This window comes from Pseudonaja textilis, chromosome 1 (assembly GCF_049901715.1).
Source record: "Pseudonaja textilis isolate UNSWEBS1 chromosome 1, rPseTex1.2, whole genome shotgun sequence".
Taxonomy (NCBI): Eukaryota; Metazoa; Chordata; class Lepidosauria; order Squamata; family Elapidae; genus Pseudonaja; species Pseudonaja textilis.
Genome location: NC_141990.1, coordinates 83,820,837 through 83,965,015, shown reverse-complemented (window position 1 = coordinate 83,965,015; position 144,179 = coordinate 83,820,837). Strand labels below are relative to the sequence as shown.

General features: G+C 37.5%; 1 protein-coding gene across 3 annotated transcripts; it reads right to left on the bottom strand.

The window, feature by feature from the left end:
• Nucleotides 1–65,532: 65,532 nt before the first annotated feature.
• On the bottom strand, nucleotides 65,533–143,830 carry EPM2A (EPM2A glucan phosphatase, laforin). Of its 3 annotated transcripts, XM_087939843.1 has the most exons (6): nucleotides 141,908–143,830; nucleotides 118,990–119,164; nucleotides 97,117–97,358; nucleotides 87,120–87,212; nucleotides 67,148–67,233; nucleotides 65,533–65,911 (listed from the first exon to the last, which is right to left on the bottom strand). In XM_087939843.1, exons 1-5 carry the CDS (start codon nucleotides 142,173–142,175, stop codon nucleotides 67,160–67,162), a joined length of 852 nt encoding a protein of 283 aa, XP_087795969.1. In that variant the 5' UTR covers nucleotides 142,176–143,830; the 3' UTR covers nucleotides 65,533–65,911; nucleotides 67,148–67,159. The 3 variants fall into 3 exon arrangements, with proteins under 3 accessions (XP_087795969.1, XP_087795963.1, XP_087795977.1); XM_087939851.1 differs by lacking the exons at nucleotides 65,533–65,911; nucleotides 67,148–67,233 and adding an exon at nucleotides 88,367–88,489 and having other exon boundaries at nucleotides 85,919–87,212; XM_087939837.1 differs by lacking the exons at nucleotides 65,533–65,911; nucleotides 67,148–67,233 and having other exon boundaries at nucleotides 83,202–87,212.
• Between the last annotated feature and the right edge of the window lie 349 nt (nucleotides 143,831–144,179).

Sequence of the window (144,179 nt, the reverse complement as noted above, 5' to 3'; positions counted from 1 at the left end):
GGTTTTTAAAAAGAGATTGGACAGCCATTTGTCTGAAACTGTATAGGGACTCCTGTTTAAGCAGGAAGTTGGACTAGAACACTTCCAACTCTGTTGTTTTGTTATGTAGTTATATTTCAGCTCACAGAAGGACATAGAAAACATCTCAGAAGGGACTGTCCATAGTTTTCTGGAAAGTAGACAGACTTGCAAGTTTCTGTGATTCTAACCTGATAAAGGTTGTGTTAGTACCAGAGGTGGTATTCAGCAGGTTCTGATCAATTCTGGAGAACCAGTAGCAGAAATTTTGAGTAGTTCAGAGAACTGGCAAATACTACTTCTGACTGGAAATTTTACAGTATCCTTCCCCTGCCAGGCCCACAGAACCAGTAGTAAAAAAAAATGAATCCCACCACTGGTTAGTACTCCTGGTTTTGGTTTCCTGAACTACCTGAAAGAGCTGACAGATATAGAACACTGCCTATTGCAAACAAACAAGTCCAGCTTTTATTTCAAAACTTGGTGTAATCTTTTAAAATAGAAATAAAGGTGAACTATTCTATCTTCAATTGCTCATCAGAAGTAAAATTCCTTGAAAGGAGAAATAGGAAACTGATCCTCTTGGGTTCCTTTGTTCCTGATGGGCACAATGTACAACGGTAACAATTGCATAGGTTTATTGATTCAAAGCTTTACACAGTTGTCCCCGAATACATTTTTGCAGTTCCAGCACAATTAATTAGAGGCACACTTTGCTGAGCAACAGGATTTTCCTAACTAGTGTAAGCATGGGGGCTAAATCAGCAGCCATGGAGTTACCAAAAATTGCCTTGTAGCTCCTTGACTTCAGAAAGATTACTCATTATGACAAAGGTAGCCATGTAATTACAGACTAAAAGCAAGGCATAGAATGGGGTGCTTACAAAAGAAGTACACACAGACACACACACATACATACATAACCTCGCTTAAAGAATTCTTCTTCTCCTCTAATTTTATGCTGTTTTATGTTTTTCATCAGTCTCGAATGGAATATTATTGCAGGTTAGAAAGAAGTTTAGGGAAGGCGCTGGCTGTTCTTGGATTGTGCTTGGAAGTGCATGTCCTGACCAGTGGTGGGATTCAAAACATTTTATTACTGCTTCTGTGGGTGTGGCTTGGTGGGCATGGCAGGGGAAGGAATGCATTAAAAGTGATATATAAAAAGCAAACAGCAAGAGTAATGATAAATGGAGAATTGACAGAAAACTTCAGTATTTTAAAAGAAACTAGACAAGGCTGTCCGTTATCCCCACTATTATTTTTATTGACGTTGGAAGTCTTGAAAAGAAATATTAGAAAAATAAGGAGAAATAAAGGGAATAAAAAAAATATGAAGAGCATAAATTACAAGCATTCACGGATGATTTGGTTTTTATATTGGAAGAACCATTGGAAGTAGGCCCAAAGTTGATTAGAGAAATAGGGGAGTTTGGCGAAGTAGCACGACTGAAAATAAACAAAGAAAAAACAAAAATTTCGGTGAAAAATATGACAGAAAAAAAAAAAGACTAATGGACAAATTAAATATTCAGATTACAAAAAAAGTGAAATACTTAGAGGTACAAATGACAGCTAGATGTGGAACACTTAAAGAAAATAATTATGACAGATTATTACAACAGATTGCGATAGAGCTAGAAAAATGGAAAAATCTACAACTATCCTTAATAGGTAGAATAGTGACAGTTAAAATGAACATACTGCCAAAAATATTGTATCTATTTCAAATGATTCCAATAAGACTGAATTTTTTTTTTGAAGATTTAAATAAAATGATGATGAAATTTATTTGGCGGGGGAAAAAGGCAAGAATCAAGATAAAATTACTACAGAAAGCAAGGTTGAGAGTGGGTTTTGGATTACCCAATTGGGAATTATACTATCAGGCAACAATATTGATGTGGGTGAAGGAATGGATTGTATTGAAAAATGCCAGATTACTAATGTTAGAAGGACATGATTTACAATTGGTTTGGCATGCATTTTTATGGTATAAAGAAAGTAAGGCAGATGGATATTTTAGGAGACATTATATTAGGGATGCTTTATTAACAGTATGGGAAAAGATAAGAGACTATCATTATTTGAAAATACCAGTCTGGTTATCAACTTTAGAAGCCTTTTCATATCCACAGCTATTTAAAAAGGAACACATAATTAGATATGATGAAATTTTAAACGAAAAGGGTGAACTCAAAACAAAGCAAGAATTTGATTTACAATAGATAAATATAAATTGGTACTCGTACTTGCAAATACATACAAGGTATGAAAAAGACATTAAGATGACTGGGTTTTATAAGGAATTGACTGAATTAGATAAAATTCTAACAGGCACTGATGAGAAGTTGATTAAAAGACCATATGGTTATCTATTAGAAGTGAAGTTAGAGGATGAACAAGTAAAAGAAACAATGATTGCATCGGGGAAAATTTTTGGATATGGAATAGATCGTGATAAATGGCAGATAATATGGTCTAGAAATTATAAATTAACTATGTCAACAGCCTATAAAGAGAATTTGTATAAGATGTTTTACAGGTGGCATTTATCTCCAATGAGAATTGCTAAGATGTTTGAAGATAAGTATTAGTATTAGTAAAAAGTATTGGGCTATTTTTTCATTTTTTCCAATTCTTAGCAAATAGAATTCTAGCTGCTGTTAAAACATTTACAATCAAATATTTCAATTCTTTAAAATATATTTCTGGTATAATTCCCAATAAAAATATCTCAGGTTTAAAGTCTATGTGAAAAAATACCTATGCAGGAGGAAATTATTAAGGAATCATGGACTGTGCCGAAATGAGTAAATTGACATTTGAAATTAGAGAACAAGAGAATAAACAATTTTATATAATATGGGATTTATTTTATCAATGGTTAGATAAAAAGACATGGTAAAGAAATAGATTAGTAAGCCTTACAATAAAAGTTAATAGATTGATATAGAATACAATATAAACTATATAACCATTGGATGAATGTATAAGATTAAATCATAATGAAAATTAGAATATCTTATATAAAATGATGGAAAAATAGTTAAATGAATGTTTAATAATTGATATTATATAAGTACAAGCTAGACCGATAAGGTGAGAATTTATATAACTTGTAAGTAATGGTAAAAAAAGGATAGCACAAAAGATTGTAACCAACTGACACACTGTATGTATATAATTGAAAGAGGATTTTATGTTTTTATGTTATGTTCATATTTTGTTGTAAAAAATAAAAACTTTGTTTAAAAAAAACTATTGTGCTAAAATACACATGTGGCTGGAGAAGATGATAAAACAACCTATAGACTTAAAACCAGAGACATTTTTATTGGGAATTTTGCCTGAGGGTTATAACAAAGAAATAACGTATTTGATTATTAATATTTTAACAGCAGCTAGGATTGCATTTGCACAAAATTGGAGAAATGAAAAAATTCCGACAGAAGAGGAAATAATTAAGAAAATAATGGAATGTGCAGAAATGAGTAGAATAACAATGGTGATTAGAGAACAAGAAGAAAAAGACTATTATAAAATTTGGAATCTATTTTATGAATGATTGGATAGAAGAGTAAAGAATTGAATTATATAAGTATAGTATAACATATTGTTACTGATAAATAGATGAGTTAGATAGAGTAAGAAAATGAACTTGAAATATATTATTGAAAGTTAAGGACTTAAAAGTTAAGGATAATAGAGTAAGTGACAAATGTGATATAAAATATTGATAAGAACAATTATAAATATATACAAATTAAATATGTCTGATATTATCTTGTGCATGAAGAAATATGTACTCAACTGACACACTGTGGAACAGAAAGGTTTTATGTTTGTTTTTGTTGTTGTGATAAAAATAAAAAACTTTTATTAAAAAAAAATCAAAATTCCATGGACTCCCCTTTTACCCATATATCCATGTGTTTGGCTGGATTGAATGTATTTCATTTACATAATCATTCTTCAGCCAGTTCCTTTAGCTGATTACCCATTATGGTCAGAGGAAGAGGTTCTTTGTTGGGCCAGTCTATAAAGAAGTTCCGTCCTATTCCATTCCAAATAGAGTTTCTCTGGTTCAGGTAGCTGTTGGGTTTTATATCTTAAATCCCCTTTAATGAGGCTGCTAAAATGCTCAAACTTGACTATATTCCTGCCACAAGCAAGAAAGTAATAATTAAAATACCATGAAAGCATTTCTCGCTGAATGCTTGCATAATAGCTCAGGAGCCTAATTTGTCATCTTGCAAGCAACAATGAACACCAGAGCAGGTGAAGGACAGGAGACAGTAGACATCCCAGTGAAGAGACAACCTCATGTCACAAAAAGAGTTGTTGACTTTCTAAATGCCAAAGTGGAATAGAGCTGTTTTCTCCACATCTGGGATGTCATCCTCAAAACAGCTTTGGAAGATGCTTTCAAAAACAGCATTTCTTGGCCTGATCAAAATTCCCTCCCTCTCTTCCTCCCTCCATGCTGTTTCATAAAATGTTTACTTGGCTTCTAAACAATCCCATTCCTGGCTTTGTTACAACTAATACATTCAGTATCTCTTTTTTTGTGCACTGATAAAAAAAAGCAGACCCGGTGAGTTCAGCCCCTCATGGCTCTGTTTTGAAAAGATGGTATGAAAAGACCCCTACTGGAGACTGGGAAATACAGGAATATACTGGCTAAATAGGTCTGACATGTTTTAAGACTTTTTTTTTTCCAGAGCGTTAGCCAAGTTAAGTCTATTTCAGCAAAATCTGAGATGTTCCAATTTTGTGAAGCAATGGAACTACAGCCAGAAAAGTAAATTAACACCGGATTTTGGTTACATTTGTACTTTTGCAGCTAAGCTTTGCCAAAACCAACTGCAACTATCCTTAACATTAGTGGGGAATATTGCTAATTAAAGTTGGTAAACTCTTACTTGTTCTCTATTTTACTAAAACCATTATATAATTGGTTTAATTGACCAAAAATCCAGAACTCTGATGTTATATATATTGACGGCAGCGAGACTAATCTACACACAGAAATGGAAGGTCACCTTGATCCCCACAACAGATAAATGGCTACAAAAATTGATGGAGTTAGCAGAAATGGCTAAATTGACTGCTTTGATTAAAGAAAAAAAAATACAAATACCTTTACTTCTACTTGGAAACCACTTCTGCACTTTGTCCTTGAGATGGGGAAAAAAATGAAACTTTGATTTTAGGTTTTACTGATTAGTTAGATTCATTGTTATAGAAATGGCTAGTTTTTATTATTATGAAAAAGTAAAAAGTTGAGAGTAGATCTGAATGCCATATTTTACTGCACCAAAGGAGTTGGAAGTCAATGCCTTTTTTCCTTTTCCCCTTGCTTTCTCCCACTAATCACTTCCCTTTTTCCTTTCCTAATTTTCCTAATATTTGCTTTTGTATTATCTTTGTATGTCATATTATAAATTAATAAAACTATTTAAAGTTGAACCCTTAATTGACCAAAGATATCAGATATCAGAGGCAAACGTTTATGGCTCCAGGGAGTGTGATTGTAGCATATGGACTATTTTAACTTCAAAGGTAGGAGCAGTAAGAGCACAAATGAACAAATGAAATTAATAAAAGCAAATTAAATGATGTTGCAGAGCTGTGAAACTAAGAGAAAGGAGACATTATAATAGATGTGAATAAAGATGATCTGATCTGGTGGACCAAAACTGATGAATAGAAGCATGAAAGTAAAGGTATAAAAGTTATTCTGAATGAAATCTCTAAAATGTTATGCCCAAAAATATGAATTAGGATTAGTGAGGTTACTGTGTGTAGGTCTGAGAGAAAAAAAAATTGAGAGATTGATAACAGTTGCATGCTGCTCTCAGACATAATGGAAGAATCAGATAGGACTTTGGGGGCAGGTTTTACACCATTCTGAAGGATTGTCATCCATGGTGAAAATAATCTATTAGGAGTCATGAACTGATGCGTAGGAATACAAACCAACAATGAAAGAATAGCAACAGCATTCTACTTCTCTTTTAGGGGAAATATTCTGCCTTTTGAATATATCCTAAAATCTTTAATTTCTCTAGGAGAGGGATGAGTTTTAACTTCCAACAATGCTACAGGTATACATTGCTTTGGAAAGGAATGTTCATGTATTTTTGTATGCAGGTGATGCTGTCTTGTTGGCTGGAATCTGAATGCTTTGCAGGAAATGTTAGATAGACTCTGCAATGCAATGTGGATCTGAGAATTAATAAATGAAAGAGCAAGATAATTGTGTCTGATAAGAAAAATGGAGTGATTGATTGCAAGTTATACATACATGGAGAAAAGTTAGAGCAAGGAGACGAATGTGTATTCTTTGGTAGGATATTTACTAAAGATGGGGAAATGGGCACAGGAATTTCAGATGTATAAATACAGATAGCATAGTGTATGGTTTGTTGGAAGGAATCACTATTTGTTGAAGAAACAAGAATACTATAAAAGAGAAAAATTCTATGACTTGCTGTAGTTATATGGAAGTGAGACTCAAGGAAGACAACACAAGCACAACAGTGAATTGAATAATCCACACAGGTGTCACTTGTTCAGATTTTACTGAATTTCAACTTCAGTCATGACTGATGATAAAAGATAATGGGAGCTGTGGGCCAAAAATATTTACCCGGATATAAACATACACTTAGCACATGTGGTTTGCTTACTTGAAAAAGCACTTGTTTTTGTAGTCACAGTTGCTCAGGGGATAAGATCAGCTAACATCAGCCTAAGAAGTCATGTGAATACTTAGGAGTTCTTCATACCTAAGATCATTCATGGTTCTGTAGATGGCCCCCTAAATCACCGTTCAATATTTCATTTTTTATCCAACCTCTGTTGGGAGTTATGAAAGGAGAAAAAGAAGATTTCTTAGTAAACACATCACTGTGGAAACAAGTTTCAAACTGTTAACACAAAAAAGGCCACTGTTCATAAAATAATGTGAGGTGAGGTGGCAAAATACCCTGAAAATAGTAATCTTACTGCTAATGGTCCATGTGAAAACAAATATCAACAAGAGCTACTTGTTTGCAATTTTAACTCTATATAAATGGCCTTACAGCACGGGTGTCAAACTTGTGGCGTCACATTGCGGTCACATAACATTTTGTGGTGTTTTCCCCTTCGTTGAGTTAGGGTGGGCATGGCCTGTGAGTGACATATCTGATCTGCAGGCCGCCAGTTTGACACCTCTGCCTTACAGGAACAATAGCTACAAGAGCAAAAGTTGGTTTGAGTAAGTTAAGTGGGGAAATTGTAGAGTGAAGCCTTTAACATAAACCAACTCAGAAACAGACATTTGACCACTGGACTATTTGATGCCAGAATACAAGAATAGTAAAGTGGATAGATAGATAGATAGATAGATAGATAGATAGATAGATAGATAGATAGATAGATAGATAGATAGATAGATAGATAGATAGATAGATAGATAGAAAGATAGAGATAGATAGAGATAGAGATACATATATAGATAGAAATAGATATTGATAGATATAGATATTGATAGATATGGATGATACAGACACAGGGAGAAAACTTAATTTTTAAAAAGCTTATTCATTTTCTGCAATTTGGCAATGTGTATACAGGTAGTCCTCGGCATGATAATTTGTTCAGGAAATATTTGAGGTTACAGTGGTGCTGAACAAAAGGATTTATGACCAGTCCCATGGTTATGTGATCAACATTTGTATGCTTGGCAGCCTGACCACATTTACAACCACAGGGGTGCTTCAACTCTCTTCCCACCATTCACCTTTCTCTCCCTATTTATGCTCTCTGTGGCCCTGTTGTCCTAGCCAATCCTCATTATCTTCTTGCTTTGGCTTTGGCTGAACAAGAATGCCCTTCCTGGCCCTTTGTGAGGCAGCTGCTGGCTTTTTTGTGTGTGTGTGCAATGCAGTTTCCACACAAAACGTGGGGAGAGATGATGTCACATGGTCTTGTGAAGGGCCAGGGTGAGCCTCACTGGCAGCAAGAAGACCACAAAGGTCAGCTGGTGGCAGAGTGAAGGAGCAGCAGGTCTTGGAGTACAGGGCAGTGAGGGCAGTGGCCGGTCAGCTAGGGCATTCTGGGTTGGTGGCTTTGTGCTGTGTTGCTGTGTTGCTTTGTGGGTCAGTGCTAAGAGTTTCTGGGGTAGCGTTTTTTTGCCGCCGTGCTAGGCAGTAATTTTGTGCCACAGTTCTAAGCAGTGGTTCTGTGTTGCAGTGCTGGGCTGTGGTTTTGCATTGCATTACTGGGGCTTCCTGGGGTGGCTGCTGTGTGGTGTGCTGCTATTGCTGGCTATGCCGTGCTGAACTCAGAGATTTCCTGCAGCCCCACAGCCATAGCATGTCAAGTGTCAGGATTCCAGCAATCGCTCTAATTAAATCATGATTTTCGAGCCAAACTTCAAAAAACTTCAAAGGATTTATTAGAGGTGACATACGGGCACTGCCTTGTACAAAGCCAACTCTGGCATAGGTAATTTACTGTCACCTGTGACTCTGTTTCCCCCATCTCCCTGGGTGTCTCATAAACCAGATTCTCCAATTGAGCATGTTCACAAGCTGGGTATCATCATTCATGTTCTCCAATTAAATATATTCATGGGCAAAAACTCTGGTAGCTTAGTTACAATCTTTTAAAGATAAGAGTTGGAATGTACTTCCGCTTTCAAACTGCTGCACTGCTCTTCCAGATTTCCTCCCCTCCCCCCATTTTTTTAAAATGACAACTCCTAAAACAGGCATAGGAATGTTTTATGAGTTGACACCAAGAAGCCCTGACCTGCAGCATGGCAAGTAGTCTCAGAGACATGCAATTATGAGGCTGCTTGTTGTCCCAAAAGGGCAGAGATGGGGGTGGGGTGGGTGATAGGCAGATGATGGGAACCAAAGAGAAGGAACTGAGCCTCAAATGGCTTTGATTGGAATGCTTATTTGCTTAACAGTTTGTAATTCTTACTTAATGATGGCAACAGGAGGTGCCAGGATTACTGTCATTAAGCAATGCAGGCAAATGATATTGTGCTTTATAGTTGCATCACTTAGCAATGGAACACCTGATTCCAATTATAATTGCAAGTCAAGGACTACCTGTATGTAACTTTGTTAACTTAATGCTGGAGGAAAATGTTATGAAAGGAAGCAATGACAAAAAAAAAGGTCATTTCCCTCTGTTCAATTTATTATAGGTCGCATCCTCAGAACTGAGGACAGTGAACAGAGAAAGAAATAGAATGCCACAAAGTCAAACCAAAATAGCCCTAATAATTCATTGGCGTGTGACATTTTTACAAAGGTCTTTTATAAAGAAATCCAATAGGCCTTTTTAATAAAGCAACTGCTGATGGAAGAAAGCCGTGCTAAAAGTAGAGACAGAAATTAACACCAAACATTGTCAAGAAAGTTAACCAGCCTCATCTCTGGCTGGTCACATCTGCAAGAAATTGAAGAAAGGAAATCCTTTAAACTGTGTAACACTCAGTGGGGAAAAGGTGTTTAATTGAATAGAAAGGTTCTCTCCCTCTTCGCTGTGTGTTTAATGAAGACGAAAAAGAAGAAATCCAGCTACAGAAAAAAAAAATATAGATAAACATAAGCAAGAGAAAAAGGAAGTAGATTCTTCTATATATAAAAACTTCGTTCTTGTTCAGCAAGGGAGCTCCAGGTTGTCTGCCAAAAGTTTCTTATCATAGATGCTGTCTAACTTCACAGGCCAGGCATGATTTTTCATGCTCCTTCTTTTGAACAGGATTTTACAGCTAAAGCATACAAGGCTAAGACTGCATTTACCTTCTCTATAGACTCATAGACTCACCATCTACACAGCATGATTACTTGAGCATGATTACAGTATGATTACCTATCTTATGGGTGTAGTTTTTGTTGTTGACATTCAGGTGTTTATACTGGCAATGCTAGAATAGCCTACTTCATTCTGGAACCTGCAAATTGGGACTGATTTCCAAGTGAACTTTTACGGCTACATGTCACAATCAACTTCACTTGATTTGATGAGGCAGTGATTTTTCCCTCACTACAACATGAACTGTGTCACCCCAACTAGATTTCTTTCACATAGACCCGTGATGGCACGCAGAGCCATTTGTGCTGGCACGCAAGCTGCAGGCAAATGTACCTCACTGTGCATGTGCATACAGCTGATTTTAAGCCTTTCCCGGCCTCCCAGAGGCCTCAGGAAGGCTTTTGTGGGCTTCTACAGGCTTTTCAGGATGAAAACTAGACCCGTTTTGTCACTTCCTGTTTTTTCTGGAAATACTGGAAGTGATGAAACGGGCCTAGTTTTCATACTGAAAAGCCTGCAGAAGCCTGCAGAAGCCTTCCCGAAGCCTCTGGAAGGCTGAAAATCAGCTGTGAGGTGCAGTGCAGGTAAGGGGATGATAGGGGTAGGTGGAGATTGCGTGCGCATGCATAGGGGGTGGGGGGCACGCATTGCCTTCTGGTTGCTGGCACGCGAGCACCCGTGCAAGCATGCACACAATTTTTGGCACAGGAGCCCAAAAAGGTTAGCCACCACTGTCCTAGACCATATTGCTGCTGAGCTACACACTACACAGGGGTGGGATGCTGCCAGTGTAATAATTCAGCGATTGCGTGAAAAAACTTACTGCTATGTTACTACTGGGAAGTAACACAGCTGAGGAGCGGCAATCCGCTCTGCTGCATGAATCAGCTGAGAGGATATATATAGCACAGGAGCAGGTGGGCAGGCCCACATCAGGGGGGATTCAAAAATTTTAACAACCAGTTCTGTAGGCGTGGCTTAGTTGGTGGACGTGGCTTGGTGGTCATGTTATTGGTTGGGCGTGGCCACCTTAACATCACTCACATCGAGGCACGCATTTCCTCACTTGGCCTCTCATGACTGTGGGGATGCTGCAACAGTCGTAAGTATGAAAAATGGTCATAAGTCATTTTTTTCAGTGCCATTGTAACTTTGAATGGTCACTCCACACAAGCAAATTACCAGCAAAGGAGGGAAAAAAACAACTCCAGAGATGTTCCTGAGACAGGAAGTCTTGGCCTGCCAAGAATGTAATAAGGAGAGGCAGTTTCTGTAAGCAACACCAGAATGTTTTCTTCCTGCCTTCCTTACAGGATTACGCCAGTAATTTCTTCTAACAACCAGTTTTCTGCTCTCTGCTTAGAGTATTAACAACCGGTTCTAGCGAATAGGTGTGAACTGCTAGAACCCCACCCCTGGCCCACATGATTGATGGAGCAAACCGGTTCGCTGCCGGCTGATCTTCGGAGCTGGTCTGAACCGGGACAATCCCACCCCTGACACTGCAATAATGGGTGTGTAGATGAGACAGCTCAATTCATTCCTTTCTCAGTAGTTTTGAAAACTGTTTCATCAGTTGGTTTTTGTTTCTGGGAAATGTACTGGTTCTCCCTAATGTCTCTGTTTAGTAACCCATGTTTGGAGGTGTTTAAAAACAGAGGGCCATTCCACTAACAATGTGTTAATGGTCAGCAGTCCTGCTTTTATAGACCCACCATGAATTGGCAGATTTATTTCATATATTATTAAGCACAGTGGTCTTTAAAGAGCCAGCTTGGACAATATATTTATTATTTGAGCAACTCCATCAAAGTAAGTTAGTAAACAAGGAAGAAACTATTTGGATTTCTTAGCCAGGCACAATTTGGATAGAATTAATCACTGGCTAATAAACTACATTGATCTGATTTCTATCTTACCTGAGAAGTTATTAGAAGTTTCGTGATTCATCTGTTTTGGTGATCTTATAAGAAAACAAAAACAGAATAATCCCCTATGAAAAATTCATCAAAGGCCAGTCAAAACAAAACAGCTTATGCTGCCTTCTTATGCCTAGGCAAATATATAGTTTACTCCTATCCTCAGGAAATAAAAGTAGAGAAAAGTTGAATTATGTCACATCAACTATACTCAAAGGGAAAAAAGATAGAGCTATTTGATCCAGCTCTTGGAATCGGATATGAGAATCAAATTAGATGAATGCTCTGAACTATTCGCAATAACTTTATCCCATTTCTCAAAATGCATTTCAAAACCAGAAGAAAATCCATTATGGTTGGTTTGAACATTGTCCAATGCCTTGATGAAAGGATCATAGCTCTATGGTACAGCACACATTTTGTTTATGAATGGTCCAGGTTCCAGTTCTGACATTCCTAAATCCAGATAGATAATTTTCAGCTTGCAACTATGGAGAGTTGTTGCCAGTGGTTAATGTCAGATATAATACGTGAGAGGGCCCATTGGTCTGATTGAATCTAGTTTTCCATATTTCTTGACCTGGCATTTTCCCTTGACTTGTAATTGAATTTGACTGGAACTAGGATACAGTTTTATTTTTTAAGGCCTTTCATTCCATATATAGCCCACTCATAAAGATCTCACAATTATTTATCCCATCTCTCCTCTCAATAGTGGTCTCCAATCAGGTTGGGTTTCTTCTGGTGACAGGTGATTGTGAACGTTGGTTCAAAATATCTGGAAAGTGTTCAGTTGGGAAATGCTGTTCCATCTCATGGTCAAACCACAAGAAACTGCGGTCCACATAAATTATCTCCTTAGATGGAACTACTAACATTAGAAGTCAGAACTTGAGACAAGTAATTTCTCTGTTTCAGCTTTTTTACTGGTTCTTTGCATCAATAGTTGTATTGATGCCCTTTGTTCTTGCATGTTAACTACGAAGCAAAGCTGTATGATAATCCTATAATCCTTCCCAGCACAAATCTTCATGATGGATATAAATGCCAGAGTTAAAAGGGAGTCCCTCATAAATGAGCAGCTGTTTTTGTCTGATTAATCCAAGGTTTTCTTACAGCACGGGTAGATCACTTTTAGCTTTCTCGAATCTAGTGTCCTCTAGATGTGTCTGGGAACTGAAGGACAATAGGATACAGAAGGCAGGCTTAAAAATACAGGACTTAATTTTCTCCTCATCATCCTTTCTGAGAGGGCCATGAGTATGTGGTTAGTGATATTATTGGAATGGAGAGAATACTTGTACACTCTTGGCGATATCAGAAATAAAATATGTTTCTTAGGGTCCTAATATTTCCTCCAAATAAGAGAAAGTGGTTAAATTTCAGGAGTAGGGGGAAAAGGATTTTAGGGGGATATGCCTGTTATTGACTTGGAGTAGATCAAGTGACTGGGGTACAAAGCTAGCTGAAGTGAGTAAGTAAAACAGGAAGCATTAATCAATGCCTGTCTTTAAATTCTTCTGCTAAAAAATGAGAGCCAAGTATAAAAAAATAGGCAAGTGCAATGGGTGCAATTAGGAAATAAATCAAGTACTCATTCTGGCAGGATGTGGAAATGATGGTAGACAAGTAGTAGATAACATGTGGTCTGTTGCAAGGAATCACCCTTTCCTGAATGTAATGAGAATTGTCAGGATATATGAAGCACCTTACATCTTTTTCTCTCTTTTTTTGCATTTCCAAAACTCTGGAGCGCTTTCCAACCACAATTGCTAAAAAAACAACATGATGTTTAGCCATTTTGAGCTGGGAAAACCCTATAAACCAAAAAAACCCTTAAAGTTGATAAGATAGGATATGATAGAATATGATAGGATAGGGAAGGGAAGGGAAGGGAAGGAAAAGAAAGGAAAGGAAAGGAAAGGAACAACAAAAAAAAGAAAAACATCTGAACATCTCCTGAATACTCAGGAAACAAAGTGGTGAAAAATAAACTTGAGATAGTATCCTCATAATTGCATCAATATCCCACCTATTGTGGCTCTCCAGGTACCAAACAGTAATTCAGAGCTCTTTGATGTCCTTCATAATGTTATTTTAAATAATGCTTCCCATCACACAGTTTAGAAATATGTTCTTGTCTGGTTTGGGCTTTGGTGACTTGTCCAAAAATAGATTTCTCGAATCTAGTGTCCTCTAGATGTGTGTGGAAACTGAAGGACATCAGGCTGCAGAAGGCAAACTGAAATATACAGTAATTCTTCACATTGACAAAAGAAAAATCGTGGAAAGCTGAACACTGCGGTCTCAATACTGCTTATTGAATGCTTCTTGAAGAAAAAGATTTTACCGTAACAAAGGAATAGACAACTGTTACTCATAAAAATTCTAGAACAGTATTTGCAACCAGGGCACCTTAGTCTTAAGGTGTTTACTGTATCTTCTCCAACTCCCTGATTGGGTGAAGAATATTCTGCCCTTCATTTTAAAACAAAGTGTCTAAAAGTCATAAAAGCATACCCCCAAGGAACTATTTGTTCCTGCCCTGAAATAATGAGGGTGAGGGTGAAGTTTGGTAGCCGAGTTCATGCTTTGCATGCAGATAGTCTCAGCATCAGTCCTTGAAGTGTCAAGAAGCGGGTGGGGGCTGGAAAAGCTCCAACTGCAGCAATAGAAAACAGCTGCCAGTCAAGTTTTATGAGCAGATTTCCTCATTCACCAAAGGCCTCCTAACCTCAAGCAAACATTATCTGCCTAGCTCTGCTGTATAGTCAGTTTTAGATCATCTATGCCAGGGATGTCAAACTCAATTTCATTGAAGGCTGCATCAGGGTTGTGTTTGACCTCGGGGGCATGGCCAGGGGGTGTGGTCAGCTCAACGTCACTCGTGTCGGGGGAGCCTGTGGTGGCCTGAGCACTCTGCCAGCAAAAATGGGCTCCTGAGCTCTGTTTTCGGCTGCAAAGACCTCCGGCAACTCTCTGCCAGTGAAAACAGAACTGAGGAGAGCCACACAAGGCCCTCATGAGTTCCATTTTCAGATGTGATGGCCTCCTGCAACCCTCTGCTAGTGAAAACGGTCCCCTTGAGCTCCGTTTTCGCTGGCAGAGGCACCACGGGCCAGTCCTTCACTGTTTCCAGGATGGCCCCCAGGGCCAGACTTAAGTACCCCACAGGCCCGTGGGGATCCAGCCCCTAGGCCTTGAGTTTGACACCCCTGATCTATAGAATTGCCTTTCCCACTGGAAAAATGGTAAATAAAACACTTCTGGAAAGTATCAGGTTTGGGGACATCTGCTGGAGTATGGTGTGCCCATTTAGGAAATGAACTCCTAAAAAGAATAGAATAGAATAGAATAGAATAGAATAGAATAGAATAGAATAGAATAGAATAGAATAGAATAGAATAGAATAGAATAGAATTCTTTATTGGCCAAGTGGGATTGGACACACAAGGAATTTGTCTTGGTGAAAATGCCTTCAGTGTACATAAAAGAAAAGATACATTCATCAAGAGTCAAGAATCATAAGGTACAGACATTTAATTATAGTCATACGGTACAATAAGCAATCAAATCATACTAGGAAACAGTCAATATAAATCGTAAGGACACAAGCGACAAAGTTACAGTCATACAGTCACATGTGTGAGGGGGTGAGTAATAAGGAGTGATGAGAAGGTTAATAGTAATAAAATAAAAAGTAGGACAGATCTCTGTGGTGATTTCAAGGTTGCATTTCTTTTCACAGCCCAGTGGCCAATAAGAGAAACCCATTCAGGCATAACAGCTCACTCACCCCTCCAAAAATCTGACTGCAAAGATACTGACAGGCAGATCAGGGCCATCTGCACTGTGGAGGCCTTTGCGAGCCCATCTGGATATGTGAGGGCTTTGCAATGCTCAGAGCTTTGGGAAATCCATGATCTGATTTCAATATATATTCTAAAAGCATTATTATTTCAAGCTAGTTTTAGAAAATGTGAACAGGGAAATGAGACTGCATGGGACTTGTTTCTACACTTATACTGAATACTTACACTATTTCTCCTGCCCGAAGCTACTTAATAATAACTAACAATAGCTTGGAGGTGGAGGTGAATGCACAGTGAACCTTAATAAAACAAAGACCTTCACTAATTCATTTGGGGTTTAAAAAGAAGGATATTGATAGATCCATTCCACTTTTGTTGCATAGATATATCATGAAAAACTGATGTGAACATCTCTACTTTGAATGGTAAATTTCATGTGGTAGAACTTAATTTGCAAGATGCTAAGCAATTCTAGTCAATAGCAGTTGGGGAACCTCAGAGGACAAATTTTGGGAACCCCGAATTCCTGGATGGAGAAGTGGGATGTGACTAAAATGTAAGGATTACATTTTAGCTGAAACAACAGAAATGTTGTTTAAATAAATGGTAGCTGTGGTAGGAGAACTATCAAAAGAAAGATGAGTGTCTTGAGATATGATTCTGTTTTCTTTTGTTTCTTTTAAATATCTCCCTGGTGCTTAGAGGTTGTATCAGCTGTATTCCCAAAGCAGAAACTACATTCCTAAGCTTTGGTCCCAATGGCACTCAGAAGAACCTGTGTCAGGTAGATTCCTCAAAGAATGGTTTTATTGGATATATCATATTGTAGCACAGGCTGGTGAAAACCGACTCTGAATGTTCACGCGGTTTTCACCTAATTAAAAGTAAAAGGTTTTTTTCCTTTCCCCAAACAATCAGTCACATGGTCCAATCAAGGTGCCATCTGGTAACTTCACTCCTCCTCTCTCCGATCACCTGTGGGAATGTCCTTGGTTCCCAGGAGAAAGTATTTTGTTTTGGCTACAAATCCCAACTATCTCTATTCCCCTCTCCCTATCCCTCAGCTCCAGTGTGGCAACACTGAAGCCTCAAAATGGGCCCGGTCAGACCAGCGTCAGGGTTGACAGTCTGTGCTGTCAAAAGATGTCCATTTTAGATATCTGAGCAAGTACAGGTAGTCCTCGACTTACAACCATTCATTTAGTGACTGTTCAAAGTTACAATGGCACTGAAAAATGTGACTGATGATCGTTTTTCAAAGTTATGACCTCTGCAGCACCCCCATCATCATGTAATCAAAATTTAGATGCCTTGGCAACTGGTTCATATTTATGACCATTGCTGTGTACCATGGCCATGTGATCACCTTTGCAACCTTCTGACAAGCAAAGTCATCAGGGAAGCCAATTGTGGGAAGAAAAGTCGTAAAATATGGCAAAAGTCACTTAACAAATGTATCACTTAACAACAGAAATTTTGGGCTCAATTGTGGTCGTATGTCGAAGACTGCCTGTAGAATAATAAATATTTGGTACTTTATTTAATCCAAATGTAATTGCAGCTTTTGAAAATTGACAATGGTTAGAGATTTTAGGGGAATTATATTCTAAGCTATTCAGGGGCGTGGTGGCTCAATGGTTAAGGTGCTGAGCTTGTCGATCAGAAAAGTTGGTAGTTCAGCAGTTCGAATCCCTAGCGCCATGTAATGGAGTGAGCTCCTGTTACTTGTCCCAGCTCCTGCCAACCTAGCAGTTCGAAAGCATGTAAAAATGCAAGTAGAAAAATAAGGATCACTTTGGTGGGAAGGTAATAGCATTCCATGCCTTTGGCATTTAGTCATGCCGGTCACATGACCACAGAGACATCTTTGGACAACGCTGGCTCTTTGGCTTTGTTACAGAGATGAGCCCCCTCGAGCTGGAAACAACTAGCACCTGTGTGCGAGGAGGAACTTTACCTTTAAGCTACTTCTTTATAGAAAGTTTTAAAAAGGTGAGGAAATTTATATTGGTGTTTACTGACCTTTTAAATAATGGGAATAACATTTGTCTTTATCCTAGCTGACTGTCTTATTCTTGGGTGGACCTTATCAATTAAAGTTGATATCTTAAAAGGAGGTTATATTACAACAAGCAGAACAACAATGCTACATGAATACTGGATGCTTCCAACAATGTCCAATAAGGTTAAATGTAACTGCCCTGCTGTTGGAGGTATAAGTTAGAAGTTAGAACATGGTTTGGTCTTGTCCTGTTATAGCTGCATTTTAACTGATAGTTAATATAGTTGTTAATGTGAGTTTGGATGAATTACATTATCCTTTTCTTGGCTAAATCTGCAATATTTGGAATCTCTCAAAAGCCCAAGAATATTTCATGAATATGGGGAATATATATAAAATCATTACAATACACCCTGGAAAAGAAAATTTACATTTGGTTGCCAGTGATAAAGTGATGAATATGCATTGGGGGTTTTTTATTAGTCTTTTTCTGACAAGGGGGCAAGGGATGAATTTTTTGAGCAATGTGACTCACATTTTTGGAGCTGTTTGATTTATAATATAATTTCTACTCCCTTCTTTTTTATTATTATTTAACAATTGCTTGAGAGTCATTTTTGAAGTTATTTTGATCCTTTGATGCTGTTGCATGTTTTTGTAGTTTTCCTTTATTGCTTAATTTAGCATAATAAAATAATAAAACAAAGCATAATAACATAAATAATTTCAGGAAGGATACAAGTTTCTTTTAGCACGGTATGCCACTTGATTTGATATATTGGAGTATGCATTTTAAGCAAAAATATTTATATAGGAATAAGTATCTTAGAAGACAGACACAGTCATGCTTGTACTTAATAAGTGAATTTCAGATAGGAAGGTGCCAGCTGGTGTATTTTCATTTCATTTGATTTTTGTATTTGTTGATTGTTAATTCTGTTAATGTGTACTTTCATAATAATTGCCCAACAAATAATCCATATGGAAGTTCATATTTTATATGTTACTGGACATATTTTCCACACATGAAAAACCTAAATTTCTCAGACATCTTGAATTTGAAATCCATAATTTTTCAATGCTTTGCTCAATATGACTGTGCATCTGTTCTTCCATAATTGTCAGAGTCACTTTGGATATTAATATTTTTTTGGCATCTTGGTATAAAATGTTTCCAAATGCAATCACTCACACCTTACCAGTGTAGCAAAGATGTGGTAAATGTCCAAGCAGGTTTATGAGAGAAAAGGAAGGAAGAAAAAGGAAGAAAATTAGTAACAACATTTCTTCAAAATACCCCTAAACATTGACAAAAAAGTGGTAGTGGTTTTTACATTATATGATCACCTAAAAGACAACAAAATTTCTAATTCTAATGAGAAGTCAGCTTCACCTAAATGATTTAGCTGCAGTTTTTCCCAGTGAGGTCCCTGGATTATTATTTTTTAAAATTCTATTAATATAATTAACAAGTAGTTTTCTTGCTGGCACACAATACTCTTGCCTCCCTTGAAGGTTACCTCTAATGTGTTAAAACCTCAGTCAAACACATCTCAACTACAGAGTTCATTCTACAGGCATAAAGATTACAATAAACCTCTTGACAATTCCGTGCCCTACCAACTAATGTAATGATCAAGCAACTTAACAGTGATACAAACCTAAATTTTAGTGCCACCTAATCACAGTGGCCATCAATTTTATGTAATGACAATACTTCAGGCTGCGGCAGGTCCTATTTTGCTATGCGATTGAAATTGCGTATGGATAAAATGTTCAGGAAAGCTTGTAGAGATGGAAGAAATAGCTGGACCATGTTTCAGAATTTGTTTCCAAAAAGATAGAGTCTGAGCTGGAGATATTTAAATGCTACATTAGTGGATATTAATGGGACTTGACATTCTTTTGAAAATGAAGGTTCTCCTGAGTCTTCTCCTTTGTGAAATGTTGACTTCAGTGTTTTGATGTTGTGTTATTTAGAATTTATATTGTGTTTTTCAATGTTCAATTAGTTTCTGTTGGGAAAAATATCCAGGTCCAGATCCAAGCTGGGAGAAAGGCACTAAAATGGAGGCTGGAGGCTGATTGGAAAGATGACTGACCACAGAGAGTTGAGAATGAGGGTGATTTATACCTTCTCTTGGGCTTTGCACTTGAGCTTCCAGTTCCTGTGCAAGAACATGTATTCTATTGGTTGTTGTCAGACTCCCATGGGGCCATGTAGGGGTTATATAGGGGTCATAGTTGGCTCTATGGGCAAAGTACAAATCCTAGGTATTTGTCTGAGCTAAGTTTGGTTGAAGTTTCTGAGGTGATGCAATAATTCCTATTTTAGCTTAATGGCTTTGTGCTGCTTTGGCTCTTGAGTGAGGGCTAATCTGCTTTTGTTCAGACTTTGCTGCAGGGAGCAACAGATTACCAAATCTGCATTTCTAAAAGCTGCCCCAGCTCAGTGTCTAACTGAGGGCAGGAAGCTGGGGTTCTGAATTTCTCTCTCCCTTAAAAAAATGTATTCTTCTTTTAGGGGAAATATTTTATCTTGCTTATTTTTTTAATAGTCTTCAAAATATTTCACTCTTCTAAGGGTGGGTGGCTTCCCACATCTCCTATATACAAGAGGTGTGAATTAGATGAATTTTTATTAAAATGTAAACATATATTTATGCAATCCTTTAATTAATTTCCAATTAGCAAAAAAAATATACCTACATGCTCCACAGTTTATCTTTTCTTTTTTCTTTTAACTTGTATGTTACAACAAGGCCTAATTGCCAAGTCTTAGCTCAGGCTATCTATGTCTCTGTTAGCAGTTAGCATGAAAATTAGGTGCATCTTCATTGTGAAAAGAGTGAAAGGCTGATCCCTGTGGTGGCCAGAATGGAAAACAAGCAGTAGAAATGAGAACAGATGTTCTTGCTTGAATGATATAGGAGAAAGGGGAAATACAATTCTCCTATGAAAGAAAGAAGGCAGAAGCGATTTCACGGGATCAAATTAGGAAACAACCGAAGTACAACTCTTGCTAAATTAATTGGGCTAATTTTGTGCCGCAAACCTTTTATCTTAAAGGAAGTTATCTGGCACAATTGAGATTGCCGTTACCCTATTAATTTCATGTGCCTTATTTTTGGGGCAAATACGTAGGCAGAGTTTCAACAAAAGCTGAATTCTTAATTAATTAGAATAAACAAGGCTAGCAACGATGGAGACAATAGCAGAGTATCTTTGTTGGTGCTGGTGAAGCTGTATATAATAGTTATTTGAGTTGGTTTGTAAGAAAAATATAATAGCCTTACTGGATCAAGGCAAGGCCTATCTTAGCCCAACATTTCCCCCTTCCTGTCCCCCTCCCCCCAGTCCTTTTGAAGATGCTCCTGTAAAGGGCTGTCTTTATCTTTTGCTCCTAAAGCCAGCAGAAGTGTAGACCATCATAAAAAAATAATATAATGGTCTACATTTCTGCTGGCTTCAGAGCGAATAGAGGCAGACCTTTCCAGAAGCATCATCAAAAGGGCTTGCAATTTTTTTTTACATTCTTACTGAAAGGTTCCTACAATAGGTTCCAAAAAATAAGATTACAGGTAGTTACAACAACAATTAAATCCAAAATTTCTGTTGCTAAGTCAGACCGCTGTTGAGTGATTTTTGCCCCATTGTACGGCCTTTCTTGTAACAACTGTTAATTGAATCACTGCAGTTGTTAAATTAGTAACACAATTGTTAAGTGAATCTCTCTTCCACATTGAGTTTGCTTGTCAGAAAGTTGCAAAATGTGATCACATGACCACCACCACCCCGGACACTGAAACCATCATAAATATGGAACAGCTTTCCCTCGGAAGTTGTGGGCACACCATCACTTGAGACCTTCAAGAAGAGATTGGACTGCCATTTGTCAGAAAAGGTGTAGGGTCTCCTTCTTGGGTGAGGGGGTTGGACTAGATGACCTATAAGGTTCCTTCCAACTCTGATTATCTGTTATCAGTTGCCAAGCCTCTAAATTTTGATCATGTGACCATGGGGATGCTGCAACAGTTGTGTAAAAAATGGTCATACGTAACTTTTTTCAGTGCCTTTGTAACTTTGAACAGTCATTAAACTGTTGTATGTGGAGAACTACTTGAACATGTAATGCTAATTGGGTGATATAGTATGCAGTATTGCATTTCCTTATCCCTAGAATCTAGCAGCTTGATGAGATTCGGGAAGTCACATTTTATTTCAACGGTGCTTGTTAGCTGGGTGGAAAATAGCTGAGAAGTGCTCAGAAAATCTGTAGCTGTTGTCAGTCACTGTTAGCTGGTGAAATATACTGAACATGTCTGTGCTGGGAGCTGTCTGGTTTCCTAGATCAGGTTGCAATAATTTGAACTGAGGTTAAGACAAGCTTCAACTCAAGTGTCTAAAACGCTTTCGAACAAAGATACTATGGTTAACAATCATAATAAGAAAGCAAAAGGAAATGAACATTAGTTTTCCTGGCATAGCAATTTAACCCTGTCACTGTGAGATGCTCTTTCATCACTTATAATTAGGAGGAGGAGACGGAGGAGGAGGAAAAGGAGAAGGAGGAGAAGGAGAGAAAAGTCGTGATACATCATGTGACGACAACATGATGATGTGAGTTTGACACCTCTGAGCTAACCAATGTTTCTGAACATTGCAGATGAGCACATTTAGCTTCCAGTTTGAAAATGCAGCATTCATATTTGTTGTTGGCTTAGTCCCCCTTTAGCCTCACTTTCCTACCCATCTATCACCTGCAATAATTAATTAACAATCAGAAATTTGAGTTCAAAACACCTGGAAACTCTCTCATGAAGATATATTGGAAAGCCTTTTCACTCTGTTCTATTGCCAGGATTTTTCTATGCTGTGCCTATATGCTAATACAGCATTTCCTAATGAGCTTAATTCTCCTCACTCTTTTTACTAGGTTTTGAGTTCTTTTTCTCCAGCAGGGCTGTCAAACTCACGGCCCATGGGCCGGATGCCTCACACGCTGGCCATGCCCCCACGCCCAGTTTAGTGAAGGGGGGAAAAGTCACAATACATCACATGACAACGACATGACGATGTGAGTTTGACACCCCTGTTCTTTCTTCTGCCCCTTGCTATGAAACAGAAGGTGACATACAGGTAAGTCCTGGTCTTATGACTATAATTGAGCCCAATATTTCTGTTGCTCAGCAAGACAGTTGTTAAGCAAATCCACCCCATTCTTGCCACAGTTGTTAAGTAAATCACTGCAGTTATTAAGTTAGTACCATGGTTGTTAAGTAAATTTGTCTTCCCCATTGACTGTGCTTGTCAGAAGATCACAAAATATGACCCCGGACCACTCCAACTGTCATAAATATGAGTCAATGGTCAAGCATCTAAATTTTGATCATGTGACCATGGGGATGCTGCAATGGTCGTAAGGTTGAAAAACAGCCATAAGTCTGTTTTTCAGTGCTATTGTAACTGGTTACAAAATGAATGGTTTCAAGCTTACCTGTACCGAACTAAAAATAATCCTCAAAAATGTATGTGCATATGATAAAGGGAGCTTCTTGCATTACAAAATGCGATTTATTCATTGAATCTACATTAGACATGAACAAATATTTTACTCATGCTATATTTGCTGCCAAAACAAACAATACCAAAAAAGTTAGTAGTAGATAAAATGAAAAACTATGCAGGTCAACAGATTTAGTCATTTCTAGAGTCATTTCCAGATTGGTTTTAAGTATGTATTTTCTTAGGTTTTTGAATTTTTTGTAGAAGTTCTAAAACTTTTCAATTTTTCAGTGCTATGGGTGCTGAAAAAAATACATATAATAAGGATGTATCGAAGAGCATCCCGAAGCTCCAGCTGGTGCAGAATGCAGCAGCTTGCATGGTTTTGTGCAGACCTCAGTGTGCACATGTATCACCTCTCCTGCGAGAGCTGCATTGGTTGCCGATTTGCCTCCAAGTGCAATTCAAAGTGCTGGTTGTCACCTTTAAAGCCCTTCATGGCTTGGGACCAGGTTATCTGAGGGGCCATCTCTTGCCAGTCACATCTACCTGACCCCACCTGAGCGGGGAGGCAAGGAATGTTGTGGGTCCTGTCCCCTACAGAGATACACCTGGTGGGATCCAGAAGAAGGGCCTTCTCTGTGGTGGCTCCCTCTCTCTATGGAACCTCATCCCCCCAGAGATTAGAATGGCCTCCACTCTAACACTCTTCCAGAAGGCGCTGAAGGCCTAGTTCTGCAAGCGGGCCTGTGGAACGCAGAGTGGGATGAAGCCCATTAAATGGCTCATGTGATGTGTTGTTGCTGGGGCAGGGGTGTTCTTTATTATATTATTTTATTAATTTATTATCTGATTCTCTCTTTTATTTATTTTATTGTTTTTTATATGAGTTTTTATATCCTTGTAAGCTGCCTTGTACAAATAGGCAGCAATATAAATTTCCTAAAATAAACAAACAAACAAATAAATAAATATATGCATCCATGACATGACCATAATTTTCAGGATTATTTTTTTTCAGAATATTTACAGTTTAAATGTTAATTTCTCCTTGCTCATAGATCAGTGACTCCAAGGCTGACATATATCGCTATAACAGCCTCCAGTCCATTGACAGGAAGCTGGAGCACAGAATTAACTCATTTGGGTGTTGCATTGAAAAGCAGATGTGCCCTGTTCTCTATAATTACTTTCACCATGCCCTTTGCTGTCTGTCTGAAAATTAACCTTAATAGAATCAGAATGGCATTTACCCAGAGATCATATCCAGAAGGCCTGAATTTCACAAAAAGAAAGGTTAGAATCTCAAACAACTCCCTTTTTTGTGATTAAAATGGTTCATGCATTTTTAAACAAGAAATAAAAGGTTATCATTTATGAAGGAGAACTGGAAAAGGTTTCTGAGGGGATAGAACAATACCATTATATTGTTTTCAGTGCATTGTTAAAGAGTTTGTATCAGGGGTACTATGCTATCGGTTCTGGCCGGCTCTATAGAACCGATAGCTCTGAAGAGCAGCAGACACGGAACTGGTTCTGTGTTTGCTGCTGTTTGGCCCACCTGCCCACCGGGGCTCTTACCTGTCCTTTATTTCCTGCTTTTTCAACCTCAGCTGTTTTGCGTGGCACAGCTGAGGTTGAAAAAGCAGGAAAAAAAGTGGCTTTTCAAATGCTACGCAGTGCTTGTCAGCTGTCCAGGCAGCACAGCCTAAGGTTTTGTACAAGCACACACAGCAAACGTAGTCACTGAACCGGTAGTAACACCGGTTGAATCCCACCCCTGGTTTGTATCCTGCAATAGGTTTACACTGAAATTATAGCAGCCATATGTTGCAGAGAAGAGCAACAAAGATAATTGGGGGACTGGAGGCTAAAACATATAAATAACAGTTGCTGGAATTGGATATGTCTAGTTTAATGAAAAGAAGGACTAGGGGAGACATGATAGCAGTGTTCCAATATCTCAGGGGCTGCCACAAAGAAGAGGGAGTCAAGCTATTCTCCAAAGCACCTGGGAGTAAGACAAGAAACAACAGGTGGAAACTAATCAAGGAAAAAAGCAACTTAGAACTAAGGAGAAACTTCCTGACAGAAAAATTAATCAGTGGAACAACTTGCCTCCAGAAGTTGTAAATGCTCCAACACTGGAAGTTTTTAAGAAGCAATTGGATAACCATTTGTCTGAGGTGGTGTTAGCTCTTTCCCTATTACTGGGCAAAATGAAGCAGGCGGCTTGTGCAAAGACCAAGATAAGCCATGAATGGCCGAGAAGCTTTCTACTCTTGTGCTTTTTGCTCTGACCTAACTGGTCAGTGTTGCCATTTCTGTGAATTCTGACATTTTCATAGTCCATTTCTACATTGTTGAGCTCTCATTATTCTTCCATCATTGTACATACAATAATCTTGCTGCAGTTACCATATACCAAATAAATCTACCATGAGTCCTTTCTAATTCATTCTCCCCGCAGAAACCAAATTCTGGTTTCTTCACAATGTTAATCTTTGGGTGAATTTATATTCTTAGCTCTCTCACAAGTCCATCATGCCAGATAAAATGTCCATTCCCTGTTGTGAGGGCTGGACCTCAAAATTATCTCTAGGACTACAGCAAAGAAGAATCACACTATTTCATAGAAAAACTTGCTCAGGTTCACTCAGCGTTGGATTCTAATTGAGCAGGTGCAAGTGAGGTGCCCATCATGGTCTTGTGAGGTTATCCAGACTGAGTTTGATTCCTTGATTCTCAAAGAAGTGGAAAGGTCTCAAATATATAAACTCAGCCACTTTAACTTAGATTTTGGTCCCTGCTGAGCTGTTAATGTGGCCTGGGAGATGACTAAAAGATGGATTTGGTGGGTATCTTCTCTTTGGGAGAATGGGTGGTCTCTCCAGCCTTGAAGGAAGCAATGATATATGTCATCCTGAAAAGGCCATTGCTGGACCTCTCTGTTTTGGACAATTATTCATCAGTTTCCAATAAGTCCCTTTGTTGGGAAGGCTGTGAAGAAGATGGTCAGACATCATTATAGAGGATCTTGGAGGAAATGGACCATCAGATCCTGTCCCAAACTAGATTCAGGCTATGTGGAAAGTACAGAAACAGTACGGGTCATGCTTACCAAAGACCTTTGGTGAGATGAAGGAATTGCATCCATACTTGTGCTCTTTGATTTCTCAGTGGCTTTCAATACCATCAGTATTCTTCTGAACCAACTATGGGAGTTGGGAATGGGACACTTTATGTTGTGGTGGCTTTTTTTTCTTCCTCAGTGGTCAGTCCCAGTTGATCTTGACAGGGGGGGGAAAGATTGTGCCAGCAGCTCTTGACTTATGGGGTGCCTCAGGTTTGATGCTTCCTCACTAATATAACTTTCACCACCTGGAGCACCTTTCCACCAGAGAAAGAGAATGCATCCACTCTCCTGAGGTTCTGAGAAGTCTAAAAACTTGGTTTTGGTCCCAGGGCTGGGATTAATATTGGGGGGAAGGAGCTGTTGTGCTGTAAATGGCTGTTTTCAGACCAGGCAGTTTTGTTTTGTCTGTTTTCAATTGTTTTATCTTTGTATTTGATCTTTTTAAAGCTGCCCAGAGTCTGTTTGATTGGGTGGATGTAATAAATTTAATAAGATAAGTAAATAAATCTGACTGAGGTATGGGCAATATGAAAGCAATCTCAGCCATGTCTGAACTACAGTTAAATGCAAAAGGCAAAAGGCTCTGAGAATAAATCATACAGCTTTAGAGGATGTCAAGACAAAATATTTCTTTTGAGAAGCGGGTTTGCTAGAAGTAAACATGAAATTTTATAGTTCTTCATCTGGAGAAGTCTCTGGCATTTTTCTACCTGTCCCAAATGTTTCCACTCGTAAGGAACCAAGGGGTTATGATCTGTATATAAGCTGAAAGGATCCAATCCAAAATGATATTTTGAAACTCATTCATATATCTACCCTGTTGCAATCTTCTTCTTTTCAATTTGGGGATGGAAAATTTCTGCATCTGTAACTTCTAGAACAATTAACTACTAGATGTAGTTCTCCTTTATGATCTTGAAACAATAACCCATCTATTCCATAACTATTAATGTTGGCAATCATACATGATTGGATAGCATAAAATGCCAGCACAGAACATCAATTAAAAATTGTTGGGCATTCCTAAAAAGCTTCATTTTGTGCATGTCCTCATTGCTGATACATATAGTTGGTGTCTTTATTTTTCTAATTTCTGGGGAAATCACAAGCGTGTCATTTAAGATTTAAAACATCAGTTAGTGATATGACAAAGTTGTAAATATTTTCCACTCACATTTGTCCATTAATTCAAAACATAGCTGCAAACTCTTACGAGGTGACCAGGATAACATCTTTCAAAGTTATCTGGGACTCATTTGACCCTATGGAGACTGAGGAAGTGGAAATGATTCTTTGCAGTACAAATTTTATAGCCTGGATCTGTGCTCCAGTTGGTTCTTTCAGGTGGTCCTTTGGTTCCTAGGTATCAGATGAAAATAGTCTTCATTTCTCTGATGGATGACCTTCATTGTGATATAGATGGAGGGAGTATGGCTCTTTTGGTCCTGTCAATAGTGTTCAATAATATTGACCATGACTTCCTTCAGGACCTTCTTGAATGAATGGATTCCTGCTAATAGTAATAAAAAATATCAACAGAATCTCTGGCTGTTCCGGGGGAAAGGCTACATGAAACCATTGGATGAAGTCATCTGCCAGTTTGGGATGAGGCATCATCACTATGCAGATGACACCGAGTTATGCATTCCCAACTCAGCTCAAGTGGAATGGGAGTCCTGATTAGACGTGTTAATATTGTGAGGACAAAAAAGGCTACAATGGAATTTAGCAATTTGTGCCTAAGTTGACTCCAAGGTTGACTATAGATGAGGGACACAATCCACTTAAAAGAACATGTCTTCAGCTTGAGGCCTTTCATTTATTGAGTTTGCTTGATTGGTAGATTTCATGGCCAGAGAAACTTTTGACCATTTTTTTAAGCTGCTGTACATGCTGCAGCCTTTTTTGAAGAGGGAAATCCTAGTTACATGAACTCCCAGTATGCAATGCACTCTGCCTTGGCTTAGCTTCATTAGCTTTGGGATAATCTTTTCTTGATAATGTCTACCATTATTGTGTGGTCTTTCTGGGAAAAGATGCTTAGTCCCACCTTGTAAGAAATAAGTAAAGTAGGAATTCAAAGGCAGACCTACTCTGTGGTTGCTCTATCATTAGTGAGTGATAAAGTCCTTCCACAATATTACTCCTCAATAGGTTGATCAGAACCAATTGTTTCATCAGACATTTGGGCATTAAGTAGTGCCTGTTGGACTGCCTTTTCTCTATTGAATTTTGGATGATTGATTTCTGTAAGTTTATATTCAGATTAATGGTGGTTTTAATTTACATGATTTAGAGAAATTGAGTTGCTTTTACTTCATGTTTTCCATCTGTAAACCACCTAGAGCCTGATAATGAAGAAATTTGTAAACATTTGCAAAAAACCAATCAATATGTCATCTATTGTAGTATTAAGACAAAAAATTAAACAATTTTATCAACCTAGAAAATAATTCATGCAATCCATCTCCAAATTAGCTAAAATATTAGCCTGTCCAATTTATACCAAGGGAAGTTTAAAATTCTGCCAAATATTTAATGTTCCTGTATACTAGGTCAGAAAATAATAGGCTTCTTGTCCATTTTCCAATTCTTTCCTAAAGAGGAAAAAATTGGTATTAAAATTTGCAACAGAATGAGAAACCAGGTGCCCTTCTGATACATTCATTTTTGCATTAGACAGAGAATATTAATTTGTGGTCATAAGCATCTGGCAGGTTGGAACACCTGTTGTATTAAAATTTTATGCAGAGGTAGGTGTTCTAGTATGCAAACACATCTCCCAGATACTGAAAACTCATTTTTCAGGGTGTCTTGTAATATAATAATTTACCAGATACATTGAGTAATGCAGCCATTCAAGACATAGCTGTAATCAAATTGTGTGGGTTTAAAGAAATATTTCTCACCTAAGCATTTATAATAATAGTAATAAAAAATCAGGTATCTGTTTTATTGCTCAGTCATAGCAAAATGGGTTGCCACAAGTCAATTTCCACCCCATTCCACCCCCAAGTAATTGAGTTTTTGCTTTTATGTCTGCTTTTATTGATTGTACAACATAACTGGACTTTTCAGAAGTTCAACGCTGGAAGATTTAAGAGAGGCAGGAGGTGTACTTGTTATGTCCCATAATTTTGATGAGAAAGATCCAAGAGAGTGCAGGTGCCTCAGTAAAAGTGGAGACAGTAAAAACAGTGTGGCTTTGGCTGTGAAGGTCAGGGGAAGATATTCCAGGAAGTCAAATCACTGAAAAGGGAATAAACTTCAGCTAGCAGCTTTAGTACTTTGATATGCCGATAGCAGACATAGAATAAACAACTGAAGAATTTGATCAATTTTCTTGAGGAAGAAGGGTTGAGAGGACTGATTGGGGAAAGCAAGAAAGGAAATTATCTTAGCAATTTATCAGAGCAGGTCAGTCCAATTTACAAAATATCATTGTCAAGAGAACATCACAGCAAGATGGCTGTGAGCATGGCTCCATTCTTCTGCACCAGGTCAGGACAGATGAGTAACATTTCTCCATTTTCTGTTGCACGTTCTCAGAAGAATGTGATGAAGGTAGCTAGGTTCCAACTTTGGAAAAATATGTAAAGCAATAAAGATGAAATTGTGTCAGTTTGTATCAAAATATTTAAGTCTGCCTATTTAGTGTAATCCAAGCTTGATGGATTTTGTTATAAAATATGTATTATACATTCTTCTGGCAGAACCATCCATGAACACCAACTAGCAGTCAGAAGACATGATGAAAAGTCTTTTAATTTCATAACATATAGATAGATTTAACCATAGTTTCAATGGGGAAAATGTGACCATCCTAGACCAAACCAAGTTTAGTTTAGTTTAGTTTATTGTCATTGCACCTCATACAATGAAATTAAATACCATCTTTCAGTGTACATTATGAGTGAAAATAAATACAAACACACATCCTTCACATTCCATACATTGAACTGAAAACCCCTGATATTGCATTAATATTGCACTATACAGTAGAATTCAGTAAAGTTACTGCCCTGGGATAGAAGCTGTTTTTCATCCTATTTGTCCTTGTTTTCATTATCCTGTATCGTCTGCCAGATAGTAATAGTTCAAAAAAAAAAAGGGGGATGCCCAGGATGAGATGGATCTTTGGGAATGTTTTGAACTTTCTTAAGGCAGCGGAAGCTATAAAGCTCTTCCAAAGAGAGGAGAGGGCAACCAGTGATCTTCTAGGCAATGACGTTAACCCTCTGGAGTGCTGTCCACTGTGCAATTGGCAAACCATACAGAGGTGCAGTAAGTTAAGATACTCTCTATGGTGCAGTGGTAGAAGGCCACCAGCAGAAGCCTCAGGTAGTATAATCTCTGCTAGGCCCTTTTGACCAGTGCTGCAATGTGAGCATACCAGGTCAGGTCCTCTTTTAGGGTAACACCCAGAAACTTAAAACTGGCCACTTGCTCCACTCTGTCTCCACTGATAAGCAAGGGCTGGGTGTCTGATCTGTTCCTTCTATAGTCCACTATAAGCTTCTTGACCTTATAGGTGTTGAGGACCAAGTTATTGTCTCCACACCACAAAAATAAGTCCAAAATGCCAGGGAATTTCTGGAAGCCTGACAAATCAGTCATCAATGTATAGACATTCACAACATGTATGGACTATATGACAGAGACTATCACCAGCCCAAAACAGAACAACAACAAAAAAAAAAAACAACCCCAAGCATCTCTCCACCAGCAATCAATATCCAGATCAGCATAGATTAACTCCAAGATTAACATCAGACCAACCATCAAGTAAATACTGATAATACCCCATTCAAGAAACTGCCAAGGAAGCCAACAGCAAACACCCCATGTTCTAGTCTGTCGAGATCCATCTGGATCTTGAGCCTATCTATCTTCTTGGGTGTTAGCTATTCCTGTCAGCTTAGTATCATCTGCAAATTTGGTAAGTTCCCCTTCTATTCCCTCATCAAAGTTGTTAATGAATATATTGAAGAGTACTGGGCCTAAGACGGAACCTTGTGGCCCCCCACTGCTTACTTCCCTCCATGTAGACTTAGACCCATTAAGGACTACTCATTGAGTACGGTTTGTCAGCCAGTTGTGAGTCCATCTAGTGGTGGTGCTATCTATTCCACTTTTTTCTAGCTTACTAGAATATTCATTATTAGTACATAAATCCAATTCTATTTTAATCCTTTGTATAGCTTCTGATATGTTGATGGTTATTGTAGGGCTATTCAGAATTTGTTTCTGGGATTGTGAAATTTTTTGATAAATTCTGTTTTTTCAAATATTCATCAATTGTTTCCAAGGAAACTTCCTGCCTTTTATTGAAATGTGAATTTAAAAAAGTAGAAGGATTTCTGAATACTCATATTGCCCATTAATAAAATTTCACCTTCCTGAATGTTTAATATCCTTTCCTTTATCTTTCTTTATTATGAGATAACGTGTGAGTTACTTAAATTAGAAAAAAAAAGCTTGACTTATTCTCTCATTTGAGCATTTTGGTAAAAGCCAAACTAAATTGTTTTATTTCCTGATCTGGGCATGTTTATAAATTTATAATTTAGATTTAGGTTTAGATTTCATTAGGCTTGGCCCTCTCAAAATCTCTTGTTATGCTTAAAATCCAAGACTTTTAGACTAATAGACTCCATTTTCCACCTAGACCATCAAGTTGGCCACAGAAAGATCCCAATCAGGATTGATGATCTGAATTATTTTTCATAACTTATCATTTTGCAGGCCATAAGGCTGGGAAGAAGTTGAAGGAAGATATGTGATGTCAGTATTAAGTCCAGCCGTCTGCAAAAGGCAGAGACTCCTCAAGAAATGGGGGGACTGCAGAAAACCAAGTAATTAAATATTAAAAAGCAATAAGCAAAAGATTAAAAATAGTAGGCAACATAACATCCAAAGCTAGAAAGAAGGTCAGAAAGACACATTCATGCCACTTCTGCTGTTTATATGTGAAGCCACTCTGCTGCAATTAAGGAATTACAATTATGTTTTTTTTTTCCCATGTACATCTGACCATGGCAATCTCTTTTTCTTCTTTGTCCCTGTGACATTGTCCCTACCCATACCTAAAGTAATGTTTGGCTACTACTGTATTCTAGAGTTTTAAAGTAGTATTTTCCACCTTACACAGCCAACAAGCAGTGGCAGATTTACTACGATCAGATGTACCTTTGCAGCTATTTTAATGGAGTCACAATCAAATGGATCTGGTAGGGGTGAAATCAGGCTGATATCTTATTAGCTACTTTTAGCTGATCTGGATCTGCCAATTCCTTCCAGTCTCTGGGCACTGTCTTCTAAGGCTATGCTGCTTTGACTGGCACAAAAGTTTCAAACCTCTTTATTGGCTAGATCTCCAAAACCAACTCTTGCTCAGAAACTTTAACAAGAAACTAATCTCAAACAATGACTGGCTAGTGGTGGAGTGGAACGCTGAAAGGAAGATGGAAAGAAAATGTCATTTCATGGTATAATCCCTTCCAGAAGTGGGATCCTACCTGTTCCACTACTGGTTCGATTATCATGCGTGTGCATGCACCTAACACACGTGCAGCTTTCCACACACCAGCTGAGGCCTGTAGTGCTAATCAGCTGAAAGGATAAAGAAGAGAAAAGTGAAGGGGCAGGTGGGAGGACCAATCCTACCTTTTTGTCTTCTTTCTCCTCTCAGCTGATAGTTGGAGGCTTTTTCCGCTCCTCTCAGGTGATTGTCAGAGGCTTTTTTTTTTACTATCAGTTCGGTTAAACCAGGCCAAACTGGTAGCATACCACCACTGATCCCTTCCCAATCACATTGGTCACATCTTGGTTGGCCTGCTTTAGGGTTACTATTCTTCCAGAAGACTATTAGATCTGTGTTTTAAGACCGCAAATTTAGCTACAGTATTAAACATAACACATTTTTAAACGACCCTATCATCTCTTGCATGGGGATGGAGTTGGTTTGATTAAATGGAGTTGAGTATTTACTGGCTGGATGCCCTTCCTGATGCCTACATGGTGTTCACAGCAGATATTTTCTCTTTGTACCCAGAGAGAGAAATATCAGCTGCTACCTAAGATCAAACTCACAACCTCCTGATTGTGAGGTGATAGCGCCACCTCTAGACTATCACCCCATTCATTAAAGATAACAAAATATATGTGACATATTTGGATATCTTGCAGTACAGTTGCATAAACTACATTATAAATATGGCATTGTAATAATAGCATCAATAATAAACATGCTGACAATCCCTATGAACTATTTGCTCCAAGATAAGAAAGGCAAAAGTTTTGCTGAGCTCAACTCTTGGCAACAGTACTCCATCAGCACAATTTGTTTGATAATGTTACATAAGTGATTTGATATTGTTGTCTTCTAGGATTTCTTTTTTAATTCGTAGTTTAATTATAAGCCTGGGACATCCAAACTTAGCTTCTACAAGCACTCCAAATCAGTTGAGAGTTTCTACCAGCTGAGGTCCGTAGTAATAGTATGCTTTCCTGCAATGTTTTGGGTCTTCCCCCCCACCTTAGCCCTGTACCTCATTTTCGGAGTGCTTTAACATTTGTTTTGCATTTCCTAGGGTGTATGATTACACTTGAGAATTGCTGAAGGATGATGCCACTGTTTCTTTTTCTGAGTGATTTCTGTTCTACAGACTCCCTGGCTGCCTGCTCTTCCTGCTCTGAAAAATGATCTTATTTGAGGTAAGGTAGTTGAAGAAACTGGCAATTCATCGGAGAGGTGAATGTACAATACAAAGGAGACCTTCACCAGGAACCATTATTTGTTCTCCTTTGATTTTCTATCAAACCAAAGGACAATGCAGAAGAAAGGTTCTGTGCAACACAGCTGGTTAACTTGATGAAAACTATGGGGCAAAAATAATGATTTGAGTCTTTGCATTTCATTGCCCTTGGGACTCAGCAGCCATTTTAGATTTATAAAGAGCTGCTATATGCACAAAATTAATTGACTTATTTTATACATGTAAAGCATTTTGAAAGAGCACCTTTATCAGACTAGATCGCAGAGTGGGGCATAAAACTCACCAGCCAAAAGAAAAGCAGTAGCTTAATCATTAAATTCATATTAGCTTTGAAATGCCTAGCTGCACAGAAAAATATTACTGCCTGGCACTCAAAGAGGAACGATGCTAACATCATAGGGAGGGCATAGGAGATGGACAGCTGCTGAAAATCCCTCATCCTCTACAATATTTGCCTTTAGTTCTTTGTCCTTTCCCAAATTTTATATAGAAATCGCACACAAAAAATGACAAATTACCTAAGAACATTAACTACTACACACAATTGATGAAAAAGGTTTTAAACTTAAGGGGAAAAAGTAATAGAAACCAAAAGAAAAGAAAAAATAGAAAAACAAAATAGCCCAAATAGACTACAAAATAGAAAAAAGGAAGAGATACACATAGATGCGTGCACACACACACACACATACAAACATACAGAAGACAGAGATGGTAGGTAAGTAGGTAGGTAGATAGGTAGATATATAGATATATAGATAGATGATAGATAGTATTTAGTATTTTTTTAGTATTTATTTGATTTGTCAATTGCTTACAACAGGGGTCCCCAACCACCGGGCCCCGGACCGGTACCGGTCTGTGGAACATTTTCTACCGGGCCTCCGGTTTGCTGGGCGCCGCCATCTTGTTTTGATGAGAAAGTGCTTCCAGTGAGCTTTTCCGGTTGGAAAGCGGCATTTGGGTCCTGAAGGAATCCTCGCACCTTAGTTTCATCGAAGGGGGGGGCGGCTTCGAACAAAACTAAGGCATGAGGATTCTTTCAGCACCCAAGGCAAGGCGAGCCGAGCAACTGTCCCGAAGCCGTCCCAAAGCCCATCAACAAAGGTACAAAGGAGGAGTTGAAGGTGGCGGGGGACGGCTGGCTGGCCTTGCCATGCGTGCTGATGCCAGTACCGGGCCATGGATCATTTTGTGATGCCAGTACTGGGCCGTGGCACAAAAAAGATTGGGGGCCACTGGCTTACAAGATACAGGTATAAGAATAAATATAGTTTTGAATACATGAGATAGATACTTATAAGAAAAATAAAAAGAAACAATAGGACAGGGACGGTAGGCACGATTGGTGCACTTATGCATGCCCCCTACAGGCCTCTTAGGAAGTGGGTGAGGTCAATATTAGACAGTCTAAGGTTAAAGTTTTTGGGGTTTGGGGAAGAAACCACAGAGTCAGGTAGAGTATTCCAAACATTGACCACTCTGTTGCTGAAGTCGTATTTTCTGCAGTCAAGTTTGGTGCGGTTAACCTTGAGTTTGTATCTATTGTGTGCTCTTGTATTATTATGATTGAAGCTGAAGTATTCATTTGCAGGTAGGACATTGCAATGTATGATTTTATATACTATATTTAGATCGGACCGGAGGCGGTGTAGTTCTAGGTTTTCTAGGTTTGGAGTTGCAAGTCCGGTGGCATAAGGTATTCTGCAATGAGTAGAAGAGCAGAGAACTCTTCTTGTGAAATATTTCAATTGTGTTAATATCAGATACATGATATGGGTTCCAGACTGATGAGCTGTATTCAAGTATAGGTCTAGCAAATGTTTTGTATGCTCTAATTATTAGTGTGATATTACCAGAGAAGAAGCTACGTAGGATTAGGTTAACAACTCTTAATGCCTTTTTGCCTATGTAGTTACAGTGGGCTCTAGCACTTAGATCATTAGAGATGAGTACTCCAAGGTCCTTGACAAAGTTTGGATCCTCAACAAGGTCTTGATTATTTAGCTTGTATTTTATTTTCTGGGTTTTTTTTGCCAATATGTAAGACAGAGCATTTATTTGTTGAGATTTGAAGTTGCCATTTGATTGACCATTCTGATATATAGTCAAGGTCTTTTTGGAGGGTAGTAGTATTGTCTGTGGTGTTGAATAGCTTTACATCATCAGAGAAGAGAACGCAGTTTCTCTTAATATGATCACAGAGGTCATTTATGTAGAGTATGAAGAGAGTTGGTCCTAGAATGCTGCCTTGGGGGACACCACTGTTGACAGGTACAGAATTTGATAGGACACTCCCAATTTTGACCATTTGTTGTCTGTTTGACAGGAATGCTTCTATCCGGTTATGTAGTTGTCCAGAGATACCGTAAGATTTTAGTTTTAAGAGTAGTTTGTCATGTACCACTGAAACAAAGGCTTTACAGAAGTCTATGTAGATTGTATCTATTGCTTTGCCCTGATCAAGTTGTGTAGTCCATATGTTTTTGCAGTGTAAGAGTTGCAGATTACAGCATAGTTTTTTTTCTGAAACCAAATTGTTTATTAAAGAGTAGGTTGTTTGTCTCTAAGTGGAGGATAATGGATTGGTTAATAATTGATTCCATGACTTTACAGGTGACGCAGCATAAGGAGATTGTTCTGTAATTTTCAACTAGGCTGGGGTTTCCCTTTTTGAAGATGGGGATGACTGTGGCTTGTGACCATAGTTTTGACAAGAAGCTGGTCCTGAAAGATTTTTCAAAGATTATGCTTAGAGGTTTGGCTATGGCAGTGGATAGCTTTTTTAAGAAGTAGGCACATATTCCACCCAGTCCAATAGATAGGGATGGTTTTAGATTGCGCAGTGCTTTTTCAACAATGTCTTCTGTAAAATCGATATTTATTAGATCATTGTAGTTGTCTGTGGTTCAACTAGGAAGTACTGGGCTTGATCCATTGCTGTTTACAAATACTGAGCCAAAGAATGTGTTAAAGAGGTTTGCTTTGATGGTGTTGTCATTGCAGTCTTTGCCATTAAGTCCTTTCAGGGGAGGGATGGATCTTGAGTCTTTTAGTTTGTTGTTTACAAAATTGTAGAAAGCATGGGTGGAATTTGTGCGTAGAAGGTTTTCCTCTTGCTTAATGTGATAATTAGTGCATTCAGTTTTTATCTGGTGGCATAGATTTTTGTATCGGCTTTTGAAGTTGGCAAAGTGACCGGATTTGGTTTTTTGCCAAAGTGATCTCTTTTTGTATTGAAACTTCCTTATTGTTAGGGGTAATCTGTTTCTCCTGGTTTTGGGAGTTGTTATTGGTACATATACGTTGTTTGATGGCTCTTTTGATTTTTAGTAAGAATATGTTGTAATGGTCTTCAACAGTATTGCATCCAGAGAATAGAAATTGCCAATCAAGGGAAGAGAGATCGTTGAATATAAGATCATAATTGCCTTTTTTGAAGTTATAGTTGGGGATTTTGTCATTGTGATGATTTTTTGTGTGGATGTATGTTGAGACAAAAGTTAATCATGTAGTGGTCACTGTTGGAAAAGGATTCTTTAATTTGTATTCCGTAAATTGAATTCAAACTATTGAAGAAGATGAGATTGAGGCCGTTGTTAAGCCTAGTATTGTTGGTTACTAGTTGTTCCAGTCCCAGATTTGTCACAGCATTGTAGAAGGTTGCATGTATGGGTTCAGTTGAACATTCATTTAGGGTCCAGTTAATATAAGGTAGATTGAAGTCACCAAGAAAGATAAAAGCATGGGCATGATGCTGCTCATGTTAGTAGTGTATTTAGCTTGTTTACATGTTTAATGTCATAATCAGGGGCTCTGTAACATTGTAAGAACCGAAATGTGATATTTAAGGACAGTTCACAGATAATAGTCTCAGGAAGAGCAAGCTCTTGGGTAACTTGGATGTTTTTTAGATGTAAGGACTTTTTATAGAAGATAGCAACACCACCTCCTCTATGGATTTCATGATCGGATCAGTAAACATGATAGTCTCTTACTGAGATAATGGAGTCAGGATGAGATGCATTGAGCCATGTTTCACAGACAAATATGATGTCGAATTTAGCCATATTTAGTAAGAGGAGAAATTCAGGTATTTTATTTACAAGGCTTCTTGCATTGAGTAGCTTGCATTTAAGGCCAGTTGTAGTTTGAATTGAGGTAGTTGGGGGCATGTGTGCCTATTCTTGGGTGATGGTGGATTGGTTGAAGTAGGGTTGGATGCTGAGTTGTGGGTTGTGTTTCTTTTGATACAGTCTGCACAGTAATCAATGTACAGGTCCTTCTCTCCATTGTCTAGATGATTTTGAGTTCTGGGCATAGTATACGGGAATGGACACATTGCTGTAAGGCTAGGTCAGGATGAGATTGGACGTTTTTATGGTTGGTGTTGGTTTTGGTGAGTGAATTTATAGTATAAATGAATTTATGTTTGCTTAATTCATTTTTGCAAATGACTCTGCAGAAGCGTGGGACCACAGAATCATCTCTGTTTTTGAGCTCTCAGCCAATGTGGGAAATGTCAAGTATTTCATCAGGGGAGATGGTTGATGCTTGAAAGTCACTGATGATACTGCGGACAATTGTGATATCATCATTGTTATTGATGTCCTCTAGACCAAATAAGATGGCATTAGGATGCTTTCATTCGCGCTCAACAGCTTCTCTGATGAGGATTGGGATATCATTATTTGTTGGATTTATGGTTTTTTTGTGGATTAGGTTGCAGTTGTGGGTTTGTAGCTATTGGATTAGGTTGCAGTTGTTGGTTTGTAGCTTTTGGATGTTCAGGTTTTTGTGTTGCGTCTTTTTTTTTCAAGGTTAGTTAATCTTTCATTTAAAGTGTCCAGGGATGTTACTATGGTGTCAAGGGATGATATTTGCGTTTCTATGGAGTCAACTCTTTCAAACAGGGCTATATGTTTGTCCAGTTTGGGTTTTCATGGTGGGCAGAAAAATGGAAATGCATAATTGGATGTTTCTAGGAATTGAGATAGATAGATAGATAGATAGATAGATAGATAGATAGATAGATAGATAGATAGATGGATGATAGATAAGTGACTGAGATTTGTGCACGTGTGAAATTACAACAAAAATATTCATTGTACATACATATATACACAGGAATGGAGGAATATGTATGTGCATGTGCCTATAAATATATGTATCTATGTGTATCAATAGTCACTGGTTTATTAATGCATACACTAGTATAATATAATCAATACAGTTTTTTTTGTGTAAAATATGATGAAATCTCTGCCGTAGTAAGACATACTGCTACATCCTTTGATTAATAGAAAATACTGCTTTTTTCAAAACAGATCAATCATTTCTGAAAGTAATTGTTTATCACCTGAAATAATATCATGTTTCCAATCTATCATCTCTCTTCAATTCAAGAAAAAACAATTATGGCAGTTATAAAAGAATTACGCTGATGTTATGAATGTCATGATGTCATGATGTCATCACACAAATAATTGCAACCATGTAATTCACATCAATCTTGTCATATTCCAAATGAAGTTGGTGCTGCACCATTTGCACTATTACATGGCAGTGAACATGGTATCACTCTAACCCACTGCAGAGGCCCAAGACCAATTCTTTATCGTATAATACTAATATTAGCAATGCGACAGATGTTTAAGGTCCAACTTATTTCAAGCTCTAAAAGAACACACACTATAGATGCAGAAATGAACAGCAAGGATCTTTTAAGAATGGCATAATGTGAGCAAAACTTGTGCTAACCCCAGTGTCTGCTTTTTATACTAATAAATGCTTTGAAATTCTCTTAAAAGACCCTTCCCAACTTGTTGCACAGCAGTACATTTTGCAGATTATCAGAACATGGATCAGTAAATGTCATCTTCTATATGGTATTGAATACATTTTTCCCATTTAAGAGGCTGCTTGAGGCATGTTGAACTCTTATTCTCCCAACCAGTATCTTAAATGGGGGGAATGTATTCAAAGAGTTCAACAGGCCTAATCCTAATCTAAAGGATCTAGTAGCGATTAGATGTGTTTTATCTACTTAAATTAGTATTATCTACTTAACTGTAGACCTCATTATTTAAATGAGTCACAGGATTAATTGCATAGGCTCCAGAAATGCCTTGATTATTTTATTTTTTACATACTGCAATCTAAATAATTGTTTTAAACAAGTGGAAGTACTGATGAATATTATTTACAGAGCCATCTTCCTAAAGTCACACATGTTTTCAGCAAACGAAGCATCAACATAAAAATAAGACAGGGAGAACATCTATTCTTGGAGTCTGAAGAAAACTAATGCCAAAACATTTTTCTATAGCCCACTGACATTGGCAATAAAGGAATTCACTATTTAGAATGAAAAATGAAGGGATAAAACTTAGTACAACAATAAGAGGCAGGCAGATAAAAATAATCCTTCTAGTTCAATCAACTATTTTTTTTATTACCAGTATGCATTAATTCTTGACAACCATCATGGATATTCTAAATAAATTTCCCCAGGAAAGATAACGGCTTCCACCTTATTGTTCTCTCTCCACCATTGTAGAATCAAAAGAAGAAATGGATCAAGTTTCAATTTCCCAGAAACATTCATTGCATTCTTTTTGTAATTAAGTAATTCATTGGGATCATATGCACTTATAGATTTATTTGCATTCCAATTACTATAGGATATGTTCTGAAATAACTAAAAAGCTGTAGCACCAGGCTGGATTAAATATATTAAAGTATGGAAAACTTGTGCATGAAGGATGCTAGCTTGAACCAAGTGGGTTTTGTTTAATACATTTCGCTCCTTTGAAATAACTGTTTTTTCTGATAGTTTCCAAGGAGTGAATTAAAATTTGAGAGGTGATCTGGAAAGGGTGAAAACAGAGGTGAACTGACAATTAATTATTTTAATGGCCGTTACATTTCATCTGGCCTCTAGGAACTCAAGGCAGTATATTTTGGTTAGGGCACAAACAATGGCTTGTATTGTTTTTCAATACATAAAATGCAAGGAATAAGGTTTGATTGAAGCAGAGTTCTAAGCCTGAAGCTTTCTATTAATAGAAAGGTTGGTATGAACTTTGACATAGAGTGACCCTATGCACAGTGCCAAACATTCAAATAAATTTTGTAACTTTAAATCCATTAAGAATCCAGGAACTGAATCCAGACCAGATGGTAATTAGTTGCTTATTGTTTAAGTATAATGTCTTAAACACAAGTATAATGTCATCACAAGGTCCTTGAAGGAGGAGTAATGATGGCCATGAAAATGATCTTGTCACAAGTGTTCCTCCAGTAATATTCTTCTAAAACATGATCATCTCTGTAACTCAACATCAGGAGAACATACGGGCAAACACAGAATGCATACAGAAAGATTTCTGTAGCATATTGGGGCATCTTTACTGAGCCTTTTGAAGGTATGCTTTGTATGTTGAGCTATCAAAGTGCCTTTAAAATGCCAAAGATGAAGACTCTAGTAGACTGGTAGCTCTTGCTCTCTCTTTTTCTGTAATGTCCTTCTGCCCTTAATTTTATTGAATCTTCCTCTCTCCCTCTACACACATGCACACAAAATTGTTTTTATCCTGGTAAGAGTTTTTGTTTTATTCTGGTAAGAGGTTTTTGTTTTATTTTGTTTTATAAAATTTTATCCTGGTAAAAGTTTTTCACGCACCTGTAGAAAGTTAGCACCCACCCCCCTCCTATAAGAAGGAAATATTCTAGGAAATACTTAAAAGGCAGAATATTTCCCCTAAAAAGAAAAGTAGAAACTCACCTCAGAAGCAAAATCTCACCCCCACCTTTGTTAATGGGCGGGCCATTAAGGCCTGGGCCAGAGTATTCTACATAACAAAGCCCTCTACCCATCTCACCACCTGGCCTGGGAAAATTGTATCAGCCAGCAGTGGTCCAGACAAAGCCTACAAAGTTAGCTAGGGAGTTTGACAGCCAATGGGATACATTTCTTACACAGGAACAGGAAACACTAAGGTGGGGTCCAACAGAGGATATAAAACCAAGGGACTCTCAGCGTCTCTTCCCTTTTCACTCAGGAGCTCCAAGGCATGTGGTCCTGTCCACCATTAAACCTTCTTTCCAAGCAACTTCCATGAATCCAGTGTTTTTTCCCCCACTTGGAACTGAACCCAGAAGGATATTTCTTACAAAGCACGTTGAGGTTTGGCTTCTATTCAACTGGACAAGACTTTATTTTTGGCTGTGGGGATATAATCATTTTCTCCAAGCAATTATTATTAGCAGCAGGCAGAGTTTGGCTGCAACATTATTTTTAAAACTTTAAAACAAAATCAAATAACAACCCTGATAGAAAGGAAGGAACACACTGTACAATTTATGCCTGCCTGCTTGTGGCTTCTCCATGATGTGAGCTATTAGGAAAAAGAAGTCTTCGTCATCTTGTAATGCACTGGCTGAAGGTCCCAGAGGTTTATGTAAAGAAATTGAAAACCTGTTGAGAATATTGAAGAGGAACATGGGGGAGAGCTGGAGCTTTTCAAGAACAGACACGAAAACTATTTTTGATTCTAATTTTCAAAATTCCAGTAATTTTCTATAGAGCATTGTCCTTTCCTTTTAATTTAGTTTTATTCCTCCCGTGTGACATATGAGTCAGAATGGCACTCATTAGAAAAGTACAATAACTCAGTAAAAAAAAACAGCACAACAAAACACTGCAATCATCAGCCTCCGAAACATATTATAGACAAAATGCTGGGAAATGGGATATATATATTGCTCCCTGACCAGTAGTGGGATTCAAAAAATTTTACTACAAGACTTTTTAAATGTTTGTTTTCAATAAAAAGTTCTGTGGGCATGGCTTGGTGGGTGTGGCGGGGGAAGGTTACTGCAAAATCGCATTCCCTCCCCACCCCACTAACCTGATTTCCAGTTCCTTTCTCCTGTGCAGGGCAACAAAAGAAGATCCAGCCAATCAGTTGGGACTTGGGAGGTAGAGAATAGATGGGGGCAGGGCCAGTCAGAGGTGATATTTGCCGGTTCTCCGAACTACTCAAAATTTCAGCTACCGGTTCTCTACAACTGGTCAGAACCTGCTGAATACCACCTCTGTCCCTGACCCAAAGTTTAGGGGCTTCTGGTAAGGATTCATAGTGAACTCGATGTACCTGAAGGAGTGGGGATGGCATTGCAGCTAGATCAGCAGCCAGACAAAGAGTTCTAACTATCTATGTCTCTTCAGAAAAAGGAGAGATCATGAGATTGCATACTTGCACCCTGGGCAGCTGTTCCTGATGAATAGACTGCAGGAACTAGGTTTGGTTGTTTCTTTCTTCAGTTGGCTCGGTAGTTAAGCAGCTGGGACTCAAAGGATTTCAACCAAACTGTCAGCCGTAATGTAGCCTATATGGACACACAGGTTCACGTGGCCTTTTTTTTAAACCAGTTTTTGATGTAGCAACTTTTACAGCCAAAGAAAGATTTTCCTAAGTAGCAGGATAGGAAAATTTCACTTGGTGAGTTACTTTTTTTTTTTTTCTAGATTAGAAAGGAATAAAGGAAACAAGATCTTAAACACTTTAACAGGTTTTGGGGGGGAAAGAGAAACAAGAAGTTAAAGCAAAAAAGAAGTCTAAAATGGATAATGGGAGAGATATTTTGAAAGATGGTCTTTTTGGCGATAGTGCTTTTGAACAAGTTGGAATTAAATTAGACAAATAAATAGGATCTTTGTGGGAATATTTATTGTTTACTATTAAAGAGTACAGACAAATGATAAAGATAATATAAACCAGACTATTACGCTGACTGTAACTATGGAGATGTTGATTATGATGCTCACTGTAATTATGGAGTGCTACTTGAGATAAAAGTATTTAAACGCACATGAAGAAAAGTGGGGAGGTTGGCTTTTCTCTTTTCTTTGTTTGAGACACATTCAATTTTGGATTGTAAGACCATAATGCAACCACGAGAAAAGTGGCTTTTAAAAATGAATGGATGAAATTCTTGTAAAAATGAAAGATGAGATGAAAAAAGAAGTCAAGATGATAGACATTTCTATAGCTGGCATCTGGAGTGGTAAAGTCATAGAACTTTATTTTTTATATAAGATAACTGCAGTGAGATTATTGTATGCACAAAGATGGAAAGATTGGGTACTTACCCACAGTGAAGGAATGGGTTGGTGAAGATGTTAAAACTTGCTGAGGTAACTAAATTGGCTTCTTTGATCAGAGAAAAAACAATTTTTACATTTATTGCTCACTGGAAATCCTGGATGGATTTTTGCATGAGACACAAAAATATGAACTGATGATTTATGGTTTTAATGAATAGACAGAATGGATTATAGAAAGAAGAATTATTATAATCATAGAGTAAGAGGCAAATTTATCATTGCACTTATAACTGCTGTAAAGAAAAACAGAAGCAATTCCTTTGTATCTTTTTTCTTTTTTCCCTTTTATTTGTTCTCTTTTTCTCACCTTACATTAATTATGTATTACTTTTATCTTCTTTTTTAATGAATAAAAATGGTATATCACCAGAGAATTGTATAGAATGCATTAAGACACTAAATTTATGTTGGAAATGTGAACAGCAAGAAGGGACCTTTTATTACGTTTGGTGGACATGTAAAAAAAACCTAGAAAATTCTGGATTCGAATACACACAGTGATTCAGAGGATTTTAAAGATTAATATACAAATGAGATCACAGATTTTTCTTTTGAGACTAATGGAACTTTGTTTTTGTACATGGTAGCTGCAGCAAGATTATGTTGTACACACAAAGATGAATTGATTTGGAACTGCTGACAATGGAGCAATGATTAGTGAAGATGATGAAAGTTGCTGAAATTGCTAAATTGATTTCTTTGATCAGAGAAAAGACAATATCTATGACTGGAAACTATGGATATTTTTGCTTGCAACAGAAAAAAAGTGAATGTATGATTTATGGTTTTGATGACTGGACAGGATAGATTATAGAAAGAAGAGAGTTATGTTGTAACCATAGAGTCAATGATAAATTTGTGATTATATTTACAACTGCTGTAAAGAAAATTGGAAGCTACTTCTTTGCATCTTTTTTGCTTTTCTATTTTTCTTTTGCTTTCCCCCCTTTCTTTAGCAAGATTTGATTTTTTTTATTTACCTCTTTTCTTTTTCTTACTTTATATTAGTTTGTGTTACTTTTCTATCTTGCTTTTTTTAAAAAATAATAAAAATGTATATAATGATTATATGATAAGACTTTGTCTCACTAATCCAACTGGTACAGTTGAATGGTGTAAGGACTGGAGAAGTGACCAGACGGTAACAGAGAAAGAGAAGGTAGTTAAGACTTATGGGGTCCCTTAGAACTACTAAGGGGCCACACAGCAGACATACAACTCAGCTACATGTAATTGGTATCCCACAGCTGTATGGGAACCATGATGAAGAGTCAAGGATGACAGAAACATCCAACTATCAGCAAAGGATAATGCAGCTCCAGAAGAGACAGCTCATGGGAAGAACAAGATCTACACCAACAACACATATGCTCTGTCTAACTAACCTATACCAGCAGGTTAATCAGCTAATCTGCTGGTACAGTGAGCTTGCCTAAGGAAGTCATGGAATCTGCCAATGTCGACCTCAAGCACCACCAGGCCTTTCAGAGCCTTCCAACCCCCCTGAATCACCTCGTGCTCTGCTTAAAGATCCACGTGATTGCTTAAAAACTACAATGGGGAAAGCCAGGATTGCAGTCATTGAACAAGGTGATCATGTCGGCATCACACTTATTGACCCCCTCAAAAAGACTTATGACCCTAATTCTGGTTTCAATTGTGGTTGTAAGTTGAGGACTACCTATATATTTTGTAGAAGTCTCTTCTGGCTTTTGCAAGAGCCAATGAAGGCTACTAATCAATAGGATTCTCCAGCCCTGAAAAAACTGGAAAACTCTTCTGCTCATTCACTGTCTTTTATAAATAAAAAGGATTAAGAGAAAATGGGGAGACTTCAAGGCAATGCATAGTGCTTCATCAAGGTAAATGTCATTGCTTCTTTGTCTCAATAAAGCAAATCCCATTGTCTCTATAGTGTTAAACATTTTGTCAGAGCAACTTAATCTTACCTGTTCCATAAGTGCCTATAGTGTACTTGAATACTGCCTTTGGCTCAACAATCTATATGCATGATTTGGTCACGAATCTAACTTTAAAAAAATGTGTGATTGCATTTCAACAAATTCAAAGTAACATAAAAGGTTTAAACTGTCTATGTCCTAATACAGAGGGGACAGTCAACACTTCAAAGGATTGTGGGGAAAATTTGAGGTTTGATAAGTGGCAACACATCTTGGACCTTGGCTGGTCTTGGAAAGTAAGCAGAGTGATGCCTGGTTAGTATTTTGATGGAAGGCTACTAAAGAATATTAGTGTGCAACTAGGTTAGGAAGTTGAGGAACTGTCCCAAAAGAAGGCAGGGCAAACTATTTTGTAGTATAGCAAAGAAAACAATCTGGATGGGTCCCAAAACTCCGCAGGAGTTCCTAACTAATTAGCCAAGTAAGGGGAAATAGGGATTTGCCATCAGCAAATAACTCCTGGATAATAAAGAGAGATGATAGAAGAGGCAGGGCCAAGGGGCGGAGTTAAGAGAGTAATCAGACTGGAGTTGTTATGTTGCCACAAGTGATCCATGTCCAGCCTTTCCCCCAAATTCATTAACTCTCATCAAGTAGAGGCAATTAATTACTTAATTTACTGTGGATTATTAATTGACTTCAATAGATTCTTATGTATAGGCATGACCAACAAACACATCTTCATACTTAATGTATGGTCCTGATTCTTTGCACCTGACATCAAGTAGAGGCAATTAATTACTTAATTTACTGTGGATTATTAATTGACTACAATAGATTCTTATGCATAGGCATGACCAACACATCTTCATACTTAATGTATGGTCCTGATTCTTTGCACCTGACAAGAGCAGATATTTCAACAAATATATTCATCATTTTGATTATATATGATGTCTATACCTGCATTCATGCTCATTTTATGCTATTTATGCTCATTTTATACTACTTGTGGTCTAATAAAACAAAGTTACATACTAAAGCTACTTCTGTGCCCCAGTTACATCTAGCTATCTTGGTTAATTGTAGCAAGCTGCAAGTTGTTCCAGCTCATATCATTTTTAGTTGCGGAGTTTCTGCTGGCATAGTGATAAGTTGTAGAAAGACATCACTTGAAAAATATCTTATATTAAGCAGCAATAAAAGGCATAAGGGTAGAAAGGAGCAGATACACATAAACAATAAATTAAGAGTTCTGGCATTGTGATGGTTGTTTAATGGAAGAGAGAGCACTTATAATAGTTTTGTCTTTTTGCACAATAATTCAAACCAGAAACATGTCAGTGTCGAGAGAGAAGTTGCATATGAAAGCTGGATAGATTTGAATTCTTTGGCATCCTGATGAGAAATGTGAACAGTTGGTTGCACAATTTAAATAGACTTCTTGGATTTAGTGAAAAATGTAAGGACCATATTTACACAATGACCTATTAGTTGCTCTCCAAGGGCAGTTATCCTTTTGCTGTGGCAATGTATGGCTAACTATCCCATACATCCATTTTTATCAGGCCACTCAGCTGCCACAAATCTGGAACCCTTCACTTCGTGAGTTTCTGGTAAACTGCTTAGAAAATAAAATAAAAACCTAAAAGTGATCTTATGAGTGTTGATGTGCTGAGGACACAGTTGGAGCAGGGGTGGGATTCTACTGGTTCTGTCTACTTCTGTAGAACCGGTTGCTCTGAAGATTAGCAAACAGAGAGCATACATAAAACCGGTTCTATGTTTGCTGCTGTTTTGGCCCTCCCACCTGCCCAGGCTCTTACCTGACCTTTATTTCCTGCATTTTCAACCACAGCTGCTTTGTGCTACACAGCTGCAGTTGAAAAAGCAGGGAAAAAAGGGCTTTTTCAACCACTACGCACTTGCATGCAGTGCTGCTCAGCTGTCTGGGCAGCTCAGCAGCTCATAAATTGCACTCGTATGCATGTGTGATGCAGAGCGACAAAACCGGTAGTTATACCGGTCGGATCCCATCCCTGAGTTGGAGGGACTAACCTACATCTCATGTGCTGCCGTGGGAGGAAGCAATGTGGAATATAAAATGAAAACAGAAAGTGTGTTCTATCAGCTTTAGTTTTGTGCCCTGCTCTAGAACTTTTTTTAGTTTAGCTGGAAACAACCAACCCCAGAGTTGTTTGATGATAGTGACTAAGCCCATTTTGGCTAAAATTAAAACCTTTCTAACTTCAGTGCTGACTGGTAATGGAGCAATTTATATTTGATTATTGGTGAGCCAAAGATCTAGTTTGGGATTGCTGTTGTCAAGACATTTCTGTAAAACAACAGCCTGTTTTTTATGTGTGTTTCATTTTGTTTTGTGAGACTAATGACATTATTTGAGATTGGGAAAAAGGAGAATGGAGTCAAAGAATTTAGGAACCACTGTAGTAGAAAAAAAACTTCAACTATTACTGTCTTACTGTGCATGTTCTGAAATGAATTACATTCATTCATTCATTCAAGGCAGGCAGGATAACAATGAAATAAACATAAGAAAACTGACAGCAATGAAGGTAGTGGTGGTCCTGATTAAGATTAAGATTCTGGTACTTGGGAAATGATGTTTACTCATCTCTTTCTGTCTGTGTGTGATGATAATCACAAGCTTCCCGTGGAGGCTTTTTTGATGGGAAGGAAGTTGTAATTGGTCAATGTTTGGCAACTTCAAGAATGTGTCCATGTAATTTTTCTTAATGACAACATGGAATTGTTTGCTTCTGAAAACCTCTGGACCATAAAAGAGTAATTTCCCACATCACTATGCACAGCTTTATATGTTGTTTTGGTTTGGTTTAATTACCTGGACCTGCCCTTAAATAATTTATCTTAATTGATACATTCACCTACAGTGACATCAGGTGACTAAGCCAACTCTATCTCATGGGCTAATAAAAAAAAACCCCACTGTTTTAAGAAAAAAGAAGTAATTCCTGGTATGGTTTTTTTCTTCCTTGCATTGTACAGCAAGGATTTTTTACAGCAAGATTTGATAAGATAAACACTGAATTATAAAAGATATTTAATAAATGACAAAAAAGCTAAATACCTCCAATAAATAAAATACAAGAAACCCCCCCTCCCCATTAAAAATTAGGAAAAATGAAAAGGTACCAATGCTAAATATCATACACATACACACACAATGTAAAAATCACTGGGTTTACAATGTATAATAGAAAAGGATTTTAAAACTCTAAAAATATTACTCTATTATAAAGTATTGCCTCTGTGGCGCAGTGGTTAGAGTACAATACTGCAAGCTACTTCAGCAGCCAGCTGCCTACAATTTGGCATTTCAAATCCCACCAGGCTCAAGGTTGACTCAGCCTTCCATCTTTCAGGGAAAAAAATGGGGTAAAATGAGAACCCAAATTGTTGGGGGCAATATGCTGACTCTGTAAACTGCTTAGAGAGGGCTGTAAAGCACTATAAAGCGGTATATAAGTGCTATTGCTATTGTGACATCTGCATCAAAGACAAACATATTGTTTCATTTTCTGATTAGTTAAAATGATTGCCTTTTCCAAAATCGACTTCTGAAAGCCAATCTTTCATATCAATTGGGAATAACCATTTCTCAATTTTTGAGAATAATTCTTTCAGGAACCTCCCTTACCTGGTACAACTGCAATTACTTAAAAGCAGATACATTCCAATGTTTGGTGGTTTAATTCACCACACATCCACATCTTTATCATTTAGGGATTTCTGCATGGCTTCTGGTATCCTATCTAAATAGAAGACTGAACTGCTTGGAAACAGCATTTCTCTCTCACTATGTCATGGTTGTGCTGAAGTACTTGTTGAGGGGACTGGGAAGAGTATGCAATGTGACGGAAGGTGAATATATAGAATATATAGAAGTTCCCTGAAGATGGACTCCAGCAAGAGTCCCAAAGCTCAGAAGACAAAACCTCTGGTCCCAGTGACTGACCCAGATTAGGTCCAGTAAGATGTTTATATTGCCAGCGTAAAAAAATATTCAGCTGTTCAAATAATGGCAGACAAATTTACACCCAGAAGACAAAGCAAAGGAAATGATAAGGAAATAACCCAATTAAACTAAGTGAAACAAAAGAAAAATCAATGCTGTGTCCGATACCTACTGAGGATTACCGTATTATTGAGCTTCCTGAACCAAAGATCTTATTATAATTGATCAGATAGATGCTTATTTGCTACCTGCGAAGCAAACGTTGATGTAGATGGAGCATTCCATCCACTACAAAAACAGCAATCCTTTTATTACTTAACATTTGCTTGATAGAGGCATCTCAGGGCCAATCAGCTATAGAACTATTTTTTTTTTCTTATACCAGATGTTAGATAGAGGTATTTAAAAATGGCATGTTTTAGCCCTAAAGATTTGCTGATTTAAACAAAGTAATGATTATAAAGGAGCAGATCAATCTTCCCACCATTTTTATTTGAAAATAAATGAGCTTATATATTTAGTACTACCTAGGAGGAGGGAACTATATAGTTTACACTAATCTCTTTACTGCGCTCGCTTGCAGTAAAAAAAAAACAAAAAACAAGTCAAGGGACCATCATTATAGTAATAGCAATAGCAGTTAGACTTATATACCATTTTATAGTGTTTACAGTCCTCTCTAAGCAGTTTACAGAGTCAGCATATTACCCCAACAATCTGGGTCATCATTTTACCGACTTCGGAAAAATAGAAGGCTGAGTAAACCTTGAACTGATCAAGATCGAACTCCTGGGAGTGGGCACACTTTGCCTGCAATACTACATTCTAACCACTGCACCACCATGGCTCTTTTTTGGTTGTAAAAATGAACATAAGTATCAGAGCAGGCCTTTTGTTTGTGGGCCTCTTAAGGATAATAACTCTACATAGAAAGAGTTCTTGATTTTTCAAGGTGTGTTGAAAGGATTCTACAGCTGTTCTTGCTTGGCCGAATGATGGCGCCATCTTAAATCAGACTTAATGCAGACCATAGTTTTAAATAACACTTGCCATGTCTCCCTGCAGGGGCCACGGCTATTTTTGAGACCAAGAAGAGTTCCTGGACACCACACACTCATTTACAGCTAGTCCTCAACTTACAACAGTTCATTTAATGACCATTCGAAGTTACAACAGTACTGAAAAAATTGGCTGAGGACAAATTTCCCAACTTAAAACCATTGCAGCAGTGCCATGGTCATGGGATCAACATTTAGGCACTTGGCAGCTGACTCATTTATGATGTGGTTGCAGAGTTCTGGGGCAGTGGTGGGATTCAATTTTTTTTACTACCGGTTCTGTGGATGTGGCTTGGTGGGCGTGGCAGGGGAAGGACACTGTAAAATCTCCAGTCAGAGGTGGTATTTGCCGGTTCTCTGAACTACTCAAAATTTCCACTACTGGTTCTCCAGAACTGGTCAGAACCTGCTGAATGCCACCTCTGTCCCGGGGGTCATTTGATCACCTTTTGCGACCTTCTGCCAAGCAAAATAATTGGGGAAGCCAGATTCACTTAACAACCATGTCACTAGCTTAACAACTGCAGTGATTCATTTAACGACTTTGCCAAGAAAGGTCATAAAAAGGGGCAAAACTGTTTCACTTAGCAATAGATATTTTGGGTTCAACCATGGTCGGAAGTCAAGGGCTAGCTGTATATAAACTGGCAACAGGATATGGTATAATTGCCATCTCTGGGGTGATGTCCTTTGTCTTTATTATTTTTTTTAAGCAATTGCAATCATTATAGAGTCCAAGCTGTTATCCAACCCAACACTGGTGCCTCCCTCTCACATCTTCTTTTTTTAAAAAAACAAATTTTATTAATTTTCAAAGACAATACACAGATAAACAAAACATAAAACGTAAGAACATAGAACATCTTTTCTAAGAACTACTTAACAAAACAAATAAAACATCTTATTTAAGTACAACATAATTCTAAATTATCACATTTCCATACAAACACAATTTAATATGCATCTTATGTACTCAACTTCATATCTTATTACTCTTTTTCCAACTTCTCACTGTTTCTTCCTTTACTTCTGTTCAATTTTATTCATTAAACTTATACTTTCATCTATTTCATATTACTATATTTCATATTATTACTGTTTCATATGTTCTTATCCAACATTATTAATTCTCAATAAACAAACATAAACAAACAAAATACATAACATAAAGACATAAAACTTCTTTTTAGAAAGCGGCTTAACCCCGGGTTACAACTTTTTGTACAGACGTAAACATGTGTTAGACTTTAACTAGAGATAATTAATTGTGTTGATTACTATGCTAGACAGTAACAAAGGTTGAGCAACAACCAAAGTTAACCAATGTTAGAGGATTACTAAAAATGTGTATAAATACAAGACTAGACTCCAATAAAGTCATCATGATTCATGTGATCATGATCAAACACCTCGACTGCCTCGTCATTACAACATTTTGTCCGTTCTTTTTCAATTATCTATTTATCTTTTCTCTTTAATACAAACTTTTTCCTGTAATCACTGGTTGAGTATGACACTTTTCTATCTTTCCCCCAAAGTTAACACTTAAAATAATACATAATTTCCATTCTGATTCTGCTTAGTACATTCTACATAGCATTTTAAAATAAAAAACATAATGAGCTTATAGTATGGTAAAAACAATGTTCCTTAACAAATTAATTAATTAAACTCTATTAGTCAATTCTTAGACATTTTACACATTCCCTACAATGTTCTATTAATACATATGTTATTCCAATTTTCTAACTCTATTTCAAATACAAATACTACAATACAATCTTATGTACTTTTGCAGAATCTCTTTTTAGATTATATTTTACCCTTTGTCTCTGAAAAAACCCTGTTTTTTAACATCTTGTTTTAAGCCTTTATAACTTCACTTTTTCCCTTCCTTCCTTGTCAAGTCTAGCCTTTTTACGCCCCCCTCAATCTCCAGCCTCTTAGTCTCCCCTCTCTGTTGTATTCCTCTTTTCTGTTGCTTTCTGACATTATATTGATTTTTCACCTTATTTTTCCCTTTCTTGGTTGTTTTTTTAGAACTTAAATTCTCCATTTTCTTTTCCTTTTTACCCTTTTCTTCCTCAATTAAAATTATATGTCCATTAAAGATGGCTTCTTCTTCTTCATCCCAACCTTCTTGCTGTTACATTTCCTGATAAGTAGAAATCGCCATTTCTAAGAAGCGAAAAATAGATCCAAAAGAGCCCTTGCCTTCTTCCTCTTCTTTTAACTTTTCAAATTCCATTTTCAATTCTTCAACAGATACCATTGTGAAAATTTTTTTTTAAACAATCCAAATGTTTTTTAGTCTTTCAAAAGATAGTTTACAAAAGTCCCAAAGTCGTCAAGCAATCAAAGTCAGCACAAACTGTTTCATTTAGCACTTTCTTCTTTTAATACTTTCTCTTCCTGGGGTAGAATTCAATTACACAATTCCAAGGTAATATTTGCAAGTTTTATTGCAATTTAATCTCTGATTTTATAAGCTCCAAGCAGTCTCCTTCAACAAATCTTGGTATAAATCATTTACCTCTTTTCCTTCCCACTTATAGCAAAAAGATTTTAATTTTTAAATGCCAGTGTTTAGAAATCTAATGTCCCCTTGGCTTTAATTTTCAAAATTAGTACCTTCTGCTGCCAAAGCGGGTATTTCTGATTTCCATCTTCTATCTCTGTAGGGAAGGAAAGTGAGGAGAGAAAAAAAGCTTTCCCTTTCACTTTCAACCACAGCTTTGCAATCCTCTTGGGAACAATGTATCACTTAAAGAGTCAAAGTTCCAGGGTATTCAGACGTTGCTTGTCATCCCAGTTCAGCCAAAAGCTTTCACTTTCTCAACTTCCTCCTGCACAAAACTTTTCCGGTTGAGAGGTTCTTTGTGGCGGCCATTGCTGACCGCCACTCCACCGCCTTTGGAAAAGGGAGTTAAGCTGGCTGGGGAAGGGGGTTGCGATGCCCCCTGCCCAGATCTCCCCTCTCTTCAGTTATCCCTACAGGATAACTATAGCCTCCCAATCCAACTGGATCAAAGGCACTCCGGCAGCGAGCGCGGCAGGGATCGCGCACAAACGCAAATTCCTGCCGCCTCCGAAGCCTGACAAACCGGAACTCCCTCTCTCTCACATCTTCTGCTAACTATGACTGTAGTAGCATTTGTGCAGTTTCCTAATACAAGAATGAATAGCATCCAAACTGTTCCCAATTCTTGACAATAAATTCAGCAGACAAAAGACTGTCATTCTCATGTCATCTACTAATAAACTCAGAGAACCAGCCAGGACAAACATGTCAGCTTGGTTGCACACATGAGTGGGAGAGAGAGGTTTCTACTGTTTCTTCTCTGATAAGTTCTGACATCCAGGCAGCTAATGAGATAAAGAAATAGCAAGGGTCAGTGCAGTGGCAACCACACAGTCACCATTGGACTACTGGCACTCCCCTTTAAATGATTCTGAAAGGTCAGGATCTCGATAATGTGTTTCATTTCATCAAGAATGGTGAGAAAACCCATCTCTCTGAGCAAAAAAAAAAAAGAACGGAGAGATAAACGTACTTTTCTGAAGATGAATCAGAGAACATTTGCTAGACTTATTTCCAGGGGTAGGCCTCAAAAATTTCAGCAAGGAATTATCTGCCTGGTTACTAGGTGGGCATGGCCATGGTAGGTGTAGCCTAGTCAGCCTCCTGCACTATGGCGGGGAGGGGCATTTTTGCCCTTCCTGGGCTCCGGAGGCTCTCTGGAAGCCAGAAACAGGCCCATTTCCGGCCTTCCCGAACTTCTGGGAGGCCTGTTTTTCGCCCTCTCCGAGCCTCCACGCATGCCCTGCACTTACCTGCATCCAAAATGAGCCACTCCTGGGACTCCTGGGAAGGGCAGGGTAGGGTGGGCAGGGAGGAGCCAGCCAGGAATGGGATTTGGGGGGGGGGCTCTGAATCTTAGCTAGGGGGTTCTTCCAAACCCCTGCAAACCCCCAGCAGCCCACCCCTACTTGCTTCCTTCCTTCTTCCCTCCCTCCCTCTTTCTTTTCCTTTCTTTTTGCTAAATGTACTGTGGGTTTATGGTAGAGAATACAAAGTAGGTGTGGGGAAAGCTTCTAGTTTTTTTTCCCTGGTTTTTGCAGCCTTTAATTGGTCTTGGTACATGGGAAGCCTTGAAAACAAATGATTTCCTGTTTTTTTTTTTTCCTGCCTCTGTCTTAATTGAAGTTAAACATTTAGTTAAATCAACACCTTGGGGGTAACCGATTAAATATTTGAACTGCTAATCTATCATGACTAAAACATGGCATCATAATGTCGTACAAGATGTTAAGTTATTAAAAGACAAATGGCAATTTTAAGTGTTTAAAATTAGTGTATAGTAAATCTATAGAGCCTTAAGGCTACTCATTCTTCCCCTCTGTGAATTTCAATATTCCTTAATATCATCGGCTTAGATACAGCTCAGTATAAAAGAAAAGAAAAAGGCAGCGATGCACTGACATTTCAGCCATACAATTCCAATGTACAAGTACAGCAGTCCTTGTTTAACAGTGGCAGTTGGGTCCAGAATTTCCGTTACTAAAAGATGCAGACATAAAGCTCAATTTCACACGACCATTTCAGTAAGAAACTGCTGTTTATTTATTTATTTTTATCTGTCAATTGCTTACGAAACAATAGGTATAAGTAAAAACATAGTTATGAATCCAGTTCTGGCACTTTCCCGACTGCCATTGTTAAATAAATTGTGGTGGGTTGTGAAACAAAGACGTTGTGTTTCACAGTTTGTGTCCTCCTGCCAGGTTCTGCATTGACTTTGTTTGTGGGAAGCTGTCAGTGAAGATTGCAAATGGCCATTGTGTGACCACTGAAAGCTGCAATGTTTTAATCATGAGTTGGGTGCCAAGAGGTAGGAATCATATGACCACCAGGATGCTGTGATAGCCAGAACTTTGAGGACCGATCATAAGTCATTCAGTGCCGTTGCAAGTTCAGACGGTCATTAAACAAATGATTGTTAATTAAGTCCCCCTGTAGCTGGAAACTGAGAGAAGTTGTATGACAGGGTTTCCCTTTATAGTAGAGAGTAGATATCACCGTGATCATTATATTCAAGGACAATGTAGTTCAGTTTTTAATGATATTTTTTATACTTAAAAAAAAAATCTTCTCAGAAAAAGTTGTATTTCCTCTCTGCTCTGTAATTGATTATTACTGCAGTTCTTTTGTGCCCTCACATACCTACTTAGGCATGAGCTTAAACCATGAGTTTTACCTTTTTCCAACATCATAGTTTTTTAAAATGTTCCTTATTTTAGAAAAGTTTTGTGGGTTCTAAGTTCCAATTAAAAAAGAAACGAAAAGAACTTGCCCTTTCTTACAGAGGGGCAATGCCTATTCAAATGTAAATAGGTATACCCTTTTCCTGTGAGATTGATTTCTGCATCGAAAAATATGAATTATGATATGGTCCCGGCAGTGCATATAAATAGAGAAACTCCTGTAGATCTAGCTTTATTTCACAGGTATTGGGTAGTTGTACCCATTTTTTTTCCAACAGAAGAAGAAAAAACAAGAAGGAAAGACTAGAAGAACTATGCTTTTTAAAAAGAAGACTTGGTTTAAAAAAATGTGCAACTCAGGCCAGAATGGAGTACTTTCCCCTCAAAAATAGATTAATATTGGGAATGCAGATGGGTTATTATCATTTATGCATTTCTGATTGCACATTTCATGCTCTGCAGAACCAGCCTTTTACTCCTTCCTGGCATACAAACCATTACACCCAGGAGCATTTCGCAGAAGAAGAGGCAGGGTAGAATAATCTTCATCATGTTCCACTGTGACTCATTAAGTTGGAGTAGAGCTATTGTGTGACAGTTTTCTGCTATTTGGGGGGTTTATTCTTTCCAAACTAAATTACTGTTGGAAAAAAAAGTGGGTAAAGGGGCCTTGAAATGGTCTCTTTGTTCAGCTCTCCGCTGTCCATCAACCAAATAATGATGAAGAGAATGATGCATGAGGACAAGGATGAAGATGACAAGGAGGAGGAGGAGGAGGAGGAGGAATGACTATCAGGTTAATGTTAACTCTTAGAAACTACACACATAGATTTTCTCCCGGACATCAACCAGATAGGTAGGTCTCCAAAAAAAAAAAAAAAAGACCAAATGTGTTGTTACAGAAACAGATAACCAAAGAAAAATTTAAAAATGGATCAAATTCATTTGGGGCTATGAAAAAAAAAATAATTCTGGGGAAAAAAAATTCCTCAGGAATTTCTCTACGGAGAAAGCCAGTAAGACAGCAGCTTAGAATGTCGGCAACTTCTTCATTCCAGCCTGTTCTATGCATGAGGATGGCCAGAACATGGAGAGTCTAATGTCCACAACATCACAGCATTGTTGTGCAAACTTTCCCCTATTCTATCTGCTTGCACTGACACTTTGCCTGCCCCGAAAGAGCAAAGAGAGACATTGCAATGCCACTTTCACAATCTGGATAAAAGTGATACTCTCCTAGTTGTGTGATCCAAAGTGGAGTGTTAGTAGTTTAGGTACCATGCGCTGGTTGTTTTCCTTACCTTGTTTAAAAATGTCTTTGTGAGATGAAACTGATTCATACATTCTCAAGTCCAGCTGTCATTTTTTCCATTTTTCTTTGAAGATACAGGACTAGGAACAACATAGCTTAACTACTTGCAGGTTTCTCATTTGAAGCCACTCTGTGCAAGCAAGTCCTGCTTTAATTATTGCAGGGTTTATAAGGGTATAATTGATGTGATGGCACCATTCACCGTTTTTATTACTATTTGATTCCTACATTTGTATGATCAAAAACAGTCCCATGATACCTATACGTTACTTTTTTCTATGTGTCCAGATTACATTTGAAATAAAATGAAGGGACAAAGGCTCAAATTTTCTTTCCTGGGGAACACTTCCTTCATCTATTAATCTGTTGAGAAATCTGTTCATGCCCGCCATCAGAGCCTATGTAATCCAGGGCTTGTTTTAAAAGAGAATGAAGTGTTTACCAGGTGGCACACTACATTTGTGAAATGTGGTGGTGAATCTCATCTCTCCGTCTCCTTCCATCTCCCTATCTCTCTCTCCCCCTCCCTCCCTCCCCCCCTCTCTCCTTATCTATCTATCACCCATCTCCCTCAAAAAGGGGCTCATTAAAGCTCATTGTGGTGCCTTATATGTATTATTGTCCTTGAAGTGCTCTGTATAGCATTTCAGGGTAAACTTACATGTCAGTGCTGATTCATTGCATGTGTATATATGAATTGATTCCACAAGAATATACTGTATGTTAAGAAGATCCATATTTGTTACTTGTTGATTTGTTTTCAAATGCTTGTATCGTTTGGTGAACAACATTCAGATTCCCACATTCAGGCAAATCTTTCCAATTGAAGTAAATAAAACATTTAAAGCTTAAAAATGTTTTAAAACAGTTTTGCATTGTAAATGGGAAGAAAAAATCACATCTGACCAAAATGGAAGTTTTGTTGACTTCTAAATCTAAACAAAGATGCCTATATCTTGACTATGGTGTTTTGCTGTATTTTCTAGTTACAGTTTTTGTTTTAGCAGATAGCTTGAAAGTGAATACTTTTTGGAAACCTTGTTCCTTCATTTCAAGTGATTTTTTTTTTTTGCAACAGTTGCTTCTGAAAACCAGCCAATTTGCTGAAAAGAGTGGTTGCTTTGATATCAACCTATAATTGTGCCGTATTTCAAAACTGACGACCAAAAAAACCTCACCAGAATGCATGATGCTAAACTTCCTGTTGAACTTCCCATCCTGGATTTCAAAGGCAGTCCAGCTAATATGCAGTGGCAAGCCCATGTCAAAATCATACAGAAATTATTGGCAAGACAAGGACAATAAGACTTCTCTGACAGACCATCTGCTTCACCGTGAAGCATTCATGCAGCTCAAGTCTGTTAGTGCCTCGACTATTAATGAGGTGTTGTGCTGTACTTCCCACACCTTCCTCCTAGTGGAACACAACAGCAGTGACTGATAGAGCATCAGGAAGCGAATTTAGGTGGATGTGGCTTTCTTTTCTGTTGCTTTGAAAATATGAAGATAGATTTTAAAAATGAAAAAGAGACCAAAACACATCCTGATTGTTAGATCGGGTAGATCGGGTTCATTGAGACGCGAGACTCACAGTGAACAGTCAACTCTTTATTTAGTATTTAGTTCGGAACAAAAACTGCGAGCCGCATGGCTTTTCTTATAGCACTGGCTGGTGGCTCGGCGGCCAATCACAGCGCTTTGAATCTCCTGCGACCGGCTCAGCCAATTGCGGTAGACCCTTAGCGCACCAATCACAGTTGTGTAGTCAGCCAATCAGGTTGCGGTCTGTGTGGACCAATCAGAGTTCAGGATTTGGAGAATGTTAATATAGAACACCAATTGCTCAGATTATGTTTCTAGGTAGCATAAATTGAGTGGGGACAAAAGTGGGTAAAATCTCCCAGCCAATTTGAACTGAAGGAAACCTATGCAACTGCTCCCTATATATTGTTAAAAAGAGTTTCAAAGGGTGAGGGAATCTGAAGATGAAGGTCTCCAACAATTGCAGGGATGAGAAGAGAAAAGGCCAATTGGTGAGCAGAAATTTCTTCACAGGTCTTTGAGTTTTGCTCTGACATCTTTGATTTCCTGTCTGAAAGAAATTAGTTGGATTTTTCCATTGGTTTTGTAATGTTGCCCTCTTTTAGTTGTTTCTATAATTGATTCCAACCAAGCTTGCTAAAGAGAGATCCAACCTAGAAGTTAGGAGAAATATGTTGACAGTGAGACCAATTCATCAATGGAATATTTTCCCTTCTGGAATTTTGGGTGTTCCACCACTGGAGGTTTTCAGAAATAGAGTGGACAACCTCTTGACTGGGGTGGTATCAGGCTCCTGCCTTGAGAAGGCTGTTGGAATAGAAGACTCCCTTCCAGCCCTATGCTTCTAAGTTCCATGTGACTCTATAGCAGGGTCTCCAACCTTGGCAACTTTAAGACTTGTGGACTTCAACTCCCAGAGTTCCTCAGCCAGCAAAGCTGAGTATCTTCCTGGCTGAGGAACTCTGGGAGTTGAAGTCCACAAGTCTTAAAGTTGCCAAGGTTGGAGACCCTGCTCTATAGCCTGGAATAATTGACCTTAGAAGAATGATCAAGAGTAGGAATTTATTCATATTAATTTAAATCTTAATATTTAAATAATACATTAAAATGAAATGGAACAGGCTCATAAAGTTGATAGAAGCAGTTATCCAGACCATTAGATCTAAAACAGTCTATTTTTCGTTGGATCAACTTGGAATAAGTGTCCTGTGGATTCTTATGCTAGAATAATTTACAGCAACATTGGAGCTCATTTTTTTTTCTGGATGAATATCAAGATCAAAAGGAAAAATACAGGAAATGTGGCTGGTTTGGTAAATGTGAATATTTCCTCAAAACTGATAAACTGAAATTGTTTTCATAGCAATGTTGTTTAAAAACCACCTTTAAAACTTTTTATAGCATATATGAGTGTGTGAGTGTGATCTAAATGACCATATACTGTACTCTTTAATTTTTTTCTCTTAATTAAGTGAAAATGGCAAATAATTGTTCACCCAAAAGTCACAAAATCATTTCCCCCAAGTTCTTTGTTTTGTTTCCAAGATGATGCTTTTTTCCTGCAAATTTGTAACAGCCTGCAAAAGCTAATATCTGAAAGAGGAGCTTCTGTCATTATAGCTAATGGCTGTTATGCTTAGTTTGTTATTATTCATTTGCATCGGGTTGTCTGAAGCTCTTGGAGGTATTTAAAAGAGTTATAGCCATTCAGTTTTGCCTCTCTCAGAATCATTAATTTTCTGTTCTGGGAAGGCATTAACATTTTAGTGCAATTTGTTCCTTTGATTTATGACCACAGATAAAACTCTCCTTCCCTTCCCCCTTCCCTTCCCTTCCCTTCCCCATAGGATTTGCATTTAAAAAAAGAATCTGTTGATATGCTCCAATACTATATAGTATTACAACATCCCTATTAATAGTGACTACATAGTTTTTCAATATCTTGATTTTTTTCGTACATTGTTATAGCAGCACCTACACAATTCACCACCTGGATTGTGATTACGGCCAGCAGATTGGGATATAATTTTCTTCTGAGGCCTATATTAGGTTTCAGGAACAACCATATTTCTCTTCGGCATTCGGCATCATTTACAATAAAGTGTTGCTTTTGATTCCTTGCCTCAGGAAGGAAACAAAATAATGACATGATTTGAGTAGTAAAATTCCTAGAGGAATTCCTAGAGGAATTTTGGTCAGTGTTGACATTTGACCCTTCCACCATTGTCAAGGTCAATGCCTTCAAGAGGACTTCTTAGGAAGAGCTACTGTTGTATCAATAAATTCTCTCTGCTTGTATCTATTTGTTTTGTTCTGTGTTCTAGGCAAGGACATGATGCTGAAAACTGTAAATAATGTACCCAAGTAAGCCCATGGAAAAGCCCATCATGCACTGGGAGTAAACAGTCTTGATGATGAGCACCACATGGCCTGCACTGGCAATTTTTCTTTGGCTTCCCTTGATTTGAAACCTACTCCTTTGGAAGACCCCATGGTGAGTGGCCTGAATCAAGAAAAATATCACCCAAACCAATGATCACAGAAGTCTTCATCCCATTCTCAACTATGGAAAAGGTCCCATCCATTCTCAGGAGACATACAGACATCACCACAACAAACCCCATATAAAGAGAGTGTCTCTGGCATTGACCACTTTTTAAGGGCTACTGCAATTTTCAGATATTTGAAGAATTGCCATATAGAGAAGGGAGTACATTTGTTCTTTGTTATCCCAACCCTAGAATTAATGGCTAGAAATTATAGGGAAATTAACTCGGCTTAGATATTAGAAGGAATTTCCTAATGGGAACAGCTAGAACCTAGAACCATGGCATGGCTGGCTCAGGAATTTTGGGAATTCAAGTCGACTAATCATAAAAGGGCCACAGTTTCCCACACCTGACCTAGTGGGTTATATTGCCCTATGTAATGGGATCTTCTCCTTCACTGGAGATCTTCAAATGGAGTCTGGGTAGCCATCTGTCCAAAATGATTTAGTAGATCCTGCACTGAATAGAGGGCTGCACTAAATTCTGAAATGCTTTAAAATGTTATTATTCTATTACCTATCTTATTTGCTACCTCCCTATGTTTTCAGTCTGAAAAATAAAAGCCACTTTCCTCTATGAAGCATTTTTCTTGAAAAATGTTACCAATGTTATGGACCAAAGCTATTTATCCTCGTTTGTTTTTGTGGGTGGTTTTTCTTGTAGTTCTCGTAGCGTTTCAGTCTTTCTTCTTTTTCTTTGAATTTCAGGAAAGGTTCAGCCATTAACTGTATCTCTCAGAAACAAATATCACTAGGTTGGGTTAAACTTATTCTAGGTAAGTTCATGGAATGGTAGCTCAGAGGCATCATGTCTTTGCAATACACAGGTGCATAAATATACAGTACATTTGCCTCGACTGACCTTTCTCTGAACTAGTCAAAAAGATCCAGAACCCTTCAGTGAATTTCTCATTCTTTTCAGGTGGTATGATTAGGTCTACATCAGTAGGCCTCGTTCACTTGACTGAAAATAGTTGTGAGATTAAAAATAACAAATCATGTTTCCAAGATTGACACATAAGGCCAGACTTTTCATGAAACATAATTCTGTTTGTGAAGACAGAGAAGGAAACTAAAGTCAACTAAAGTGGTGGGATTCAGTACCGCTTTTTTTAAAAAAAGCAAATATATATCACATAGATTTAGTGGTTAAGGTGCAAGGCTAGAAAGTGGGTTAAGTGAGCTCTAGTCCCACCTTGGACACTAGGTCACCTTCTCTCAGTCCTAGAAAGAAGGCAAGGGCAAACTGGGGAAGGAGGGTGTGCGTTGCATTCTGGGTGCTGGCTTGCAAGTGTGTGTGAGCTGGCACGTGCACAATTTTTGGCACAGGAGCCCCAAAAGGTTAGCCACCCCTGGCCTAGAATCCAGGGGATTCTGGAAGCCAGCTGAGTGACCTTGGGCCATTCATTCTCACTCAGCCCAACTCACCTCACAGGATGGTGTTGTGGGGGAAATAGGAGGAGGAAGGAGCGTTTTATATATTTGCCATATTGGGTTGTTGGTAAAATAATAAAGGTGGGATACAAATCTAATACATAAAACATAAAGTAAAACTACTTCTGAAACCTTTCCCAGAAAACTGCAGGGATTAGTCAAGGCAATTGCCAAGACTCAACACTGGCTCGTGGCATCCCCCCCCCCCAAAAAGCACAAAGAGACACTGCAAATACTAAGAATGATAAAACGTTCATTCTGGAAAGGATATTGTAATAGAATTGAGCTGCATGTTTCCAACTTAATCCTATCCCTACCTAAGAGGTAAATCCCATTGAATTCAAAGATATTTTCCCCAGGGTAACTGTGCACAACATTGCAGTCATGTAACACTACACTTACATATATACATAGAAGCAAAGCCTGCTAAACTCAGAGGGATTTACTGTTAATAAGTAAATCCTTCAAGGTAATCTGCTCCTATGAAAAACCAGTGCTGACAAATTATAAGTTTTATGCCATTTAAAGAATGGCAAAAATGCCACGGTTAAGCACATAAGGATATTCACCACATTAGAACCTGGATATAAGCCAAGGCTAATAACAAACCTGGGAGGTAAAAGCCATTTGCTTTAACTGCATGCTAGAATAGGATTTGTAATTTATTAAGGTCTCACCAATCAGTGCATGCTGATCAGCAATAGAGAAATATGCAGCCAATTCATAAACTCAACTGGACTGGTGCCTTTTCCAATTCACACGAATGAAGAACTGACTTGGTGGGTATGATCTTCAAGGATTCATCTGTAGTTCTGGCAAACCATGTGTTCTGCAAAGCCATCTCCTGAAAAGTTCAGAGGCAAGCCAAGACCTTTTAGATTTTAACCATCAGGAAAATGTGGAAAAGAAAGAGAGAGGTTTCATAGGATGTACTTCTGACAAAATGATACTTAAAAGCACACCACTGTGAATTCTGAACACATGCAGTGGAAGATTAAAGTACTTTTGAAGCACTCCAAGATTTCTTGGAAACAAGTTGAGCCATTCAGGGGCTTTTCCAAGAGGCAACTGGATTTTCTGTTTTTTCTTTGAAGACATTTCGTTTCTTATCCAAGAAGCAACTTCAGCTCGGAGCTGAAGAAGCTTCTTGGATGAGAAGTGAAATGCCTTCAAAGAAAAAACAGAAAATCCAGTTGCCTCTTGGAAAAACATATTTGGGACAGCTATGACCTGGATGACTGAGAATCTCCACAGAAACTCATGATTACTTTCTCCTGATTTTTTTTTTTTTTAGAATACATGTTTTGCATGAAGAGGCTCTCAGGTTCATTGTCCAGCTCGGACCAGGACATTCCTGCTAGACAACCTGATTCACTACAGCTACCGGCACCTATCATATCGTCTTGGCCCTTTTCTTCTTCTACTTTTTCAGGCACATCTTGATGGGCACAACCATTGGGCTCACTTACTCCCTGCTATGCTAATCTTCTCTTTGCACTTAGTGCAAATGATTTAATGTCTGAATTAAATGGAGGAATAAAACAAGTCTACAAAATAAATACCATTGGATCAAATAACCTCCCCCTCACTATAACCATTGCTAGTGGTGCTCCACTAATATAAGCTTCCGGCTACAGTGAGGTAGCTTTTCATTACATGGCATGCTTATGAAAGGGAGTATTAATTTGATCTTCAACTAATAGAAGAAGCCCAATGGTAGAATTATACTGTTAATTCAGGAGCCTGTGGTTTATAATAAAAAACATGAATCAACTCCTAGCTGTGCCTTTAAAATGTTTTTTTTAATGTTTCACAATGTTTAATCAATGCCTATTTATTTAGAGTCAAAATTTCTGTAATTTTTGGTTTGAACTATACTGTACTGTACAGTGCTATATTATACCATAGTAGGTTGAATGGAAAAAAGATAGAAATATCACACATGGGTTATGCTTCCTAAGGAATGTCAGTGTCCAAAACTAAAAAGCAAAGATAATCTTTCAGAGTAAATAATATTGCCACTTTTAAAGATTGCTCCATCATCACACCTAGGGAATTTTGTTTTTAATCAGAGGCTTGAAAGCCACCAAGAAATAAGAAACCTTTGTGGCCAATGAAAATGCTGATTGTGATCCATTATATGAGCAAAATACTTGGCTTTCTTGGTCCGAAGGCTTCTGCAAACCTGGGCCCAAGACCTTTTCCATATTTATTTATGGAAATTTCATATTTGCTCTTCTTCAACTGTTAGTAAAACAGAACTGCGGACAGTATTTCTTCCACTGTTTTATGGAGACTGGTTCTATTTATTTATTTATTTATTTATTTATTCAATTTCTACAGCTGCCTATCTCAGACAAGTGACTCTGGCTGGCGAACCATTATAAAATCAATTAAAAAACAGTTTTGCATTTGATGAGGGAAGCAATACGGTACTGTTGACATTAACTGACTTTTATTACCTGAACCTAGTGCCTCTCTTGCTACAGAAGCTGTTACGTTTCTGCTTTAAGAGATTTTCTACTCATATTACATACGTTCAGATCATTAAGTTACTTCATGAATTAACTTTAATGAGACTGATACTATAATCCTATGTTCTTAGAAGTAAGTCTCATCAAACAGGCAGCTTTTGTCATGATTAACTTTCTCCATGATGGCAGTCCAAGCATATTTAGAATCTTAACTCTGAAAAAAAAAAAAGCAATGTTACATATTCACCCATTGCCTTTTCCCATTTTAGTGTCAATGCAAATTTCATGCAAATTTTCAAAGTGAAAATGAATCTGAATATCTTGCTCTTGGTACTTATTAAATTGCTCTCTGCAACTTTAATGTGGTATTTTGAATAATTCAAAACACTGCCTTTCCCCTTAAATGCTAGGTTGCTTCCCAAATGGATGAAAAATCTGAGATCTATGGTAACATGTCAAAATGTCATTGTTCAGTGGCATATTCACATATTTTTATAATTAGAACTATGAATTTAATTTACAGTATTTCCTGTTATTATTTTTTAAAATATTTCATGGATAAACATACACAATGCACAAATTCTTACTTTAAAATCTTACATGAGGAACTGGCCAAAATGTACCAAATTTGTGTTTCAAATAGTATATAATACTTGTTATTTACTCATTGTACAGCCTTGCCGACCCAATTAATCCAGAAGCTGTTAACAAATAATAGAAATTAATTGAAGCCTTATGTAATTGTGCCTCATAGTGATGATAATTAAACCACACGGGCTTATCATAATGATGGGTAGGAGGTTTGTTACAGTTGAAATTTAATGAGATTGATCATAGATGTTCTCAGGGATGACTTTAGCATATCTCATTACCTGATGAAACAGTTTCATCCTCCTACATAGTTGTTGAAATAGGGACAAAATTAGTTTCTTACAGAATTAATTTCTTTATCCATTTTCTCCATTAACCATGGAGAATACAGTTATATTAACCATTTACTGAACTTCACTAATAGTGTGATAATGAGATCAGACTGTCATCTGTCTTGAGATTAAAGCACAGGCTGGTAGAGGGAGAAGCAATTTTTCCCCTTAAGACTTAAACTCCAACCCGTCATGGTTTTATAAGTCCTCATTAGGATCTTGAACAGGGCTTAAAAGGGAACAAGTATTCAATGCAATTCTTGGCTACTGTTAGGTAGTTAGCAAATCTGCTGCCTGCCAATCTCTTGACATAATCTCTGATAGTCTAGGACAGAGGTGTCAAACTGGCGGCCTGTGGGCTGGATGCATTACACACAGCCCAGCATCGTGAATGGGAAAAATATCGTGAAACATCATGTGACAGCAACCTGACGCAGCGAGTTTGACACCCGTGCTCTAGCAGTTACATTGCATTGCTTGTTGTTTTCCCTATCTTCAGTTCAGTGCCACAGCACTGATCCCCTTACCAGGGGTTATGCTCAAGTTGGCCTTTGAATCAGACCCTCAATTTGAAGCAGGTTTCCCACAGCCTGACATTCTACAAAAGCATTGCCTGAAGCACAAAAATCAAAGTGGATCCTTAAAACTACTGCCCTTAAAAGTGGTTAAAGGTTTTCAACCAAACAGGTATCCCTCTGGATGCCTGAACTGGATGAAGATGATGTCAGGATTTAATTGTTTACCATATCTCCTTACCTGCAGTCAATATGAAAAGAGTGTTTTTTAAAAGTCAATTTTAACTGTTGAAGGTTTCTTAGAATGTTTTTTTTTCTGAAGCAAGACAAATCTGCTTGAGAAGCTGAGGAGGAAAAATGTTCCACTCTTTCCCCCCATTTTTAAAGATCTCCATCTGAAAATAAACAAACATTTCAGGGAACCAAGATCAAAGTCAACGGCAGAATACTTTAAGTTGGTCAAGTAAGGTCCTAATTTGTCTTGCCATTATGAAGCAGAATTTGGTAATAATAAAAGGGAGCATATTATTCTCAGTGGTGGGATTCAAATTTTTTTACTACCGGTTCTGTTGGTGTGGTTTGGTGGGCATGGCAGGGGACGGATATTGTAAAATCTCCAGTCAGAGGTGGTATTTGCCAGTTCTCTGAACTACTCAAAATTTCCACTACCGGTTCTCCAGAACTGTTCAGAACCTGCTGAATACCACCTCTGATTATTCTGATCAGCTGTAAGGTAGCTAAGATAAAAAGAGTCAGTGCGTCCTGTGATTTCGGTTAATAAAGGTATAATAACTTTGTATTCCAATTTGTGGTAGGATTGACAGTAGAAAGTATGTTTTAATGTATGATGAGTTGCTTCAACAAAGATGAACATGGGATTTTCTGGAATCTCCCTTTCACAAATTCCCACTTCTGTATCAGAGGCTATTGTTTAATTTATATATTAGCTAATCAATTCCTCACCCTGATAACCTAGATTACCATCTACCAAAATGGACAAATATCTTGGATTGCTGTTGTAGGCAGATCATGCAGTAATACTCCCTCGATCTTCAGTGTTTCTGGGAAGAGCATTACATATTCTTGTTTCTTATTGTGACAAACAACCCCTTTAATGGAACCAAGAACTCAATGAAATCATAGCAAGAGAATATTGAGCAGAGAAAAAAAAACATGGAATCAAATACATTAGGAAACAATCAGAATGGAATGAAGTATGGAAGAAATAGTAATAATATATCTCTTCGGGGTTATTACATTTTTATATTACTAATGAAAAAATGAAGGGAAATATACATGTCCCAGAATAATGTTGCTGGATCCAATCTGGAGTGGTGGCCAGGACTAGAGGTTTAGTGTTCTGAGTTTTTGGACTCATGCTGGAGTCCATTGTCAGGGAACCTCTCTCTACCAGAACATGTAGACTGACCGAAATTGGATCCCACAGTAATGAAAGAAAATGTTGATGTGTTAGATTAATGTTTAAATCATCAAAGAGTTCTCTGGCTGTTGTTATAATCTTCATAAATGAAGCCAAACTCTTCCTGTTATTAAGATCCCATCTGCAAAGTGACTGCAGCAGTAATGACAAAGTACTTTTTGAGGATTAATGCAACATGGCTGAAGAAGGAGAATGGAAGGCTGTACAATAAGAGCATGCTATGTCAATTAAAATCAAAAGTGTACTGAATGATCATCTGTCTAGTAGCACTGAATGGCTTCTGATTGCTGGCCACCAAAAGTGTTGAATGTCCTTTAAATCCCATAGAGATGCATATATTCCACTGGTCAGTAGGCACTTTCCTTTTTGACCACATCAGCAATGATACAATCAAGCAGTAGCTGGGCATTATACCAATAATAGGGAAATAAGGGGGAATTGCCTACATTCTATGAGCATCACTTCATATTGTAGCCTTCACCAGTTCATCTCCTACCACTAACAGTGAAGACAAATGTCCATGTAAGAAACTTAAACAAAAGTGGCAGGACAGAATTACTGTGGACATGATAAGTTTACACTTGGACTTGGTTACTGTGTTCAATCATGTGAAATAGCATTTGTTGACCTGAAAGGTGAACCTTACATTGTGGGAGGAGGAGGAGGAGGAAGAGGAGCTATACTCTTCATAACTTTTATCTTATTATTTTGTGATGGCCACATGTATCTTCTTTTGTCTCCAATTCCTTTTTCATCAACTCCCTATAACATGTCTATGGAGATTCTCAGTCATCCAGGTCATGGTTGTCCCAAAGGTGCTTTTTTCAAGAGGCAACTGGGCTTTCCGGTTTTGAAGATGCTTCATTTCTCATCCGAGAAGCTTCTTCAGCTCTGACTGGATTATGGGGAATGGAAGGATTTGCACCACTCAGGTGACCCTGATGACACAGATAAACCTCCAGGTGACCTTAACAACCCAGGAAAATAATGCAAATGTCCAGCTATCTACAAGGAGTATGAATCCTTCCATTCCCCACCATCTAATCTGAGCTGAAGAAGCTTTTTGGATGAGAAGTGAAATATCTTCAAAGAAAAACCGGAAAGTCCAGTTGCCTCTTGAAAAAAAAGCACCTTTGGGTGCCTATAATATGCTTCAAAAGACTTTCCTCTTCTACTTGCCACTTTGATGCTTCCCATCAGCTCTCGGAACACTGATTAATATTCTTACGTATTTCAATATTCTTACTGATGTCAATATTCTTGCCCATTTCAAATCCTCATTCAGGAACTTCCTTTAGTTTAGAAACCTTTTCATTTTTCTCTCTGGATTTTACATCTGATACAATCTTCTCCAGCTTGATACCCTTCAGATTAAATGCACCACATCTTCAGTCAAGGATTGATGGTTGTTATAATTTAAAATAGTTTCAGAGCGTTCATTGGAGAAGGCTACCCTGCTGCAACTTGGCTTGTAATCAAGCCTAAACACATGTCACTAAAGTAATTGCATATTTGTCCCCTTCTTCTGCTCGGCTCCCCACTTCTGCTGTTTTCTCAGTGACAAATTAAAAACCATTTCCACATTAGGTGATTTATAACATCTTCTACTATCATCCAACGTTGTCCTGTCAATATAGCAGTAAATGGAGATAGGTTTGAATACACTGCAGAGACAGTTGGGTGAGGCTATAAGATGCAATGAAGCCTTAGTGAGGAAAAGGAAGCTGGGAGATGATTTGGGCTGAGTCCTAAATTGTTTCTTAGCAATTTCTTAAAACATCAGGCTTATATATGCACCACAATGAATGTGAAAAATAGATATAAGTGCTAAGTGTGATGGTAATGGTAAGAACCAACTTTTTTTGCCTGAAAAGCCAACACCCAACACCCAAAATAAATAGAATAGAATAGAATAGACTAGACTAGACTAGACTAGAATAGAATACTTTATTGGCCAAGTGTGATTGGGCACACAAGGAATTTGTCTTGGTGTAAATACTCTCAGTGTATAGAAAAGAAAAGATACATTCGTCAAGAATCATAAGGTACAACACTTAATGATAGTCATAGGGTACAATAAGCAATCAATCATATTAGGAAACAGTCAATATATAATAATATAATATAATATAATATAATATAATATAATAATATAATATAATATAATATAATATAATATAATATAATAATATAATATAATATAATATAATATAATATAATATAATATGACATAACATATTGCAGTCCTTCCATCTTTCACCATGGGGAAGAGAGAAGGAAGACAAATGATTTTTTTTCAAGGCAACTTAAAAAAATAGATATCACCTAGAGGACTCAAAAAGGCAAAGACTGAGGGACTGTAGCAAACGTGATTTTTTCCATTAGGAAGAAACATACCCCGCTCCCTCACGATCTTACCTCATTGTCAAGGTATTTGCTTTATCTTACCACCACAGCTGGTTCTTCTGGTCAAAAAGAAATCTGTTTACTGTAAATGTCAGAAAGTGAGATGTGTGAACACTGCATAAATTGAAACTTTGAAAAAAAAAACAACCTTCTTCATCCCCATCCATTTCCCTTCCCCCTCCTAAATTGGTAGACCTACTCACTTAGGGCAATTGCATGATATTCAAGCTAGGGACATTCATTACTCTCAGCATACTTTTGGCCACAGAATTGTTTATCTAACATGTGTCTTCTAACAATCTTTCTGGTTTTCCTTGAAGCGCAGGTGTCAAATAGAAAGCTGCAAAATAAATATCACAAAGTCACAAGTTATTTGACAGGGCATATAAACAGAAAACTGTACGCCATTCAAATCTGGCTATCCATGGCTAGTTCAGATGTCCAGAATATCTGAAAAAGTGAGATTTGGTATGTCCTCCTGTCATTAAAAACATGGGAACTGAAATTACTGGATTAAGAGAGGTAAAATGTTCATATAGATATTTCCAGAGGTTCTTGGAAGAAAAGTGAATCATAAATGAATGAAGGGAATTTTTAGTCTGGTTTTGTTTAAACCTCCTTCATCTATTAAACATTTCTTGGCAGTATTATCTTCCTGTTAAGTGTGACATTTTCCCCTTGTCTTGTAACCGAGATGAATTCCATGTCCTTAAATATAATGCAAATACATTTGCATTAACTTTACCTGCTTTTCTTATCCTCGTCTTCCTCATTGTTTTCAGATTAGTCACAACCATTGTGTACTTATGTGGTTTCATTTTGTTTATGCCATACATATACAATTCTGCCTCTTGCATTTCAACTGCTTAATCCCTATAAAAGCTGTTTTGCTCATCTGAGTCTTATTGTTACATCAATTGTCTCTAATCTAGCTGGGAAATTACATGGCCACAGTTCAATAATCACTTTGTATGTCGACTCGTTCGTGTTCATCTAATTAACTTCATCCAGTGTGTGTGTGTGTGTGTGCGCGCGCGCGCATGCATGCACACAAACATACACACACACTCGCTATATTAGGGCTATGCAATTTTTTAGGGGTAGGGGGGTGTTCACTTTGAAGAAGATTTATTGGAACCACTCCTTTAAAGATCTTTATGAAACTACACGGCTTTCTTTCTAAAGAGAGGACCATAATGGCTTGGTTGCACAGCTTTGCTGGAAGGAAAGGGAAACACTGTACAGAGTCCAGAGGCTCAAAAGCCCATTTCTGACTAAGGAAAGGACTAAAAGAGAGGTTGGAAGTGCAGTCCAGCAACAAAGAGGAGCATTATTGCCCCCACACCTCAGTGATGGTAAACATACAGCTTCTGTGGCTTGAGGTGCCTCATCAAAGTCAGTCCATGGAATAGCCCCAACTAGATAGAGGAAGAAGGAAGAAAATTAGAAATGGAGACCAGACTGGAGTAGTGTGGAAAGGAAGTCTCAGGGCTGGTGAGTGAGTAAAGAATTGTTGTACTGATGAGTAGTAAAGACATGATGAAGAGACAGATGGGAAGAAGCATAGAAAATTTGGTTCCAAGCTCACCTTCCAGCCATTTTCTGCCTGTGATCCTGAATGCTGAATTGCTGGAGGCTATTGGATTGGAGGCTCTTAGCAAAAGAACTGATTCTTTTGACCAACACCATTTTTTCATGATGTAGAAAGGAATAAATTCTGGACTGTTTCACCAAGATCAGACTAGATCCTCTGCATTTGAGATTTGTCCAGTTGAGTTTCGGATATTATACTGACCTCAAGACTACAGAGGGAAAGAGGAGTGGCGATAACATTCTATGATTAAAAGACAACAGTTGTTGCCTCTGGTTTTATCCTAGTTCAACTCTAGTTTAATGAAAAGAAAAGAAGGACTAGGGGTGACATGATAGCAGTGTTCTAATATCTCAGGGGTTGCCACAAAGAAAAGGGAGTCAAGCTATTCTCCAAAGGACCTGAGGGCAGGACAAGAAGCAATGGATGGACACTAATCAAGGGGAGAAGCAACCTAGAACTAAGGAAAAATTTCGTTCTAATTTTGACAATTAGAACGATTAATCAGTAGAACAAATTGCCTCAGAAGTTGTGAAGGCTCCAACGCTGGAAGTTTTTAAGAAGAGAATGGACAAGTATTTGTCTGAAATGGTATAGTTTCTTGTCTGAGCTAGCGGTTGGACTAGAACAGGCTGAGGAATTCTGGGAGTTGAAGTCTACAAGTCTTAAAGTTGCCAAGGTTGGAGACCCCTGGACTAGAAGACCTCCAAGGTCCTTTCCAACTCTCCTCCCCTCCCTTCTCTTCTCTCTCCAGTGTCCTCAAACTAATTTGGGGATAAGCATTAAGGATCTGCTCCAGTGAAAATAAGCCAATTTTATTTACCTAATGGGAGAACATAGATTTTTTTTAAAAAAGTTTTTGAAAGGTCTCTTGGAAAACAGAGCAGATTAGCTGAACTAACTGATCTATATTTGAGGGGTTGCCACAAAGAGAAAGAAGAAGGGAGGGGGTCAGCTTATTTTCCAAATCACCAAAAGGCAAGACAAGAAACAACTGATAGAAACAAATCAAGGAGAAAAGCAACCTGGAATGAAGGAGAAACTTCCTAACAGTGAGGACAATTAACCAATGGAACAGTTTTCCCTCAGAAGTCGTGGGTGCTTCATCACTGGAGGTCTTTAAGAAGAGACTGGACAGCCACCTGTCTGAAATGGTATAGGGTCTCCTGCCTGAGCAGAGGGTTGGACTAGAAGATCTCCAAGGTCCCTTCCAGCTCTATTCTGATTAATTGGTGATATAGGCAGGGATCAGTCAGACCGATGCAGGAAGAGAGGCAGCATTAAAGTGAACCACATTCGGAATGAGAGCCTTGGAGTCTCAAGTGAGAGGACAGGAGATCGGAGGTGAAGAAGTCTGGTGCAGGCTTCGAACACCTTTTCTGGCGTCAGGAGCGATCCCCCAGGGATACATGAACCCCGGAGAGGTTCGTGTCAACGTGGAGATCCTCGAGCTGCAGAGGGGGGAAGGCAACTCCCCAACAGTGAAGAGGGAAGCTCCCGAGCTCGGCGCTAAAGAGTAAGCTGTCATTTTATGGCGGCTTCCAATCCGGTCTGCCACTTGAGTGAATAAGCAAAGCAGTGACAGCCTGCGAGATCCAGTAACAGGAACAGAGAAACGGTTTATATCTTGGATTCTTTGAAGTCTGAAGGGAGTAGAATGACAGAAGAATGATAGCATAAATTCTTCTCTCCTGGTTGTGATAAGCACCTCTTGGAAGTCGGGCGGAGAGCGGCCAGAAAAGCAATTGGGGAAGCTTTGGGGAAAGAGAGAGATTGCTAAAACCTGGAGATTGGAGATCTGGAACTGGTCTGAGCACAACATGACTATTACATCTACTTAATATTGGGGAGAAGATAAATTGAGCATTATATTGGACTTTGGAAGATTTGTATGTGGATTTAAAAGTTGGAAAGCAAAGAAAGAAGCAGCAGCAAGAGGAAGAAGCCAGAGGCGAACAGAACGCTGGGAAAGACGGTTTTGAGACTGCAGATTAGTCAGCACTTTTCACCATTTGCTGATTGGAAGGCTGAAAAGAAACCTCTAGCTGGAAGATGGAACTTTAGCTCACCCAATTTGCTCTCTTTATTACGTGGTACTACTTAAGTTTACTAAGTTGGCACTATTTTCTCTTTAAGATGACTTCCTTGTGGTTGTTTGTTTGTTGATTTTCTGAAGCTGTGGTAATCTCTCTTCTACCCCTTCTCTTATTATCTTGCCCCTTGCCTCCCTATTGTATCTCCTAAACACTTTACATAATTTTACTTACTGGGGGAAGAGGAGGATACACTATTATCAAAGAGTTAAGAGTTTACTGTTGTAAGTATTAATAGTAAAAAGGGATAAACTTTGTTGATATAATCTATTTATAAATTATTTAGACTACTTACTTACATTTAAGATTAATTCCTTAAAGTGTTAATTGATGTACTATTGTTGACCAATTTTCTTATTACATTGACTAGAATATTGTTGCAGATCTCTATTTATGATATAGGGGAAAAGACTGTGGAGTGAGATATAAAATTGAAATACGTGAATAGTCTTTCAAGTACAGAACCCAAATACTGAATGGTGATTTGGGATAATATATTTAATATTGTGCATCAACAAAAACAAATACTTAGAGAGATGACATCCACAACAACTATGGCTTTAAAAACAGGAAAGAAGGCTATCCCGACCCTATCAACTACGTTGACAGCCACCCCACCAACATCTCAAAAACTATCGAGGAGTCTTTAATAGGGGAAAAGCAGCCCAATGTCCCCAATATTAATATACAAACTTCCATATTAGCCTTGCAGGAAGCTATATCTAAAATGCAAGAAATGATGATTAATAATCACAAGGAAACTAGAGCAGATATAAGTGAATTGAAAGATGAGATGGGGAAAATGAAGGCTGAAATGAAAGCGGATATAGCGAAGGTGGAGGGTAAGATAGGGTCTCTACAGCAGGCCATGGAGAGAAACGAAGTGAAAATAAAAGATATAGAGAGTAGAACAACACGCATGGAGTCTAACTTTGAAAGGATGGATGAGGAATTTAAAAATGTACTTAGAGAAACGGAAGACTCTCTGATCCACCTCGAGATGGACAAAGCAATGGCGTATTTAAGATTCCAGAATGTGGCGGAAGCCAAAAATGAAGAATTGGAACATTTGATGGCAGAAATATTGGCTGAATGGCTAGGAAAGGAAAAAGATGATCTAATTAAAGAGTTTGATGAGGTATATAGGGTTAGCACAAGCTACGCCAGGCGTAACAACTGTCCAAGAGAAATTCATATCCGCTCTCTAGGAGATGTCTGAGGGATTTAATTTTGAAAATGTCTAGGAGGAAACAATATCATATAAGGGCAGAGAAATTAGGATTTTAAAACAAATTCCAAAGAGAGTGAGGATGATAAGACAAGATTATAAATTTTTAGCTAATGATTTAAATAAAGAAGGAATCCATTTTAAATGGTTAATCCCGGAAGGGATGTTAATTACATGGAAAGAGAGGAAAATCAAAATAGAATCGATAGAACAGGCCCAAGTTTTTCATCAACAGCTCACAGATAAGAATAGTCAACCCACCAAAGAAGAACCTAAAACAAGACCACAGGAGGTCCGATATTATCACAGAACCCAAAAGGAACGACTTTCTCCAATTTCAAGAGGTGATAATCCACAACATGGGAGAGAAGAGCAAATCCCACAACAACAACAACAAGAGAACCGAATCATTACTAGGCAAAAATCTAAGCAGAAGTAGATAAATGGTGGAGGGAAGAAGTTGCTTCCATCAATATAAACGGATTAAATTCATTATTAAAAAGAAAAAGGATATTCTCAAAACTTATTCAACATAACGCAGATATAATATGTCTTCAAGAGACACATATTTCAAGAATGATGAAAGATATCTAATTTGTCCAAAATTAGGTAAACTTTTTACAGCACCGCCGACCAACACAAGAAAAAGGAATTGCAATTTATGTAAAACAAGATGTAAAGGCAGAACTAATCTGGTCGGATCCAAGGAAGAACTCTGGTTATACAAGTTTGGATAAACCACATCACATTTTTACTTGTAGCAATCTATGCCCCAAATGATGACCAGGGGAAATTTTTAAACACCTTCACCAAAAATAGTAGGCTTTGAAAAAAAGAAACATTTGTTTGATTGGCGATTTTAACTCCATTGCAGACTACCAGAAAGACCATAGTAATATGGGGAAAAACAAGAAGGGGAAAAGGGAACTCTCTGCAGCATGTAAGGAAATGTTGAGAGAGTTAAATTTAAAAGATCTATGGAGGGAACGAATCTTGAAGGAAAACAATTTACATATTATTCTAACCCACATAAGACTTGGACCAGAATAGATATGGCTTGGATGGATTTGGACTTGGCTAATGAAATAAAAGAAATCAAAATTCTACCGAATGAATGGGCTGATCATAACCCAATACAGCTAATTTGGAGGGATAGGAGACGAATAAAAAAAAGATGGACACTAAATAACCAAATTGTAAACGAAGAAGAGTATATTAATAAACTGAAAGAGGAGCTAAATTATTTTCTAAAAGATAATAATAATGAAACAACTTCAAAACAGAACATTTGGGATACTATGAAAGCAATTATAAGAGGCACAACAATTTCCTATAATGCTATGAGAAACAAGAGAATTTATGCCCAACAAAACGCGTTACAACAACAAATCCAAGACTTAGAAACACAATTACAAAAACCCTAAGACCCAAGGACTACAAAATCAGTTAATACTAGCCAAACATAAGCTGAATTTAATTGAACAAGATAAATTAGAAGTTAGCTTGAGAAGGTCCAAACAAAATTATTTTGAACACGCCAATAAACCAGGAAGATGGCTATCTTATAAACTTAAAAAGAAAAAGAAAAGAGATTGATACACCAATTAATAGATGAGAAAGGCATCCCACAACATGAGATTGAGAAGAAAAAGGATATTATATTAAACTATTTCCAAAGATTATATAAAAAAGAAGAAATCAATGAGGATAAAATAAGAACTTATCTGGAGAATACGAATGATAAAACAATAGGGGAAGGAGACAAAGAATTACTAAATAAGGATATTACATGGTCTGAGTTAAAATCTGCAATGGAAAATCAATGTAATAATAAATCCCCTGGTCCAGATGGGATTCCAGTAGAATTATATAAAGCCACATTAGATTTAGTAGGGCCTCTGATGCTGGAAGTGTTTAATGAAGTACTTTCGCTGCCAAAATGCCAGACTCATGGAGGGAGCGTTGATTGCGTTAATTCGAAGGAGGATGTGGATGCCAGATATATCAACAATTATAGACCAATCTCACTTTTAAATGCCGATTATAAATTATTTACCTCAATTATTGCGAATAGAGTAAAACAAGTTTTAAATTTATACATTCATGAAGACCAAAATGGTTTCCTTCCATTCCGCCAAATTAAAAACAATTTAAGAACCGTTATTGACGCCTTAGAATATTATGAAGCTCATCCAGAGAAACAATTTACACTCTTGTTTCTAGATGCGGAGAAAGCATTCGATAACTTACATTGGCACTTCTTAATACAAAAATCTATAACATGAATCTGGGCACTAAATTCGAGAATATTATCACAACAATTTACAATACCCAACAAGCCAATATACTAATTAATGGTGAACAAACAGGCCCACTAAGCATTGAAAAGGGCGTTAGACAGGGTTGCCCTCTCTCACCCCTCTTATTTATATTTGCTTTAGAATCATTGTTAACGCGGATAAGACAAAATCCTGAAATTCAAGGGTTAGGGTCAAGGCAGAGGAATATAAATTACAGGCGTTTGCAGACGATATGGTTTTCTTCCTAGAGGATCCCATAGAGAAAGGACATAATCTAATAAAAGAACTAGAACAATATGGTTCAGTAGCAGGACTAAAGATCAACAGAAATAAGACGAAATTACTGACTAAAAATCTAACAGAGAACCAGAGGAAAGAATTAGAAAAACCATGGGGATACAGGCAACAAAAAGGTCAAATATTTAGGCATATGGTTAACACCACATAGTAAATCACTCAAAGAGAATAATTATGATAAACTGTTACAGCAAATTAAGAAAGATCTAGAATCCTGGAATAAGTTGCAGCTTTTTTACTGGGCAGGATTGCCACAATCAAAATGAACATTTTACCAAAACTCCTTTACTTATTCCAGACAATCCCAATAAAATTACCAAAAATTTTTTTTGATGATATAAATAAGGTAACTCTTAAATTTATTTGGCAAGGGAAAAAAGCTAGAATCAGTATTAAGGCCTTACAAGATGCAAAAAGTAGAGGTGGGCTAGCGCCCAAACTGGGAATTATATTATTGGGCAGCCAACTTACTATGGTTAAAAGACTGGGTCAATTTACGGAATAAAAGAACTCTAGCCTTGGAAGGGCACGACCTTCAGAGAGGATGGCACGCATTTCTATGGGATGTGGGGAAAACTAAACAGGCGACTTTCATAGACATCTTATTAGAGATTCACTATTAACTAATTGGAAAAAAATGTGTAAAAACATTATTTAAAAATTCGATTTGGCTTTCAACAATGGAGGCAATGGTTCATCCCAACAATTTGGATATAACAAAAATGACTAAATATAAAGATTTATTAGATCCTTTAGGGAAACTAAGAACTCGACAGGACTTACAGGAACAGGGATTTAAAATCGATCAGTGGTTATATATACAAATCCATAGTAGATACAAACAAGATATCAAAGAGTTTGGAATTTATAGCAAATTACAACACTTAGATAAAATCTTATTAGGATCAAATAAAAGAATATTTCTAAATTTTATAAATATTTATTGGAGGTAGAATTAGAGCAAGAGATAGTGAAAGGGAACATGATAATGTGGAGTAGGAATATTGGAAGAAGCATTACATTAACAGAATGGGAAAAGATCTGGAATAGAATCATTAAGATTACGAAATCTGCGGCGTACAAAGAAAATATGTATAAAATGTTATATAGATGGCACTTACCCCTTCGAGGTTAGCGAAAATGAACCTAAACTCTAGTCCAAAATGTTGGAAATGTAAAAACATAGAGGGAACCTACTTTCATATGTGGTGGACCTGTAAAGAAGCCCAGAAATACTGGCAAAAAATTAGAAAATGGCTGGAGGAGATAACCAAAGATCAAATTGAATACAAACCAGAGTTCTTCCTACTAGGGATCTCTGATAAACATTTTCCTAAAAAGACGAAATACATAATAATTCATATTCTAACTGCGGCCAGATTAGCATTTGCCCAGTGCTGGAAATCATCCCGTTTACCTACAGATCAATTGGTCATTCAGAAAATATGTGACTGCGCAGAAATGGACAATTTAACCATAGCTCTTAAAAATAAAGAGTCTTCAGCATTTGATAATAATTGGAATGCATGGTATAATTGGTTATATCAGAGATAAACTGTTTAATGAGCATAAATAAGCATAAATATCCATAAATAGCGATAAGATGTGTATATTTAAAGTAAGGTAGGAGAATTGGATCTTGTAGACTGTCAAAAAGAATATTTATCTGGTTTTAACGTATTTTCTTTTTCTTCCGTCTCTTTTTTTTTTTTTTTTTGTTTTTCTCTTTTATACTTCTTCTTCTCCTTTTTCGGTCGCAAGACCGAGCGCTTTTTTTTTTCTCTCTCTTTCTCTTCTTTCTTTCTTCTTTTTCTCTCTCTGTTTCTTATGTAATGTTGTTATGTTATTTTTTTAATTGTAAATTCAATAAAATTTATATGAAAGAAAGTGAACCACATTCCTATGTAACAGGACATAAATGCCAGCCGTGCACACTTGGAGATTTGCAAACCCAAGGCTGCCTCAGCAAATGTTAGCAGCCAGCATCCTGCACCATAGCACTAATGGATAGCCATAGGCCACAAGACATCCAGAGTTCTCTTTGCTCTCATGATGGGCCTGATTTTGAAAGGTTTCTAAATTCTGACCTGAATATCTGGAACCAACAGTTGTAAGTTTAGTATGATGTAGTTTGCTTTCTTCCCTCAGGAAACTCTTCTGAGAATACCTCTGTAGAATTTGTCTTCAGTGAATCAGATATGAAAGGACTTCAAGGATTGGGCCTTGTATTATCTGAGAAGTTCCAAGGCAAGGTGGCAGTATTTTATTTTATTTTATTTATTTATTTTGTCAAAAGCTTACAATACAATAGAAATAAGAGTAAACATAGTTTAAATGTAAGAAATGGGAACTAATAATTGGGGACAATAGGACAGGGATTGTAGGCACGATTGTGTGCTTATGCCTGCCCCTTACAGATCTCTTAGGAATGGGGTGAGGTCAATAGAGGTTAGTTTGAGGGTAAAGGAGTGGGGGTTTGAGCAGGTAACAACAGAATCAGGTAGTGAGTTCCAGACATTGACTACTGTTGCCAAAATCGTATTTCCTGCAATCAAGTTTGGAGTGGTTTACATTAAGTTTATATCTCTTCTGTGCTTGTGTTGTTGTGGTTAAAGCTGAAATATTCATTAACTGGTAAGACGTTGTAACGTATGATTTTATGTACTATGCTTAAGTCCAATCTTAGCCGGCATAGTTTAAGGTTGTCTAAGCCTAGAATCTCAAGTCTGGTGGTGTAGGGTATTCTGTTGTGAACAGAGAGGAATGTAGTACTCTTCTGAAAAATACTTCTGGATTGCATTTTCCATTGTATGCTCCATTGAAGGCATCCAGTCTGTCCTCCTGTACATCCCCCGACCCTTTGGTATAGTTTAAATTAAAGAGTTCTGCCATAATTGTCTTTTGGGCATTTAAAAAAAAACAGTTGTAGAAAATACCCAAAACTTTGTTTTATAAACAATTTTAACCAGAATAAATGAACGAGTTCATGAATAACAATCAGATGCAGTTTTGATTATATAACATGCTTTGTTTTTCTCATTCTTTTTGTGCAACAACCATGCAAAGATTTCAATGCTATTTCCATTTTTAATGAACATCCCTTCTAAACTTTCAATGGATGGAATTTATTCTTCCCATATAAACGGTTGAATTAGCCAGTCTTCTGCCAGTCGCTAGGCCCACTCGCCAGGAAGCAAAAACCATGCTCCAAAACATCATTTTCCATTTCTTAGTTCCAGTCAAAACTGCTCTCCTGCAGTTTACAGCTCTGCATGAATTCTTTAAGCTGTCTGAGATTATTTTATTTTTCCTCCAACTGCTCAAGTTCTTTTTCACTTCTCTGCCTGCTCTTTCCCTGCATTTTTTTTTAGTTTGTTTGAAAACTCATCTGTTCTACTTCCAAACTCTTCTGCCAGTCAGTTTTCTTAAAATTATGTTTTCATTATGTCTATCTTTTTTCTCTCTGGCAGGGAATGCAGTGGTGGTCCTTTCCTAGCATCCAAATCATGTCAAGAAATATAAGTTCTAAAGTAATGTCAAGAAATCTTAGGATCCAAAGGATGAAAAATGGAGCAGTCTGGCAAATTTGAAAGTATACAACTGGATGACAGCCATTCCTCCTGAAACCATGGCAACCGCACTGACATGTGTTATGTACAGAACTGCTCGCTAGTGACATATATACACATGCAAACAAATGGAAGAAACTGAAATATTGATCAGGATTGTGTGTTCCATTGATGAACTGCTATATCAAAAGAGCTGCAACCGCCAGCTCACATTCCCAGGGAAGTTATTAAATGCCTGGGTCTTTTTCACCCTCACTCCCCAATTGTGTCTGGTAAAAGCTAACAATGGAAACAAAATATTAAGGCATAATTCTGCACAATTGTTTTGTGTGAAAGAATCTGATTATAGCCTTCCAGTGAATGTAGTTAATGAAGTGCCTGTCATCTCTGACTTCTTGGCCATTTAGAATTAGGTCTTGATTTTTCCGCATAGAGCAGTGATTATTTCCACATAAAGGGTTTTTTTTTGGGGGGGGGGGCAGGCTTCCAAGCAAGTTACGAAACATGTCCCGCTAAATTATATGCTAAATTAACGCGGTAATGTTATTGCACAAAATAGCTTTCCATAAGAATTGTGTATGCATGTACAGATAGTCCTGGACTTACGACTAGAATGGACCCCAGAATTTCTGTTACTGAGACAGTTCTTAAGTGAGTTTTGCCCCGTTTCATGAACTTTCTTGACACAGTTGTTAAGTGAATCTGGCTTCCCCATTGACTTTGCTTATCAAGTCGCAAAAAGTAATCACATGACCCTGGGGCATGGCAACTGTCGTAAATGTGAACCAGTTGCCAAGTGTCGGAATTTGGATTGTGTGACCGTGGGGAATGCTTCAAGGGTCGTTAAGTGTGAAAATGGTCATAAATCACTTTTTTTTAGTGTCGTTGTAATTTTGAACAGTCACTAAATGAATGGTTCTAAGCCAAGGACTACCTATACACATATGATGAGGCAACCTGGCATAATTTCCCAGTTCCATGCCACTTCCAAGTTTGTTCTGGCTTGGAGTGAGAGAGAATGGGATTTTCATCTCTCCTATTAAGTTTAGTGGAACAGGAATTAATTATTTGCAAAAACAGACTGCCTCCCTTGTTAGACTTAGACTTAGACTAGAGTAGAGTAGAGTAGCGTAGAGTAGAGTAGAACAGAACAATAACTTTATTGCCACTTTAAATATACATTAATCGGCATACATTAAAATGAAATTTGGTTGCATACCGGACTCAAAGGGTCACCATCTTCAATACTCACTACATAAGCATGATAATAAATAAATACAAAATTATGCATATATTCACATATATTATGTGACACAGAGAAACAAACAGAGTCTAGTTCGGGTGTATACTTGTACACGGTGAGAAAAACTAATCTTGTGATGGATGATATAGGAACAAAGCTGTTACAGAATTGGGTAGTCCTACTAGAAATACTTTAAAACCACCTCCTAGAGGGGGAGGAGCATAAATTATTTCGAATAATATTGAGCTGAATAAAATAATAGTTAGAATAATATTAAGCTGCAATGAGGTCATATATATGATCTGGCCAAGTTTAAGGCTCCATTTTTCTTCAGAGATATGATCTCAATATCACACAGAAAATAGCTCAGGCAAAATCTATTTTATTCACACCTTTATGTCAAAAGTACAGTTAACAGAAAAAAAATAGAGGTTAACATACTGTACTTCTTTGCAAGATTCTTGGGGTCAGCAAGTAACGGAACTTACCAAAATGGACGTTTATACACATTAGCCCATAAGGCTGATGTCCATCTTGTAAATTTATAAAACATTTAGTCAGCATTCAACAATTGCCCAACTTCTGAACAATTGGTTCTATATATTTACATATTTATTAGATTTCTATAGTCACCCATCTCTATCCCAATTGATTGTCTTTCAACTGAAGGGCTATTTTATATGAATTCTATCATTTTTCAAGTATAGATCACACTGCTGCTGCTGCTGCTGCTATAATGACAATAATGACACTGGCTTTTTGAATTGTTTGACTTTATATAGTTCTTGGTTTTAAATTTGGGATGTAATTACTACTTTTAACCTCTTTAAATAGATATGCCAGCCTCCTCAGTATCTTTGCAGTTTTGTCACTAGGAAATCATGCTAATGAATCCTCATTTTATGAGAATTTTTCTTCCAAACATGTATTAGTATGTTTGGGTTGACTTTATAAGACATGATATATAAATGTACTCATCCTTTTAGTGAAATAAAATAATCGGATTTTGTATGGTGATAAATGATCTATCCAACAGATTAACTTCTTTTCAATTGGATTTTTAATAGATACAACTAAATAGATACAACTAAATTCCAGGCTATTGTGTAATTATGCAGTGAGGAAAAGTTAAATATTTTTATAAGTATTTTGTTACAATTAGTTTTTGTTGTTAATTGGCTTAATAGAATATATACTGTTATTATTTGCATGTCTCTTGCTAAATTCATTTAATGGTTAATCTTCTCCAATCCTGTTATTCAGATCTAAAAAAACTCCAAGCCACTTTTAATATGTGTCTGTAATACCAATGGTCATATTAATATATGTATGAGAATTCAGGTACAATGTGCCACATTCAGATCCCGCTGATATCAAATTCAGTCTTGTGTCCTCTTGATGATAGTTTTCATTTTCATACAGTGGCTAAATAAATGTCAGCAATCATGAAGAGATGTCAAAACAGTTAAGCTGGATCTATAGAAACTTATAGATGAAATTTCTGTGTTTTGAATTTGCTACAGGTGAGCATGAATTGGCTTTCATTTGGCCTTATAATTTGTCTTGTGACACACATAATTAAAATGAATAGACCACATTGAGGCTTCATTTTGTCAAAATTATTCCCCATGCAATATCAAGAACCTTACAAATACTTTTAACCCCTTATTTATGTTATCCCTTATTTAAATTATTATAATTCAAATACAGCAAAAAAATCTGCAGGTCATTGACGTCCAGATCTTGACATCCAGCAGAACTTGTTCATTGTCTGTTTCAAAAATTTAAGTGGCACATCCAACATCCAAGTTCAGAAATAAAGTCAAATATGCAGCTAAAAACATATTCAGTGCTATTTTTGCATACAAGATGATTTTAACAAAAATATAGAATACATATTTTTAAACAAGCCAATAGATAGTTAATAAACAAAAAATATTTATATAGAATTGTCCTTCTACAAGCTATCATACACGTTTATTAAACCCTGTAATGCTTCTGGATTTTCCTCTCAGCTGCACTATTTATTTATTAAATTTTTATGCCATTTTCTCTGTAAGGTGATTATAGGCAACTAAGCATTCTTCCAGATGTAATGGTAGCAACTAGCCATTATTCCAGCTGAGATTTCACAAATTTATTAAGACTGTTGCACAATGCCCATAGATATTCTTGTCTGAGTTAAACTATTTTCCATTTAAGTCACATTGATTAATAATCATCTGTTTTAAACCATGTGTCTCCTTTGATTAATTGTCATCTGGATTACTATAGTTTATTGCACTGACACAAACACCTTTAACATTATAGTATTGAAGATTCTCCATCTAATGACCTGTTTTAGTGTAAGACTAAATACTGGCAGCTTGGAAAATACCAAAATTAAGTAGTAGCATATACTGACTAACCACAGTAGATAGACATTTGGGAAAGGCCATCTGGATAAATCTAAGTTCAAGCAATCAGAACAAGATTTGACCTTAGTAATAAACCAAGGTCTTTGGTTAGGCCTTTAGGGGATCTCAAAGCTGTGCATGTGGATATACGAGAAAAAAAACCTTTATGATTTATTAGTTAGTGACAGCTTCTACTGTGAAGCATGCAATCAGGAGGAGTTTTCTGACAAATACATTTTATTAAAGGGCATAAACTCTCATGAATTGTAGCTCACTTCATCAAATGCACAGAGAAGCTAAACTGATGCAGGATTTAAATTGGGGTGAGGCCAGAGGAGGGAAGAGAGGGGAAGATAGGTTAAGTATGCAGATAGAGGATATGTGTAAGACAGATTACAAACTCCCTATTAACAAATGTAAAACATAATTCAACTTGCCAAACCTATACCTTTTAATAAATTTTATTAAATGGAAAATGTAGTACCAAAACCCTTCTGATTTTTGGATTATCATAGCTCTTCTCCCATACTGTGAAGTATGACAGGGTTGTTCCTTTTCCTTTACACAAGTGTTGTACTACAACTCCTATCATGACCAGCTTCCAAGGTTAGCCAAACTGAGGTTTACAACAAATCTAGATTCTAAAATCTACATTGGAGGCATTGCATATCTCTATCATATCTGCTGCCTGGGCTAGGAGATTTACCAAGTTTCATATGCTTAGCCATAACCAGATCCACAAACAGGGACTAAATCTACAGTTTCTTTTCTAGTCTGGCTCCCAGTGTTTTGTTTGCATATGCAAATGTGCACTTCTGTTAAAAAATAAATAAATAACAATAATGCTTGGGAAAGGCAGTAACATGAACTTGACTTCAGGCAGTCCTTGTTGTTTCCTTGGCAGCGGTATAGCAATGGTGGGCCTACCACCTTCTTCAAAGTACTAAGGAGGCCTGACCCTACTTAGCTACCTAACTCAGGACCTGCCAAGTGCTGAGTCATGAATGGGTGGGCAAACTAGAATTAGTCCCCCTCTCAAATAGTAATCAATGTGTGAGTAATCAATGTGAATTTTCCTTCTCTAAAACTGCTACATAATCTTTATGTATCCCGACTGCTACACACGCTTTTACTCGTATTTTCATCTTACTATTTCCTCAGACAATGGTAGCATTTTTGGAGTTAAGGCCATGGTTTCTGAGAATTTGAGCCTGACTATGCTGCCGCTGCTGCTGCTGCTATGGCTTGATTGAGGAACGGAGTGGCCCAAATTTCTGGAAGAAATCCTCCTCAGCACGGACCAGAGCTTCTTCATCAATGTAGATGGCTGCTCTTCTGGAGGCTACAAAGTACTGCACTTTTCTCAAATTCCATCCCAGCACATATTTTAACCAGCCACAAACTGCAGCGGTGGACCTACCAACACCTGCGTTGCAGTGCACATAGACAGTGTGCCCATTCTCCAGTAGCCCATGCAGGAGACAGACAGCCTGAGGCAGCATCTGGACTCTTCCTAGGATTAGAAACAAGATCACCGTCAAATGCATGCTCTCCCTCAATTCTCTCTTGGATCATCCAGTGCCTCCTCAGTTGGTCTGATGTTACTTGCAACACTTTCTATTTTCTACTAGGCAATAAATTTTTCTTTTTTTTTTTTTTTTTTTTTTTGAGTAGCAGGGCATTTCAAGCCTCCGACTTCAAGCCATTTTATTTTGTATGAATCCTTCCTAAACCAAACAGAGAAGGATTGTGAGCAACCAGGCTATGCAATTGATCTGACTCCATTCCAGAAAGCACAATGGAGCACAATTGGAGCACTGAAGTCTGGGAAACCCTTTATGGACTTTTTGCATAAAAATGTAGAAAAATGAACTTGTGGTTTTAATTATTAGACAGGATATATTATAGAAAGAAGAGAGTCACAATATAACTTGAGAGAGAGTGAGAGAGCTGATTTTGTGCCTAAAAAAGAACTAGAACTCACAGCCACCTGGTTTCAAGCCTTGTTGCCTTAGGACAGGGGTCTTCACACTTGACAGCTTTAAGACTTGGGGACTTCAAGTCTTAAAGAATTCTTCCTCCAGTCATGTTAGCTCAGGAATTCTGGAAGTTGATGTCCCCAAGTCTTAAACTTGCCAAATTTGAAGACCCTTGCCTTAGGACTACATCATTTATTTTTATTTATTTTAATTTATTTTATTTGTCAATTGTTTACAAGATAATAAGTATAAGTGTATACATAGTTATGAATACATGAAATGGGTACATATAAGAAAAATAAAAGAAAAATAAAAGAAACAATAGGACAGGGACGGTAGGCACGTTGGTGCGCTTATGCACGCCCCCCACAGACCTCTTAGGAAAGGGGTGAGGTCAATAGTAGACAGTCTAAGGTTAAAGTTTTTGGGGTTTGGGGAAGAAACTACAGAGTCGGGTAGAGTATTCCAGACATCATTTTAAAGCAGAACAAAATCCCTTTTTACAGGTTATCCTACTTTCTAGCTGAAAATATATTGTGAACCAAACAAAGCACAGTGAATGACTTCTGGGTGAAAGAGGCTAGAATGATGAGTGGTGGCTGGGTGAAGATACTCCTACATACAGTAACTTTCATCTTTAGAGGAGAGGCAAGATATAAATGTAATTAAATAAATGTATAAAACATACCTCTACAGATATATATTTTTGCATGCACATATTCTTGTTATTTCTTGCAAAATGGGCAATCTTTAGTGATGGATGACACATTGTAAAAAATCTGGAAGCAGCATATCATCTGTGCATTGCTACCTTTGTTGCAAAAGAATCAAATAAAAATACTAATGCTAAATAATTCCAACAAATCGCAAGTTTACTTTAACAAAAGTGATATGACCAGCCCACAATTTTCAAAAGATAATTCTGCTTGCAAATATATGCTGAGTAGATATATTTTAGATATACAAATTAAAAATTTTTGCTAATGTGTTAACACATTTATTCATTATCAAGATTCCGCACAGAGAATGCTTTCTTTCTGTTCAATTTTAAATTAAACACTCTGTGTGCTTAATGCAAATCCTGAAATGCTAAATTAACCATGATCAACTCCTACATTATCTTCCATCTAATAGAGGGAGGTGAGAAAATTGTGGAGTTTGTTTTAAACAATATATGTATGACTTATGATACTTGTGTTGAAATTCTTATTATTTTTTTAATTGTCTGATGTACATAAGAAATGCTTTTCTTCTATTTTTCCCATTTCAAAGGATACCGCATGCACTTTCTAACTTCATATCAAGTTCTGTGGCATAATTAACACTCACATCATTATTATAACGGCTGAATCCACAAAAGCGATTAAATATTTTTAGACTTTATAGTCTTTTGCATTGTATAATACTATTGTCATACTACATAATGGTATGTGGGACTGACCTTGGGAGACAGGGAGAAGAGCTGCCGCCAGGGCAATACTTGGATAAGAGGCAGCTTAGCCTCCTGCAGGAATGTAAGCATGGCATAGAAGAAGAACTAGTTTTACTTTATTGTAAGGTTACATTAATAGAATCTTGCAAGTCTGACAGTACATTTCTCTTCCATTGCCTTTGCATGGAACCAAAAAGAGTCCCATGCCCACATTACTCCTGCAGGCTAAGCTGCCAATTTGTCCAACTATTGCCCTGGCTGCAAATCTTCCTCATCTCCCAAGATCAATCCCACATACCATTACGTTTGCCTGGAAGGTTGACATACAATTGTAAGAGAGGGACTAACATGTCACAAAAAAATAGCTAGCAGGAGCTTGTTTTGCCCTTCCTGTCACAAAGTCCCAACCCAATTGCTAGTTATCCTGACATTGCGGAAACAACAGGAAAGGACATTCTGGTTCTTCCTATCAGCCAAATAAATAAGAATCATGAACTTGTGAAGCCAAAAAATCGCCAAGGGAAGACTTGCCAGTATTAGATAGAAATACTAGCTAACAGCATTAGCAGTTTGTTTTGACCTTGCAAAAGCTCATCCTTCCCTTTGCTTGTGTATCTTGTCCTTTTCAATTTATAAGGTTGATGACAGGATTCATTTACCTATCCCTCCTGTCTGTATGAGAGACAGGGAAAGAGAACTGCTTTGGGACACAAGAACTAAGAAAAACAGAAAAAACTACACTAAATAATGAATTTATACTGTTTATACAGGCTGTTCCATCATAGTAACTATGGTGTGGTGAGCTAACGAAAAAAGTATGGATTTCAGACTGATGATAAGTGTAATACTTTAGAAAGGCTGAATTTAAGAGTATTTCAGTAATTAATCTATTCTACCTATTATCCATAATGCTAATTGGATGGTACTGTGAGGTGGGCTTCAAAAAATTTAAGAACAGGTTCTCTGCCCGGTTGCTGGGTGGGCGTGGCCATGATGGGTGTGGCTTAGTTGGCCTCCTGTCCCACAGCGGGCAGGCTTTCCTTGAGCCTCTGGGAGGGTGAAAACAGCCTCCCCAGTCTCCAGAGGCTCTCTGGAGGCCGAAAACAGGCCCATTTCCGGCTTTCTGGAACTTCAGGGAGGCCTATTTTTTGCCCTCACTGAGCCTCCACACGGGCCCTGCACTTACCTGCGATCCAAAATGGCCCATGCAGGGACTCTTGGGATAGGCGGTGCAGGGAGGACGGGGCCAGCCATGGGTGGGATTTGTCAGTTTGCCAAACTGGCCATAAAATTAACAACTGGTTCACCCGAACCAGTGCAAACCGGTAGCATCCCACCCCTGCTATGAGGTTACCAAGGCAATGTCCTACCTCTCCAGTATGTTTTTTTTAAAAAAGTCTGTATTTTAATAAGCTAAGAAGCATATTCAGCTGATAAATGTAGATATAGTGCTTAGTTTGTTTTATTAGCGACCTGCAGATTAGCCAATGATTCAATTTGATTTGTTGCTCTTTCCCTATTTTGTAAATTACTGAATTAGAGTAAGTTATTCTTCTATTTTTATGTCTTTCTCATCTTAAGCTTTTCACCAACAAATGTAGCCTTTTATTCACTTTATTTCCTGAACTTGCTTATAAATCATCATCTGGAAGTGCAGGTAGGAGAGATCATTTTGGATTTCAAAATCTGAAGTGGGCTTCCCAAAGAAAATTGATACAGGCCCTTTGCAGAAACCAAATTGTCACAGAATATTTATAGTCAAAAATTCAGGAATAAGAGCCTTGGAGAACATGAATTTATCTTACCTTTCAAGCATGGAGAACTTATAGAATCTAACTTAACATATACAGGGCATTTTCTTATGGCAAGCATGGAAAGGAAGGAAGAATGAGGTTGCTACAAAATCAGAAGTCTTTTATCTGATTTATAAACAAAAAATTCCATCTTAGCAACTATGGATTAAGCAGATGGGGTTCAGCAGAGAAAAATGAACCAATGTTGCGTAAGGCAACAGAAAATAATTCAATGTACACGAAGTACATATTTTTCTAATTCACATACATAGTTCCAAAACAAAGCAATTCTGTTCCAGGCATAATCCTAAGTAAAATGCAATATGTTTCCTCAACTACAACTCTTTTGTCCCTTGTGTTCTTTTGCATAGCCCATTTTTTAATAAAAGAATCAGTAATATAAATGTAATATAAATTCAAGACCTCTGCCAGCAAGAGAAAGGAAATAGAGATACAGAATAAGGCAAGAGGACATAAATGAAATGGCAAGCCTAACTAGAGAGTATCCCTTGGCAAATGTCTAAAGTCTGATAATAAGAATGTGGAGAAGACTGAAGCATATTTAATGCTTATTTTTTTTCTGATTTTGCAAGAGGTGAGGTCTCATATTCAGATGATATTTTACTGAAAAACTACTGCTGCCACTAAAGGCCGTGTTTAAATCATACTACAATACAAGCAGGTTTTTTTTTTAAAAAAAAATGGAACTGTGCTCACATTTTAAATACTGAAGCCTCTTACAAAAGGTAAATACTCTATAAGAGCTGATTATGGTGAGGAGCAAGACGGAGTAAAGTTGACCTCTCTTCTTTGTTCAGTGATTAACATGAATACATTAACCCATAAGCAGGGGTGGGATTCTACCAGTTCGCACCTATTTGCTAGAACCGGTTGTTAACATTCTAAGCAGTTCGGAGAACCGGTTGTAAGAAGAAATTACTGGACTAATCCTGTAAGGAAGGAAACATTCTGGTATTGCTTACAGAAACTGCCTCTTCATTAACCCTTATTTACATTCTTGGCAGGACTAGACTTCCTGTCTCAAGAACATCTCTGGAGTTTTTTTCCCCTCATTTGCTGGTACTTTGCTTGTGTGGAGTGACCATTCAAAGTTACAATGGCACCGAAAAAAGTGACTTATGACCATTTTTCACACTTACGACTGTTGCAGCATCCCCACAGTCACCAGAGACCAGGCGAGGAGATGCGTGCCTCGATGTGAGTGATACTGAGTTGGCCATGCTCAGCCAATAACATGACCACATGCCCACCAACTAAGCCATGCCCACAGAACCAGTTGTTAAAAATTTTGAATCCCACCCCTGCCCATAAGGAAGAATGAAACAAGCAGACTGAGGTGAGGGATCACAATGACACTGATTTCCAACTCCTCAAGGAACATGGAATAGGACTATTCAATGTTTGGTGCTTTAAATAAAGATGTATTCTACTTTTGTCCCAGAGTATTTATGTCTCTTAAGGAAAGTTCAATGGCAACAATGACCTTGGGAGTATATGCTGGTGGAAGTGCATCCTCCTGATAGGATAAGGTGGGAATTAAACTTCTGTGTCACTGCACGTCAGGGAATGTATATGAGTCTGGCGTTCCGAGATTATTACCTAACTATTGCATTTATACCTCTGTGAATGTTAATGTTCTAGCTAAAACAACAAAACATAGAAAACTTCCCAAAAGTCAGATCAACCAATCAGCATGCAGGACATGCATCTCTACATAATGCATAGTTCAAATCTGGGAGGTGTGTATGTCAGTCCATCTACAACCATCTGTAATTTACACTTACCCATCAACCCAATTGCAGTGTAGGTATGCGTCAATGCCTACATCTGCAAGAGACTAACTCAAGCTTAATGCTTGCTGGAGTAACACCAACAGGGGGTAGTGGAACAAAGATTACTCAGCAATGAAGGAGATGGAAAGTGGGGCTGTACAGGTATAATGAAAGCCAATCAGTTTAGGATAAGAACTCCAAAATCTGCCCCCCCTCCCCAAAAAAAGAGAAGGTGATAGCAAAATGCTTTTATCTTGTTGTATTCCATTTGTATAAACATTTAGACAAGTTGGATGTCAGATGCTGAGATTTCTTCCCAGATTAGAAAACTTCCCTGTAGCGATTGAGGAAATATAAACTAGATTTGGAGGTGATAAAATGCCCAGAACAAAGCTACATGAAAATTTGGTCATTGATCAGTATTGAAAAAGAAGTGATTTTCCAAAGCAATAAATAAATAGAATATGGTATTTTAAATGCATGAATCAAGGAATCCTAGAAATATTAAAGCAAGGATGTTAGCATACTACATGCAGTATTTTAGGAATAAGTGAAGCCTAAGTGGACCAGAATGAGTTATTTTAAATCAGATGTTTTTGTGATATCCAGAGCAAGAGAATATGCAAAACAGTTGGAGTGGCCATAATTCTCCAAAAGTACAATGCTAAGTATTTAGTTGCCTATAAACCAATAAAGAAAACCATATCTATTAGAATCAGTGACTATTTAATGAACATTAGTTTTAAATAAGTTCTAAGCTCCCAATATAGATGTAATGGCAGAGGACACAAATTATATGGAAAAATATAGGAAGTGATAAAAAAGATGACAGAAAGAATGTAATCCAGTAATGGGGTGATTGGATGGACAGAGTTGGAGAAAAAGAGATACTTGGAATTAAGAGGAATTGAAGTGGAAAATGCATCAGAATAGGAAAAAAGGTTAATATAATTTTACAAAGAAATTTCTTTGTTCATTTTTGCCAAAACCTGCTTCAGCCAACATAAATACAAGCTTTATGAAGGGTCATTGCCAGATGGACAATGTCACAATAAGTTACTTAATGGAAACTGAAGATGGATAAATGCAAGCCAAATAGCTAAAACACTTCTAAGTGCAAAATGTATTTTGGTGTCCAAAATACAGGATAAGCTTTGCAAAGAAATAAAAGGATATAGGTATGCTGGCAGTCTGAATGCAATATTTATTTTCATATACTGGATTTGTATCTGTCTTTTATGCAGGATTCGAAGGCAATGGCTATGGCTATGGCAAGAAGTAAGAGAAATGACATGAAAAACAAAGTAGACAAAATATCCCCCAAAATTAAAAAAAAAAATCAAGTGACTTTCAGAACTACCTTTCACTATAACCAAGGAAAGACAGAAGACAAAGGCTTTGATCAGTAAGAAAAAATTTAAATGATTGATTACAGATTTTCAATATCAAACAAGAAGCAATTGGAAAAAAAGTCAAATACAGAAAAATTAACAAGAAAAGAAACATATTTTAAAGATTAGTGATTTTTTTACTACAGGTGAACACTTATAGAAAACCTGATATAGCCAGAAACTTCGAAAAGACATCTATATAGAATAAGTAAGATTCAGAAGAAATTGTGTATTAGTGATCCGCTGAATTTAATTCTCCAAGAATGAAAGTTTTATTTAAGATCTTAACAGAGGAATAGAGTTATATATGGAAACAGAGATGATGAATGAATAGGCAAATTTCAGAAAAAGCAGAGAGACATGAGATCACGTTGCTAATATAAGATGGAGACTTTATCAGAGTGAGCTAAATGAATGAGTTTCTATCTTTACTCAATAAAGCAAATTTTTGACTATGCTGATCATACCAGAATTATGGATCTGAAAATAATTACTTAGAATGCCAAAGTTGCAAGAAGAATTATCCATCAATTGGTCTTTGAAGATGTAAAATGACTGCTCCCTTGAACCTGGTTATGAGCAAGCCATATATTTCTGCAATGTGATGCAAACATTATTATGTGTGTGGACAGGATCAGGATGACCTTTGCAAGTTTTATAGGAAGCATCTCTACTTTGCATAATTTTTGTCTCATCTTTCCCCCCATGCTAACCATCCCCATATCTATCTATCTATCTATCTATCTATCTATCTATCCATTTTTCGTATTTCTAGACCATCATCTCTTCCAAAGAGCTATGTGAAATAAATTTTCCAATTTTTTAAAATGGAAAAGCTACACACAATGAAAAAGCAGGAAATGTATAGCACCTAATGCTTTTCATGGTTACTCTTTCTCAACTTTAAAACCTCACTCCCAAGAAATAGGAACAATTCAAAGCCAAAATAAAAAGCTGACCAAGGAAAAGGTTCAGCCTCTCACCTGTGTTGTTCTAATGTACCTTCTAAATATTTTCAAATGTTTTCAAATGCACAGAGAACAATATTAATTCTAACTTTGTACAACATCTAGTCTGGCCCAAAGAGGAATTTAAATACTGTAGGAATGTGTGATGAACACATGTGCTACTTGCTCCTATAAAATTATTGATGAAAAATATAAACCTAGAATTCTATTTATATATAGTTTCAAATGGGTATCATTATTTCTAATGAAACAGTTTCATCAGAAACAGTGTTCTTCATAGTTCATTTAAGACAGAGGTCTCATTCTCACGGCCCGCGGGCCAATTGCGGCCCGCAGGATGTTATCCTGTGCCCCCCACTGTGATATGAAAGTATAACATTTGAGGATATTTTTTTAACAACGTTTTTTGTGGAATCCCTTATGCGGCTCAGCCTCACCCAGACTCTGCCTCCAGCGGCCCCCAGGTAAATTGAGTTTGAGACCCCTGATTTAAGACATGATCAGACATGGCTGTAAAAACATGGCTTTAATAAAGCTAATTGAAGACAAGGAGAAGGAACGTCTTTCAAAAGATAACGTTTTGTTAAAAAAATGCTCAGTCTAAAGGTCATACTCGCCTAATTAATTTAAAATCATAAACATTCAACAAACATAAAGGGAATATTTTCCCCCTTACCCTCCACTCTAAAGCTGGCAATACATAAGCTTTCTATACCTTAATATTTTCATTTCAGGAGTGCTCCAATTCTTTTTTCCCATTTGAGATATGAGCAATAGGTTTAATAGGATTAACATGACCAACAGAGACATTAAATGTTAAAATTCTTCAGGAAAGGTTTCCTGCTTGATAGTCAGATAAAGGCTGTACTTTTTCAGAAGACAAGTTGGACACCTCATTATCTTTTGGGGATCTATTTATGGATTTATTTGCAGATTTTTAATATTTTATTACTCTCAATTATCGGGATCATTAATTATTGGCTGGCGACTGTCAGTTAAATTTTGTTTTGTTACTTTTTAGTTTTAATTCAACAAGGTGAGGCACAACTATTCTGATATGTAATAGATAAATAAACATATTTCTTGATCCTGCTATCTGGAATATTACAAACATGAGAAGTGTTATTGGAATAATATTGATCTAGTTTAAAAGCTATTTTAGGAAAATACAATAAAATTGATTAATCATGTAGCATTTTACAAAGGAGTAGTTATGACCCTATCAATTGGTTGCCTTACAAATACCCAGAATCTTATAGTGCTTCAGAGCATAATAAATTTATTGCAGCATGAAATTTTAAATACATAATTCATATGCACAAAAGTGGCCTTAATTAAATGATCTTAATTAATTGTGATTATATGATAGCTTTATGGATAATATCCCAGGGCAAAGAAAGTATATATGTTCAAAAAAAATCATTTTACTTTTGAGATCCATCCTGCTGCCAAGTTTACTTATATTTATATTTTTATGAGTTTGTAATCCCTTAATTCAGGGAAGAGTCAAGGCGACTGGATGGAGCTGAGCGTTTACTGGCTGGATGCCCTTCCTGACACCTATGAGGAGTTTACAGCAGATATTTTCTCTTTGTGTCTAAAAGAGAAACATCTGCCACTACCTAGGACTGAACTCTCAACCTTCCAAATGGGAGGTGAGCATCTTTACTACTAGGTCATCATGCTGCTCCACCACATTTATATATATAAATTAAATAACTATATGCTTTTAGTAGCACTGATAAAAATTAATTAAAGCCTATTGAGTAAACATGGTTTTCTTATCTTCACAAACAACACCATCATATTATTAATCTCTACCACAAAAACAAGCATTTTCTTTAAATATCGCTGAATATTTAGTATATTCTAAGAATACACAATGCATAATTAGCTATTACACTTAAAATGAACTCTTATGAGATTTGCTTGTTAAATCTTTAGGATTCTCCATGAGTAACATAATGCAAACATCCAAAATTAACATTAAATTTGTAAAGCTCTATTATTCAACTATATCATTGAATGGATGCTTTCTTAGAGATGGAATGTGAATATTACCTTCAGTACTCATGTCTGGTGTTGGCATCCAGACGTAAGCAAGGCCTTCTTCTTTGTACAACTTCATAAGAACTTCTGGGCTCATTGGTTCTGGATAGCGGTTGCATCCCCAGGAATTCTGAACCACATCCCATTCAGTCTGGAAATTCATTATTGCTGTAATGCCCAACTCATGTTTAAGTTTGACAGTCACATGTTCCACTTGACGAGGGCAACTTCCTAACCACAGATTTGGCAAAATCCTGTTCAAAGAGAAAAATATTGAACAAATGAATGTTAAAGACTTCAGTGATTAATCTAAATCAGTAACATGATTAATCGAGGGATACTCATTTTCTACAATTCATGTTTAATTACAAAGTTACCAAATATCACTAGGAACTTGATATTCAAGAAAGAAATGAAGGAAAGAATCATTTCTACAGACCACAAAGAAACCCCTCAAACCAAATTCAAGGCTTTCATGAAGGACAAAGAAAAATGTATTTCCTGATAACACTTTCTAGCACCCCAAGAAGTCCACTTCATAGTTTGGCCAGATAATTTCTCATACATTACAACAAGTAATACTTATTGGACACAAAATATAACACTGTACATTAAAAATCTGCTGTCAGATTTTGCACAGAGAAATCAAGTAATGGATCATTATTTGGCTACAAAAACATTTAGCTGAATAATCTTGTTATTGATACTTAGTTCAGTTATTTGGACTTCTAAATTAGACTACCAGTTTGGGTATTGTGAAACAGGTTATTAATCACTTGTATTGTATTATCATTCAGCAATTTACTCAAGACAATGTTCTTAATATCGACTTGAGAAATCCTCAGAGAGGAACATATTTGTTAAATTACCTCATTCTTGTGAGGACTGTCACTATATATTATGATAGCAAATTCTATCATTCTTTCATAGATACAAGGTTTGTCACATGTAATTGTATTTTAATGATGTTGGTTTAAGTCTTCCAGAAATGTGCTTCTCTGTAATGGTTTTGTTTTCCCATAATGATAACTAATGTACTAAACACTGGATGATGCAATTTTAACAAGAGGGCCATTTATATGATATATGAGTCTTGCATGTTTCTTATATTTCTTTCCAGAAATTCATCTTCCTGAATAAAGTAATTCTCTCTTTCATCTGTGTCTAAGCTAGTGAGTGTTTGACTAGATAGAGAAATTGATTAACATCAGAAAGTAGATTACCAAGAATGTATTTAAATGATTTTATTTGGCCTGAAACACAACAACGGTTGTCAACTTTCAAAGACTTAGAGACATGTTAGGAAGGGGATCAAGGTTAGAATAATTTATTTATTGTAAGAAGATGGACAAATCTATAGAATTAGAGATTGGATTGTACATCACTATCCTGTGACTTCTGAATATTTTTTTGAAAAAAAGGAATAGACCCAATTATTAAACTGACATGAAATTAATGAAGTACAATCATTTCACCATAACTATATAGATTGAATCAATCAAAACATTAATATATTTTAAGAACACAAATGAAAACTTATTTTAATTGTTACAGTATTTAATGAAACAATCAGTTCTTTTGATAAATTTGAAAAAAAACATTGGGATGATGATTTGGCCACTAAACTTAAATCTCACTGGAAATTCTTCTGGCAAAACAGAATCACTTTTAAATCTATGTCAGTAGCTATCAAGAAAAAATAATTATAAAAACAACTGATCAGTGCTATTATGCTCGATTAGGTTAGACTATATGAATTGCAACTCTTTTTGATAATTTTCCCAGAGATATAAATAAATTAGTACACATCTCATCTTTGGCTGGCAATGCTTTTTGTCAATCACCAACAAACTCTTATAGGGAATTTTCGGGATGACTCACTATATGCTTGTTAAAGCATATGAACCAAATGAGTACAGAAAACTAATTCAGCTTTTATAGCTTAGCCACTAACTTTGTTATTGAAGAATACTAAAAAAATAAACTACTTCATTTATTAAAATTTATTCTTTAAAAGTGCAGATAATCATCACAGTTGAAAAGTGAATAATTCAAGAAAAATAATGAACATTGTAAAGATTAGAATTTAATCTATACTTAATACCCAATTATTTGTTTGGTAAACAATTACTTCCAATATTTGCTTGGATAGGAATATTTACTATTTATGTTTAATTTGTTTCTATTTCTCTTCTCTTCCTCCCCCCACAAAAATGAATCCCCCTAAAAATATTACTCTTTCGGTTTGCCATGGATATATTTTGCTTTATTATTTATTATTGTTACATGCAACAGTGGTCAAAGACGATGGGGGAAAAAAGGGAGGATAACCAGGGTGGGATCCGACAGGGTTAACTACCAGTTCGGTGATTTACAAGGTTTGGTGATTTACGATGTGCTTCCCTGCACGCTGCAGGCATGCCTGTAAATCGTCATCAGCTTGTGGCCTGGACAGCTGAGCAGTGCTGCGTGCAGAGAAGCAGTGTTTGAAAAAGCACTTTTTTCTTGCTTTTTCAACTGCACCTGTGCCTTGCACAGCAGCTGAGGTTGAAAAAGCAGGAAATAAAGGTCAGATAAGAGCCCGGGCAGGCGGGTGGGCCAAAACATCAGCAGATATAGAACCGGTTCTATGTCTGCTGCTCTTCAGAGCTACCGGTCTGCGGTCCTTATTTTTAAAACCCACATTAAAAGTTAGTAAATATTGCAAAGATGGAAGGGAAACTATAAATGAATCACACTTTTTTTAAAAAAAAAATCTTACCCTGTTCCTTGAACGGTGATATTTAGAAGGTTATCCTGTGAGTTCAATGACTCTCTAAAATTACTAGAACTTGGAGATGGGAGGAGCTTGCGCCGTGGCGATACGGTCTGCAATCGAGCTCTCGATTGCAGCCGATATCTCCGCCACTGGCCGGTCCAACGGACTCTACGCTGTCCCGTAGGGACAGCCATCGTGAAGAGCATATCCTGAGGATTCCGGGATACCGCAAAATCCCTGGAGAGCCCGGGTGAAGCTCTTCTTGCCAGCGGCGGAGAGGCAGCCCCATGCTGCTGAGGCCGGGCGACTCAGACGGAAAGAGTTTGAGAAAGAGTTTGTCGGTTGGGTGAGAACTTCTTTTTTTATTTAATTTTTGAATTTGGAAAGTTTACTCTAATTATCTGAAGAAACCTGTGTGATTTTTGTTTTGTTTTTTGACAAAATTGATTTAGCGGCGTTTTTTAGGGAAACGTCAAAAGAGAATCCATTTTTTTTCTTTTCTTTGCTTTTTGGACTCTATTGTTACTTATTGGATAACTGGACTGTTTTCTTTTTCTTATATATTCATATGTTTTATTCTTTTTCTGGACTTTTATTTTTATTTTTTCTGGGCTAGAGGCTTCTCTTGATTTTGTTTGATTTTTAGGTGTTTGTTTTGTGTATTGCAAGTCGGCTTTCCCTTAAGAGAGGAGGGGGAAAGTGAGAACTATGATACTTTGTAACACTGCCACCTAGAGGCTCGGAAATATTTAAAAAAAGAAAAATAGACTCTTCTTCTCAAGGACATCCCCTGATAAGATAGAGGAAAGTACTTTGTGGAATATTATTACAGGTGTCTTTCTGGATATACATGGCTCAGCTTTGAAGCTTGTGGGAAAGAGAAGGGAGTTATAATTAGAGCCTTGGATAATTAAATAGAGTGCAGTGTTGTTGTTTTTTTTTGAGTTCTGCCAACCCCTTCACTAACATCAAGGTCCTGACTTTTAAGCTTGATTTATTTGCAAAGGAAGCCTCTGAATTTCTTTTTTCTACTTATATTTTATTTTGATTTAACTGATTTTATTTTTTTCTTTTGTCTATTTGGATCCTGTTTTCTCTTTTTTTTTTTTTTTTTAATGTACATTAGCGGACTATTTCTTTTTCCTTTTTTTAATTGAGGTTTTTTCTTTTTTCTTTTTTTTTCTGGCTGGACTAAGGTGTGGAATCTGAAGAAACTTATTTTTCTTGGTTTTTGTTTTGTTTTTTGTTTTTTCTCTTTTCTTTTTCCCTTCTTCCTTTTTGGCTTTGTCTTGTTTATTATTATTATTGGGTTTTTATTTTTACTGTTACTTTTTTTTTTTTTTATGGTTTTTTTTTCTCATTCTTTTTTATTGAACTAAGGTCAGGAAGAATTTGAAGAATTTTCTTTTTTTTTTTTCTTTTTCTCTCTCACTTTTGGCTTTTTTATTGTTGGCCTTCTTACCTTGATTAAAATTTCATATTTCTTTCTCTTTTTTTTGTGGACTAAAATTTGAAAAAAACTTGAAGAGTTGGAACCACTTAAAATGAGTAAGAAATTTATATCTTCGGGTGCCTCTATGTCTGCTTCTGCCTCCCCACCATCTGGACAGCGCTCAATTCAGACATTGTTAAAGCAAGATAAGGAGAAAGAAAAAGAACAAGAAAGAGTATCCTTCCAGATGATTATGCAAGGAATTCAAGATCTTAAGGTAAAAATGGATACTATTGAACAAAGAACAGGTAGGATGGAACAGATGATGGAAAAATATGAAGAGAGACTCCAAAATGTTGAAGAGGAGGCAAACAAAGAGAGGAGAAAATTGGAAATATCGACAATAGATTAATAGCGATTGAACAAGAAAAAGTGAGATGTTGAAGTGGGAGTTGGATAGATCAGAATTTTATCTTAGATTCCAAAATATAGAAGAAGAAAAAGGACAAGATTTGGTTGCGATAATGGTAGGAATCTTGGCGGAGGCACTCGAGATAACAGAAGAGAAGATGATGGATGGAATTGATGAGATATATCGAGTTTTTACAAGATATGCGATGAGAAATAACCTACCCAGAGAAGTTCATATTAGATTTATTAAAAATCTTTGAAGACACAAATATTGCAAGTAGCAAGAGAGAAGCCACTGAAATACAAAAGTAAAGAAATTTTGGTTTTAAAACAAATACCTAGAAGAGTGAGAGAGATGAGAAGAGAATACCGATTCCTGACTAAAAGGTTATTGGAAAAAGAGGTGTCTTACAGGTGGTTGATTCTAGAAGGATTGATGTTTACGTGGCAGGAACAGAGACATAGAATTGATTCAATTGAGAAAGCAGAACTGTTTTGCGCAGAGGTTTTTGGAGGCAGAGAAGGAGGAGCAGGAAAGGAGGTCCCATCAATTGAATCTCAAGAGGAACAAATGGAGGTTGGAAAAGAAGAAGGTGCAGTAGGTGGACAAGTGGATATTAAAGATCAACGTGAGGCAAGACCCACGAGAGTGGTTAAATCTAAATATAAAACATAATTATGGAAGAAAAAAATTGATTACAATGAATATAAATGGACTGAACTTAGCTGCTAAGAGAAGGAAGATTTTCCATAAATTAATGAAATTAAGGTTCGACATAATTTGTTTACAAGAAGTTCATATTAAAAAGCAACATGAACAATTGTTATTACAACCAAAATTAGGGAAATTGTATACCTCTTTGACACAATCCAAGAAAAGAGGGGTGGTTTTATATATTAAAGAGGCCATTCCAGCAAAAATGATTTATACAGATGATGATGGGAGAATATTAATGGTAGAAATAATGGACAATAATAGAAAGATACTTTTGATTGCAATTTATGCAATCGAATGATAAACAGGAAGAATTCTATAGAAAATTACATACTAAGACTGCCGAACTTGACTATGCTAATGTAATTATGATGGGAGACTTTAATGGAATTGTGGATAATAGACTTGACTATATTGCAACAACAGTAAAGCATAACAGGAAAATTCTTCCTAAATCCTTTTTTAAAATGATAGATGAATTAACTTTAAAAGACATATGGAGAGAAAGAAATGATAAATCTAAGCAATTTACGTTCTATTCAAATAGGCATTTATCATGGTCCAGACTGGATATGATTTGGATCTCAACAGATTTAATGTCTAGTATTCAAGAAGTAAATATTGAAACAAGTACTTGGGCTGACCATAACCCATTGACAATTGAATGGAAGGGACAAAGGAAAAGATCGAGATGGACATTAAATAATTCTATTTTAAAGGATAAGGAATTTATACAATGGATGGAGAAAGAATTGGCCTTCTTCTTTAAAGAGAACAGAAAAGAAGACACCTCAATACAGAATGTTTGGGACACAATGAAGGCCTATGTTAGAGGCTTGATAATAGACTATACAAGAAAAAGAACAACAGGAAAAGGCGAACTCTTAAAGCCTTGGATGATGAATATAAGGGACTTGAAAAAGAATTACAGAAAATGCCACACAGAAAAGATGTTAAAATGAAACTGGATATAACTAAACATAAAATGGATTTAATAGAGAAAGAAGAACTGGCACAGAAAATTAGGAATGCTAAACAGAATTATTTTGAGGATGCAAATAAGCCAGGTAGATGGCTAGCATACAAATTGAGAAAGGAGAAAGAGTCGAGGAAAATACCGCAGTTAATAGACTCACCAAGGTAAAATTTGTTATGGCAGCAAAAAAAAAAAAAGAGATTATTTATGATTTTTATAAGCATTTGTATAAGAAAGAAGACATTGACGAGGAGAAAGTTAAACAATACCTACAGAATGCAAATCTACCTAAGATACCTAAAGAGATTGAAGAAATGCTAGAAAGTAATATAACAATGATGGAGTTAAGTCAAGCACTTAAGAAACAAAATAATGGAAAGGCACCAGGTCCAGACGGGTTTCCTGTAGAATTTTATAAAATCTTTCAAGAATCACTGTGTATTCCACTGTTAGAAGTTATGAATGAAGTTATGTTAAAAAGATGATACCTAAAACATGGTCAGAGGCTTACATTACACTTATTCCAAAAGAGGAGGCGGACCTACTGCAAATCAAGAATTATAGACCGATTTCTTTATTAAATGCAGATTATAAAATTTTTGCTTCAATATTAGCAGAAAGACTTAAAAAGTACTTGAATAACTTTATCCACTCAGACCAAAATGGGTTTTTGCCAAAGCGACAAATCAGAGACAATATGAGAGTAATTCTGGACACCCTGGAATACTATGAGGCACATCCTGAAAAGCAAAATGGCTTTGATATTTTTAGATGCTCAAAAGGCATTTGATAACGTGAATTGAGATTTATGTTACTTTTAATGGAACAGATGGGCTTTGCTAGAAGATTTATTCAGGCAATAGAAGCAATTTATAATGAACAAACAGCTAAGGTAATGATGGAGGGAGAATTTACAGATCCTATTAATATAAGAAAAGGCACAAGACAAGGTTGTCCTCTTCTCCCTTGATATTTGTATTGACTTTGGAAGTGTTGAATAGAAATATCAGAGAAGATAAAACTATAAAAGGAATGAAAATTAAAAAGGAAGAATTTAAACTACAAGCCTTTGCAGATGACCTAGTCTTTATCTTGAAGACCCTATAGAAACAGCCTCGAAACTGTTGGAAAAGATAGAGGTCTATGGGGAGGTGGCTGGTTTGAAAATAAATAGAGATAAAAACAAAGATTTTGTCAAAGAATATGTTGCTGAAACAAAGGGAAGAGTTGGCAGAACTGTTAAAAATTCAAGTTACAAACAAGGTTAAGTATCTGGGGATATATTTGACATCAAGATGTAGTACATTGAAGGAGAATAATTATATTAAACTTAAACAACAGATAGCTCAAGACTTGAAAAAAATGGGAGAACTTACAATTGTCATTAATAGGAAGGATTTCAACAATTAAGATGAACATTTTACCCAGAGTCTTATTTTTGTTTCAAACAATACCAATTAGGCTTGGAAAAGAATATTTTGAGGATTTAAATAAAATTGTTTTGAAGTATATATGGCAAGGTAAGAAAGCAAGAATAAAGTTAAAGCTTTTACAGGATGCTAGATTTAGAGGAGGGTTTGGACTGCCTAATTGGGAGTTGTACTACCAAGCTGCAAACTTGACGTGGGTTAAAGAATGGATAACATTAAGGAAAACCAGATTGTTGACATTAGAAGGTCATGATTTGTTGTTGGGCTGGCATGCTTTTTATGGTACAAGGGAACTAAAACACAGGGGTATTTTAGAAGGCATTATATACGGGAGTCTCTGTGGTTGAATTGGGAGAAGATAAAAACAGTGTTATTTGAAAATTCCAGTTTGGTTATCGACGATAGAAGCGTTTTCTTATCCTATAATCTATAAAAAGGAACAAACAGTTAACTATGGGGAATTATTAGATGAAAAGGGTGAACTTAAATCGATGCAAAAATTGGAAGAACAAGGTATACGGATGAATTGGTTTTCATATTTGCAAATATATTCAAAGTACCATGAGGATTCCAAAGCAGAGGGATTTTATGATAAGCAAACTGACTTGGATAAGATTTTGATGGGTACTGATGAAAAGGTGATTAAAAATTGTATGGTTATTTATTGCAAATTAAGCTTGAGGAAGAACAAGTTAAAGAAACTATGATTGCGTGGGGAGGAATTTTGGATATGGGATTGATTTAGAGAAATGGCAGAAATTATGGTCGCAAAATTATAAAATGACAATGTCTACAGCCTATAAAGAAAAACTTGTATAAGATGTTTTACAGGTGGCATTTTCCCCGACAAGGATAGCAAGAATGTTTAAGAACAAATCCGAAAAATGCTGGAAATGTCATCAGAAACCTGGTTCATACTATCACATGTGGTGGACTTGTGAGGATGCTAGAAAATATTGGACTAAAATCCACATGTGGCTGGAAAAATGACAAAGAAGCATATAGACTTGAAACCGGAGTTTTTTCTATTGGGAATACTACCAGATACTTATAGTAAAGAGTTGAAATATTTGATTGTAAATGTATTGACTGCTGCTAGGATTGTATTTGCAAAAATTGGAAAAATGAGAAAATTCCATTGCAAGAAGAAGTTGTAAAGAAAATTTTGGAATGTGCTGAGATGAGTAGATTGACTTTTGAAATTAGAGAGCAAGAAGATAAACAATTTTATTTAGTTTGGGATCTTTTCTATCAATGGTTGAATGATGAAATATTAAAATATAAAAGTTAGATAATAAGGAATAATAATGACTTTATTTTCCTTTCCTTTTATTGGTTTTTGATACTATATTTATATAATAGCTTTCTTTGTTTCTTTCTTTTTCATATTTGGGATAGAATTGGTATGATTATAAGATTTGTTTTAGAATAAAATATTTAAAATATAGTTATCTCATAAAGGCATGACCGAATAAAAGTTTAGCCAAATTTTTCTTTTTTTTCTTTAATAGAGATACTAGGATTTATAAATTTGTATTGATAAGAGTATTATATAAAGTAACTGTAATTGTGACTATGTGGTGAATGCACAAAACCGATGGACCAACCGACTTACGGTGTGTACAAAAATATGGGGGAGCTGATACTTTTATGCTTTGTTGTTGTGTTTTTTATGTTAAAAAAATAATAAAAATTTATATATATAAAATTACTAGAACTTAAAACTCTCAACCTAAAGTCCCACTTTATATATTTGAAGAAAGACAAGACAAAGAAAAGCACTAAATGAGTAAATTGGATGGCACTACAGACTCATAAAAAAACAAGCATATACAAGATCAAATTGGCTAAACAAAAGATCATTATATCTAGCTGAAAATATTCATTATCCATGGTTCAATGATACTAATGGAAAATGGACAGGTAAGCCAGCCCTGAAGAGATAAGAAGGACAAAACAAGAATCTATAGTCATTCTGTCTTGGGTGCCATGAGGTGTAGCATTTAGAATTTTCAATTAAATATCCTCAGATTAGGGATCTAAGAACAAATTACAATACACACCTTTCAATGAAGACTTATCTTCATTAGAGCCATAGTGGTACAGTGGTTAAAATGCAGTATTGTAGGTTAACTCTGCCTTCAGCCAGGAGTTCGATCCTGACCAGTTGACTTAGCCTTCAATCCTTCTGAGGTCGGTAAAATGAGGACAGAAATTGTTGGGGGCAATATGATGACTCCATTAACTGTTTAGAGAAGGCTATAAAGCACTGTGAAGCAGTATATAAGTCTAATTGCTATTGCTATCTTCATACTTCCTTTGCCCTATGAGCAACATGTCAGCCCCACTAGCTAGACCAGACCAAGAAATAAACTCCATAGAGTTTATAGAGTGTACTGAGAGTGGTTATAATAATAGACTTGCAAATAAGACTGCACTGTATTTTATCTTCCTTCTAATACTTTAGTGAATTAGAGAGGTGTCTATCTGAGTTGCTTACAAACATTACCTGTTTGTTGTGGAAATGAAATATTTTTCATTTCTCAACACCCTAGCAACGAATTGTACATATCTCCATCGAGATCATCTTCTTTACTTTCTACACAATGTAACAACTCCAACGTGATTGAGGCTGGTTCTGAAAATGTTCAATTTAAAATGCAGTAAATAGATACTAAGAAAACATGGGGTTTTATAAAGTCACTTTTGCAATTACTATTCTGTCACAAGACATTAAATTATTTTAACAATATCAATGCACAGGATGAATGATTTCCTATTGAACTCTGCACATTCTTAATTAAAGTTGACAAATCACTGTGAATGCAGATGAAACTAGAACAAACTTTTTTCAATTAATTATATGAATCCTGTTTTTACCTACAGAGACATTACAAGACTGTGGTTGTAAAATGTCACTGCTGTTCTGATGCCATTTTGCATTGTGAATCATTAGAAAATTACCAACCTTGTAACCATCTTCTAGTTTCACAAGCAATTCAACCAAGTCAAGAAGCAGTGTAAAAGCAAGAGAGGCAAGCAGATTTCAGTAAATTTGTTTATCTATAATGAAGTGACGAATTTAACTTGTTTATTTATAATGCAGCTTTCTATGCTTGTTCCTTATGATTAAAGTGAATACTTGCCAAAATTAAGTTACTTTTCTGGCCATTAACTTATAGTGCTGTTTTTACTTCTATTGGTAAATCCAGCACTGACTCCTACTTTTATTATCTACTTAAACTGCACTTTACTTACTTGCCCATTAAGTGTTATGATTCAATTTCACAAAACACTTCATGATTGTCAGGTTCATTATTAGTACCTTTCCCGATTGTCTAGAAATATTACGGCTACATCTACCACAATTTCCAAGTGGCTGAGAAATCAGATAATTATAATCCTAATACACCTGAAGGGTAAAACAGTTGTGGAAAACAGAGCTTTATTGTGTGTTTAAAGTCTGATCTTGTACAACATGAGTCCCAATAGGCTTAGATATACTGCATAGATCTGCCCTGTGGTAGTATTTCAAGAGCTAGTAACATATAATGCTCATACAAGTGATAAGAGGGAAAGGAAGGTAGTTTCTGTTATTCATCCATCTATCTATCCAAACCCTGGATGATAAAGAGCTCTTATAATTAACATCCAAGCTGCAATGCCTGGAGGAAAACCCAGGTTTTTACGGCCTTCTGAAAGATCACTAGAGTCAGGGCCACCTGTATCTCAAGGAAGAGGCTGCTTCATAGGGCAGGCACCATGACAGAGAAGGATCCCTTCAAGTGACTCTGAATGTTCATTCTAGTAAATCTAATGGAATAGTCAGAAAATATATGGGAAAAGAGATCTTGCAAGTATGCTGGCCCCATGTAGTTTTAAAGGTGACAACCAGCACCTAGAAATGCCTACTAGGAGCCAGTAAAAGTTAATTAATTGATAACAGAAACTTTGAAAAAAAATGAAGGTACACAGAAATATGCTTTACTGTAGCAGACAATGACATTGTCTTTCAGTATTAGCTCATACTTCTGGTGAAAATTCTCCAAGAAAGAACTTCCAAGAAGTGAGCACTGAGAATATAACAATATGAATAAAACTACTGAGAACTGGACTGGCATGGATGGAGAGAGACTATATCCAAATGCTGAAAAAGGATAGACTATATCAAAATGATAGAGAGAAAAACCAAGAGTGCCTTGACCATTAAAGGCAAAGAAGTCCTGTTTATGGACTATCTACAATAGGGGTGTCAATTTGGCAGCCCACAGGCCAGATGTGTCAAACGCAGGCCACGCCCACCCCAGCTCCACAAAGGGGAAAAAACATCATGAAACATCGCCTGATGGCAATGTGACGCCGCAAGTTTGACACCTGTGATCTACAACCTTAACAATATTTGTGTTAATGAAATACTGTATTTTTTGGACTATAAGACACTCTGGAATATAAGACGGACATTAGCTTTAGAGGAGGAAAACAAGAAAAAAAAATCTGCCTCTGCGTCCCAGCAATTTGCCTCCTTGCAGCAAACAGCAAACAGCTTGGTTAGCTTCAGCACAGCCTGATTTAAGATGAGCAGCTGATTGGCAGTTGGATTGGCCACCCAGGATACTGCCCATCAGCTGTTTCAGGTTCAGGGGATCACTACCGCTACCTATCGCTGCTGATCGTCGCTGCCTGGAACGGGCCAAAAATGGGGTGTGCTGAGGCTGAAAATGAGATGTGTGGAGGCAGTGATAGGAAGTGGTGGCGATGAGTGGTGGCGATCCCCTGAGCCTGGAACAGCTGATGGGCCAAGTATAAACATAGTTATGAATACATGAAATGGATACATATAAGAAAAATAAAAAGAAACAATATGACATGGGATGGTAGGCACGTTGGTGCGCTTATGCACGCCCCCTACAGGCCTCTTAGGAAAGGGGTGAGGTCAATAGTAGACAGTCTAAGGTTAAAGTTTTTGAGGTTTGGGGAAGAAACCACAGAGTCAGGTAGAGTATTCCAGACATTGACCACTCTGTTGCTGAAGTCGTATTTCCTGCAATCAAGATTGGTGTAGTTAACCATGAGTTTGTATCTATTGTATGCTCTTGTATTGTTATGGTTGAAGCTGAAGTATTCATTGACACGTAGGACATTGCAATATATAATTTTATGTACTATACTTAGATCAGACCGAAGGCAGAGTAGTTCTAGGTTTTCTAGGTCTAAAATTTCAAGTCTGGTGCATAAGGTATTCTGCAACGAGTAGAGGAATGGAGAACTCTTCTTGTGAAATATTTCTGGACTTTCTCAACTGTGTTAATATCAGTTACGTAATGCCAGTTCCAGACTGATGAGCTTTATTTAAGTATTGGTCCAGCAAATGTTTTGTATGCTCTAGTTCAGAGGTCTCCAACCTTGGCAACTTTAAGACTTGTGGACTTCAATTCCCAGAATTCTCCAGCCAGCTAGAATTCTGGGAGTTGAAGTCCACAAGTCTTAAAGTTGCCAAGGTTGGAGACCTCTGCTCTAGTTAGTAGTGTGATATTACCAGAGAAAAAGCTACGCAGGATTAGATTAACAACATAGCCTTTTTGGCTATGTAGTTACAGTGGGGTCTAGCACTTAGATCATAACTTGGGAAGGGTGAAGCCCCCCACCCTTGCTTGCATGATTAATCCTAAGTGCTTTTTGCAATTTCTAAGCAAAGTTACATTGGCATCCTTCCATGAGTTGAGAGTGAATTTCTACACTGAAGCAAGAGAAACTGTTGCCATTACTTCTGCCATCAATGATTTTAGTTGGTACCATCCAGGTTCTGACTAAAGTGAGGCAAAAGAGCTCCTCCATTTTAGCATCTACCCTTTATATATAACTTGTATCTCTCAATATTAAAACACCAAAGACAATTATTTAAGAATTTTCAATCTCTTGGCGATGTAAATGTATAAAGGATGGTTGGCAAAATGATTTTGGCTTAATTTTCACTGATTTATTTATTATTCACTCTTGCCTCTTGTCAATGTTATTTTGTGCATATCTCTGATTTATACACACACTCAAAGAAAGAGAACACAAATACGTTTAGGCTGTGTTTATGTATGTTTATAGACACATGTATATACACACATAAATATTGAAGCTGCAGAAATGTGTATTCTTACCTCTGGGTCAATCTGCAAATTATCTATAAGCATCTTAATACAGCTGCATATTTCAGCTCATCTATTTGCATGTAGTATTTAATTGTATGATATATCGGGGTGAAACGCCACTGCTTTGCTTTGTGGAGTGACACTAATTGCTGGAGGGAAATAGTGCCTCAGCATGGAAAAAGTAAGATGCTCCACTTCTCAAAAGCATGGAGGCTGGCTGCCTTGATCAGCATCAAAACCTTTATCAAAGTGAAGCACACACAAACCCCTCTTTAGTCTTCAGACCTAATATTTATGAACCATTTGAGTTTTGAACAAGTGAAATCAGTAGCTAATTTTCAACCAACTTCAAAAGGGAAATCCCACTTGCCTGTGTTAGAAACAATAATAGATTATTAGAAAGTTATTGAACCTATTTTAATTAGGGCCAGTAGTCAGACTCTTTAAAAAAAGGATATTTACACAATGTGATGAGTTAGACCACAATTATTTTTGTTCCCTAACTCATCACATTTTATCCCAATGATTATTGGATATGATAATTAATTTTATCGTATAAGATTAAGAACTGGGCATCAAAACTTTATTCCCAATGTAGGACCTGCAACAATTGTAATAACTGTGTGATTATTTTAACTATAGAGCATCACATTGGCTTTCTGCTCCTACCATACGGTTCACTAAACTCCAGTTAAAAGTTATTCCTTTACCCTTTCATAGTGCCATGTTATAATTTTGAAATAAAAAATACATTCTAGAGACACTTAGCTTTCACATTTTTTGTTAAACATTTAACTAGATGTTACATTTGAACTTAATTCAAACTGAACAAAAAGCAACGATAACGAAGCATGTTAGTCCCCTCTCTATCTTTTGAATGAATAATTCAGTGTGATATTAATGGCAACCAGAAATTTTAATGACTCTCATAGAATATCGATGAATATGCACTAGCTGAAGCTTTTGGCTAGGACTTAGATATTAAATAAAGCATGTACTTTGGTGGATATAGTTTTGGCGGATATAGTTTTTTAGCCTTAATGGGCTATCCAAAATACTTTCCTCCTTTACTTGATACTTTCAAATGAACTTTGAGCATTTTATCTGTTAAGCCAGGTCTTGGGTTGTTAAAATTTATTTGGACAAGGTGGATCTTGGGTTGTCATAATACATTTGTTTTGCCTTCTTCATCTTGACATCTCTGAATTAATAAATGGTTCAACCTTGAGGCAAGAGCCTGCACCTTCTCAAAAGGAACAAAAGTCACATACAAGGACAAATTTCTCATTGTGCACAGGCAGCATTCTTACTGATACGAATCCTGTTTTATCCAGTACTCTTCTATTAATTTGTATGTTATTTCCTGCTTTTATTTACTTGCATATCACAAGGTAATGGAATTTTTAATAACACTCAGAATGAATTCATAATTTCTCAGTTTGTTGTCAAGGGTTGGGAAAAAAAAAGTTTGAAGCAAAGTACTCAGCAGCATATTATTAATCCCATAAAGACACAGAGGGAAGATATATTCTGAGCATGCTGTTACAGCACTCTAATTGGAATTACTTCTTAGTCCCCAGCTTAAGTTGAAGGAGCAAATGACAGTTCCTAAGCAGTTGGAAAGTGAAACAGCCAGTCTCCTGAGAATACCATTTATGACTCTCCGGATTTTAAGCATAAAATAACACATTTCAAAACAACAGTAAAGAAACCAGGTTCTAGTTTTCTCTCAGACAGGGAAACCAGATGGGTAATTTTAGGCTAACCAATCTTTCTCAGCTTTTTTTTTTAAGTCTGTCTACCAACCCACAATGGATTGCTCTGGTAAGTTACAGTCATAACTTTCAATGAAGAGATTTTCACCTTTTAAAGGCTTGATTCAGACTAATAATAATAATAAAAACTCAATACATTTCAAACCTGAAACTTTTTTATGGGGTAGTTAAAAAATAACTTTAAAAACCCCTGCCTACTTTCAATTAGCATTTTCACTTAAGTTGGGTATTTATTTTCAAGAACTGTATTTGATGTCCTTATTCAGGTAGTCCTCAATTTACGACTAATTGAGGCTTCAACTTTAGTCATAAGTTGTGACAGTAATAAAGTGAGTCACTATGTGACTGCACCTGATTTTACTATCTTTTTTTTGCAGTGGTCATTAAGTGAACACAGTGGTTGTTAAATGAACCCATTATTCAATATGGGGTAATTTTTGCCAGAAACCAGAAAAATGGTGTAAATCAGTCACGTGACCTTAGGATGCTGCAAATGGCTGCAAATTGAGGCCAGTTGCCAGGCACCCAAAATGGCGTTACTTGACTGTGCAGGGGGCTGGGGGGGAGGCAAATGTTGGAACTTTGAATCCAGGCCATAACTCCCTGTTTCAGAGTCCATTGTAATTTAAAACAGTAAGTAACAGACTGGTTGTAAGCCAAGGATGACCTTTAGTTTCATGCTGCCCAGATTTGCCTCCAAAAGCTGTTACTTAGTTCTGCATATGTATTTTATGGTAGATAAAACAAGATATAGTTCACAGCTAAACTTAAGCAGCTACGTCGTTCCAAAGAGGAAGCCTACAGAAAAGGTGACAGAATGCTATACAACCAGGCCAGAAACATATTAACAAGAGAGATCAGAGCGGAAAAAAGAAGCTATTCTGAAAAGTTAAAGCATCAATTCTCAACAAATGAACCAGCAAACATGTGGAAAACTCTTTAAAACATCACTGGCTTCAGTAAACCTCCTTCCCAGGTAGAAGGAAATCAACAACTAGCAGATGACCTGAATGTGTTTTACTGCAGGTTTGAAAAGAAATTACAGCCACCTATCTCCACAACCCACATCTCAAACACACCAACAACAGCCAAGCCTCCTACAACTGGCCCCAATCCATTGGGCTCACAACCTCTGGTGATCACAGAAAAAGAAGTGCAAGATCTATTACACAGACAGAAGCCAGGAAAAGCACCAGGGTCAGACAAGATAACTCCTTCTTGCTTAAAAGTCTGTGCTGACCAATTGGCCCCCACCTTCACCCGAATCTTCAATAGATCACTAGAGATGTGCTTTGTTCCTTCCTGCTTCAAACGTTCTAGCATCATCCCAGTGCCAAAGAAGCCCTCCATCAAGGAACTGAATGACTACAGACCAGTTGCTCTAACATCTGTAGTTATGAAAATCTTTGAAACGTTTGTGCTGTCCCACCTGAAAACCATCACGGATCTGCCGTTAGATCCCATGCAGTTTGCATACTGAGCAAAGAGATCGACAGATGATGCTGTTAACATGGCTCTGCATTACATCCTACAACACCTTGAATCTCCAAATACCTACGCAAGGGTCCTCTTTGTAGACTTCAGTTCAGCATTCAATACCATCATTCCAGACACTCTTCTAAGTAAATTAAACCAACTAGTGGTACCTGAACACACTTGTAAGTGGAAGCAGACAGGAAGCAGCAGGTGAAGCTAGGTGGAATCACATCCAATACTGTACAATGAGCACAGCCTGCCCCCACAAGGCTGTGTGCTATCTCCACTTCTCTTCTCCCTATATACCAATGACTGCATCTCAAAGGACCCATCTGTTAAAATACTGAAGTTTGCTGATAACACAACAGTGATTGGTCTCATTTGAGACAACAATGAATCTGCATACAGAGGTTATACAACTTGCCTCATGGTGTAACCAGAACGATCTGGAACTGAACACACTCAAAACCGTAGAAATGGCGGTAGACTTTAGAAGAAACCCTCCCATACTACCACCTCTTACAATACTACAGACAACACAGTATCAACAGTAAAGACGTTCAAATTTCTAGGTTCTACTATATCACATGACCTAAAATGGACACCTAACATCAAAAACATCATCAAAAAAGCACAACAAAGAATGTTCTTTCTGCGCCAACTCAGAAAGCTCAAACTGCCCAAGGAGCTGTTGACACAGTTCTACAAAGGAATTATTGAGTCTGTCATCTGCACCTCTATAACTGTCTGGTTTGGTTCTGCAACCCAACAGGACAGACACAGACTTCAGAGGATAATTAGGACAGCAGAAAAAACAATTACTACCCACCTGCCTTCAATTGAGGACCTGTATGCTGCGGGAGTCAAAAAGAGGGCTGTGAAAATATTTACAGACCGCTCACATCCCGGACATAAAGTGTTTCAACTCCTACCCTCAAAACGATTCTATAGAGCACTGCACACCAGAACAACTAGACACAAGAACATTTTTTTCCTGAAAGCCATCACTCGGCTAAACAAATGATTCCCTCAACACTGTTCAACTATTTACAAAGTGTACACCACTATTATTGTTAATCTTCTCACCACTCCTTATCACCCATCTCCTCCCACTTGACTGTTTCCTGGTATGATTTGGGTGTTGATTGTACCCTATGACTATCATTAAGTGTTGTACCTGATGATTCTTGATTCTTAACAAATGTCTTTTCTTTATGGTACTGAGAGTATTTACGCTAAGACAAATTCCTTGTGTGTCCAATCACACTTGGCCAATAATGTATTCTATTCTATTCTATTCTATTCTATTCTATTCTATTCTATTCTATGTTTTTGATTGCTGCTACCTGACTATATTGGGCAAGGTGATAGTTTTCTGGTAAAACTGACTGAATTTTATTCACATGCTGCCACCTACACTTACATTGAGATATTCTAAATTAAAATAACTTTCCTACAAAAGATGTTTTTCTCCCCTTTCCATAATAAGTACAAGTAGTCCTTGTTTAGCAACTGCAATTGGGATTACAACTTGGTCATTAAGCGAAGCATAGGCTAAGTGAACTGTGTTTATTATGGTTTTACTTCAGCTTTTTTTTTTGCTTTACAGACTTGCAAATGTCATAAAGATGAGGACACGTTACAAAGTTACTTTTTCATCACTGTCTTAAGTGCTAATGGTTGCTATACAAGGAAGACACTAAGTGAGGACTACTTGAAGATAAATATTTCCTACTGCTTTACTAGATAGCTAGACAGAAGACAGGCAGCTACATTTCACGATATACAAAGAGCAAATCCAGGTACTTTTCTCATGACTTCATCTAATTTGTTCCATATTAGCCAGCTTCAGTCACACTAGGGTTACAAGGCTGCAAGCTGCCTCTGCTGCATGACAGATCACTTTCTCAGAACAAAACTTTGTTATTTTCCAGGGTCCCTGTAGCTTCTTTTAATCTGATATCTATTACTGCCTGACTTTCTGACCCAATGCTTTTATTTCTTTCTTTTCCTGTGGCTACTTTTTTGTTTTGGTTCTTTCTTCCTGACAGTGAATTTCTTACCTCATATCTTTGTCTCTCTTAATTCACTTTAGAATTCAATGCTACTACTGCTGTTAGTCAAGAAGCTGAATGTGGAGATCAGCATCTACTTACAGATATTTGTGGAAAGCCACTGAGGACTTTGTTCATTAAAGCAATAAATATTTTAGTTTTGAAATACAAAAAGGAGGATTGCTTGATAGTGCTAATAAAGAAGACAGTGCTCAATGTTAAAGGTAATTGCTGAGGTTTTTAATCAGATAATCATTCAACAAAATGTCAAGTACTGTTAAAAGTACGTCAATTACTGGCAGTTTTTCATATTGACTTTTTCCAATTATTAATCTTTCCAATGGCATTGAGGATCAAAGCAGATGGTAGCACCTAGCTGGCCTTGGGTGATTCCAAAAGAACTAAGCAGTTTTGGTTAGTTGTTGGATGAAGACCACCAGGAGCTATAAGAGTGGGAAGCTGAAAAAACACACACATAAGCAATTATGACAACATTAATTTTGTTGCCCAAAACTATCTAAACCATCAAGATACAATTTAAGGGAGCTTTGTATTTTTTTTAAGTATTGGTAAACCAGAATATTTATCTCTGAGATTTGAAACAAACACACAAGATCTTTGGGTAAACCTGGAGCCAACTTTGTTGGACTGTACACCTAATGCCACAGGAGATACATGATCCTTCACTTAATCAGGCTGTGTACCATGTAGGCTTAATAAGTCCCTGAATTGCACCTGGAAGTTACTAGTAACTTCTTGGGAAGCATAAGTGTCACACAGGCACACTAAAGCATGCCCATCATTCTCTATGCCACTGCATTCTGAAGCAGTTGAAATTTCCAAGCGGTCTTCAAGGGCTCATGTAATGCATTGCAACAGCCCATGAAATTATTAGCGAATTATTGAATATATGAAGGGGCTTCTAATCTAGGAAAGGGTGCAACTGAGGAAGATGAAGTTGTGCAAAGACCCTCCTAAGCATAGCTGCCACATGCTCCTCAAGAAGGAGCTGTAAGTTTAGAAGTACTCCAGATTGTGTGTCATCCTTAAATGTGGATGTTCAATCCCAATCAAGACCAAAGGTAGAATATTTCCATATCTAGATGGCCCCAATAGCTACTCAGTCTTGGTAGGTTGAGTCAGATCCTCCTTATCCAAACCTCCATGTCTTCAGGCCCTGGGATAGTACCTCAACAGCTTCCCCTGGCTGGCTTGAGGTTGAAAAATATAATTGTGTATCATCAACAAATTGTGGATACCAAATGCCAAACCAGTGGATGCCTTCAAGTAGCATTTTCATGTAGATATTGAATAAAAGGAGAGACAGTTGAGCCCTACAGCACCCCCCAAAATGGAAGGGCCTAGAGTACAACCCCTTCATCCAAAACAAATACTGATTGAAACCAGTCCCAGAGGAAGGGACAGAGTTACCAAAGAACAATGCATGCTACCCTATCCCAAAATACGATCAACTGCAGACAAACCATCTTCTGAACAGCTTTCCCTAAAAGGAAACGATTGGAGATAGCCCTACAGGTACTTAACAGTGTTGCATCTAGGGATGACCTTTTGAGGAGGGGGCACACCATAACCTCCTTTAAAATAGCAGTACTTCCCAAAGAGTTTGACACCATAGCATCAATCCAATCCCAGGTTACTTGCTTAGCCACTTTCACATTCCAGAAGGGTGGCTGATCCAATGAATAGGTGGCCAACCTGATAACTGTGTCTACTTCTTCAGGAGTCACTGATTCAACCTCATTGTCAGCTTTGGAAGTCACATTAGCACCAGAAGCTTCCATGCTGCCATAGTCTTGTGCTTAGGAATTTGGGAGGGGGGCATTTTATGGAGCATATGTAGTTAGACATAATAGCATTCTCACTTAAAGTCAAGGTCATGTTAACTCTGCACTTGGATGAGGAGTGGTTGAAGGGATGTTTCAGGTTGGAATGGATGGTGATTGGGGCATGTGATGGAATGATGGTGCAATGGATGGATTTGTAATTTTTAATTATTGGAGGAAAACCTGGAACTTTCAGATTCAGGTTTTCCCAGATGTGCCAGCATGACAGCTCAAATAAAATAGAACTTTGAGAAAACGCCTGTCTCGGAGTTTTGCTATTGGCGTTTGGTTTTCTGGAACGCTGACACTCATCCTGGATTGCACCACAATATCTGACCCTAGGCATCTCAGCTGGGCCTGTCCAGTCAGAATTCAAATTGCCTATGCTCAGTCAAACTCACTCTGAACCTTCACCCAAAATACTCCAAGCAAGGTGCTTCCTAGGATTTGCACACATGGAGAGGCAATCCAAGACCCCAGCCACCTGCCCATTTCAAACAGCGACTAAGCCCTTGGTTGAACTTTCCACCAAGACTTGAGGAAAATCTCAAGCTTTCTCTGGAAACTCTTTAGTTCTGTGAATCACCAGGGGTGGGCTGGCTGAATGGGTCCTATATCCCTCCAAAGAGGGATGATACCAGTGAACCAAACGACAATAGGAAAGAGATCTGAAGTTTTCTTTTTTCATTCCTCCAATATGGAAGAAAAATTGGAATATAAACTGCAGAATGATTTATATCGATAATATGAACAGCTTTCTGACAGGAAATGTTGGAAACTACACATGTTCAGCACATTTTTATGTAAGACCCCACCTAAGGCACACCTGTTACAACCTAATTCACCCTGCAGCATATTTTTGTTTCTTTGTTACCTGGAGCAGTGAATAGCTTGATGTCCAGCAATATTAAAATAGAAATCAGTTGTATGTTTCATTTCATCTGTATGCCCAGAAACTTCAATCCAGTGTCCTATTGGGAGGCAGTAAACTCCATCAACTAAATTGCAGGGATTATAAATGCTGGTTCGATCATGGTGGGGTCCATTACCTAAAACAAGAAGAAAACACACACACCACAATTCAGCAGAAATCATTAATTAAATTATATTTGGAAAACAGAATTTTCCCACCCCTGGAAAAAACTCCCCTCACATCCTGTGTGGGTTTTAAAAAAGTATATGGCAGGCCATTTTTTCAGGTTTGCAAACAAGCCAGATTAAGATTATTTAAGACTTAATGATAACCAGTTTTTGTACATAAGTATCTAACATTTTTAGAAGATACAAAACAAAATCTCTTTTAACTATAATTTTTGTTCCTAAGCTAAAAAAATGCATTCTGAATAACTTATTCACTATACACTTTTTAAAAACCAGTACTATTATATATTTTAAAATGTTTTTATTTCATTTTTAATATTGTTATTTTTCTTACTCTAAATCCATTGCCAGAAGAACTATTTAGAGCAGATAACTGGTAAATTATGCTCCGAATTAAGGTAACTTGAATTCTGGCAACTATAGGCACTAACAGTCCCAGAATTTTTAACACAGTTGGCATAATGTTCTCCTTGATTTCTTTCTTATGAGCATTCACAGTACCATGTGCTGTATAAAAAATGGTACATGTCATGATTTGGAACAGTTTACTTTTGAAGCTATTGTTTTTTTAAATTCAGAAGTCTAACAAATCATATTGTATAACTTCCAGTCAGACTAGCTGAGATTCAGGGGAAATAAGATGCAATCTAGCCAAAATGACTAATTATACCAGAAAGGCAGATTCGTGTGTATGTAATATCAAAGTCAATTAAAACAAGCTGTATCACAATTCTGTACAAAAGAGTCAGCCCTACAAACCCAAAGACAGATAAAGATTAAAGAGACTGGAATCATATTGAGATCCAATATAACCTTTACATTTTTTATGATTCCCAAAGGATATCTAGGACCATTAACAGAATATAAATTCAGATGAAACATTTATGATACAGTAATAATCTCTTTTGCTGCAGAGCACATCTCTCACCCAATGTTCACTTAGAAATTAAGCCTGAGCTCATTTAGGGTCTCCTTTTAAGAAACCTTTTAACATGCTTTTCCATAAATCTTTTGGAACTCTAATTAAAAATAAAATAGTTTGGAGGGTTTTTTTCATTGTTGGTCAACATTCCTGGACAGCATCATCATAGTACTAAACACCGTGGTTGACCTGTTATTGTAGGGCTCTTCAGAGGCTGATAGACAGGCTACCATTTTCTACACAGATTTCCATTTTGCCTTTCTCAGATATAATGCTTTAGATATTGAATTGAACATAGGCGGAAACTGGATATAAGCTCAAGCCCTATCTCCAGCATGGAACCTGATTAGGTGATGTAGGTTTAATCTGTTATTCAAATCATAATACTTAATGCTGGCTTTTTGTTGGGAAAAAATTAAAGAGTGGATAATATGTACCATGCTTTGAGCTCTTTATGGAGGGATGGGGGTATAAACCAAATAAAAAATAACCGAATAAACATAAATACATACATCTCAATATTAAAAATATTTATTTAATATATATCTAGCCTTTTTACTTAAGTAGACTCACCGTTGCTAACAAAATTTCTAAAATCATTCACTAAATTAACATTAAACTTAATTAATAACAAAAAGCTGTACAAAAAGATACACAATTACAATTAATAGAGAGCAATGGGGCCAAGTATAAATCCCTAGAGTGTTCAGTCTATAGCTTAAGTTTTTGATATTGTGAGCATCTTCATAAGAGTTTGTCTTGCAGATCATAATTGTCAAATAGGTTATCAACAGAAGACGAAGTCCCTCAGACTGTGAGGCCTTAAGCTATTTTAAGATTTTAAAGGTTAATGCCAACATCTAGAATTGCACCTGTTAAGCCATTGATGACCTGTACAGATCTTTCAGTATTAGCATTATGTGATCTGTATACCTATTCCTACATTTAGCACAAATTGAAGCATCTGGCTTTTTATAGGTAATAGCTTCGGTACAGTACACTGTAATAAGAGGAACTATAACTAAAGGAATGATAAATGTAAAATCTAACCGTTCATGAAGGAAAAGTTAGCTATTCTTAAGCAAAAGAATGGCAATCGCTACCAAAACTAAAGTCAATTAGAGTTGCTTCTCTGATTTAATTATTCATTCATTTACCAACTCCATAACAATTCTCAGTGACAAACAATGTACAACTCGATTACTGTAAATAAATAATAAACCTGCTGTTGTTAGACACAAGCTATGGACCCAATTATTCAACATACCCATTTCTACATCCTGTTTCAGACTACATTAAAATAAAATTTAATGGGATCAATCAATGATACTTGATTATGCATTCTGACCCTTTAAACATATTGAACATGTACTCTTAAAAATACGTATAATAGATGTTTCAGAACCTCTGGGTATTCTTTAATTTACACATTTCCCCTACTTCCACTGACAAAAATCAATCAAAGTTTCCATCTACTTTCTCTTAAACATGTCAGATGCAAATGATCACATCCACATATGAAAATCCAATATATTGCTACTCATGCCTATGCACAGGAATATTCCCAACTAATGGTAAGCTCCTGCTTGGAGTTAGATAAGGATCAACAGAATTCCAGGGTGGTTGGACTTAGTTCACTTGTGGCTACCCAGGGATTCCAGGCTGATCCCTCTTTTAAATCCACCCCCAAGTTCTGCCAGTCCTTCTCCCACAGCTAAATAATAAATGAAATCATAACAGAATAAAGCAACAGTTAAACAAAGCAGGCTGAAAGCAATTGACAAACACATTTCTATTTCTATAAGCCATGGTGGCGCAGTGGTTCGAGTGCAGTACTGCAAGGCTACTTCTGCTGCCTGCAGGCTGCCTGCCATTTGGCAGTTCAAATTTCACCAGGCTCAAGGTTGATTCAGCCTTCCATCCTTCCGAGGCGAGTAAAATGAGGAGCCAAATTGTTGGGGGCAATGTGCTGACTCTGTAAAGCAGAGGTCGCCAACCTTTTGGACCTCAGGGACCACCAAACTCATAATTTAAAATTCTGGGGACCACTAATATGAATTTTGACTGATGGTGGCTTGCTGACATTGGTGGGAGAGAGAGAGAGAGAGAGGCATTACTGCCTAGAGTCGGACATGACAGGATAGGGGAAACCTTTACCTTTTATATAAGTTGTGTTATATACTTGAGCGAGGACCACCAGTTGGTGACCACTGCTGTAAAGCACTGTAAAGCATATAAGTCTAAGTGCTATTGCTATTAACAACTTTAGCTTTTCAGTTTCAGCGAGCATAAGAGGGATTTTATTTATTAAAAGAAACCATTAAGATAATATTTAACTTCATTCACAATTATGGATTTGGATAAAGTGTATGACACTCTTCCTTCTCCCCAATAGTGCCTTGTGCCATGTTCCACATTTCAGGAGAAACCTCCAATCCTGCTAGAGATTTTTCAGGGAGGGGAAATTTGAGATTCAGTTCTTATAGTTTCCAACTAGATGGAGCAAAAATGGGGAAGGAGAAACTAATGGTCTCCTCCTGGCTGTTCCCTACCCTTTGAAACTCCACCCCAACCAATTATATTTCAAAAAGACTTTCCAGTCAAGCGAGAGATGTGTGTTTTCCCATTTTAAGAAGTCCCATTTACTCGACACTGGAATCATATTTATAGCTGGTCCTTGGTTACGGTATTAACGGGAATTGGAGCTGGAATTTCTGCAATGTGATAGTAAAGTACAACATCATGTGACTCAATTGCTTAGTAATGGCAATCCTGGCAATCCTTGTTGCCATCAATCAAAAATCGTGGTTGTTAAACCCCAGGTGCTTGCAACCAAGCCAGCAGTCAGTTAAGGTATAATGTGAAGTGTGAACTAAGCATGGGAGGGGGGGGACACACAGGGAGGGCTGTTGCAAAGTGGGGGAGGGTGCGAGTGATAAGAGCAATTTGCAACCTTCCATGCCAGATTCCACATTGACTTTGCTTGTGGGAAGCTGACAAATGGCAATCATGTGACCGTGGAACACTGCAACCATTGTTAAGTGTAAATTGCCAAGTGCCCAACCCACGATCACATAACTGCGGGGATACTGAGATGGTAGGAAGTTTAATGACTGGTCATAAGCACTATTCGTTCGGTACCGTCATAACTTTAAATGGTCACTAAAGCTCTTTAAACAAAGACCACCTGTAGTAGAATGCTTAGGTGGATGACTTTAAATCAGTCATGTTGCTAAGAGCTACCTTGAGGTTCCCTTTCAAGCTCCAAAATTTAGTGACTGATCCCTTTGTTTCACCTCAGAGATGAGCTATTTTCCCTGGATTGGGCCAATAATTTATTTTCCTGCCGGCTGAAATAACACAAGAAACCTTCCAATGATGTAGTGATGGCCAAAAAAAATTGTTCATTTTTTGCCATTAGGGGATTTTTAAAGGGTGAATGATATATATCCTGGGCAGCAAGTCATTCCCATGTCCACTCTTAAGATCTCAAAGCAGCCTCAAAAGATCAATAATCATGCCGCTGAATTTGATGAGTGCTCTATTTTCTACAGACTCTTGTAGCTCGGTAGCACAAAGCTCTCCTCCTTTTCAAGTATCATCCTGAGCTAGGCTGTGAAAGATTGTACCCAGATCAGAAAAAGCTTTCTAATTTTCCCTCTGCTCAAATAGAGATTTTGTTTTACGTTTACAGATCAAGAAGGAACTTACCTCTAAATTCTATCACGGAAGCCATTAAAGCCATTTCAGATTCCTAGAGATTTGGGAAACTATTTTGACCAAAGCTTCCTTGATTTAAAATGTATGATCCCCCTACTACAACTTGGAAATATACAAGCAGAGTGATTTTGAATATCTTCTTGTAATTGGGGTATTCCATATAGTACCAAGCTGTTCATGAAGGCAGAGAAAAGCAGCAAAAAATCTACATTCCATTATTAAGAATTTGGAAAACCAATTGTTTCTATTGATCCAGTGATTCTGATGGCATGTCAAGCTCGAAATTGACATATGTGTAGCCATTTTATTTAGCCTTATTATATATTCCTTTTCTTTCTTTCTCTTTGCTGGTTATGGAGGGGAAGGGTTTTGGGCTTGCCACATGCCTAAGGTGGGAGGAGCGGAGATAGAGAGAGTTGTTTAGGCTAGGTGATTCTTCTTCCCATGGAAACACAAGCTGACCCTGCTGAGGCCTTGAGATGGAGATTTATGACACCAGGCAACGTTGATTTACTTCTATGGGAGAATGTGACTTTTGGGAGCTGTTTCCAACTTCCAATATTATGTGGTTGTGTCAGATACAGAATTACAACAGACTGCCAATTTGATGCTTTCTTAAATAAAAGAAATTGTTTTGGAAGATGGACTTTGCTCTTTTCTTTTTAAATGGATTTCATCACTTGGAAACCTGACATGGTAATTCTGACATCAGTGTCTAAGCTGTAGTCTAAATTTATAATATTGAATGATTGATTAATTGAGCTGACCAACTTGGAAAAAATGCAGGTCCAGGTAGTATACAACAATTGTGGGCAAGTAGTTCAAAGTTTCAATTTAAATATTATTGTTGCATCTTTCTGAAATGTTTATCAAAGGAATATAAATTGAACAGATATGTTCCCCTTTCTTGCCATTGCATGCCCATCCCTCAACAAATTACAAATTCTCCTCATTGGATTTTTTCTCTTGTCTGTTGTGTAGACGCATATCCAGCCTGTGTCACACAATTCTTTAACAAGTGGTTTACTTTCTGTAAATATTTATGGTAAAAATAAATAGTTTTTAGTTCCAGCTATTTCAGCTATTGAACTGGCTTTCTATTCAATTAACCTACTAAAATCTACCTAGCGCACATCATATCTATCAATATATATATATATATATATATATATATATATGTGGATCTTTGGTTGTTCGGGTTTTTCCCGTAAGATTCGAGTATCTAGGCAACGTTTCGATGAAGTCTCATTCATCATCTTCAGGCTTCTGTCTCCGGCTCTGTGCTTTTCAGAGTAATGTGAGATTGCAGCTGCTTCCTCCTTTTAACTGCCAGTGGGGGTGGGACTTGATTGGGTGGGGGCTTGGCTGTGTTCTGATTGGGTGGGGGTGTGTTCTCATTGGTAGGGGTTTGGTTGTGTTCTGATTGGTTGGGGGTTAGCCGTGTTCTGATTGGTTGGAGGCGTGTTCTGTTCAGGTGGGGCTTGGCTGTGCTCGGTTAGTCTTAGTTGCTGGGGGATTTGAGCTGGTGAGTTGTGATCTTGCTGTTTGGCTTCTAGTTCGTGGTCCTGTTGCATCTTCATAGTGGGTGTCGGTTTGCTTCATGTATGGCTCGGAGGGGTTTGAAGTGGGTAGTGATGCAGCTGCAGTGCAGCTTCTGGTCCATGGTCGTGTCTCATCTTCTGAGTGGGTGGGAGTCTGTTTTCTACATGGAAGTGTGGTGGTGGCATCTTGTGTGGCTCTCATGGGTGTGGGTCTGGTGTCCTTCTTCATGTTAGGTACTGCGTCTGTTCATGAGGGCGGGTTTCCAAATGGCTGGAAGGCGGGAGGTGTCATCTCGTTTGTTCATGCTGTGTGGGCGTTTTTCTATCTCTATGGCTTCTCTGATTATTCTGCTGTTGAAGTGTTCGGTTTTGGCGATAGTTCTGGTATTTTTAAAATCAATTTCATGTCCTGTGGCTTTGAGGTGTTGGACCAGGGAAGAGGTCGTTTCTTCTTTTTTGATTGAGTTCTTATGTTCTTCAATGCGTGCACTTATTCTTCTGTTAGTTTGTCCAATGTATGTGGTAGGGCAGGCAGTGCAGGGATTTCGTATACTCCTTGGTTTTCTAATTCGATTTTGTCTTTGGGGTTTCTTAGGATGGTGGATATTTTTCTGTTTGTGCAGAATGCTGTTTTGATGTTGTGTTTTTGGAGGATCTTGCTGATTTTGTCTGTAGTGCCTTTATATATGGGAGGAGGGCTTTGCCGTTTTCTTGTTCTCTGTCTTGGATTTTGGTTGGGGTTTCTTTTTGGATTAGGTGGGTAATTTTCTTTCTTTGGAATCCATTGGCTGTAAGTACGTTGGTGAGAGTGTGTAGTTCGGTTTTTGGTGTTGTTCATCGGCTAAGCATTTTGTTCTGGAGATGAGTGTCTTGGCTACGGAATTGATCTGTGCTGGGTGGTGGTGTGAGAGTGCATGTAGATAGCGGTTAGTGTGTGTTTTCTTCTGGTAGATGGTGTGTCCTAGGGAGCCATTGGATCTTTTGTATACCAAGACATCTAGGAAGGGAAGTTGGTTGTTGGCTTCTGTTTCCATGGTGAATTGTATTTTGGGGTGTAGGCTGTTGAGGTGTGTGAGGAAGTTGTTCAGTTTTTCTTTCCCATGTGGCCAGATTATGAAGGTGTCATCTACGTATCTGAGCCAGAGTTTGGGTTGTGGTCGTATTTTTCTAGAGCTTGTGTTTCAAAGTGTTCCATGTAGAGGTTAGCGATGACAGGTGAGAGGGGTGATCCCATGGGTGCTCCTTCTATTTGTTTGTATTTTTGTCCATTGTAGGTGAAGTATGTATTGGATAGGCAGTGGTTGGTTAGATCTAGGATGTGCTTGGGGGGTTGTATTTGTTTTGGATGGCTGTCAAGGCTTCTTTTATTGGCACTTGGGTGAAGAGGATATGACATCGAAGCTTACTAGTAGGTCGCTAGGTTGTAAGTTTTGTTTCTTTATGATCTCGATGAACTGGAATGAGTTTCTTACGTGTGAGTTGATGGATTCTGCATAAGGTTGTAGTTGTTTGGCGAGAAATTTGGCTAGGTTTTGTAGAGGTGAGCCTATGGAGCTGACTATTGGTCTGAGTGGGGTTCCTTCTTTGTGTATTTTGGGGAGACCATAAAGCTTGGGGCATCTGGATGATTTTTCTCTGGGTATGATTCGTTGCTGGATATATATATATATCTGTATTTCATTTCTGAAACAAAACATCCAATATCAGCCTGGATGTCTTATGCAGAGAGTTATTTCTATGCCTAAAAAGATCAAAATAAAAGTAAATGGCAAACATTAGAAAGCAAAATAATGGTTTCCCTCAAAAGTTACATTACATTTGAGATTGGCTTTTAAAGTCTTCATTGTTATTCCACTAATGTTCAAAAATTCTTCTATGGCATTTGCTTGTGTTAAAGAACAAAGAAATCACAAAAGTCTGCCTTACAGATCAATCTTTGTAAATAGTACTCTATTCAGTGCCTAAGGACTGCTCATATAGTCATAGCTGAAGTGTAAGAAAGACGATCAAGCTGGTATATCAAAAAAGAGTCACTGGCTTTATTGCAAAGCAGATTAAAACAAGGTTCTCCGAACAATGTGTAGCTCATATAGGAAAGAAGAACAGACAAGAATATAGCAAGAGAGCAAGATATGATCAAAAAGCTCAACCTTCATAGCCAAAATCTATCATAGAAAAAGAATGTCTCACATGGTGGTGGTGGGTAAGTTGGGAATCAAAAGAACCTCACTCAAGTATATAATACAACTTATATAAAAGGTAAAGGTTTCCCCTATCCAGTCATGTCCGACTCTAGGCGGTAATGCTTATCTCTGTTTTTTAGCTGAGGGAGCCAGCATTGTCCGAAGACATTTCCGCGGGTCATATGGCCCACATGAGATCACATTGCAGCACAGAGCGTGTGGTGAAACATGGAACTTTGTTATCTTCCCACTGAAGTGGTACCTATTTATCTACTTGCATTTGCATACTTTTGAACTGCTAGGTGCACAGGACCTGGGGCAAAAACTGGAGCTCACTCTGTCATGCGGCACTCGGGTCTTGAACCCGAGCTGTCAGTTTGTCAGTTAAGCTTAGCTTAACTGCTGAGGCATTGTTCCCTCTCTTTTTTCTGATATACATTTCTTTATATTTTCGGTACATTCCATATATCCCTTACAAAATTCCTTACATTTTCATATACTTTTTCCTTAAATGTAATTTATTGTCACTTTTTCTTTGCGTCCATTTGTTCTATCACATTATATAGTCCACATGTGGCTAATTCTGCATCTCTTTCCTTAAGCTTTTTTTAATTCCATATCTCCTTCATTTTTCTTCTACCTTAATGTATTTTCCTTTTATTCTCTGTCCGTTGACATTCTTTCTGCCACTTTATTTCAGGGCTTTTCCTTTTTAATTCTGTCCCATTCATGTAAATCCCACCATGCATGTATCCCCTAGGAAATTTTATTAACGCTAGTGTGAGTCAAATTCCAAACAATTCAACCAGAATTTCTATGGATTTCCAAAGGAAAAGGAATTAATGTAAACTCTCAAGGAAAGGAGACATTTTAGAAGATGATGTTCCCCCAAATGGGATATCACAGGGGTCCCAGAATAGCCCAGTTTTCAATTTCCTTACAGCACAGTTCTTCAGAGATTACTAACATTTGCCTCTATAAAGTTGGGTGTAAGATAAGTCAAATAAACTTAGTAAAATATAGCCAATTCTTGTTGTTTATGGTAGTTACATTCTATGAAGTTGCTGTATATATTGAATTCACAAATACTGAATCCTCAGTTGGGGACGTGTGCAATGAGCAACTCAGATTTTTGCTGCTCTACATGTCCATGAATGAGTATTGATTTTACAATTAGAAATAAATTTTAGCAAGCAGGTAACTTTGCAAATAGGGAATCTGATATTCATTAAAATTAATTGTATTCAGCTTATTTCTATGCTAAACCTATGATGAGCCTAATTAATAAGGTTATAACTTTGTCAACCCATCTAATCCAATACTGGTTTCCCTTACTTCTCACAATTTTTGCTGACCAAACCTCCCTAGCCAAGCTTATCTTGAAAAAAGCCAAGCAGGCTCATACCTAGTTAATACTTAGGTGGGAAATCCCAGGACTGTAGGCTAAATTGGTAAATCAGAATCTTATTTTGGTATATGGCCATAAAGTCACCGGGATTTAAGTTCATCTTAAAAAAACCTTTGTTTTTATGGAAGCTTGTGAAACAGTAATCCAACCCAGAAGTAAGAAGAAATTTTCTGACAGTAGGAACAATTAATAATGATGATGCATTAGTTAAAATCCAGTATTACAGACAAACTCTGCCCACAGCCTGGAATTAGATCCTGATGGGGCTCAAGACTAGACTCAGCTTTCCATCCTTCTGAGGTCAGTAAAATGAGGACCCAGATTGTTAGGGGCAATATGCTGACATTTAAACTACCTAGAGAGAGCTGTAAAGCATTATGGGGTGGTATATAAATCTAAGTGCTATTACTATTGCTAATCAGTGGAAAGGCTTGCCTCCTGGAGCTGTGGATGTTCCAATTCGGTGTTCCAATTCTGGATGTTTTAAAAATAGCATGTACAACCATTTGTCCAGGAAGTCTGTTGCCTGGAGCAGAAGGTTGGACTAGAAGACCTCTGAGGTTCCTTTGATTCTTGTGATTTTATGTTTCATGTTTATCTTACCTACTCAAACTTCTTTTTCCTTTGAAAAGCTCCTATGGAACAGTGAGCCCTCCAGAATGAAATAAGAGATGATGTGAAGTATCAACAGTAGAGACCTTCAAATTTCTAGGTTCTACTATATCACATGACCTAAAATGGACACCTAACATCAAAAACATCATCAAAAAAGCACAACAAAGAATGTTCTTTCTGTGCCAACTCAGAAAGCTCAAACTGCCCAAGGAGCTGCTGACACAGTTCTACAAAGGAATTATTGAGTCTGTCATCTGCACCTCTATAACTGGTTTGGTTCTGCAACCCAACAGGACAGACACAGACTTCAGAGGATAATTAGGACTGCAGAAAAAACAATTACTACCCACCTGCCTTCAATTGAGGACCTGTATACTGCGGGAGTCAAAAAGAGGGCTGTGAAAATATTTACAGTCCCCTCACATCCCAGACATAAACTGTTTCAACTCCTTCCCTCAAAACGATGCTATAGAGCACTGCACACAGAACAACTAGACACAAGAACAGTTTTTTCCTGAAAGCCATCACTCGGCTAAACAAATAATTCCCTCAACACTGTTCAACTATTACAAAGTCTGCACTATTAATCTTTCCATCATTCCTTGTCAACCATCCCCTCTCATTTGTGACTGTGTGACTGTAACATTGCCGCTTGTATCCTTACAATTTTTACTGACTGTTTCCTAGTATGATTTGATTGCTTATTGTACCCTATGACTACCATTAAGTGTCGTACCTTATGATTCTCGATTCCTAAGGAATGTATCTTTCTTTTATGTATACTGAGAGTATTTACACCAAGACAAATTCCTTGTGTGTCCAATCACAGTTGGCCAATAAAGTATTCTATTCTATTCTATTCTATTCTATTCTATTCTATTCTATTCTGCTTAGTATGGGAAACTGACTATGATCAGATGCCCAATTTAATTTCAGAGAAACATTTTCCATTAAAGCAAAGCTAACACATGATATAGCCTTTGGCTTCTATATTGATATTTGAGTCTTTTATAGATACCTGTCTAACTTTGAGAATTTACTTTCAAATTACTTAGAAAGGTGTCTATTTCAACTGAAGCATGGCTGAATAGTGATTATTAGTAAAGAACTATGAATATAAATACAGATGGTTTAGGCCACTTGACAGTGAGTCTTCTTAACTTATACAACTCACCTGTAGAGTTTAAAAGAAAAAATTGCTTTGTTGGTACGGTTAATCTTTGGTCCCTGCTTTTCAGTTGTTTCAATGGTGTCAGAGTGTTTTTATAATGATTAAAGCATAAAGCACTAAGCCTTATTGATTTATGCTGGTCGAACAGCCCAAAAGTAGCTTCCATTTGCTATCTTGAAAAATGTATTCTTATCATACTACACATATTTTATACATGCAATTCTAAATCACAGAAATAAATATTTCTGAAGATCCAGGAAAATTCTAAAAAGGGAGACAGAGTGGGGAAAAAGCATTTAAATATTGTTAAAGACGATAGTGGTGATGGTAAGATAAATCTGTCTTGTTTGTAGAGTTATCTTTCTTCATGAAATTTTGTTCCCAAATGTTGTTTAAGAATACAGGGATTATCTTGATGAATTATGCCAATCCTTTATGGGTATGTCTCCCAGAAACTCAGACATAATATGACACAGCCTTCTGCTGTTGTTCTCCCAGGAAATCATCATCCCATAGCAAAATTTTAAGGGCATCCCTTATCTATCATAGCTAATTCCATTGAGAAAACTATCCACCATATAACTTGTCTAATTCTCTTTTTAATTTAAGTTAATAGCATTTAATTTAACTTAACTCTATTACCATGTCTTGTGATGATGAAGAATTACAAACATTAAGCATGGATGATGTGAAGCAGCATTGCTCTACTGCTAATCAGTTTTATAATCTAATGGTGCCTTTGCAAAAGCAAGTGCTTAGGCTCACATAAGATGAGACATTCAAACTTCCTCTCAGCACCTAGTAGATCCTTTTGGGTTATATTAACACTGTTCTGGTGGGGTGTTCCTAAATTGCAGAAGATTTTCAGCTGTCTTTGCCAGCAAGAGGGCATCATCAGTGTCAACAAGGTATCTTGAGAGACACCATTTAGTATATCAAATAGTACTCAAAAAGCAGGTCCCCATATAACAATATTTTGGGCATCCAATCTGGCACTCTCCTTTTTGATGGGAGTACAACAACACAACTTCTCAGCAAACATTGCTAAAATCCCACTGAATATTCAAGGCTTTGCTGGGAAAAGCTGGACAATAATGTTTCATTTGAGTGTAAGTATAGACAACCTTTAAAGCAGGAACGGTTGAAGTCATTGAAAGCCTTGGTGGATGACCATAAATCCTCCAAACATTTCCACTGAACTGAATTCTTTAATGTGACAGAAAAGGAATATTATTAAATCCATAAGGTATTATATTCATTTATTTAGATTTATTATAGCTGTCCATTCTGATAAACTCAAGATGGCTTACAAAATCTAAAAATGTTATAAACAGCTAAAAACCATACGACAATTTGAAAAGCCTGAACTAAAATAACCATCGTAATAAGAAAGACTCATAATAGAGGCCCCACAGTTCATTTACCTCAGTGTATCTTATCTTTCTATAAAAAAAATATGGCTCTTTGTTTTTTATGAGTTCATCTTGTTTCTTTCTTGCTCTATTTTTTTTTCTGATATGGGATGAAAGGACTCCATCTACAATCATCTTTATACAATAATGTGTGATTTCACACTAATTTATAATCCCTTTAAAGAATAAACCAAAGTGTTTGATTTACAATCTTTCACTTAATCATTTTTAATGCAATTGTCCTCTTTTAAAAAATATTGTAAACTGCAGCCTCAGCAGGGAACCTTTAATTCCCCAACTGTTTCTGTCCATTGGATTTGGACATACACACATGCACTTTTGTCCCTGACTATGAGTAGGGCAAGTAATCATAGCGACAGATTTCAAGTTGTATCAATAAACTGGTTCATTAAAGATTTGGGCACATATACTGTAGCACTTGCAATGTTTTAATTTTACAATGTTCATTACATACATGAAATATACATCTTATATATGTGTGTGTGTATGTGTCAGAGATGGTATTCAGCAGGTTCTGACCAGTTCTGGAGAACCAGTAGTGGAAATTTTGAATAGTTCAGCGAACCGGCAAATACCACCTCTGAGTGGAGATTTTACAGTATCCTTCCCCTGCCACGCCCACCAAGCCACGCCCACAGAACCCCGAGTCAAAAAATTTGAATCCCACCACTGATACATGTGTGTATATATGTGTGTGTGTGTGTGTATATGTATGTTTATTATAGTACATGTGTTATATATTACATAAGATATAAACATATTATAAAATATGTATATTTTTGTATATAAGTTATATATATATTTGTTTATTTCTGATCACCCAAGAAATCTTATGTAAGTATCTTTGTTTATCATATTTATATACAGTAGCTGCTCATCACAGAAACGTGACTCGTGAACATAAAATATAAAAAAATCCTTTAAACTTCTTTATCAACACAAATACTTAAAGTTATAGTAAATTCAGCTATTTATATGTTACTAGGCAATCAGTAATTGGGTGAACTTTTATATTTGATATATGTAATATGCTAAATAAATATATGTATTTGGTATATGGTTAAATTAAATGAACCTATCTCAAACTTTCTTAATACTGCCCACACATTCATCTTCCTTCTCCAAAGACTATATTTGTAAGTTCAGACTGTAATGCTTTTACTTAAATTCCAACAAGCCAACAAGTACAGTTCTCTTTCAATCTCCATGGTATACACAAGGAAACCCCAATCTCTTTTTTAACCTATGATTATGACAACTGAAATTCTGAAGGATATGCTACTGGGTTTGAACTATTTAAAGAATGAAAACATCCTCCAGACTCCTGAAATTATGGAGCTGGGGGAGAGCGCAGGAGATCATTTTTCCATTTGGAAGAGCCCTGCAAGAAAAATGGCAATTGTGCCAAGGTGCGTCCATTTGAAAGAGTTTTTTGCAAGAAAAATGGCAAGTGGGCAAGTGTGTTTAAAGGGAGAGAAATAGAAAAAAAGGGAGGTATTGTAGAAAAGGGCTTCAGAACAAGTATGACAGTGGGTAAGGGATTGGAGGAGAGATTTTATTAGATGCAGGAGGAGGCTGGAGAAAGGTAGGGGAATATTGGACACAGGGAGAAAATAAAGCTGGAATGTATAAAGGAGAGTTGTGGAGGATCTTAGCCCAAATAGACAGCAAGCAGCCAGAATAACAAGAGTGTAAGTACAATATGCCAGGGTCACTTCGGTGTGACCAGCTGACTTCCACCAGCTTACCACCACCCAGTCACCTTTGCCAACACACCTCAAATATATAATCTAGAACCTTCTATAGATGTCAAACTCCCATTGTGATTCTTCAAAGCGGATTTCTTTATTGCTCCTCACCCATATACAGAATCCCAAAGCAAATTGCTAGCCATGTAAAGCATATACTCTGGGAATTATTGGGGAAGAGCCATCTTTATCCTCTTTCTCACACAAACTGAATTGTCTCTTGTTCCTCTGGAATGCATTCCCTTCCTCTTGGGGGTCCAGTCAGATGTGGTATTCAGCAGGTTCTGACCATTTCTGGAGAACCAGTAGCAGAAATTTTGAGTAGTTCGGAGAACCGGCAAATGCCATCTCTGACTGGCCCTGCCCCCAGCTATTCTCTGCCTCCTGAGTCCCAGGTGATCGGCTGGGTCTTCTTTTGTTGCCCTGCATAGGAAAACGGAGCTGGAAAGCAGGTTAGTGGAGCGGGGAAGGGATGGGATTTTGCAGTAACCTTCCCTCAGGAGTGGGAAGGGAATTGAGATTTTCCAGTATTCTTCCCCTGGAGTGGTGGGGGAATGGAGATTTTACAGTATCTTTCCCCTGCCATGCCCACCAAGCCATGCCCACAGAACCAGTAGTAAAAAAAATTGAATCCCACCACTGAGTCCAGGCTACATTCCATCACAGTAGATGATGGACTACCACCTATTCAAAAGCATTGCTCTTAAAGGAGAGGTTTAGGAGACCAGAGGAAAGTGATTAAGTGGGTATCACTACACCTTACCCAACTGTTCATGGCCTACCTAGCAACTTGTAGGAACCAGAACAGACGTGGATTAAACTGACAAATGGTAATGCTTAGACTATAGAGGATCTTATCCGCTTGCTCCAGTTCCACAAAATTAAAAGGATCGCACATTATATCAGGATATTTGCTTCACTCTCCATATTTGGGGTTTATTTGCATTCTGGCTACCATGCTGCCTCACAACAGCTCTTCCTGAGTTCCTAGACCTGATTTCTTGGCTGGTACTGGAATTCCTCCAGCTACTTTGTAGAGGCTAAAGATAGAACATGGACAACAGTATTACGTTTCCATCTCACATGATTGCTGTTTAGAAATTGAGCCAGAGTGAAACCAGAGAGAAGCCATATTCTGTAATCTATTTAGATAAACGGCTTAGAGATGAATTCCCAATATCTGTCACTTCTATGAAGCACTATTAACAGATTCTAAACAAGTTTGAAGAAACTAAATTAGTATTGCATATTCAAGGGACCTTTCAAATGCATATTATACAATCTATACGTGTCCATGATCTAATGACACAGAAATATGTATGCTTTAGTATAGTGTAATAAAGCTAACGAATAATGCTTAAAGCTATTGATATGGCTGGAATGGCTTGTCTGAACTACTGCTGACATTTGTAATTGAATATTCCTTCCTTCCTGTGAAGTTTAAAAAAAAGGTAAAGTTTAATTACTTTCTCTGGTTTTTGTCACTGTAAAAAGAAAATCTGTAACTTGTACTGGGGTAATTCAGTCTTCGCACTTAGGGACAGGTTCTAGGAAGGGACCTGGAGTTCATAACTATCATTACCTGTAGGAGATTACCAGGCTGAACCCGAGAGAGGGGTCAAATGTGTTATTAGTCTCAAGTCCCTTTGCACCCACAAGAGATCTAAGTCCAGGCCACCTTGAATTCCACTGACCCTTATCTATCGCCAATTTGCTTTGAACATTTGTAATGTAATATTTAGTCTGACACACAAAAATGAATGCAAGCTAGACCTTGAGCTTACTTTGGAATGGTTGATGAATGATTAGGATATGGGGGGACATTAGACTAAGTTCCTTTTGATTGTCATGTGCAGACAGTCCTTGCTTAATGATCAGTTGCTTACTGACCAAAGTTATGGCTACCCCATCTCCCGGAATGTGAGTGCATTTTGGGTACTTGGCAATCAACTTGTATTTACAGCTATTTGCAACTTCCTGTGATGCGATCATGATTTTCTGTATTTTTGCCATTTACTTCCAGTTTCTGGCAAAAAAACGCACATTTAGAATTTGTTTAGTGACTGCCATGTTTGCTTAATGACCACCACAAAAAAGAGTTGTAATATCAGACAGGGTCTGATATTAGTGGTGACCCACTTAACAATTGCCGTGATTTATGACCATATTATAGTTACAGAGAACTACCTGTAATTCCTGGAGTAAATGAAATTGTGTGGGGTGGATGGACTCAATGGTGGGATTCAAATTTGTTTATTAGTGGTTCTGTGGGCATGGCTTGGTGGGTGTGGTGGGCGTGGCTTGGTGGGCATGGCAGGGGAAGGATACTGTCAGCTGGTGCTCCATTCAAAATCCAAGAAAGAAATACTTAGACTCCTTTAATTAGAGAAAAGATATCTTTTACTGGAAATCAAGTGGTAGCAACAAAAGAATTCTGAATCTGAGAAAATGGGCGTGTAAATCACATATACAAAGTGATGGCAATGTTCCACCCCCAATAATTCAATTGGCTCATCCAATTAAAAGTTGTATATATCATCATGTGGGCATCTCCAGGTGGTGATGAGGCCTCTATCCGTAACCTTGACATATTTTGATAAAGAGTTGCACCTGTGCATAGCATAGGATAGAAGCCTAAGCAAGAATCTTCCGCCCCCCAACTTATACTGTTTTGTTTTGTAACACCTCCAGCTCACTTCCCATAACCATGTCCCCCCTCCTCCCCCATTACTTATGACAGCCGAAAGATGCAAAGCAAAGGGAGAAAATCTTGAAGGCTGACAGATACTGCAAAATCTCCATTCTCTCCCCACCCCATTAACCTGCTTTCCAGCTCCATCCTCCTGTGCAGGGCAACAAAAGAAGACCCAGCTGATCAGCTGGGACTCAGGAGGCAGAGAATAGATGGGGGCGGGGTCAGTCAGAGGTGGTATTTGCCAGTTCTCCGAACTACTCAAAATTTCCCCTACCGGTTCTCCAGAACTGGTCAGAACCTGCTGAATACCACCTCTGGATGGACATATTTGGATAGTATGGCCCAGGCATCCAATAGATCTAGAGGATTTCAAAGGGCACTTGAGGATTTTCTTTAACAACTGGCAAGCAATTCTGCTAGTTATCTGGAATTTGGAAATTCATGATTGCTTTCTATTCATGCACAAATTTTGGGCTTACGAGAACTTCTAGAAGATGAAGAAGAGATACCGGGAGCACAAACACAGGAAAATGAGTGAACATTAGGTGGGAGCCCATGTTCAAGCCTCCATTGTGGCAATAAGAACAATGAGAAATGATACTAAGAAACAGCATTGGACATTTGGTTCAATGGCTTTGTAAGGGTCTCAATTGGAGGGAGTGACTATTGTATTATCCTGGATTTTCTCCAAGGGTTGGGAATTGCAGGCACTATGCCCCAGTGGTTCCATTCCTTCCGAACCATCTAGTTGGTAACACTGAGGAAGGTCTGTCCCCTGTTGTCCATGGGGCTGCCTTTGAAGCACCATCCAGAAATCTATTTTAAAAAGCAGCAGTCCATGTATCAGCGAAGCAGAGTAGCTATAGTCATCTAAATCCTATTTTGCAGTAATTTCATTGACTGCCAATAGATTTCGGAGTGCAATGGAGTTTTAATGTATAATTTCCTTTAGGCAGCTTCAGGGCTGCTCTCCTCCTTCATACCCTTGCCAAAATCTGTTGATTTTGAGGGTAGGGCAATGTTTCTTGGTTGCAGCACCTGCACTGGGGGGGAGGGGGAGTGTCCTTGTTGCTTAAAATTATTAAACAACGAGTTGTTCCATAAGGCATAGAAGAAATAGGGTGGTCATGACTATGTTTATTACACTGTTTAATTCTTAATTTTAAGTATAACTTGTGACTCCACGTGTAGTTGCTCGGAATTATAGCAGTATAAAAATACAACAGATTATAAATATATTCCTTCCATCTTATACATAATTGAAAGAGGCAAAATAAAAATAAAAAGTATTATCTTTTACCAGTCACTATTTTAATATTCTATAAATATGATCAAGTGCTAGTCCCACTATGCTGTGTAGAGAAATTTTCAATCCTGGTACAATAGTGACACTTAGTGGATTTAGGAGATATTAATTTTATTTGCTGACTATTTGCTTATATGAGAAAGGGAAAAAAAATAGAGAAATGGAAAATAGGGAGGGGGCATTCAAGAAAGGTACAATGACAGAAACCACAAAATACCTATTTCTACATACATAGCTTTAAATATATTTCACTGTTTGAAGGATCTCCTTTTAAGGCTAAAATTCCAAGTGAAGCATCCTGACCAATCCAACTGTTATAATCCACTTTTGTAGGCATGAATGAGAGGTAACATTCGCTTCCTCTCATGGTTAGGAAAGAACAAACAGACCAATTAGCAAACCCAGGGAAAACAAAGGAAATGTGTCTGCTGGGACATGTGCCTCTCTCGAGCGCGCACGTGTGTTTGTGTGTGTGTGTGTGCATTGGGGATAGGGTAATGGTAAAGGCTGAAGCAAGCAAGTTTTTTTTTTAATTAAGGAAATTGATTTTGATGCTTTGGGGGCAGGTGAAGCACACTTGTTAGTTTGCTATCCCACCCTGCATCCTATTAGAAAAGCTACAAAGACCATGCAAGGTATATGAGTAAAATATGGAAACTGTTCCACTGATTTGCTGTTTCACTCAACTCTTTTCCCTGGCATGGGGCTGTGGTAAGGGAAGCAATGTTTCTTACTTGGAAGCAGTGCCCGGCGTTAGGCCTTTTTAAGATTTAAGAGATGAAGCAAGGAATTATCTTCTGCAGTTTTTCAACTTACTCACCAGGGGGGGAAAAGATGAATATACCAGAAAGAGTCAGATGATGCAGATGAAACAATCTGTTCCATCTTGCTGTGAAACTACATCTTTCTTTCTAATATTAATGGGGAGAAGCTTTAAATGTGAACCATAAGATAAGAAAAGCAGTGACCCAGCACATCTGCCCCCCAAAATGCATTGCACAGGTCTTTTTCTCTGAGTCAATCTCCCCAGATAGCAGACATGAACACAGTGATCTTACCAGATGTCTCAAACGATTGATTGAACAGGACTTTTAGATTTAGATCAAGGGCTACAGATTGCCTTAAGTTAGAGAAGGTATCTTTTCTTATTTCCCCATCCCTAACCTAAAATCAGATAAGGTCAATTTAGTAGATGGTGCTATTTAGTGTTATTCATGCAGCTACCCCTGCCGACTCACTCATACTCGTACTTTCTAGGCGCTGCATATGGAAAAGGCAGTGAATTCATCTTATCACTTGCATTCTCAGTGGCAATGAGGTGAGGAACTAGTCCAACCTGTCATATCAGCCATTGAGAAGGACTAGTCATATCTCAATGTCATATCAGCCATTACCTGTCATATCAGCCATTGAGAAGATCAGATCTGGGTTTATCTAACTAAGCCTCTGATTGCTGCAGGTGCCACCACAACATCGAGACTGCAGCAAAGGGATACTTCACATTCTGCTGGCTGACAGCTCATACAATCAGGCAGTGATTCACATAACAACTGTGGCGAGAAAGGTCATAAAATGAGGCAAAGCTCACTTAAGAACTGTCCCGCTTAGTAACAGAAATTTTGAGTGCAACTGGGGTTGTAACTCAAGGGCTACGTGTACTTAGGCCTCATATTTTCTGTGCCCAAGTTCAGAACTTTATAATCTCCCTTGCTAAATTCCATCCCATTCATTTCAGCTCACTTCTCAAGCTTGTCTAGATATTTTAAAATATCCTCTTTTATCTAAAGTATTAGCAACCCCACTCAGTTTTGGGCCATCTGCAGTCTTTTTAAAAACAGATAGCCCTTGTCTTACTACCAGTTGCTTGGAGACTGATCAAACTTATAATGGAGCGACCTTGGGGCTGCTCATGGCCTGGATTTGAAGTTCTGAAGGTAACCCCCCAATTGTCATGTGATCAAACTTCCAGTGCTTGGCAACCAGATCACATTTATGGCCATTTGTAGCATCCTGCTGTCCTGTGACTGTGTTTTACAATGGCTTACCCAAAACCCAGCATTTACTTCCAGTTTTCTGCAAAACTGCATCCCTAGCGAACCATGGGTTTTCTTAACTGCTACATTCAATGACTGCCACAAAGAAGATGGTAAAACTGTGTTGGCTACATGATTCATGACTATGAATCCATTATGTAAGTCAGGGATTATCTATATTGATTCAACATCCCCACCCAGTTGCTGATAAAAAATGTTGAACTGCAGATTTGTCTGGCACTCCATTAGGTATAATCCCCTCCCAAGCTGGAGCCATTAATGAGCAGTTTTTGGTGTGGTGGTTCACCCAACTACGAGTCTATCAACTAGCTTATAATTTAGTATTTTGTGAAAGGGAATATAATCAGCCTTCCATCCATGGCTTTGTTAATTACAATCTGTCTACAGAATTCCCCAGTACAGAATTTACTATGCTAGTAACTCCATTAAAGAAGGAAATAACACAATGTAGAATGGTACGTTTACAAATCCATGCTGGCTCCTATTCATTGTAGCATGCTACGAACTACTCACAACATGTTATAATGAATAATTCTTCCCACTATATTGCACAGAGGGATATGGGGCATACTCTAAATACAACATTCCTGAAAGGAAGGACAGGTAATCAAGTGTAGGGTAATGGTGAAGATGTTGGTCCCAGACCCAGGAGGCAAAGTTTCAAGTCTACCTTCAGCCATGGAAAATCAGTGGAGGAAGATGGGTTAATAACTATCTCTCAACCAACCTATCCAGTGGGCTGTTTTGGAAGTATACCATATATGGAAATCTATACCACCACCATGGGTTCCTGGAAGAAAGGCAAAGTACAGAACAATCATGGAAGACAAAACATCCTGCTCATGGTTTGAAAACAGCAACAGCTTGTCATACATTCACTGTGGAACATACACTTCTGGGGGCATTTGGGGCCAGCTGCCAGTACAGGGCAGCAGTGACTACTCAGATTATTGCTTGATAATATCTCTGGGCCTCTTCTGAGAGCATCATATGTCATGTATGTGAAATAGGTGGTTACATAAATGTGCGGAATAAATAAATAAATCTGGGGCCACCTGTCAATAAAGGGCAGCAGCAACTCCTCATATTATAACTTCTCTTGGCCTCACCACCAGTTTCTTCAAAGAGAGGTCATGAGTAGCAAGGAAAGCAGTTGTTGTTTTTCCTCTAGGCAAAATCTCAATTTTTCCTACCACAGCGCCCTCGTTGAAGCTGTGCAAAAGACAGAAGTAGACTCTTAATCTTTTGCACAGGTCTACCCGGTAGAGCAAGCTTTCTCTTTCACACACTTCCAAATTCCCAAGGGTTCTCCTTTGCCTTATTTTTTGTCGGGAATTGGACAACTTGCCACAGACAACTTGCTGGGGCTAACTCATCATGGCCAACTCATCACGGGCAACTCGCCAAGGGATAATTCATTGTGGGTCAAGTAACAATTATATTTAATTACTGAAAATACATTTTTAATTGTAATTTTTGCCATTCACATTTCATTCTGTCCCTCCTTTTGCATCCTTTCTTTCGGGATTGTATTCCTCTGTTTCTCTGATATTAGTATAACTTTTGTCCTGCAGCCAACTGTCCTATGGAGAGATGGTCATGGCAAGTTATCCTGAGTTAGCTGTGATGAGTTAGTTGGCCACGGCGAACTGTCATAAACCTTTTCTTGTCAGCTTGCGCTAAAGGAGCTGGGAGTGGAGGAGAGCGGCCGTTCATCGCTTACTTGGGCGCCTTTCCTGTTGCAAAAAAAAGAAAAAAGCAGTACGTGAGGTAGTCGCTGTGCCTCTTCATAGCTGAAAGGAGCCAAGACAAGGTAACGCGGGAACGTGACTGCGGGAACGATTCTACCCCCGTTAAGCCCATGTCCTTGGGGAGCGCGCGAGACTTGTGTTTACCTTCCCAGACGGCGTCTCCTGTCACGAGCCGCCTGAGGAATTTGTACCAAAAGGTGCTCGCGGCTTCTTCCTCGCCGGCCAGCGCCACCTCGCCGAGCCACAAGACTGGTTCCTGAGCAGGCAAAGGAGCCAGCGGCCGGCTGGGCTTCATAACCAGCGCGCGCTTGGGATCCCATTGACCCAGCTCCGGCCGTGACCCCGACACGCAAAGCACCGTCCCGCCTTCAGCCAGGCGGGCGGGAAGAATCACCCCGAAACGAAACAGCATGGGCGCCCTCGGACCCAGCAGACGGAGAGCAAAGACCCTTGGGGGGGAGGGGGAGAGGGGGGAAGAGGAGGAGGAGACGTGTTCAGGGAGGCTCCCCGTTCCACTGCCTGGGTGGTGGTGCCGGTGACGTCACCGGCCGCCGCCACGTTCTGTGGAGCGTATAGGGAAGAGAAAGGTGGACAGGATTGGCCTGGGACGGCCACGTGACTTGGCCGGCAAAGAAACTTCTGTAGCCGCATAGCTTGCAGCCTCTGTCTTCGGCCTTTACTCTCCGTTCGATTCCCCGAAGGATCGAGTTCCGAGAAGTCTGTACGACCTAGGCAAGCCGCCGTGTCCTGCAGTGAGTTCCGCTCCGCCTGCAGAGGGAAAAGGAAGGAAGGAGAGAAGTGCCCGCGTTTCTCTTTTCTCCGCCGACTCAGCTGCCAGGAGGAAAAATCGCCGCTGATTTAGGGGGAATTTCCTGGGGGCTTGATAAGAGAGACCCAAATAGACTGGACTCTGCTTAGATTTGTCGAGATTAACCAAGCGAGACTGGAGATGCCTGGGTTTTCCCACTTCCAAGCAGAATAAATGTCTTGCTGCCAGAAAGGAAGGCAGGCTCTCAAATCAAAAGTACAAAAACAGAAATCTCGCGGATCCAAGAGTCCTTCCCAAAGTTGCCGCGGATGTATAAATTTCAATGGAATTGGAGGTGTCTTTTTTTAATCCATGGGAGTAAGCATCTCTATTGTGTTAACAGTGAACAGTGAAATTTCTTTTCCTAAACTCGCCTTCCTGTTGAAGGGTATCCCGTCATTTAAAGACCAAGTACGGCCCATTCCCCCCAAACTTGTAGCCACCCGAGGAAGCAATTCAATCCTCAAAATGCTCACTCTAAATGTTTGTTACTTTTTAAAGACTGAGATGAAAGAATGAAATAGACATATATTCCTCTAATTTTCAAAACTTATGAGATCCGATGATGGCATGCAGGTTACATTAGGTTTCTTGGAGCTTTTCTTCTGTCTTATCATAGATTACTGGACAAAGCATATAGTATTTCATGGTGGGTTCTCAAATAATTTATAAAAACCTTGAACCATGTAGAGGTATATAAGAGACCAAACCTTCCTACGAAATCAGGAAGTTGTTTTGCAACGCTAATAGGTGACATTTGATCACATGTAACTTCTCATAATCCTGCCACTTTGTAAGATTATATCCAAATGCATTTTGCTATTGCACATTTGTTTAATGAGAAATATATATATATTGTATTTATTGCTAAACATCGGTATTGGGTATTATGCAACAGTCTTACAGAGGTGAAGGGTCCAAAATTATATGTGTTTGGCACTTAACACTATTGGCAAAGAAACACCTTTTGTTATTTGGACAAAGTTTTATTAAATTTGTAAACAGCTTTAGGGAAATGCAGAACTGGCTTTGTAAAACAATGGAAAATTTATGCCATAATCTTTTGGATGGCTACTTAGAACTGAATTGTCAAAACCAATCAATTTTTTAAAGGCCAAAATTATTTCAAGTCAATTTGTATGATCAGTAGGTACTGAAACATCTGATTGCTATTAAAAGAGTTGCCAACTATTACTAAAACTTCATTTATTTCTGAGAAAGATTGTGAAAATTGACTGTTTCAATAAAGTCATGAGCCTGGACATTATTTGGTATAGTGTTTTTTTTTAACCATAATATTTTCATATGAGTTAAATTACTACATTGTAGCTCACACAGTATTGCAGGAATATGGACAGTTCTAAAGAGTTCATAGGTTTGATCAACATATTAAGTCTAAACAATAATTGTTAGCAGGTCATATTGCTTTCACCTTCTAAAATATCTTTGTTTTTAAAATTCTAATTTTAAAACCTATAGATGATAAATAATAAACAATTTATGACAAATCATAGGGAGTTTAGTAGTAACAAGCAATATTGTTAACTGTAGTGTATTTAGCAACAAATGCTTTCAAAATACAAGTTTTCTTCATAAGTTTTAATTTAC

Coding starts and splice junctions, on each gene's coding strand:
- EPM2A (XM_087939837.1), bottom strand. CDS start 142,175: ATGCTGTTTCGTTTCGGGGTGATTCTTCCCGCCCGCCTGGCTGAAGGC. Junction 119,165..141,907: donor AGGAGACGCCGTCTGGGAAG/GTAAACACAAGT, acceptor TTCTTGTTTTAG/GTAATGGACCCCACCATGAT. Junction 87,213..97,116: donor ACCAGACATGAGTACTGAAG/GTAATATTCACA, acceptor TTCTAATCCTAG/GAAGAGTCCAGATGCTGCCT.